The sequence below is a fragment of the Zingiber officinale genome, chromosome 1A (genome assembly GCF_018446385.1).
Source record: "Zingiber officinale cultivar Zhangliang chromosome 1A, Zo_v1.1, whole genome shotgun sequence".
Taxonomy (NCBI): domain Eukaryota; kingdom Viridiplantae; phylum Streptophyta; class Magnoliopsida; order Zingiberales; family Zingiberaceae; genus Zingiber; species Zingiber officinale.
In genome coordinates, this window is record NC_055987.1 from 139988644 (window position 1) to 140127718 (window position 139075).

General features: G+C 38.0%; 16 protein-coding genes and 1 non-coding gene across 22 annotated transcripts in view; 5 read left to right on the forward strand and 12 right to left on the reverse strand.

Moving 5' to 3' along the window:
* The window catches only part of LOC122010383 (transcription factor BHLH094-like), a 2141-nt gene extending 1133 nt beyond the window's left edge, over positions 1 to 1008 (reverse strand). Inside the window, exons 1-2 of the mRNA XM_042566899.1 lie at positions 321 to 1008; positions 18 to 245 (exon numbers count right to left, since the gene is read on the reverse strand). Coding sequence (XP_042422833.1) covers positions 18 to 245; positions 321 to 623 — 531 coding nt within the window. The 5' untranslated portion in view covers positions 624 to 1008. The remainder of the gene's footprint in view (positions 1 to 17; positions 246 to 320) is intronic.
* A 5850-nt stretch (positions 1009 to 6858) lies between these two features.
* Positions 6859 to 10388, forward strand: LOC122035805 (growth-regulating factor 6-like). Of its 2 annotated transcripts, none has more exons than XM_042594920.1 (4): positions 6859 to 7657; positions 8236 to 8445; positions 8630 to 8936; positions 9320 to 10388. In XM_042594920.1, the coding sequence occupies exons 1-4, from the start codon at positions 7294 to 7296 to the stop codon at positions 10077 to 10079; spliced, it is 1641 nt and encodes a 546-aa protein (XP_042450854.1). In that variant the 5' UTR covers positions 6859 to 7293; the 3' UTR covers positions 10080 to 10388. The 2 variants fall into 2 exon arrangements, with proteins under 2 accessions (XP_042450854.1, XP_042450861.1); XM_042594927.1 differs by lacking the exon at positions 6859 to 7657 and adding an exon at positions 7677 to 8113.
* Positions 10389 to 11637: 1249 nt separating this feature from the next.
* Positions 11638 to 15122, reverse strand: LOC122035816 (heptahelical transmembrane protein ADIPOR3-like). Its single transcript, XM_042594941.1, has 3 exons — positions 14690 to 15122; positions 12884 to 13208; positions 11638 to 12561 (listed from the first exon to the last, which is right to left on the reverse strand). The coding sequence occupies exons 1-3, from the start codon at positions 14914 to 14916 to the stop codon at positions 11908 to 11910; spliced, it is 1206 nt and encodes a 401-aa protein (XP_042450875.1). The 5' UTR covers positions 14917 to 15122; the 3' UTR covers positions 11638 to 11907.
* A 966-nt stretch (positions 15123 to 16088) lies between these two features.
* LOC122035821 (kinesin-like protein KIN-12G) lies at positions 16089 to 24042 on the reverse strand. Its single transcript, XM_042594952.1, has 21 exons — positions 23773 to 24042; positions 23366 to 23521; positions 23192 to 23275; positions 22807 to 22926; positions 22602 to 22715; positions 22284 to 22376; positions 21977 to 22066; positions 21807 to 21877; positions 21632 to 21706; positions 21416 to 21503; positions 20711 to 20769; positions 20556 to 20619; positions 20409 to 20474; positions 19970 to 20119; positions 19670 to 19774; positions 19212 to 19447; positions 18962 to 19031; positions 18827 to 18883; positions 18522 to 18584; positions 18360 to 18439; positions 16089 to 18132 (listed from the first exon to the last, which is right to left on the reverse strand). Exons 1-21 carry the CDS (start codon positions 23953 to 23955, stop codon positions 16317 to 16319), a joined length of 3840 nt encoding a protein of 1279 aa, XP_042450886.1. The 5' UTR covers positions 23956 to 24042; the 3' UTR covers positions 16089 to 16316.
* Positions 24043 to 25276: 1234 nt separating this feature from the next.
* On the reverse strand, positions 25277 to 25349 carry TRNAR-CCU. The gene has a single exon. It is a non-coding gene; the product is annotated as a tRNA-Arg (tRNA).
* A 2365-nt stretch (positions 25350 to 27714) lies between these two features.
* Positions 27715 to 36555, forward strand: LOC122035831 (soluble starch synthase 2-2, chloroplastic/amyloplastic-like). The gene is made up of 10 exons (XM_042594963.1): positions 27715 to 27952; positions 28909 to 29172; positions 29789 to 29972; positions 30047 to 30514; positions 30731 to 30795; positions 31040 to 31117; positions 31204 to 31314; positions 31424 to 31468; positions 33938 to 34111; positions 35182 to 36555. The coding sequence occupies exons 1-10, from the start codon at positions 27842 to 27844 to the stop codon at positions 36136 to 36138; spliced, it is 2457 nt and encodes an 818-aa protein (XP_042450897.1). The 5' UTR covers positions 27715 to 27841; the 3' UTR covers positions 36139 to 36555.
* A 1433-nt stretch (positions 36556 to 37988) lies between these two features.
* On the reverse strand, positions 37989 to 41028 carry LOC122035838. The gene is made up of 4 exons (XM_042594975.1): positions 40868 to 41028; positions 40286 to 40511; positions 40134 to 40189; positions 37989 to 38365 (listed from the first exon to the last, which is right to left on the reverse strand). Exons 1-4 carry the CDS (start codon positions 40976 to 40978, stop codon positions 38180 to 38182), a joined length of 579 nt encoding a protein of 192 aa, XP_042450909.1. The 5' UTR covers positions 40979 to 41028; the 3' UTR covers positions 37989 to 38179.
* A 507-nt stretch (positions 41029 to 41535) lies between these two features.
* Positions 41536 to 49852, reverse strand: LOC122035845 (T-complex protein 1 subunit theta-like). The gene is made up of 13 exons (XM_042594984.1): positions 49552 to 49852; positions 48876 to 49138; positions 48643 to 48789; positions 48407 to 48568; positions 46829 to 46906; positions 45478 to 45611; positions 44974 to 45046; positions 44828 to 44905; positions 44625 to 44747; positions 44428 to 44522; positions 43071 to 43280; positions 41973 to 42030; positions 41536 to 41870 (listed from the first exon to the last, which is right to left on the reverse strand). Exons 1-13 carry the CDS (start codon positions 49697 to 49699, stop codon positions 41805 to 41807), a joined length of 1635 nt encoding a protein of 544 aa, XP_042450918.1. The 5' UTR covers positions 49700 to 49852; the 3' UTR covers positions 41536 to 41804.
* A 166-nt stretch (positions 49853 to 50018) lies between these two features.
* LOC122035850 (TATA-box-binding protein-like) lies at positions 50019 to 56182 on the forward strand. Of its 3 annotated transcripts, none has more exons than XM_042594993.1 (9): positions 50019 to 50521; positions 51718 to 51805; positions 52981 to 53052; positions 54502 to 54552; positions 54701 to 54745; positions 54838 to 54930; positions 55331 to 55432; positions 55499 to 55572; positions 55672 to 56182. In XM_042594993.1, coding segments are annotated over exons 1-9 (603 nt in total). In that variant the 5' UTR covers positions 50019 to 50444; the 3' UTR covers positions 55673 to 56182. The 3 variants fall into 3 exon arrangements, with proteins under 3 accessions (XP_042450927.1, XP_042450935.1, XP_042450943.1); XM_042595001.1 differs by having other exon boundaries at positions 55677 to 56182; XM_042595009.1 differs by having other exon boundaries at positions 54847 to 54930.
* A 541-nt stretch (positions 56183 to 56723) lies between these two features.
* On the forward strand, positions 56724 to 65160 carry LOC122035867. Its single transcript, XM_042595021.1, has 3 exons — positions 56724 to 57791; positions 61631 to 61938; positions 64392 to 65160. The coding sequence occupies exons 1-3, from the start codon at positions 56824 to 56826 to the stop codon at positions 64742 to 64744; spliced, it is 1629 nt and encodes a 542-aa protein (XP_042450955.1). The 5' UTR covers positions 56724 to 56823; the 3' UTR covers positions 64745 to 65160.
* Positions 65161 to 66442: 1282 nt separating this feature from the next.
* Positions 66443 to 67357, reverse strand: LOC122035876. The gene has a single exon (XM_042595030.1). The coding sequence runs from the start codon at positions 67139 to 67141 to the stop codon at positions 66617 to 66619; it is 525 nt and encodes a 174-aa protein (XP_042450964.1). The 5' UTR covers positions 67142 to 67357; the 3' UTR covers positions 66443 to 66616.
* Positions 67358 to 70126: 2769 nt separating this feature from the next.
* On the reverse strand, positions 70127 to 74672 carry LOC122035896 (F-box/kelch-repeat protein SKIP30-like). Of its 2 annotated transcripts, none has more exons than XM_042595053.1 (2): positions 74519 to 74672; positions 70127 to 71582 (listed from the first exon to the last, which is right to left on the reverse strand). In XM_042595053.1, the coding sequence occupies exon 2, from the start codon at positions 71518 to 71520 to the stop codon at positions 70477 to 70479; it is 1044 nt and encodes a 347-aa protein (XP_042450987.1). In that variant the 5' UTR covers positions 71521 to 71582; positions 74519 to 74672; the 3' UTR covers positions 70127 to 70476. The 2 variants fall into 2 exon arrangements, with proteins under 2 accessions (XP_042450987.1, XP_042450994.1); XM_042595060.1 differs by lacking the exon at positions 74519 to 74672 and adding an exon at positions 74135 to 74468.
* Positions 74673 to 75338: 666 nt separating this feature from the next.
* On the reverse strand, positions 75339 to 79015 carry LOC122035887 (sulfate transporter 3.1-like). Its single transcript, XM_042595041.1, has 12 exons — positions 78589 to 79015; positions 78292 to 78499; positions 78055 to 78226; positions 77897 to 77962; positions 77100 to 77213; positions 76899 to 77015; positions 76686 to 76812; positions 76314 to 76600; positions 76039 to 76229; positions 75886 to 75965; positions 75731 to 75807; positions 75339 to 75643 (listed from the first exon to the last, which is right to left on the reverse strand). Exons 1-12 carry the CDS (start codon positions 78920 to 78922, stop codon positions 75482 to 75484), a joined length of 1935 nt encoding a protein of 644 aa, XP_042450975.1. The 5' UTR covers positions 78923 to 79015; the 3' UTR covers positions 75339 to 75481.
* A 682-nt stretch (positions 79016 to 79697) lies between these two features.
* LOC122035909 (heat stress transcription factor A-2c-like) lies at positions 79698 to 81548 on the forward strand. Of its 2 annotated transcripts, none has more exons than XM_042595078.1 (3): positions 79698 to 79890; positions 80025 to 80341; positions 80689 to 81548. In XM_042595078.1, exons 2-3 carry the CDS (start codon positions 80039 to 80041, stop codon positions 81373 to 81375), a joined length of 990 nt encoding a protein of 329 aa, XP_042451012.1. In that variant the 5' UTR covers positions 79698 to 79890; positions 80025 to 80038; the 3' UTR covers positions 81376 to 81548. The 2 variants fall into 2 exon arrangements, with proteins under 2 accessions (XP_042451012.1, XP_042451005.1); XM_042595071.1 differs by having other exon boundaries at positions 80037 to 80341.
* Positions 81549 to 82452: 904 nt separating this feature from the next.
* Positions 82453 to 85655, reverse strand: LOC122035925. The gene is made up of 3 exons (XM_042595089.1): positions 85402 to 85655; positions 84042 to 85307; positions 82453 to 83945 (listed from the first exon to the last, which is right to left on the reverse strand). The coding sequence occupies exons 1-3, from the start codon at positions 85534 to 85536 to the stop codon at positions 83067 to 83069; spliced, it is 2280 nt and encodes a 759-aa protein (XP_042451023.1). The 5' UTR covers positions 85537 to 85655; the 3' UTR covers positions 82453 to 83066.
* A 1536-nt stretch (positions 85656 to 87191) lies between these two features.
* Positions 87192 to 93847, reverse strand: LOC122035935 (T-complex protein 1 subunit gamma-like). The gene is made up of 14 exons (XM_042595097.1): positions 93689 to 93847; positions 93264 to 93325; positions 92787 to 92859; positions 91848 to 91915; positions 91645 to 91714; positions 91338 to 91406; positions 91183 to 91254; positions 90408 to 90481; positions 89844 to 90121; positions 88290 to 88674; positions 88098 to 88223; positions 87877 to 87981; positions 87615 to 87689; positions 87192 to 87537 (listed from the first exon to the last, which is right to left on the reverse strand). Exons 1-14 carry the CDS (start codon positions 93711 to 93713, stop codon positions 87346 to 87348), a joined length of 1674 nt encoding a protein of 557 aa, XP_042451031.1. The 5' UTR covers positions 93714 to 93847; the 3' UTR covers positions 87192 to 87345.
* Positions 93848 to 94431: 584 nt separating this feature from the next.
* Positions 94432 to 103497, reverse strand: LOC122035944 (glutamine--tRNA ligase-like). The gene is made up of 23 exons (XM_042595107.1): positions 103250 to 103497; positions 103064 to 103111; positions 102901 to 102972; positions 102611 to 102710; positions 101091 to 101186; positions 100261 to 100322; positions 100061 to 100162; positions 99889 to 99981; positions 99233 to 99385; positions 99100 to 99155; positions 98679 to 98769; positions 98532 to 98618; positions 98146 to 98343; positions 97972 to 98070; positions 97281 to 97412; positions 97053 to 97189; positions 96091 to 96190; positions 95913 to 96008; positions 95644 to 95744; positions 95467 to 95569; positions 95278 to 95367; positions 95058 to 95187; positions 94432 to 94772 (listed from the first exon to the last, which is right to left on the reverse strand). Exons 1-23 carry the CDS (start codon positions 103376 to 103378, stop codon positions 94675 to 94677), a joined length of 2373 nt encoding a protein of 790 aa, XP_042451041.1. The 5' UTR covers positions 103379 to 103497; the 3' UTR covers positions 94432 to 94674.
* Positions 103498 to 139075: the final 35578 nt, after the last annotated feature.

The window sequence follows — 139075 nt, forward strand, 5'->3', positions numbered from 1 at the left end:
CACAATAAGGCACCTACTCTTTCAGCAAGGCTGTGACTGTTGGTGGCCTGGCCTCTCTTGGCCCTAACATGGATATAATCATCCTTCCAAACGTCAACATTCTCAGAAACTTCATTATTTTTACTGCTTGACTTATGGTTGCTTCTTCCAGGGTTCAATTCATTCTTCTGCTTCTTCTCATCTTTCGCTGGAGGATCTTTGAAACGCTCAACTGAAACATCTTGTTGCTCTTCAGACTTTGCATACTGATAAAGAAATTGGTTAGCTTCAGTACACGAAATGAGTTTAGTGCATATAATGAAAGATTTATCTTATCTTACTTGAAAACTAGTATTTCCTGGAGAATGGCAAGGTAAATTCCCACCTCCAGCTGCAATTTCCGTCTTGTTCCCCTTGATGCAACTCATGCCTTCACGAGATCTTCCATTGCGACAGGGTGAGAGCATAGCAGCACCAGCAACCAAACCACTGAGATCTTGATCTTGTGTTAACCTGCTGTTGCTGTCGGAGATTCTATTAGCCTCAGTAAAGTTCATCCTTTGGACCACAGTGAGGGTATCCCAATTGTTTCCCGAATACTCTTCGGAAGCTATCGCAATCGAAGATGTACCAATGGAATACATCTGTGAGCACTGGCAACTTGCAACAATATGTATGCTCAAGCTTAATAAGAAGGAAGGAATTCAAGGTTCAAACAGATGCTGTGGGAACACAGGTAACTTTTTCTTCAGGTAAAGAATTGAGACTGATAATTACTTGCAGGACTCAACAAGGAACAACTGCCCTTGGCAGCTTTAGATCAAGAGATTAAAAAGCAAAAGAAGTCACTTAGAATCTTATGCACAGCAAGCAAGATAGAGGAACAAATGTGAAGCCATCAAATCTACCATGCACCAGCAATGTTACTCTCTGAGCCCACAAGGATCACATATGACAAATCTTCTACTTCATTTCTTTCCCAAAAGACAGAAAAAGCTAACCTTTTAATCCAAGTATAAAGGAATTAAGTTTTTTCTTTTCCAATAGGGGCATAGAGGGTTTGTTTAGACATGAATATAATACTATAAGGAATTCACAAGTAATGGCTCCAAGCAAGGTTTTTGCAGAATATTTCTCTTTTGGAACAATTGAACAAACACTGAAAGTGGAACATCAGCAATGGCAGAAATATCATCACATTTGACTATATTTTGAGGGGGAAGAAGTGACAGCAGATCTGAATAAGTAAACTGGTAGGGAGAAAGGGACATGAATAAATAACTTTAAGAGGTCAAGAAGGGAAAGCCCTTTTGTCTGTGACTACTCTTCCAGCAAAGGAATCTGTGTGCAAACAGCCATCAAATACAGTAAATATTACACTCTGCTTTTTCAAAATTACCTGTTCAAGTAGCAAAGATGAACTCTTCCAAACAGCAGCTCCTCCCTTTACTTGTATGAAAAAGGTTAAATAAAACCCCAACCCTTAAACCCTATCAAGAACGAACACCTCCAGTAGAAGTGTCACCTTATACCAAGCAAAATGCTCATGAAGAAGACAATGATAAATCATCAAGAAACATAAAACAAGGGCCTGAGAAGGTAATACAAGGTACGAATAGCCCCATGAGGTGAAAAAGATAGAAACGAGGGAGGTGGTTAACCTCCATCAACTGCTCTCAGTAATTTATGCTTTGCTCAAAAGAGAGGGTTTTAGCTAAGCAAAGCATTTGGTGATTCAAAAAGCTTGACAAAGAAAGAGAGGGATTGCTGATCCCACTGTTATCTTAATGCTTTTTTAGGGGACAAAAAGACAAGGTGCGTATCTTCCACACCAAGCTTGGAGGTGCAATCTTCTACTGACACAGTGCCAGCCATTTCTACACTCATGTTTCCAACTGCCAACTCTCCTCGGAGGAGGCACATAACCCTTCTTTTTCCTCTCCTCTTTCATCTGAAACATGTTGAATCTTGGGATCCTTTTACCTTCTCCTTTACGCTTCAAAAGCCTGAGTAAGCTAGCTTGGAATTGGATGCCGGAACAAACAGTCCACAGGATCTACAGGGCGGCTCAAGCCTGAGGCTCTAGGAAACAAATTTTAAACTTTTCACATTGTTTAAAAAAAAATTCACTAGTCCTTTTTCATTTATGGAGAATAGCAAATTAGAGTTGGGATCCACAATCGGCTTAACCAAAAACTAATGTATTAAGTGTTATTTAAAAATAAAGAAAAATGAAAGAAACATGAAGAGAATAATTTAAGAAAATAATAACATTTAAATAGGGCAACAATAAAAAGAATCATCTTCTTCTCCTCAACTCATCACCATCCACAAAGCACAAAAAGCAAATAAATAAAAAACAATGTAAAAAAAATAAAAAAACTCAATATAATTCCTAAAAAATAAAGATCGCAACGAGACCAAACAAATTATTATTATTTATCAAGAATTAAATGAGCATTTTTAGGCATAAAATAAAAGAAAAAATAAATTATATTTTTTATCATCTAAACCAGAACAATTATAAATGATAGAATAGAGATAAAAAAATTATTATGGTAAATACATCTAAATAAAAACTAAACTTAATGTTTATCAAGGAAATAAAATGATAGAGATATCTAACTTGATCCCATTCGGAATCTGAGTCAGATGGAGGCCGGCTGCGCTGTCGCTGGCGTTAACGGAGGGTGATGGTGACTTCCTTTGAGTACCGTACTTCACGAGTGGGTTCCCCAGGCTGCTGACAAGGGACGGTGACTAGGATGATGAAGCGTGAGTTTCCTGCGCACACTCAGACGAACACCCCCCACGTTAGGGACCAAGAACCAGGGAAAAAGTCCCCGGAGCAGGTCCTCCGACGCTTAAGTTAGGTACTTTTTCCCTAGAAAAACAGTAAAAATGCATAAAGTAGAAGACAGATGCGAAAAGGTGAGTGAGCATACCTGCGCTAGGGAGTGGACGTCCCTTTTTATATGACGATGTGTACTCAGAGCTTCTAGCAAGTGTTAGGGAATGTCGGGTGTCAGACTTTATCTGGCGATGGGTGACACTTGGCATCCTCCTATAGGTCGGAGGAAGGTTATGCTATCAGCTGGTCACAGACCGTTAGAATATACCCTGGCACAGCAAATATTCTCTGACAGGTGGTTACGATTCTCTAACTCTGTTGTTGTTTTCGTTGATCGAGCGTGAACAAGAGAACTTCTGACAACCAGTGATTGCCAAGCCTGACCGGGGAACCAGAGAACTCCTGACAACCACCGATTGCCTAGCCTGACCGGGGTGCATCTGAGTAGTCCTTCATGTCCCGACTAGGCGCATCAAGTTAGTGTATATGAGTTTGCTGTGAGAAAGCCCAGCCGGTGGAGATGGTTCCTTCTCCTTCTTCCTTATTCCTGATGTTACTAATCTGACTTCTTGACCTGGGCATCCCGACTGGTTCACCTGTCTGAATTCCCGACCTGGACCTCTCACCCGAGTAACCTGTCTGCATTCCTAACCTGATCATCTTGATCGAGCATCAGTTCTGAACTCCTGACCTGGGCCCCTCGCCCGAGTAACCCATCAGAATTCCTAACCTGGGCATCTTGACCAAGCATCCGTTCTGAACTCCTGACCTGGACCCCTCGCCCGAGTAACCCATCAGAATTCCCGACCTGAGTATCTTGACCGAGCATCCGTTCTGAACTCCTGACCTGGGCCCCTCATCCAAGTAACCCATCAAAATTCCCGACCTGGACATCATGACCGAGCGTTAGCTGGGTAACGACCTTGACCTGGGCATCCCGACCGGTTCACCTGTCTGAATTCCCGACCTAGACATCTCACCCAAGTAACCTGTCTGCATTCCTGACCTAATCATCTTAACTAAGCATCCGTTCTGAACTCCTAACCTGGGCCCCTCACCCAAGCAACCCATCAGAATTCCCGACCTGAACATCCTGATCGAGCGTCCCTTATGAATTCCTTACCTGTGCCCCTCGCCCGAGTAATCCATCAGAATTCCCAACCTGGACATCCTGACCGAACGTTAGCTGGGTAACGGCCTTTAACATTACATCCCCTTTGTGGGGTGATACGTCTTCTCAACCTTTGACTGTCACATCCCTTTGACTTCTGACTGCCACGTTCCCTTGACTTACGACTGTCACGTCCCCTCGACTTATGCCTGTCACACTCCCTTGACTTTTGACTACCACATCCCGTTGACCAGACCCTACCATTATGCACCGTATCATAACTCACTGTTGCTCAAAATTAATAAAATCCTCCATTTTTATGGAACACAATATGCACGAATGCATCATCATTTGAACTTAATCAAGAGAGCATAATAGCACTAACTGAATCAGCATGATAATATTAGGTACAATTTTTCTTCCGTAATCTCAACAAGCGAGAGAAGCATAGAGGAGGAGTTGGAAAAGGGGAAGAGGAAGAAACTAAAAAAAAATTAGCATTTTTTGAATAAAAAATTTCAATTCATATTCATTCTTATTATAAAGCATCAAATGCAACCAAACCAGAGAAGGTCAGATTAAGAGATATTGAAGAGGAATATAGATTATATTTTATAAAATAATATATATAATTAAAAATAAATTTTAAATTTTAAAAATAAAAATAAAAATTTTAAAAATATATATATAAATATATTTAATATAGATGACCCAAAGGATCTACTTGATTCTCATCTGAGGGGCACGTTAACACAATATATAAGTGGGGGAAAAAAATCAAAGTTTCTAAAGTGACATTATGAGTAAAGAAGCGTATCCACGCACACTGATAAAGCATGGATCATGTTATAAAGAACCACATTTTGCACTATAACAAACAAGTTGTCAGAAGTTTTGTTTGATCAAGTAGAATTTTTGGCACACGAGATCATTGCATGACTTCGGATATCATCTCTGGGGGAAAAATCATTACAAATTAGCAGAAAAATTATCAGGAAAACGATCTAGAAATCAATTCAATAATGCATTTTTCATTTGGGTTTACCAAAGTTATGGGCCCTTCTTCCCATGGACAGTTCGAGCTATGGCATCATTCTTGAAGCCATCCCTCGGCCTACAAAAAGTCAAAAACCACTCCAATCCATCAGTTGAATCCCAAACGAATACTTATAAAAATTGGAAATTTGTTTTATTATTGTAGAAAATATATTATTCTGTTAATATACTATAATATTATAATAATTTAGAAGAAAATTATTTAGGAAAATGATGTATGATGCATACTCCTAGTAGACGCATGCTGGATGGATTGGATTTTCAGTAAATATATAAAATAAAATAAAATTCTCAAATGATGAGAATACTTTTTTTTTAAAATTATTATTAAAAAGGATAGAAAGGACAAGATTGCGCTGGGCCCACTCCTCATGATTTATTTCGTGGATTTGTAGTTGCATAATTCCTCATCCGTCCACGTCAACTCCACCTGTCATGCACAATAATGGTACGTGGACCCTCCCCTGTGTCGGCATGGAGGAAGCAATTATTTATTTATTTGCATTTTTTTTCCCTAAATAAACATCGCTTATTTCGAACATATTTTATTTTATTTTTAAAAAGAAAAATCATGAACCTAACTATTTAGTTTGAAAAATAGTAAGACTATTTAGCCTAAAATCCTAAAGTAAGTTTCTATTAAAAATACCTACTTAGAATACCTAAAAAGCCAAAATAATCTAGAAAATTATTAATATTTATATTATAGAAACATTATTCTAATATATATATTTTTTAAAGAAATCATATTCTGAGCTGATTGGACAGGGATCCTCTAGCCCAAGATCTCTGGATGATCCTTTGTTCATTTATTAATTGGATGAACTGAATCTTACTTACTGGACTTCACCTGTTAAACTGGTGTGATCTAGTTATTTAACCAATGAATGAAAAGAATCTTTTTTTTATTAGAATTTGTTGGACCAAAAAATCTGAACTCAGCTGACTGAGGGAGGTTTCATATAAAATTGAGACATCAAACTGAATTTATTTTATTTTATTTTATTTTAAGTTAAAAGACTGGAGCTAGTATAGTTGTTTGTTGGTACAATTAATAAGTGTGTAGAGGTCCCCCGTCGACTTGTCGACAAGTCGTTATCACGCCCCCTAATGTTGGATTCTGTGAAAGCAAGATATCATCATCATCTCCACCACACACACACACACACAAACTCTCTTTCTCTATTGTATTTATTTCCATACCTTTGTGGTGTCGTACTGTGGTTCATCCACACCGGACATGAACTAGGATGGCCTCATCATTTGATGGAACACTGAGTTCTTGATATACTTGAAGGGCAGTTTTTCTTCTTCTTAGACTTCTTTCTACCCTACACACAAAGTGAAACGCATAAAAGAAGCAATGCCCACACAGGGGAGAACCAGCTAGTGAAGAAGAAAGATGAATAGAGTCAGCCATTAGTTTGGTCTATTTAGTTAAATTTAGTCTGCAATATCTTTTAGTCGAGACAAATTTGTGAAGAAAAAAATTGTCTGTGAGAGAGAGAGAGACAAAAGCTGGAATGTTGGACTGTTTATTAATTGTGATGGACTGTGAAGTGTACAGCAACAGTGGCTGCCATTGCACATGACAACTAACCAATTCATTATGAACGTTGGGACCAGTGCCTGAGTTTTGTATATCGTTTCTAAATCCTATCTTCCAATCTTCTATCAGCAGTGAGAGACACTTGCATTACTTGTTTTTTTTGGAGAATAGAACACGCAGTGAATTCCCGAGTATTCGAAGATAAAAGTAAAAAATTAATTGGACCAAAGAAAGAGAGTCTGAGTTTATTAGGTCCCATGGTTTGTCATGTGATATCACATGGCAATGCATCCTTCTCTTCTCTGTCGCTCCTTCAATTAATAGAACAAAAAACCAAACAAAATAGTAGTCTTGGAAGAGGGAGAGGAAGATCTTGAAGTAAACCTCACTTAACTAAACAAAATAGCTAAAAATGAGGAGCAACTCAATCAGAGTTGTTCTTCGACCTGAATTTGAAGTTGCCAGCTAAATATGTCTTCATCAAAATAATGAAAAAAAGGCATTATTTCTGAACTTTATACTGTCTCTTGTCCTCTCAGTCATTCCTTCTGTAGAAAAGGAAACCAGCGTCGCCTCTTGTGTAGAACCTTCAAGCCAAAAAAAGGTTACTGTCCACCTTAAAATGCTTCCTTGGCCTCTGCCATTTCCCTCCTTCGGTTCCGTCTCAGTTCCTGTTCATGTTCGTCTGCGCTTGCTGGGTCTGTAGCCTTATAGTGAAGTGCTAGCTACTACTCCAGCGGTTGAGGGATGGAGTTTGGCGGAAAGGTGGGTTTGTTGGCCGGTGCGTCCTCGGAATCTGGCGCTGTCTTCTCGTCTTCCATGGAGTCCTCCGACGCTGAGCTCAGCAGCCAGAGGGCGACTGAAGCTGAGGAGCATGGCATGCGATGTCTCAAGCTGGCTAGAACTGAGCTAAGGATGGCAGCGCCTGTAAAAATGTCGCCTTTCTTTACTCCCAACTGTCTCTTCCCTGAAGGAGGAGGAGGAGAGCAAATGCTGAGTTTCTCTTCACCGTCAAAGCAGGGAGCATTGATGCTCACCCTGGATGGGACATTGCCATGCTACCATCACCTATCAGCATCTACACCAGCTCCCTCTCATATGAGGAATGCAGGTGACTAGCATTAACTATGTGGCTGGCTATAGATAGATTGTTTCAGGCTTGTGTAAGGGAGCTACGGTTTTTGGTTGTCTGATAGAGTCCGGCGTAGGTTTCCTTCCAAGCACAAGACAACAGTTGTCTTGTAGGTTGGCTCTTTAATCCCAATGCTGAATCTACGAGTAGTCTTTTCATCGCCCTTTGGTTCTTTTACCGTGATTTCTGTCTCGCAAGGGGGAAAAAAAAGAGTTTTTGTCCTCTCCTTTTGCCGTTCTGGTTGAGTCTGCTATTCAAAGTTCTGGATTTTGGCAGGTAGATTCTCTGTTTCTTATAGTGAAATAAAGAGCAAGAAAGGGGGGAACAAATTTATACTAGCGCCCCTGCTGGTTTCTTTAGTGTATCTCTCGCTGTTTATCTGAGGAAGAATGGTCGAGGAGAGGGTAAGGTGTAAAAAGGGATCCATTTTGATGGGTAAGCTTCAAGCAATCCACGTCGCGCGTTTTGTCCGTCAAGAAGGATGTTCTGGTTCCTGTTTGTTTTGTGATTCTTGTTTCCTCAACTTATCTTTCTTCTTCTTTCCTCTCCTCTCTCAGGCATGCACACAGGGGGATCTGGTGAACACAAGCATGGAGTCTTGGCCAGGGTGAATGGACTTTTCACTCCTCCTCAGTGGCTGGAGTTTGAACGCCAGGCCTTGATCTACAAACACATCGTTGCAAATATTTCCATTCCACCAAATCTGCTGGTGTCCGTTAGGAGCGGTTTTGGGTTCCCTCCCTTCTCAGCTGGATATTTTGGTTCGAGTACGTGTAGACTTCTTTCTTTACCTCGTTGCTTGAAAGAAGCTGCTTTTGCTTTTGTAATCTGCTACTTAATTAGCAACAAGCGCAGTCATATCTGGTTTCTGAAAGCTCTCCTTCCACAGTATGATCAGCTCCCATGGTGAATTTGGCTATTTTGTTTAGCATAGTTTCATGATGTCTGCAGTGGGATGGCGGCAAGTAGGAAAGGAGGATCCGGAGCCGGGTAGATGTCGCCGAACTGACGGGAAAAAATGGCGATGCGCAAGGGACGTCGTCGCCGACCAGAAGTACTGTGAGAGGCACATGAATCGGGGCCGCCATCGTTCAAGAAAGCATGTGGAAGGCCACATCGACCATGCCGCGAATGTGATACCTACAAAGTCTGCCTCTGCTGCGCCTAGAGAAGGTGGAACTTCTGGCTGCCTCACCAATTCACTGCATCAGACTGAATGTTTGCAGACAAATGGTTGTTACCCTTCACAATTGGACAGGTAACTAATATTTTTGTTCTAATTTTCATGGTTTTGCTCCACTATGATCAAGCTGGAAGATGCCATCTAAATTGCTTAGTTAAAGGAAATTAATATCCTTAGATCGTTTCCTGTCAACTCAGTTATCAACTGTGTATTGTTCATGGTCCAATGCAACGAACTTCTTGGCCCTCCTCTAGTTCTGAAGATCGGAATTAACCAATTAGTTCAACTGCTCAAGTAGGAAACAACTTGATTCAAGCACAACATCAGATCTCAAATTGTTCTCTGTTTTTTCTTCTTCCCAAATTTCTAGTTTTTGCTTATGCATCCTAGATTTCTAACTACAATTTTGAGATCTTTCATGTCCTTTTCCTCGTTTGTCCTTGTTGATTATTCTGTAGGATGGAGATGAGCACTGAGAAAGTTAATGAATGCACACAAGATTTTGGATCTCTCTCCTCGCCTTATTCTTTGAACTCAAGGAATAGCAGCAAATTATTTCCATTATCACAAGAACAGAATCCCTTTGAAGAGGAGTCATGTGGATTCCAACATAGGTTCATTTTGATGGATTCTCCTTTCAAACCTCCCAGCAGTTCCTCAGATAGCATTCAATGCTCCGACGACGAATTGTCCAGAAACCAGTTTGTATCCTGGTCGGCAGAAGAAATGCAATATGATAGAACCCAACTCTCTATTTCAATGCCCAAGTCTTCTTCGAATTTGGTACCAGCCTCTCCAATCAGCAAGGAGCAAATGAGTCTTTCCTCACAGGAAAGTAATGCTATCAATGTGGTTCGAGAAGGTGTGCCAAAGGAAGCCAGCCAATATCAGAAAGGTCAGGTACTGATTTCGTCGTGGGAGTGTTCCATGGCCGGTCCACTTGGAGAGGTTCTAAACAATTCTAGGCACACCACCGACGAACAATGCAAAAACCTTTTCTCCTCATCTATAAACTTCTTGGCTGATGGATGTGATTTGAACAATTGGCTGGAGTCATCCCCAACTCATGTCCTGCAGAAGACTAACTTCCGGTCGGTGTCTAGCAGCGCTTGGAGCAGTCCAAGGGAAGATAACCGCAATTCACCTGAAAATAAAGGCAGCTTGTGTGATGATATTCTCGGTTCAGCTCTATTGCGTGTCCCAACAATTCCCTCATAGTGTGCCTTCTTCCGCAAACTGCAACGGCAAACATCAGCATAGAGAAACAAAATGAGTGAAAATGAACAACTGAATTGTTTCAAAGGAATGCAGAAAGGCTCGATGTGCTTACTTTTCTACCAGCATGTTTTTGTTTTCCTTCAGTGCTTGTGTACTTGGTATTCACTCTATCCAAAACCATGTTTATTCAAAACCATTTCGCTAAGTATTGTATGGTATGAATGGTAAGAACTGAAGCCACACAACAAATTATACTCTGTTCAACAAACTCTTCAGAATCATTTGGCCTCTGATTTGATATTCCACAAAGCAAACTTGTTTCAGAATTCACAATCAATTGAAATGCATGCTTTTATCATTTGATAGAATAATATCTCATGTAGTCAATGCTGCACATGGTTTTGAAGGACAAATAGTATAAATCTACACTGAAGAAAAATTAGCCAACCATTAGGGAAAAAAAACTGATGTATTTATTTACAGCTGCCTTTTCTGATTTCTGAAGTCAATTCTGTGAGAAGTGCCATGTTCAACAGCAGCATCCTCTTCTGCTCCAAAATGCTCAACAGCAGCCAATCATAGGAAAAACAAACAAACTGATATATTTACTGCTGTTTTCTGTGATTTCTGAATTCTAAAAGGTCAAAGCAAATGCAGCATCGACAATTCTGCAAAAGTGCCATGCTCATAGCAGCCTCTTCTACTCCCAAATTCTAGAGCAATAATTAGTGTATCCATGATGACTCTGTCACAACTCAATGAGGGAGAGTATGAAAAGATTAAGTGCAGTCATTGATCTTTAATCACAAGTTACTTTATTTGCTCATCAACATAATCTGGCTGTTAACAGGAGATGAGACATGATCTAATACTATAGGATCCAATTAACTTTAAAATGGCATTGTGCAATTTGACATAGATTAAATCAATTATAAAAATATATGGTAATGTTTTATATTATCTTATTAATTGAATGGTAGAATTCATTTATGATACAATCACAAGCTTTCTACAAAGCTACTCCAAAAAGTCTAGCATCTCTAGGATTACATCTTCTCTGATATCTTGGAAAATGACTTCTGTAAATAGACTCCAATCTCTCACACGAGGTTGGAGCTCATACCATTCCCTCCTGGTGTTGGATATCTCTGAAGAGGTCAAGTGGAGAGTCTCATTAGCTAGCTCATGGGCTAAACTTCCATGACAAACTGTGATGCTTTTGTGATCCTTCTCAACGGCCAAGACAGGTTTGTCTGCCTCATCGAATTGTTTCCCTGAACTAGCAAACTGGTTGGCGAAGGCTGGAGGGCAAACAAGCTTAGGCAAATGAACATGTTAACATCGCAACTCATCCCTAAGCTACAAAAATAGCTTAACGGGCAAGCAAAACCCAATCGCATTCTAATGACTGAGTGATGCATTAATCCCACAACTTTTGTCTCCATGCTCATCATCACATGAGAGAGGTCTCAATCGATGCGGGAACTAATGGAGGTCTCAGAATGTGTTGATGTGCATGAAGTGCGCAAAATTCTATAACTGCAAGAAACGATTTTGATGATCTTGTGTAAAACGGACTAGAAACAAATCAGGACAGATCAAACACATTTGTATAAATTACAGTTATGAAGGTTCACAGGAGAAACCAGCTAGATTTGAGAAGCAACTGTTCGTAACAAATTGTTTTTCCTGCATCGACCATACAACTGCTAGTATTATAGACTTCTCTATTTAGTTGACAACATAAAATCTGGTCCAACAGTTTAGAAGGTAAAACTTGTTGGTGGTTGCCGACGCCACCGTACCATTGAAAATTTTCATGGAAACTCTAGCACCCTGCTAAATCTCTCCACTTCAAGTAAATTAATCCTGCCCGGTAATGAGTATAAGCTCCAGCAACGACCAACACATGGAAAAGCTGGTGACTATGCCCTGCGATATCAAATTTTCCAGGCATCCAACGTTCAGGAACTCGTGTAGCATATACCAATGCACCGAGGCCGTAAAGAAGCCCCATCAATAGCTCGTAGCCTGTTGTCTGTAGTGCCTCTGGCCGATGGCTGAAAATAACCAGCTTGTGCAACACTGGAACCACTCCAGATACTCCCATCCCAAAGAAAAGACCTGCCCTCATGGCTCGATATTCAGGGTTTTGAAAAACTGGTAAAAGTGAGACAGTGATTGTGGCGATTCCGATAATAGTGATGCACCCGAGGTAGAGATTGCAGAAGAATGGATTGCACATGAATGAGTAATATACTGGGGGGTAGAATGATGTTGCAATGAGGGCAGCGATACCAGCATAGTCCAGGCGAAGCATAATGTATGCAAGACGTCGAGAGTGGCATGCTAGAAGATGGCAAGTGCTGCTAGCAAGGAGGCAGAACATTGCCCCGCCTAAGAAGGCAAAAAATGGCCACCGTGGAATCGTAGGTGCTAGTAATGGAGCTATCATATTAACCACATCGCCCTTCATAGCTGACTGCATATTCATCATATCATTGCATTTAGTATTTAAATATATATATAAACGTCTACATAAACATGAACTTCCACATCTAAACATATACATGGAAAAGCCAATGATATCCTCCAAGAGAACGTTTCATTCATTTAGTGTATATAGTGCCTTTGTAGTATTTTGCAAAACAAAGCTAATGCTTCTATGAGTAGAAGATAGTATATAGGGTTGTGGTACGAGGAGTAAAGCTAGAACATGTTGTACCCTTAGGCTTGTAAGGGTAATCAAGATAGGTCTAGTATAAAATTGAGGCAGAATTCGAGTTAATAAATAGAGAATTTACCAGAAGAGATAAATTAGTAGCATTAGCATGTGCAAATCTGTGGGGTAGGCAATATGAAAGAAGCTGCAAGAGGTGCTTGTGAGATAGAGATGTAAACATGTCCAGAGAAGCCAAGGACGTCTTCAATTCGTCCTTTATTCTCTGCAGATCAGATAGGTGAGGCATTGAAGGTAGGCAGGCCACGAGTTCTGAGTGAATCTTATGCAGATCAGCCTTCTTCAGAACATCTGGTAAATGTTGAAGTGAGTGGAGATCTACAACTGATGGAACCTTCGTTGCGGTGTATATAGTCAGAGTGAGAAAAAGAAAGAAGCCAATCAAGTGCCTGGAACACAAATACACCTCGTGTCAAAAATTGGAAGAAAGCATACATTATGGAATGCACTAGATTGAGAATATAATGTAGAGAAACTCACCAATTGGGTAAATAACTGACTAATCGGGTAATTGACACAACTAAGATCCAAACTAATTAAGAATGATATCGGTGACATGCTCAACAATATGATGATACTTAACAAAGTACACAATGAGGCTATGTTGTAGGTAGGAATTTTAGCCAAATCAAAATATCTTTTCCTAGGAGAACAAATTCAAGAAAAAGTGATCCAGACAAAAAATATGTTTGAAATACCTTTCCGAAAGATAATGGCATCTTGACCAAATACTATAGCACATGGGTAAAATTATGTTAATAAAATTGACAAATTTAATGTAGCCATATGAATATGAAAAATTGTTGCCTGCATGTGCATTATGCTTCTGAAAATAAACACTCAAATAACTAGTGCCTATGTTCAAATACAAGATTCACCTATACACAAAGGGTTGGAATTCTGAATCTAAAAAATTTCAACTAGTTGAGGAAACCTTCCTTCTAAAATCAATATGCTACAACAACACAAAAAAAAAATTGAAAAGAGAAAAAAATTTCTACTGCTGCAAGGAAAAACTAGGCAAACGCTGTATAATGTCATTTAGCAAGAAAGTGACAATATTCACCAATGAGAGCTGTTGGAATTTCTGATTGTAGATATTTTAGACAGGATGGTCTGTAAGGAGGTAAAAATTCGAAAAGTAAGACACTAAGACAAGGCCACAGATCATAGATGCAGAAGACTACAGCACAAAGAACAAAAGAGAAATAACAATAGGAAACTGAAAATAAAGAATCATAGCTGAAGAATTAAGAAAGAGAGAAAGAAGGTGTCCAAAACATTTCAGCCAACACAAAAATGAAACCAAAAGGCAAATCATTTCGTTGGCACACCATATTCTCTTTATGGGCTCATCTTTTATAAGCTTATCTCTTAATTCATATATTATGAAAAAAAATTCAGTGGATAGTTATCAAACTGTAACCCTTCCTTTAAGATAATTGCAGATTTCTCACTGCGTTTAATGAATGAATGTGTCAGGTTGCTTTACATTCTTAAGGAACTGTTGCATCAAACAAGCACTTCCAAGCAAAACCATGGTTCTTCTAGGACCATATCATGGAGATGTTGTTCGGGAAGATCTTATCATAGTGGGTAGTTATCGATCAAACCTAGATGATTTGGCTAAAACGAACCACAATATTAGCATAAACATACACATAAATTTTACAATATGTCTTATCTCAAATCAACGGCATCACATAGATATCATCAATGAAAAGAAAACTTTACCAGCCAGAAAGAGCAAAACAGATAGGGCTAATAGAAGTAAAGAACAGAGAGACGACGATTTTCCTTTTCGGTGACCAAACTTATGCCAAGACCAAATCTTTATTGAAATTCGAAAATAAAACAGCAGGATTCTTACGTCCAAACATTGAGGGTCTCGTTGTGAATGGTAAAAATGCTGAAGAGGATCTGCTTGAGCGGCCATTCGGAGCGATAATAGCCCAAGATGTACTCGTTGTCCTTGAGATAGCTAGGGAGGGAATGATACTCCACCAACTGGTACTTCACCTTCTTCCACAGCCGCCGGCGCGTCCCCTGCTTCCCGGCCCCGATCGGGGGTGACTCGAAGCCCTCCGTCGCCGCCATTGCGGAAGCCCAGGCACAGAGGGGGAAAACCGAAGGCCCTCGCTTTTGAAGCCCCGCCACCGAGACGAAGACGGAGATGCTCCAAAAGCGGAGCCTTGAGGCCCGTGATCGATCTAATTATAGGAACAAGGGATTCCCCTAGGTTTGATCGAGCGGATTGGTTTGGAAGAAATAGGGAGAGAAAAATTTGAGATTGAATTGGAAAGCGTCTATTTCTTTTATTTATTCGATCGCGATCGACGGGACAGCATCGGATTCACGTGCAATTTTAAAAATACAGGTTTGGTACTTTTTCTTCGCTCATTATTAATTTAGCGATATTAACCTGAATTTTTCTGATTTATCAATCGAAGACTCTGTGAGATATCAAGTTGGGCAAGACACGCAAAATTGGATTGCCCTTAGTTGACAAAGTATATCGTCACCCACACGTTTATCCACTCACATGGAGGTGATAAAGTTTACTGGCACACGTTAAAATGAAAGTTTTTTATTATTAAATAAAAGCGTTCTTTTACATAATTATAAAAAAAAAAATCTATTAGAATAAATCGAATCCACTGATTTTTTTTTTAAAAAAAAATCAGTTAAAAAATTCGGGTTGTACTGGCACACGTTAAAATGAAAGTTTGTTTTATTAAATAAAGGTGTTCTTTTACGTACTTATAAAAAATATATATATTAAACCCAATAAATCGAGCAAATCCACTGAAGTTAAGATTCAATTTTAAATTTTCTTATTTGATTAAATTAATAAATCAAATAAATTAATTTTTTAAGCTAAATTAAATTTTAGATATTATTATGTACAGAAGTACAAATATGTGACTATTTTACTTAGTATATATATTATAAATCTCTCAACATAAACCCCTCCTCCACTACATAGATGGAGTTTATAGTTTTTTTTATAAATCTGTATCAAAATTTTGAGACCAGATTTACAAAAAAAGATAGTAGAGAGAAGATAGAAAAAGAATTTTAAAAGAAGTGAAATTTTTAAAAGAGAAAGATTTTATGATAATAGAAAGTGGTTTTTAAAAGAAGGTTTTTAATTTTTAATGTGATAATGATGTGATTTACGACTACAGATGCCCTTAGATACTTAAGTACGTGGCTATTTCACTTATTTGGTAATTCTAGACAGAATTTGCAACCACATTAACTGAAAGGTGGCAAAGTTGAACATCTTTATGCAGGTATCAATGATAGTGCGATAACTGATAAAGAGATCTGAGCAATCCTGACTACACATACCCAAGAACAATTAAAACTAAAATTATGTACAGAAGAACAAATAAAGCACAGAAAAAGGAAAGACATGATGATTCCATGTGAACAGATCAAATTACAAATGCTAGTTTAGTTAATCAAAATGCTAGTGAATTCAGGCAGTTGAATTAACTGTCCCGTGGCTGCTGGCAGATGATTTCATCAAGATAGATCTGGACATCTCTTAGCTTCTGTTCCATCTCTGAAACATTTAATGAGTGGACATCTCTTATGTCAGAGAGTGTTGTTACATGTCGATCGGCATTCAACAACTGATTCAACCTCGCTGTGGCCAATTCTTGCTTAACCCTTATCTGCTCTAAATTTCTCAAATCATGTTCCATCGTTTCCTTGTGTAAAATGATCTCACCTTCTTTCAAATCCAAATTAAAGATGCAATTCTGGAACTCAAGTAAAAGATTGTCAATCTCAGATCTCCCATCCTCTTGCATATCATCGAGCATTTTCTTATCTTCCATCATTTGCTGTAATGTAGCTTCTGCTTGTTGCAAGGATAGCAGCCCATTTTTCACCGATGTTTCAGCATTCTTGATGTCAGCATCAGTTGATTCAGTTTTCTTCACCAAGCTTCCAATTTCCTTCTTTAGAATAACTAGTTGTTCCTGTTGCTTTTTCAGCTCAGCAGATAGCTTGCTTTTCTCCTCTTCAGACTTCAAGAGTTCGAATGCTTTCCCAAAATTCATAGGCTTTGGCACTGGCATGTCAGCATTTTCCACATTATCAATTGCAAAGAGCACTCTTTCAGTCTTCTGTCTTTGAGTTTCTATTTCATGGAGCTTAGACTTGAGATTATCGATGTTGCATCTCAACAGAGATTCAGACTGCTGGGCTTTCGCCAAAGCAGCGTTGATTTCACCCTTGCCAGCTAGAAGACATGCTAGTTCTTCTTTCTTTTGTTGTACATGTTCAGAACACACATTAAACCTGGTTCTTGTCCGACCTTCTCTTTGTTCCCAGTAGTTAGCTTTGGATGAAAAACTCTGAAGTGCTAATTTCAGAGCCACAAACTTATTCTCCAATACTGTCTTTCTTTCCTGCAGCTGGGACAGACCAACCTCGAGTTCCATTTGCTCCTGTTGCTTAAACTTAATGGCATGGTCCAATTGTATAGCGTTTTCAGATAGTTCATTGACCTCAGTAATATTTTGCTCAAGTACCCCAAAGTATTTAACAACATTATTTCCTACTGCAGCAAACTTATCTCTTACCGACTCCAAGTTTTCTCTAACCAGCTGTGGCATTTTCTCTGGCATTTGTGCTAGATCTTCCTTTGGATTTGCTGGTTCCTGCTTCTGAAGACCCATTTCTTCATCCATTTCGACAAGCTTTTCTGGACAAGAAATCTCTTCTTTGGTTGACAATACTTTTGTTTCCATAGAAGCAAGAATTCTTTTGAACTCATCCCTCTCCTTCATGGCTTCCTCATATAAGCCCATCAGTTTCTCATTTTCTTCATGCAAATCGTGAAGCTGGTGATGAAGATTTTCAATATCCTTAATCTCTGAGTCATGGAATTCATAGTTGGACTCTTCAAGCCTATTGTCATTGTGTTCAGAAGAAATTTCATCTTGTCCTTCTGTTTGCACGAATTTACAACTGCAGACAGCAACATTGTTAGCTCCTTCTGCAATTGCACTCTCATAGAGTTCAATCAACTTGTTGTTGTCATCGATAAGGACGTTAAGCTTCAACCTTAACTCTTCATTCTCCCTGGCTAATGCAATAGCTGATTCATGAGCTTTGACTTCTCTCTGACTAGCAACTGCAATTGCATCAACCATTGTTTTAAGTTCTATCTGTTCATCAGAAGACTTCTCCGTTTCCGGAATAATGCATTCAGATTGGGGAAGTTGGGATCCTTCAGAAAGAGCTAGAGTTGACTTTCTCTGTTCTTCTAGTTGGAAAACTAACTCATCAACACGCCTGCAGATTTAAAATGTTAGCAATGGTCATTTGATTGATGTTATCCATAGAAGGTGTGTCCTCTCCTACATGTCACCAGTGTACAATCGATAATAACAATTTTAGGACTCACTGAAATGTCCAATTAGAACATCAGCTTAAACGATCATTCATATATAATCATCCAGACTCCAAATAAATGACAGGACACTACCTACATGTTTTGGGTTGACAAATTGAAATAGTACCTTTCAAGTTTTTCTTTGGTTTCAAGGGAAATTGAAAGATTTCTTCGGAGTGCTTCTGTCTCTCTCTGATTTTGAATAGCCTGCAATATGAAGATATATTTATAGTAAAAAGTACCAATCTAAAACTCAAAAAAAAAAGTTGAAAAGAAACTGATAGCACACCTGCAGATGGAGAAACTCGTTTTCTTCACTTCCAAAAGCATCCCAAGATGATGAGAGGTTCCGCTGTGCTCAAAGAATTTAAAGAATTAATCAGAAGCGTGTTTTCAAATTGCACCAAAGTGAAAAGTAGTATTAACTAGCAGCCAACTTAAGTATTGCTATGAGGTTGCTAACAATTAATTAGATGAGAAATATGAAGTTAGAAAGTAGAACTTGAGACCAAGTTGTTCGACACTAAATCATGACTCATTTTACAATAGAAGTCACATTTGATAATTATTTTTTTTTAAAAGTAATTTTTGTACCTGAAAAACACCAGAATCTTTTTCATGCATAAGTCTCCAATCCAGGGCCTCCAGTAACTAAGAAGAACCCACGTTTAATAGGCATCAAGAAAGGAATAATGTGACTTCATATTTTCTTAAGAAAAACGCCTGTACCTTATCCTGTAAAACTGTTAGCTGTTCATTCATCATTTCTCTTTCACCTTCTTCAACAAATGACTGCAATCTGGTTGTCATAGATAAAAAAGAAAAAAGAAAGGAAGAAAAAAAATGGTTAACTAACGGATTTGGTAATACATTAAAAGAGTTGAGGAAAGTAACAACAAAGGTGAATATGGTTAAGCTAGGAATGTGCAATTTCATGACAGGGACAAGTTGTGGTGACAAGGAAGAAAACAAGGAAAACCTTCTTAGTTCTTCTTTCAGTTGCAGGTTTTCCATCGCAAATCTGGTAACTTCTGGATTACGGTCGACTTGGTTTCGAAGAACATCTATTTCTTTCAGAAGTTCTCCCTTCTCCTGCAACAGATGTGTTTCTGCTGATAGCTTTCCACCAGCAGTTGCTTCTAACCGCTTTATTTGCTCCTCGCGAAAACGAAGTCTCATCTTTAAACCTCTTACTTCCTCCGTTCGTTGAGTGATCTAGTGTTTTATAGAAAAAGATAGATGCCTTTAAATAGACTAGTTTCTTAACCTTGGAAATATCAAAGCACATAAGGTAAAGTTATTGCCACATATATATAGAATGTTCATGTTAATAAAATCAATCAAAATCATTGTGCTTATCCTTTTAAAACAAATTTCGTGGGCATTTCAATAAATCATACAGATCTAGCAAGCAGATTTACACTGACAATCACTTACCAGCTGTTCTGCAGCCTGCTTTTCAGCAGTCATTGCTTTTAATTCTGTTTCCTTGTCCTTCTCTCTTCTAAAAGCTGCAACTAGAGCAGCTTCACTATCCTTCCTCTAGAGATTAAACATATAGAGATATCAATTCAAGATTACACAAGGAAGAAAATAAATATCTGTTATCATTTGTTTATCAACGAGTGTGTAGCGAGTACTCGACAAACTGTAATGGTTTATTGTTGCCAAGTACCCAGCAAGTACAGAAAAAATATTGACTAGATACAATGTTCAAATTAGGACTATGACACAAACCTGAGATAACCGTTTATCAAATGTCAGTGGACTGAATGATCCCTGCTCTCCATCCCACTTGAAAGAACATGGAGATCCATTAAGAGAAGAACTCAAAGTATCATTTCCAGCTCCAATGTTAACTAATCCTCTTAAGTGATTTACTTCTTTCTGCATGGGTTTAAGCAATCTCAATGAAGAGTAGGGAAAACTAAAAAGGCCATAAACATAATAAGAAATTCTTCTTAAATGTACTATTGGTGTATTAGAAGCCACATCAAAAAAAGATAAAAATAGGTGTCAATAAAAGCCAGCATCAATATATTCAGCACAGATGGAAGTGCGTAAAAGAAAAAAATATGAATAATTTCAGGAAAATCTATAGGGAAATTCATATGGAAAAAATGTAGATAGGTCAAATGATTTCCATTAGTGACAATGTAAACAATATCACATGAACCTTCAATTGTTGAATTTGTAGACGCATGCTGATGACATCGCCAGAAGCATCCTCATTTACAATTGCCTGGAGAAGAAATAACAATGTGCATATTATGCCTTTGCAAACTAATGAAGCATAATGAGAAAAGTATAGTGCAATACTTACATTGTTCCTTATGAACTTGGCACGTTGTGCAAACTTAAGTGTACTTAATGTCTCTAAAGCACAGCTAGAAACAACCAAAAATACCAAGGATAAATGCTAAATATGTCAAAGGAAGAGATACAGAGCAAGAACATAAATCAAAGAAAATAACGCACCAATTGGATGGGCTTATGTTTGCAATTATGATTGTCTTAGAGTTACCTCCAAGTGAATCCTGAAAGAAACAAAGAAATAAGAATCTAACCATAGAGGCTTACACAAAGACAAACATATAGTAATCTAAATACTAGATACCAAGATTTTATATGGTAAAATCGAAAAAAAATGACACTTTCCTTGCACTAGAATACCAATAGTCAAGTCATAATAAGGATTTTGAAGTTAGATGGCAAACACATTCATGCTCAATTTTATGGGTATAGTTAATGTTACAGTCAGTCAAAAGAATATGATCCTTTGCAGAACAACCTCCTTCCATCATGCAGACAATTTTGCATCAAAGAAACTTATACAAGTTATTTACTGAAATAATCTGATGCCTATACAAAGCTATTCTGGTTTTGTTTGATATTTTAATAATAAGCTGCACTGAACCCATTTTCCAGGAAAGATGTAATAGGGAAGATCAGGACAAAGTTGTGAAACAACTTAAGAGATATTGGTGTTTTAGATACGACAACACAAATAATTGTTTTTAGATTTAGAATGAACTTTCATTGATTAAATAAAACTTTCATACTGTTGTACTCCAAGGAAAGAAAATTATATTTAATAAATATTTACTCCATCAAACTTCCTTAAATTTTCTACATGCATAGTTGCATGCCACAACCTTCGATTAGACAACCAACACAATTTACCTGAAGAAGGAAAGTCAACTTTGAATCTCTATAGGGTACATGCAGTGATTTCTTGTTTGACATACTGACAAGGTTCATGATAACAAGTCTGCATGACACAAAGCACCACCTTAGGTAAACAAACATATGCACGGTGATTACATTTGACAAATAATTAAATAATCTAGAAACCAAAGTATCTTATAAAACTGGATTAGATTAAGTAAGTTTACATACCCTAAAGTTGAAAGTGATTTATTTATGTTGGTTGCTTCTTTCAGTCTATCACCTTCAGCACCTGAGCTCTTCTGTCTGCATTAATATGTTTGTTCAGAAGTGTCCAAGTACAGATCAGGAGAAATAACATGTAACTTGTGCTTAAGAAATTCACAAACTAATTGAAAAAATTTACCTCTCAGACCCTGCTAAATCTACAAGATTAAGCCGAGCGAACCTATGATGAGTAACACCCTGGGATTCCCACTGCAAAATTGAGAAAACTCTCTTAAATTGACATAAATCCAAGATTACACTTCATACTATTCAATGAAGACTGCTACAGATTCTATAAGTCTTACCCACCTTACTTTCTATGACACAAGTAAAAACACTATGAGAACGGCTGCTAGCTCTGTTCATGTTTGTAGCAGCCACCTTTCTGTTTGATGACCCCTACAAGGAAATTGAAGCAAATTATTATGCATTGAAAATCAAAGAAATCAATAGAGTATAAGTTTCAAAGAAGTTGTACATAGCCAACATTTCTACATATTTAATTTGTCTACCAAGCTATAAAAAGCTTCTAATGGAAAGTAACAAGATATCAATTTCAGTTAAAATTCTAAACAAGTAGCAAGCATGATAGGATGATCATTTTTTTTCGACAGACCTGAATAAGTTGTTGCATAACATCGCGAGCACATGAAACCTCAAATTCTGAAAGATTCTCTACATAAACACCTTTCTTTGAATCTTCTCTTATCTGTCATAAGCAACAAGGCCCTAACTCCTTTCAGATGCCAACAGACAAATATTGGCATTTTATGCATGTAAGTGAGAAAATTAGAGATAGTTTAACATAATCAAGAAAAAAAATTCCCCACGATATAAATCCTTTTAAAACAAAAACAATTTATATGGATAGTGAAGATCATTAGTGAAATGCAATACAAAATAATTCAAAAACAATAGTTGTGTCCTCTCTTACCTGCAAATTTACACAAGATGGATTCAAAAGATCAAGTATATGCTCATTATAGATTTCTAGAAATGAGCATCTACATGTAAATTGCAGCTTTTCATCTCGTCGATCTTCTTTTTCCTATCACAGAACAATTGGCATGTCAAACTCTAGCCAGAAAATTATTCATTTGAATAAGGAATTTTAACCAGTGGGCAGAGACAAAGAATACCTTTTGTATCCTTGAGAAGAGATGCTCAAAAACTCTAGGTGTCATCCCACAGTTAACGCTATGTCTACGTGTTCCACCTTCAATGTCTCCTATCATTGTGTGTGTTTTTCCACTGCCAGTCTAAAATAAAATCATATGTCACAGGCGTTTTAGGTCCAGGCACAATCAAATATTGAACACATTTCCCGATCTTCACTAATGTTACTCTCATAATCTAAATGATAAGACATTGAAACATAGCTCAGACATTTCATAAGAATCACTTTTATTAGTTTGATGTATTTTAATATAGGTAACTTATGACAAAGAAAGATATATAATATTGCATTGGATAACTATCATAGGCAATTAAAGTGTTTTGAAAAAGAGTACTAGTAGAACTCACTTGGCCATAGGCAAACATACAGCTGTTATAGCCAGCCACACAATTCTCAACCATCGGAACTCCAGAAACTTTGAATAGTTTCTCCTGTTAAGCACAATAATCCAGATTCATCAATTGCAAAAGGAAAATTTTCACAAATTTAAGGAAGATCTGAAACATGACAAGTACTATTACCTGACTAACATGCTCATCAGCAATGAGATCAAAGGTGAAACGAGATTCAGGGTGTCCAGTCCATGCAATGGTTTGACAATTGTCCTGTCGGACACATCGACTGTGTCCTTGCAGGGATATCTCTGAACTGCTGAGAGGTCGGATTCGGATCGCAACCTACTTAAACCAAGGAAACAAGTAAGCCCCTTGGAAATTCGAAGGTTGCACAGCATACAACAGGAGGTTAAGCACAATCTCAAAGAAAAGCTAGACAAAACTATAATAAAGTTCGCATATTGTAAATCAGCTAAAAATCCTGAAAAAAAAAGTAAGAGAGATGAAAAAACATGAAATTTGCTAAGAACTTTCCCCCAAATCACCTTGGTCAATCAGGCACTCAGCTTTCAACTCAAAAAACCTTCATGTACCTGAACGTTATGGTCCTTCCAGAAGGAAGGATCCTCTTGCAGCTCGAATCCCTGAGCCGGCAGGCCGCAAGGGACGGCCTCCAGATCGATTTCCCCACCCACATCGGCTGCCTCTACATTCGTCACGGCCTCGTGAAACCTAACCCTCCCGGCAGCGCTCCCTGGTTCGACGACGGCAGGCATTTCCGACTACCGGAATCGAAAAGGGGGGACACTCGAGAAGAAGCGGGATTCGCGATCGATTAGGGTTCGGATCTGGAGACAGAGAGCGTCAACGGAAATTCAGAGAAAATTTGAACAGCATTGAGGAATCCTCGATTTTGTACCTAATTGACGATCGAGATGAGGTGAAATGGACGGTGGATACAACACGCATTCAAATTTCGCGACCGTTTGGGCTCGAAAGGTATCCGTAGCTGTTCTTTTCGCGTAACTCAAAGGAGCAGGGATCCTCTACGGGAACCAGTGATCGTCTTAATTTACAATTCCTATCCAAAGAGGCGATGTTAGTGTGTACCATACAGTTTGCTTCCAAGTCTCCATCTCTTACATCCGATTAATCTTAGACGTGCACTCACCAGTCAAATCCGGCTCATATTTTTCATCTCACTATAAAAAAAAAAAATTACAGTGCACCTTAACAGAAATTTAAACGGTAAATTAATTCGCAATTACAAAAATAGATCCGTTGAGGAGCAGTACAAATTTGATGAATCCAATCTGATCTAAGCCGTGGCCGGAGGGGCGTCAAGGCTAACACGGGCCGTGTAAATGGACCTCGCTTCTCCATATGTCAGGGTTAAGAGTATAAACGAATTGAATTGAATTGAATATATAAGAAGAAGAATGATATGTTCAAGTGAAGAATCTTAATGAAATGTTTAATGATAAACATATAAAATGTTGGGATTTACAAAAAGTGAAATGATGGACCATAAATTTATGTGTCTATCCTTAAGTATTTCATTGAGATTTTTCCTTGAACATATCATAACTCTATATAAAATGTTTAAGGTTCGAATTCGGTTCGAAATAGATATATTTAAGTTTGAACTCGATTTGAAATTCAAAAACTTTAAAAAAATTTTGTTCGAATTCAATTCGAATTAAGGTTCAGGTTTAAATTTGGCTCAAAAGATTCAAATATATTCATAAACTATTTGAATTATTATTAAAAATAAGTATTATAAAAATTTTAAATTTATTAACGACACATGAACATATTCAAATTTGATTCGAATTTTAAATATTTTTTAAATAAAAATATATGAGCTGACTCGATTCGTTTGCACTCACTCCCATAGTATGGCACGTCACAAGTCGTAAATGCTTTTTAATCCTCAAATGGGATTTTAATTAAGTATTTTGAACAGAAGCGGCCTGTGGCAATGGCATTTCTGTTGAACTCCACGCAGTCGGTGGATTTAGCCGAGTATACGTAGAGTGAGGTTCTCTCCTAACGCTTCCAGTGATGAAAGGTTGATAAATTTTAATTAAAAAAGTCCGCGCCAGGTAGGGGTCGAACCTACGACTTTCTGCTTAGGAAACAGACGCTCTATCCACTGAGCTACAGGCGCTTTGTGTAATCAAGTGACGATACGTTAATAATATTTTAAAACTAAGATAGAGTTTTTACGATAAATTATATTTATGTGCTAACAAATTTAAAAGAAGAAACAGATCTCTTTATTAAAAATACACAATTCATTGACACCTATTGTTAAAATCATTCAGTGCCTGGCATTCTTAGTAGAGCAACATTTTGGCGGTTTTTTATCCAAATTGATCATCTTGGGAATTGATTAAACAAGTTATACCTGGAAATAGTAGAGTAACTTCTTAATTTTTCAAATATATAAAGATTGAGTTTCAAGTTCGATGAATTAACGGATGAATTTTTTTAATGGACGATTGACCTAAAAATGTTAAACTGATGACCTCCCACTACGAGTGATTTCTAATTTATTCTACTGATCAGTGAAAATTTTTAAAAAATAAGTTGTACTGCATCTAAGATTTGAATCTCAACTATGACGCATTTCATAGATTTCTCTCAAGTGGAACGACAAAACTAACAACGCTGGACGATTTCATGGACACTTACCAATTTACCTTTATGGTCAAAATTTTCATTAGACTAAGTTAGTATGACAAACTTTAGAACGCTGAGGGTTTCGATGGACCTCCACGAATATTTTTTCAATTGATTTATCTAGTGTCTAATGAAAATTTATATAATGTCCGATGGGAAATATTTTGGGATGGACTAATCTTCGAAAAAGTTGTACAAAAAATTATTAGATTTTACATTTCCACTCCATTTCAAATGTTATAATCATCTGATCCCGTCCAGAATATGAGTCAGATGGAGATCGGCTGTGCTGTCGCTAGCGTTGACGAAAAGGCGATGGAGGCTTTCCACGAGTACAATGTTGCACAGGCAAGTGCCACAGGCTGTTGACGGGGGGTAATGACGAGGATGACGAAACGGGAGTTCCCTGCGCACACTCAGACAAGCACCTTCCACGTTAGGGACCAAGAACCAAGAAAAAAGTCCCCGGAGCATGTCCTCCGACGTTTAAGTCAGGTACTTTTCCCCCAGAAGAACAATAAAAATTACAGAAAGTAGAAGACAGATGCGAAAAGGCGAGTGAGCATACCTGCGTAAGGGAAAGGGTACCCCTTTTTATATGACAATGTGTACTTCTGGTCTCCGGCAAATGTCAGGAAATATCGGGTGTCAAACCTTGTATGGGGATAAGTTACACGTGACATCCTATCATAGGTTATAGGAAGATTTTTTAGCAGCGAGTCACAAACCATTGGAATATACCCTGACACACAACAGTTATTCTCTGACAGACAGTTACGATTTTCTGGATTAATTGTCGTGTAGTGTCCTACCGACCTGAAGGGAGGAATTCTTGATGACTAGCCGTCTGAGGGCTCAGCTTGGGTATAACTGAGTAACATGCGAGGAGATCTGTCCAGGAAATCTCGACCGATTTATCCGGACCAGCATATCCCGACCTGTAAGTCCTGGTCTGTAAATCCTCTGAGGGCTCAGCTTGGGTATAATTGAGTAACATGCGAGGAGATCTGTCCAGGAAATCCCGGCCGATCTATCCGGACCAGCATATCCTGACCTGTAAGTCCTGATCTGTAAATCCAGACCGACATATCCTGACCTGTAAGTCCTGGTCTGTAAATCCTGACCTGCATAGCCTGACCGGTAAGTCCTGATCTGTAAATCCTGACTTGCATAGCCTGACCGTAGGTCCTAATATGTAAATCCTTACCTGCATAGTCTAACCGGTAAGTCCTGATATGTAAATCCTGACACGACTAATCAAGTTCTCATATATATACGTCTACTATGCGAAAACTCGCCCGATAGAGATGGTCCCTTCTCCTCCTTCCCTGTTCCTTGTGTTACCAGTCCGATTTCCCGACCTGGATATATCGACCTAGCAATCATTTTGCATTTCCTACTTGGGTAGCTTGTCCTAGCATCGATGTTGAACTCTCGACCTGGGTATCCCGATCGTTCATCTTGTCTGAATTTCCAACCTTACTTTCTGACTGCCATGTCCCCTTGATTTTTGATTGTCACGTCCCCTTGACTTCTGACTGCCACGTGCCACATCCCCTTGACCGGACCCTACCCTTATGCGTTGTATCATCATCTATATTTCATTAATCGACTACTAATCGGCATGCTTAACAACTACTAAACTAAAGCATATTGTTCTAAATCTCTAATGCCATTTAGCAATTTTTTTTTCTGTTGAAATTGATTGAGCTGGGACACACATCTCGTCGATCAGCTGAATCACGCGTAAGAACAAAATTGGGTTAGCAACTGAATGATTCTTCCTTCTTTTTTTTCGTATATTTATTTTGTTAAAAAAAAAAGAAATGAAATATGTTAGTAAAAGACACCAATAAATCAGTAAAAACCGTTCCCTTCGATCCATCGTATGTGGCTCGTATAGTCTGACACAAATCTCCTCCGATTACACCGCCAGCGCCACCACCGCGGCCAACTCGCTCGGCGGCGTGACTCGGAATGTTCTCCCTCCTCTTCTCTCCTCCGAGGCCGCTGCCGTCGCCCGGCGCGGTCACGTGCTGCCTCCGGCCCGGCGGAGCTCGCTTTCTCGGTCACTCTCCGCTCGGCACGGTGAATCCCCCTCTCTACGAGTTGATTTAGGGCGGGTCTTTCTGGAGTCAAGGAATGGGTACCCCGCTCGTAGAAACGGAGTAAACTAGATTTTATTTTTATTTTTATTTGGTCAAAGAGTAAACTAGAACATTTTGATTTCTACAGAATTTTGTTTTTCGAGGTTTGTTTCTAAAAAGGGGTGTTCAATTATAGGAGTTTCCCCTCAGCAAATGTAAAGTTCGCAATTATTAATTCTTTCCTTTGTTGGATTCTCGTGGTCTTAGTTCTTAATCGTCATCACCAAAGTTTGTTTTGGTTTCATAAAAAAGGTCGGTTACTTTTTCCTTTTTCTTTGTTTTTCACCCGTGCACCTTTACTGTGACTTGTTCACCATGTCTCTGATTTTACAGTCTTTTATCCATCGAATATCGATCTGTGTAATTTCACGAAATTATATGAGATTTTGCTAGATGCTTTAATCTTTTTCACTCAACCTGTATGTCCATCTAGCTAGGTAGCCAAGTTTCTCCTTCATGAACAAACAACTCTTATTGTTTATACAAAACAATCTAGTTTAAGTAACTACAGACGCTCTTTGTTTCTTTGGGTCGCCCATGCAGGTCCAATGCGGTCCTTGAGGCTGTTTGAATTAGGAACAATTTTTGCATTTTTAATTTAATTTTGATCTTTCTTGATGAGACATCAAAATTCCAGACTTCGTGCAGTTTAAGTAAACTTTTTCTTCAAAATGGAAATGGAAAAGAGTTTATGGATTGCCCCAATATATTCTGTATTGTAGCCTGGGTTAATTTCTTCGTCGTGGAAAAATGGCACCTTGATTTCAGACTGGTAATGGAAGAAGATTGAGTCTTGCTTGCTAAGAATTTCATTTAAATGGGCTTAAGGATTATGAGTCTTTCTGTTTTTTTTTTGTTCTCTATGCCCTTAATTAAAATGACCCTTTCCTCCTTTAGAGCAAAATCACACTCAAGCATAGTGATTGCAATGGAAGTGCTTGCACAATGAGGTTTCTTAATGCTGTCTACTATGGACAATCGTTGGATCTAGTTCTAATCAACCATAGGGGGAAGCCTTCAGTAGCAGTTGGGAGAAGCAGTAGTAATGATAGACAAGAGGATAACGATGAAGATGTTGAGGGCATTTCTGATGATTCCCTTCGTGCTACAATAAGACAAAGCAAGAAGGTCTTGGAAATGCAGAGGAACCTGCTACAACAGGTTTTATTTTGCTCCATATCTTGAAGAATTAGAGAAATTTGATATGGTTTTGCTTCGAAAAATATTATCTCATTGCATGTACTCTTGACCTCATACTACGGATTTATCCCCTAAGTTAGATAATGTGTGATTCAAAATGAAACATACACAGTAGTTTTTTTCTTTATCCACCATGATGATGATATTGAACCTATAAACTAATCTTTATTGAGGTAACACAGTCAAAATAACAGTACCAATATCATCTAATATACAAATAATTGTGGTCACATTATTCTATTTAGAAAAATGTTCTAGATGAAGAAAATGTTAACAGAATTTATTAAGTTCTGAAGGCAAACATTAAATTCTGCTTGTGCACCATGGACTTTGTACCTTCTCGCATGCCAGTCAGCAGGTGGATTGAAAGATCTTGCCTATGCCAACCAACTGCTCGAGATTTTAATCATTGGGTGTAATCCTCTGATGAAACAATTCAGGGAGTTGGGAATATTGTCAATACTCAATTGCAGCAGTTTTAGGAGTATTATCAATGCTCAATCACACCAATTTTGGGTGGTTGACTCCATAATTTTTTCTATTTATTTTGTGATAGATCTTTCGGGATTTGATGCAGATTGTTAAAAGGAGAAAACTAGTATCATCAATTAAAGATAGTGTTGTCACAAAAGAAGAGCGACCTGATTCTTACAATCAGGCTAGTAGTTCTTTCTCAGACCCAGATATGGGTGAAAATGAAGAGATTGATGAACCAAATGACTCTGGGACTTCATCTGAGACTCATGTCCAACCGCGTCAAGGTAGTATTGCACCAACTTAAGAGGAGTTGGTTTCTTACAATAAGAATAAAGTTCTTTCTGAAACCTGAATATAGGTAAAGGTGAAGAGCTTGGCAGAACAGACAACTCTTGGACTTCGTATGGGAGTTACAGTAAGCTGTCGGAAGCTGGTGTTGTTGGTGATACGGAGGCAACCATTAGTAGCAATGATGGTGAACAGTCAGTGGCAGATGCCCTTGGACTATTAAGGGAAGCTAATTTGTTGCAGTCTCAGCGTCCTGCAGTTTTTGGACAATCTCAGCCTTCCTCACCTATCTCCAAATCTCAGCCTCTCACAATTCTCCCCCACTCTCAGTCTGGCCCAGCATTCTCTGAAGAGACAGAATCTTACTTCAACAAATATGAGAACCTTGGAGTCTCTGCAGAAACATATGCACAAATATCAAACAATCAACAAGAAGTTCCACCAAAACAAGAAAGCGTCGACTCTCCTCCTTTGGCTGGTCCAAATGTCATGAATGTCATAGTGGTAGCTGTAGAATGTGCGCCATGGTCTAAAACAGGCACGACTTGATTCACATTAACTGAATGAAATCATCTTTATTCGAAATTTATATCTTAAAGGATAATTCTTTAGTTTCACATCATTCTCATTAGTTCTTCTGTCCTTTCATTTTGAAGAAACTTGCATGCTAGTACTAACTATAACCATTACATGAGTTGTTTGAAATTTGAGCTTGTTATTCGTTGTGCTTAAATTGGTTGATGTTTTCATTTAGGTGGACTTGGAGATGTTGCTGGAGCTTTACCCAAAGCATTGGCTAAGAGAGGACATCGTGTAATGGTACTTGTCATAACTCTATCTCTTCATGTAACTGATGGCAAAAAAATCTGAAAAAGTATTCTGTGTACTTATTAATATAAATTAAGAAGTTTAATTTGACGGATACCATTTTAACCCCTGAACGACCTTTTGTGTAGACAGAACAAGTTGGGGTGTGGATGATTATATGTCAGATAGAAAATGGATAGTTTAATTCATTTAGGTTTTTAATTAATATTCACTGTCATAAAATTTGTTTCTTTAGGTAATTGCTCCAAGATATGGAAACTATTCCGAAGCTAAGGTAATAGGGGATCTGAAAAGGTACAAGGTTGACGGACAGGTATTTATTCTTTTCATGTTCTTGTTGATGGCACACATGTGATGTACTATCTTTCCTTGAACTATGCCATAAATCTTATTTTACAGGACATGGAGGTTACATATTATCACGCTTACATTGATTCTGTTGATTTTGTCTTCATTGACAGTCCTATTTTCCGCCATATTGAAAATGATATCTATGGTGGAAAGCGAGAGGTAATTCTTGTTCTTTTTTACCTTTTTTACAATGCATTACCAGGACATTTACCTTCCATTTGTTTCTAAAAGATATCATTGAAGTTTTTCCTTTGATATTTGAATACAGGACATTTTGAAGAGAATGATTCTGTTCTGCAAGGCTGCAGTTGAGGTATTCCTACTGTATTTAAAGTAATCTTTGGTCAGCTTTTGTTCTGCTTAACTTTGAAATTTTAGTTACTAACTTTTTTCTCTACAATTCAAATTCCAATTTTGTTCTATTTACACTTGTTGGTGCAGCGGGGCCAGCAAGAGGGGGGTGAATTGCCTGCAAATGAAAGTATACCCTCCTCAAGACTTTCAACTCAAAAATGCAACACTAATCAAAATGAAAGAATAGAAATAAAGAGACAGAATTTTAACTTGGTTACAACCCAGGGGGTTGTTAATCCAAGGCGGTTGAACAGCTCTACTAGAATATCTCCTTCACTGTAGGCGGAGAAGCCTTTTTTACACACTTAGAATGCTCAGAGGTTGCTAGGAACTTAATACAGAGTTGATTGAATATTTCCTAGCTCCAGAGGCCTTTATATAACTCCTGAAAACTCTATCTCGAGTGTTGAAGGCGCCTCCAAGAGGGTTGAAGGCGCCTCCAAGGAGTTTGATCGGATAAAACTTTATCCGATTGCAAACGTTCATTTTTATTGCATCTGAGGCGCCTCCATTACCCTTGAAGGCGCCTCGGACTGGGTCTGAGGCGCCTTCAAGGTTATGGAGGCGCCTCAGACAGTGCAGGCAGCGGAGGCGCCTTCAACACTTCGTTGAAGGTGCCTCCAGCTAACTTTCCAGCTCCTTTTGACTTAATTTTAGCTTCCGATGCTCCAATAGCTTGGGTGATTGCGGCCAACCGGAATAGGGCTCATCCGAATCCAACTCTCTCGTCGTTCGGACGCACCGAGTCTGTCGGCTCCCTTCCCGTGTCGTCCTTCTCGCTAGCTGCGTCTTTTGCTCGACTTCCTGCGCTCCTAAGTTCCTGCACACTTAGACACAGGGATGAGATAACTAGCAGGACCTAACCTAACTTGGTTGATCACATCAAAATACCCACGGGTCCAACAACTCTTTCATCAGTTAGCACAATATTGTCATCAAGTAACATACACCAAACACTTATCTTAAACATTATTGATAAGTTCATTTGTTGCTTGTGTAAAAAGATATGAATCAGATATCGTCCTTATGTAATTCTACAGTCGTAAAAAATCATTTTTTGAAATTGGTAATTGGATTACCATACATTTTCCTTTGTGAAATTGAAATACTTACTAAATGTTTTTTTTTTCAACTATGGGAGACTTAATCATGCGTTTTATCAACCAAAATTATATCTTAATCCTTCTTATTTTTCTATATTTTTCATAACTCATTCTTATTAAATAGGTAATGTTTATAAGTTGATCTTCTGGCTATAAATCCATTTTGTTTTTCAGAAATATTTATTTCATATCTTATTCTTCTCTTAATCTACCTTTCCTAAAGCTCCATGAAATGTCACAACAACCTAATCCCTTTATAATTAACACAATGGCCGAGGATGTAGCATAGATGGTGGGCGCATGACATCTCTAGCGTAATGATCAGGGTTGATTCCTGAGAACTGACGACCTGTGCTTATTTCACCATGCACCTAACACCTGTATACTTCCTTCCATATCCGTGGGGTCAAAACTAGGGGGCTGCTAAGGTAGCGGGTCTACCTTTTTTTTATAATTAACACAATATTATATACCACTTTTATTTCTGTGTATTTAGTACTTGAAATTATTTTCTACACTCGTAAGGCATTTTCTTAATTCTTAAAATTTTGTTAACTTAGTCAACCAATTATACCTTGATCTTCAAAACTCTTTGAATATTCAACAAGAATACCAGACCTATGATTTTTTAGATTGGTCAATAGGATATGCTATAGGCTGACCACACTCTAGACTTAACACAAGCCCAGGCCCAATTTTTTTGATGTTGAACTGAGCATGGCTCATGCCCGAGGCAACTTATGGGCCAGGAATTTATTAAAAAACAATAATAACAAATTTAAAAAACAAAAAATTGAAATCTCATAATAATGTATATTAATACATAAAAATTAAGAGTAACTTAGTAAAATTTCAAATTTGTTAGAATTATTTTAGGGGCAACAAGATAACACATCAAGATTATATATGGAAAATTTATTAAGAAACAAAATAGTTTTAACAAATAATATAAAAATTTGATATGTTAGATAAAAATAATTTAGTAAGATTTTATTTTATTTTTGATCATATATATTTAAATGGTTTTTGAAATGTTAAAGACATATCACTAATAATATTAAATCTTATTACTACAATTATTTTTACTACTTTGTTCACCTGTACATGTGGATAACCTTATTTTAGCATCACTCTTCCAGTTTTGTTTTCTCAACCACAGAAATTAGGCAACATATCTTTTTCAGGATTGACAATCAGTGATTTAATAAAGATTGTCACGAGTTCCTTACATGATTTGATTCCTGTTAGAGATCTCAAAATTGTTTCTATTAATGGATCCTGCTCATTGGTGAGAGCAAGTCAATATTCTTATATATTTTTTTCAGGTTCCTGGGCGTGTCCCATGTGGTGGATTTTGCTACGGAGATGGGAATTTGGTTTTCATTGCTAATGATTGGCACACCTCATTGCTTCCAGTTTATTTGAAGGCATATTACCGTGATAATGGATTTATGATATACGCCCGATGTGTCTTGGTAATACACAACATTGCACATCAGGTATATGCTTATTCATGTGTGCTTTCTAGTGTCAAATGAGTTGTTCCTATTTCATTTTTCTTGTGTTCTTCGGTGCTGCTTGGCATTGACTATTATAAAAACAACTCATCCATTAAAAATACGTCAACTAGTACATGAATATGAGTTGATGTAAATAATTCAAGTTGGAGTTTGTTGCTTATAGTTATCTATGCAAGAGAAGTAAACAAACAAATGATTATCATTTTGGAGAATTTATGCAATATTAAAGACCTCCAAGAGCAGGTTTGTCTCACTATCTAGGATTAGATAATCCATCAGAAATTTCAGTTAACCATCCTTTCTGTCACTTGTGTTATTAGCATTCTAAGAAATAGCAACTCCATATAGTAAAGCCGACGACAACATCGATATTTGGATCATTTTGGTTGGGCACCCTTTGCATTATAGTTTCTCCTTTATGTGGGAAGATTTATTAATGGCCATCTATATTAAGTTATAGCCACACCTGATTGTAAAATTTAGTTCTTTTCGTTGATAGTTAAATTTATAGTTTTTACAAGCATGACCCTTGTAGATGTATACTAGTTTACTATAATTTACTGGTCATGTTTGTTAATTCTTCAAACTTTGAATTAACTAGTTTAATCTAGGTAAGTGTTATCCAATCTTATGTGAGTGTAACTTGCTGCAAAGCATATTATAATTCTTGAGAGTTAAAAGAATTTGAACTGGCTACTTTTATCCAAATTCCCACAAATATTTAAAAGTGATATACAAATAAAATATATATTTTATTTTTATTCATTGTACTTGTAAAAGAACACATTGACACCCTTGGAAAATCTAGCAGAAGGGCATCCAAAGTTAAACTATGTAACTACTCTTACAACATTCACCATTCGCTGTTGTTCATTTGTAGTATTATTTCCTACATGATCTATCCATATTTGTCAATAGGAGCTGTTTTTTTTTTAAATTATAAAAGGATGCAATTCTATGGTTAACATTTTTTTTGGCGCAAGCATTTTCTCCGTAGAGATATCATCTTTTTCCATTGGTATATATTAAATCAAGACTTACTCATCCAGGGTCGTGGTCCACTAGATGACTTCTCTTTTGTGGACTTGCCGCATCACTACCTAGACCTTTTTAGACTGTATGATCCTGTGGGAGGTGAGCATTTTAACATTTTTGCAGCTGGGTTAAAAACTGCAGACCGTGTAGTTACAGTTAGCCACGGTTATGCTCGGGAGTTAAAGACACCTGAAGGTGGTTGGGGATTGCATGGGATCATCAACAAGAGCGATTGGAAGTTCCAGGGTATTATAAATGGAATTGATACCCATAGTTGGAATCCAAAGTTTGATGTCCACCTAAATTTTGATGGTTACACCAACTACTCCCTGGAAACTCTTCAAACAGGAAAGGCCCAATGCAAAGTTGCTCTGCAACAAGAGCTTGGTCTGCCAGTATGCAGTGACATTCCTATTATTGCCTTCATTGGGAGATTAGACCATCAAAAAGGTGTAGATCTCATAGCTGAGGCCATGCACTGGCTTGTTGGTCAAAACCTGCAGTTAATCATGCTGGGCACTGGGAGGTCAGACCTTGAGGATATGCTTCGAAGATTTGAAAGTGAGCATCAAGATAAGGTTAGGGGATGGGTTGGGTTTTCAGTGAAGATGGCTCATCGAATCACTGCAGGTGCTGATATCCTATTGATGCCCTCAAGATTTGAACCTTGTGGATTGAACCAGCTTTATGCAATGATGTATGGAACCATTCCCGTTGTGCATGCGGTTGGCGGGCTTCGAGATACTGTACAACAGTTTGACCCATTCAACGAGACAGGGTTGGGATGGACCTTCGACAGAGCAGAGGCAAATAGGATGATAGAGGCACTTGGTCATTGTCTAAACACATATTGGAACTACAAGGAGAGTTGGGTGGGATTACAGAAGCGAGGGATGATGCAGGACCTTAGTTGGGACAGTGCCGCTGAGCGCTACGAAGAAGTCCTTGTTGCTGCGAAGTATCAATGGTGATTCTATCATTCTCAGAGCTTCTGATGCATATATTTTTTTCCCTTCGTCTTCTCAACTTTCAGCTATCCTGCTTATTTGACGATAAGAGGTCACAAAAGCAATGAAGCTAATGCACTTGGCTCTGCAGTTTCTTCATTCTACAAAAGCAATGAAGTTAAATTCACCCGCCTCTCCAATTCGATCATTCGTATCTTTATGATTTTCCCCCGCCCCTAGTCATCTTGATATAATGCAAAAAGAAGATAGATGAGTCTTGTTCCTTGGGAAAGTGCCAGAGGAAGACATCCTTTGGATATCTGTTTGAATTTTCAATTCCCCTGCAATGGAAATTGATGATAAATTTGAAGAGAAAAAAAATGTATCGTATCTAGTTAAATGCTATACTTGCTCCCAAGCAATGAATTTTTTGCTTCCCAATTCAAAGGAATTTTATAGGAGGAAAAAGCTAGCCGATATGATGAGGGATTTCAAGATTTGCAAGGCTTATAGATTTAGATAATTAACTCGGTTTTTGTAACATAGATTATGGCGACATAAGATTATATTTTACTATTTCCAATATTGTCACAAATTGGGCCAATAAGGGATGCAAATAAATCAAGTTGCTTGTGAGCCTTCATGAATAGTTCAGTCAAAACTCAATTTGAGTTCAAAGTTGATGGAGTTCGAATTGACTTAATTAGAAATCGAACTTGAGTTTGAATCTAATTATTATTGATTCGGTAGCTTATCGAGCCAAAAGAGATAGTAATAATATATATTTTTATAATATATAATATATTAATTTATTTATTAAAATAGTAATAAATAAATAAAAATATTCAAACTCGAGTTCATAATTAAATATCGAACTCAACTCTACAAGCTCGAATGAGCTCGAGTTCAAACTCAAAGTTGAGCCGAGCCTAAGCTAGCTCAAGCTAAGCTCGGCGCTCGAATGAGCTCGAGTAGGGATGTAAATGAACCAAACGATTCGCGAGCTATTCGGAGCTCAATTCGGTAAAAAGCTCATTCGAGTTCGTTCGTTTATCTTATCGAGCCGAGCTCGATTTCGAGTTTGACAGTTTTATCGAGCCGAGCTCGAGTTTAAGGATATTCGGCTCGTGAGCTCATGAACATGTTCGTTTATAGGCTCGCGAGCCAAAAAAACGAACCTTAAAACGAGTCTTAAAACGAACCTTAAACCGAGCCAAAAAACGAACTTTAAAACGAGCCAATAAAAAAAAACGAACTCTAAAACGAGTCTTAAAATGAGCTTTAAAATGAGCCAAAAACGAGCTCTAAATGTGCCCGAAAACAAGCTCAATCTCGCTTAACGAGTTAGGCTCGTTAATTTTGATAATCGAGCTAATAACGAGCCGAGCTCGAACTGTTCGCGAGTTTGATAATTTTAAAACGAGCCGAGCTTGAGCCTTGTGATAAAAGCTCGATTTGAGCTCGAGCTCGAGCCCGAGCCCGAATATAACTTAAATGAGTCGAGCTCGAGCCTAATACTGTTCGACTCGGTTCGACTCGTTTACATCCCTAAGCTCGAATTCAAACTCAAAGTTGAGCCAAACCTAAGCTAGCTCAAGCTAAGCTCGGCTCGTTTACCGCCTTAAACCACAATTGTGGTTAACTTTATTTTTGGCCCTCGAAAGTTCATGAATTCACTTCTTAAAATTAATGCAAGTCAATTTTGATCAATAAGCTTAAATAAAATGCTCAATAAGCTTTCTTATTGACATAATTTTCACACGAAATTTTTTTTGGCATGTAAGTTCATTTGCTTACTTATTATGAGATGATAACTTCCATCCAACAACTCTCGAACAAGTCAACTCAATAAGCTAATTTAAAATCAATTACTGTTAAAAAAAAAGTCAATTCAGCTCAACAAGCAATTTTATAATCAACAAGTACACCTTCTACATGTTCTACACAACAACTTAAAACCTGGGTAATGCCACAAACTTTCAAATGGATGTTAAGCAAGCAGGTTTTATTTAAAACTCCTATCAAATTACATTTCACAATAAGCACCTTTGCGCAGAGATATAATTCATAAAGTATATAAGGATGAGAGTTTAGCAGCGGGTAGATTTTCTAGTAAGAAGGTGAGTGCTCCTCCGAACATGAACATGAGGGCAAAGACTAATAATATTTTGCTGATGTACAAGAGATTGAATGTTGAACTTTGCTGACCCATTGTTTCAGGCTTCTCTAAGGATTTGGAGTTGGGTGATTGCTGAAAATTTCCACGAAACAAAAAATTGATTACTTACGAAACCAAAAGATGACCATGAAATAAATTTCATTTTACATGCGTTTGAAGTTTTAGCAGCAGCATTTGTTTTCCCCTTTCATGTATGATGCCAATTGGTCAATATAGTATGATTGCAAATATTCGAAAAGAACTTGGTGCTCAAACTTTAGAAGAAATAATTTGAATGAAGAGCCCTCTTACAAAAATTCAATACCCAAACAAAAGTCATAGCATGCTTATAAAAATTCAAAAAATAACTTGTATTTAAAGCAAATTCAATACCCAAACAAAAGTTTTAACAATTTTCTTAAATCTCTTAAAACTGTAAAAAAAAAAGGTAGCTATAAGAGCCCTCTCAAGCACTCGTATTTGAATGAAGACGGGTTTGTAACTCAAAACCTTGGCAAAAAGGTCCAAGGCCCTTACCAACTGAACTAATTGGCAACTTGAAAAAAAAAAATAATACATATGCCGCATGGAATCCTAGAAAACAAAACTGTCAATTTCCTGGTCACGAAATGCAGAAATGCCCATTTAGAGTTCATAATTGAAATATAATATAGAATCCTATTTTTTTCTCCACTTTGAAAAAGGAGGTGAACCTTGATCAAATAAACTGACTGCCTGAGTTGGGTGAGGCATGAAACCATCTGCCCTGTTTCGGGCTCAGTCCCCACAGACATAATTAACTCCATGTCTTCTCATAAAACCTTAATTCATTTTCTATCCTAAAAGGACACGTATGCTATCATTGTGGTGGTGCTCAGGAAGGATGCAGGGAGGAGAAAAGTTGTGCTGGTAGGAAATTGTCTCCGTTTTCATGGCTATGGTGGAAGGGTGAGGTACAGTGTCATCATCTTCTTATATTCGAAGGGAGAAAAAATTAGTATAATAAGGCATGTATAACATATCTATTTGAAAGCCCCAGCACACTTTTTTTTTTTCTAATATGAGGGCTGTGATTAAAAATGCCACCTAGTGCCAACCTGGTGGCATTTTCTATCACTCTATGATGGGAAGATTCACTAAGTATGACTTTGTTAGTTTCATGTGAAGTATGAATACTGAAAACAATTTCTACCCCTAAAAAGTATTGATTATTTGCATAATAGGCCATGAGAGTACATTCTTAACTAAAATGAAGCACTACATATACCAGAAACCCTACATGTGCCAATGTTTGGTTGGGCACCGCTCAGTGAAGCATCCAATTTTTCCAAAGGTTACTTGTATTATATAAGTTACATATATGCTATTAGATACTTCCGTCTACTTCTACCTCAATGATACCATATCTAAAATGTTATAACTGTTAACCTCAACTTGTTTGGAACTTAGGCATCCAAAACAACTTTTTTATGATCATGCAACAAATATCTTCAGACCCAAGGATATGTAACTTTTCTTCCAATGGTGCACTAAAACTATTATAGACTCTACTTCCACAAGTTCCAAAATGACATCAGCTGAGAATGATTACTCTAATAAACGCCCAAGAGAAATAATCTAGTGAAACTAAGAGGATGATTTGTCATGTAGTTTTGAGTGATTCAAGTACTCATCTTGAGAGTCCTCAATAAAAATTATATTTGTAATTATTTCGTGAAAGCAATGCTCCAGAAACAAGGAAGCTGAAATGACATCATTTACCCATTTTACTAAAGCAAAGTTCAAGAGACAAGGAAATTGAAATGCTATCATTCATACATTTTACTAAAGCAGAGTTCTAGAGACAAGGAAACTGAATTACCATGATATCCGGAGAAATTTTTGATCTCTGATGCTCTCCAATTGCCTCCTTGTATCCTATGAAAAGATATTTACTATGAGGAACACAAGTAAGAAAATCAGAGAAACAAGAGAATGTAGAGTTACTATTTTAAACTTTAATTACAGCTATACCTTCAGCAGTAACAGTCTGCAACTTCCAGCCTTTGCCATAGTTAATAAGAACAGCATTAGGGCCAAAGACCACAGGTTCTTCCCCTTCTTTAGCAGCCTCAATGAGCAAGGCTTGGCAATCACCAGCATCCAACTTCTTATTGATTACAAGCAAAGCATAACCAGCTGCAGTTCCAGCAGCAAACCGCCGTACTTTACCAGAGCTCCAGCAATAGACCTCGAGGAACTAACCCCAAATGGACGTTAATCGATCAAATAAATACATGGAAATAGATAAAGACAAACGCTTGTAGACATACGCAAAGACAATGATACCATGATCGCACTCCATATCTTAGAAAAATTGTAGATTTCAAAGTATACGAAGATTGAAGCATTGAATCTACATAGCTCTCACTGACTTCAGACCCAAAATCAAAATTTTCCGTTCTAATTCAAAAAAAATTACGTAATCGTGTCGCTCCAGTATCTAACGATACCGACGAAAACAAGCCAAAAAAAATGCCGGATAAGATCGGATGTCACGATGCCCTAATAGATGAAAGGCTGAGCTTCTTTAGGATAGGGCATAGATCAACTAACCGGAAGCGGCTGAGTAGAATCGGAGAGGTTGCTTCTCTCGTCTGCCTCTGTCAGGTCTTCTGCCATGGACTCGACGGCTCTCTGCGCTGCCATCTTCTTTGATGTCGCCATTGACTAAGCTACGCATATCGCTAATGGGAAGGCACGGTCCAAACGGGTTATCTGGACCAGACCGGTTCATAGTGCCGCTGCCATGCAGGTCCAGAATTTTTTTTTTAAAATAATTTTTATTTAAATATTTTATATTTTTTATATAACAGAATCACACGGAATATTGGGAGAAAAATCAAAATAGAAAAATAGAGGGCGTTTATGCAAATCAAATAGATGGGAACGAACTCTTCAAATTAACGACGAATCAGAATCGCCCCCAAATCGCTTCGTTGCCTTCCCTTCGCCGGCTTGGTTCGCTCGCTATAAACTAATAAAAATTGGGTTTTTTTTTTTCGTTCGGATTTAAAGAAAAGTGGTACTACGGAACCTACAGGAATCAACAATGAGTCTAATCTCCTTTTATCACATTTCGATAGAATTTTGGGTATTCAGTCAAACTATTTCAATTATCCTAATCCTGCTGGTGCAATACTTTATGCAATACTAAACTAAATTTGAGAAAGATTACCTTTTCCCCACATTTGCACAAAGGCTCGTCCAACACATCGAAGATATTTGGTCAGTGCAACAAGCAAAACCAGTATTTTGGTGGTTACATTTCAAAAAAGTAACCACAATATGAAAGTCAACCAAGAAACATAATGGAAGTTTTTGGTCACTAAAACATCACCCTCGTAAAAAAAATATATTAAGAAATTTGCAAGGCATTCCCTTCCAAAGCTGATCTTCCTCATAACTCAATTATATCAAAATTCAAAAATACATAAACTATTAAGAGACAGTAAAACTTAGTTTTTTAGCAGTAGAATCTGAATAGTAGAGGTTAATCTTCATCCATGCCTGGTTGTTGATCTCTCCTCGGCCCACCTGCTGGTTTCGCCATTATTATCTGCCAAAATAGTTGAGAATTCAATGTCAAGAAAATGGAAAGATAAACAGAGGTTTAACAAGAGCCAGAAAGAACATAAAGAATTGAAATGTGATCGCTCACTTGATCAACACGGAGAACAGTGCAGGCAGCATCAGCAGCATATTTAAGTGCAAAAAATCTGCAAATGTGTTCCAGAAGATGCATGAAATCAGTCTCTTAATTAAGATGCAAGAAAGTGGTTCTTGGTTGGGTGATAATGAAAGCAATAGACGGAATGCCCAAAGGAAAGTTACAGCTCCAATTGTTTTCAATTGAATATACCTTTCAAACAAAAGTTGTAGCGGATGGTTTGTGTAGGAACTATTTATTGTATGCACTGCATTTGGTATAATTATCTAATCTGTTTATATGATGGGACTTCAGTGGAATTATCACTTTAATTTGTCGAAGCTCTCAATTTTTTTGTTCTTCATTCAGTCCACCACTGTTTGATATTGTAACTCAAGAAAATTTGCCACCCCAAGGCAATGTGGCCTACATTAATCTCTCCTTCCCTACCCCCTCCCCCACAACGGCAAATGCCCTATGTTTACACACATCACGGCTATGAAATGGACAAGAACAAAAGAGAAAATGAAACATACATTTACATGCACCTGAAAATAATGAAACAATATGTTTTATTTGCACACCCCCATGATGAAATGGACAAGAATAAGAGAGTTTATGTTTCTTAATCATAAACTTGAATTTCAATTCACAAAATGTTCTTAATTTGTTTTATAAGCATTTATGCTTCTGAATGTCATTTCACACAACTTATAAACTTCCAAAACAATATGTACTTAACCCTGTGTATGTGTCTCCAAATCTCGACAGAAATAAACAGTTAAACCAATTCTAGTTCTGGGCAAAGCATGGCCAGCTGGAACAACTAGAAAATGCATGAATGACAAAACTAATATTTTTGGTAACGTAACGAGGCTTAGAAAGTAATAGCAAAACTGATGGGCACTACCATTATATTAATTTTCCTACCATTTCTTAACAAGAAAGAAAATACTGAATTGAGAATATACATTAGAAAGAAAGAAAAGTCAGGATCAATAAGATACTTAATAAGAGGATTAAACAACTGAATTAGCAAATGCAAAAAAAGAAATGCTGGGAAAATACTGAAATTGTTATGAAGGAAAGATATTAAAAGATGGGACTGACTTAGTCATGTATAGGTCCCAGATATTCAAGGTTGAGATATCTTTGCAGACCCCTTCTTCTAGATCAATTCCAACAGTTGAGTTTCCAGCAGCATGCTCAGCATACAAGGAAGAAATTATCTCAATTGCATTAAGTCCAGCATTTTCAGCAAGGGTTTTAGGTACCATCTCAAAACTTTCAGCAAATTTTGCAATTGCATATTGATCCAAGCTGCAAAATGTTTAAAAAATGTAATTTTTTATCAAGTTGAATGCTTGGGTTAGATAGTCTACAAAATTTATCTGCCTAGTCAATTAACAGCAAGTATGGTTAATGATAGTGGAAAAGAAATTCAATCACATATAACTTGATAAAATGTATTTTAAAATACAAGACTTATGCAGAAGCAGATAAACAAGAGTCTAACAATGGTGACCGACAACCATGCAACATCGACTCTAATAATAAAATGACATAGCAAAGGTGATGAATCATTCATAAGAAATTACAATTAATCGAGCTGAAAACCTGAGCACTTGATTATTCGACATGGAAAATTCATAAATTATCACATCTATTGTGAGTTAGTAGATATATATCTGATTGATTCTTACAAGCCACTACATATTGACACATCCTTATTTGTTAAGTTAAATCGTATTCTCAAGCCTAAGCTTCAAAATGTTTTTGTTTTGATGCAAACTTCTGCATAGTATGTTACCCAATATCAAGATTGTCAGACTACACATACAATTAAACTATTTTACACAAAATTGTGGGATGTTTGTTGGATCCAGATCTTTTTCTCCTAGTGACAGTGATAGGTTCATAAACTAGTGGTGGTTCGGTAAGGTATACCAAAATTTAAATCGTATATGCATACCAACACCTTTGGTATACAAATTCCATACTGTATATAGTTAAATTTCGTTATTGGTACTGTATACCGAAAATTTCAATATAAATCTTATACCTAAAATTTTAGTAAGTATGTACGGTATACCGAAATTTTGATATTTTTCCCCACCCCTACATAGAACCAGATTGTGCTAGGACCTTAAGATCCTACAAACTAGTAAAACAATTATTCCAAGAAAAAAAACATGTAAAATTTGTCAGGTACATAAATTTTCAATACTTAATGTTACTATGAACATGGTATATGCTGAATCACCATAATATCATGAAGCATAAGAATTATCTTTGATTAAACATCTGATTTTTCATAGATAATTATCCATAAGTATCAAAAAAATTACTATTAAGTAGCAAACCCCAGAAACAGACTGCAAAATAATGTCTGAGTTGGCATCACTTGCAAGAGTTTACAGATCTGTAACTTCATGAATTCATGATTAAACCAGGAAGAAAATATTACTCAGTTTCCTTCAATGCAAAATCCTTCAGCCTTCTTGACAACTCTATTTCAGTTGCAGCAGCACCAGGAAGTGTACGACTATCTCTACACATTGCCTGATCATATGATGAAAAGAAAAAAATATAATTCATTTTCCAGTAATCAGAGAATCAACTATTAGACAGCACATAGATAAGGAGCATTTGATTGTGGTTCACCTTATAGGTATTAACACCATCATCAACAGCCCTCTCAAGATCATCTAGTATACTGTCTGTACTGCCTCGTAGGACTACTGTAGCAATTGAGTTTCCACCTTGTTCATTCTTCACAACGGTTACCTATCAAACAAAGGTGCAAATGAAGCAAGACAATTATCACATAAATCACTGGAGAGAGAGAGAGAGAGAGGGAGTAATACTCGGGTGCCACCAATTTCCTCTACATAAATGGAATCAGCATAACCCAGTTCATCAGGATTCGGTTGGCTGAGTTTGAGCTGTAAACACATTAAAATTTGTCAAAAACTAAGCAGCTTGTCAGAAAAGAGACATAATATTAACTCACAAGAGCCACAGCACCAGTTGTCCGGCAAAATCTCCGCAGTTCAAACTTTGAGCTAATCTTTAGAACCACAAGTCTGCAAAAAAAGGAAATAGTTAGAAAACTAGATCATTGATTTAACATTATGAATTACCTATTTCATAAACCTGTGTTTCATTTGTATTTTCACATGCTTGTGTGAATATACTCATGGTCATCTATGTCCAAGTTATTTTATGCTTATCCAAGTTGCAGGGATCTTCTACCTACAAGTCTTGGCAAATGCTTAAAAAACACCAAAGACATCTATGTCCTAGTGGTAAGAGTAGGACACCATAGGAATATATGACCGAATGTAAAGCTCTGTCCATGGCAGCATAACCTAATAGGATATATGCAAAATTTACAAGTACAAAAGAAACTATATTTAACATCTACATGGTAAGAATTTATCAAAGATGACTAGGAAACTGAACAAATTATAAAAAAGATAGTAGCACAGCTAAAGGAAACAAATTAATTAATTACTTGTAACGTTCACAAAAGTGCAATGCCATATCTCCGACAGCTGCTCCACTAACAACAACATTTGCACCAGAATCAGCAACGGCTTTGATAAGTTCCTCAACTTTGGCCTCTTCAGTTTTTGCATAATTCTCAAGCTGCAAATGTAAGATTCTTCATCACTAAGAATATAAGCATCATCTACGAGCCTACACATACTACCACTAAAGCAATTTTTTGCAGAAATCTGACACAAGCCTCTCTACTAATGCCATCGTTTGTTGAGAGATAATAGAGCCGTATAATTATTACAATCAAACATCAGCCAAAGATGATCCAATAAACACACTTAATCCTAGTTGAAGAAAATTCATAATGCCCTGAATACAGATATGTGTTGAATATCCTTTTTGACTAAGGGGCACAAGGAGTCACACATGAAACCAAAAGTTTCTCTCCATTTCACCCAACCAATTTGTTTCCTATCAATGATATCTTCATCACTATCTACTTGTTTAATAACAGTCCAAGATATCTAAAGCCCTTATAAGACTTTCATATTGATGTATCTTACTATGCCCTTGTCTTTTTTACTTATTACCAACTACATATAGTATATTCAATTTAATTCCACTGGGAAATAGAAATTTCAATTTGAGAGTGTCTTAAAGTTGTTCATTCAGAGAAGGATAAAAATAAAATCATTGTCAATGTTTTGTTACACAATAGCAGAAAACAAACTAAGAAATCAAGTTACCAAGTTATCGCTAAGAAACCTTGCATAGATCTTAAAGGCGAGATAAGATTCACGTGGGTGATTCATCGAAACAGTCAGGATGTTAGTGGAAGCACAAACAATATCAATTTGTTTGTGGAATATGGTAGAAATGACAAAATTAGCTTTGAGATAAAGTTTCCTTTCCCTCGTGGTATTATAATGAGGAAGCCTGTATCTAAAGGAATAACTTATCTCTAATAAGGATAGAAGGAAGATCGAGTTGCATATTACATGCATGATAAATGTTTTCAAGTTTGGTTTGGCACAGACATCCAACCAGCTATCATATGATTCAACCATTCAACCTGTCAAAATGGTTACTAAATGAATCAAGAAGAACAAAAACTGCAAAACTTGGTCAATTGAATAAGGTTGGCAAAGATCCACTTAACATCCCTATTATTCTATTTCCCATATAAAAACTTGAACAATTTGAACACATTTAGTTAATCTACATCAGCTATTGTCAGCAAAGCAATTTAACATGAGAACTTTGCTTTAAGCATACATAGAAGACATATTCATGTACTGCAAACCATAAAACAGAAAGAATGCAAACGAAGATGTGATTTCTTCCATTAGATTCAGTAATTGCACCTGTTCAGCACTGTGAATAAGAACAGTTCCCTTTGTCTCAGTTGCAGATGTATCAACACCACCAGAAAATACAGCAATCTACAAGAAAGCAAGTTGATTTGATTGAAATGGTTGCATGGGCAATGAAGCGAGGATGGTGATTCATTGATATTTCCCACAGATATAAATCCTTCATATTCCGACATGTATTGCATAACAGTACTAACATGAATCAGATATAGGCAACATATGCACTACAAGTTATGATCTAAGGTAACATTTTCCATTGAAATCTGTTGAACACTAAAAAGTATCTGTGGGTTATATTTTCCATTAAGTATAGGAGCAAACGTGTTTTTTTGACAAATTCAAAATTCGGATTGGTTGAGATCGGTTTGCCTACATGCCATGAAGTTCAGTTCTAACTAAATTGTTAAACATTCTAAACTGATTCAGTTGCCTTTTACAGACTTGATTAACTATGTTACAATTTTCCCTATCTCAGAAAGTGGTGAATCCATCTCTTTTGCACCATGGCTCTGCTGCAGGCCTTTCTTCTACTGTGCAAAATAACAGATATAACCATGCTCAGAATATTCTATCCTTGCCTTCTTGACTGTTCACTGTAGTATAGCATCTATTCCACAGCCTGAACTGAGATTCTCTATTTCAAAAGTTGACTTGTGAAGGGAAGGATACTTGAGATCGAGATTATCAATAACACTGTCCTGTGAGAACATCAAAGGGTTTGCTCTATAGAAACATCTTTAGCATTTAGAATTGATTAGACTTGAAAATGTGAGGGATAGGGAGCGAACAAAAAGGTCTTATTTAATGTAATTGACAATGATTAAGAAGATCCACATATTACTAGTGATATAATCTTGCATAAGCATAATAAGAAATTTGACCATTTTTAAGAATGGATATTAGTTTTTGCAAATTATAGTAACCATGAAAAAAAGTCAGAGATGCAGTCATCTAAAGAGGAACAGAAAAAATGCACAATTAAAATGTCAGCCGGCAAGGGAAAAACAAATTGTTCCATAGGCTACCCAATGCGAGGATGGAGTGAGACTCAGAGTTATAAGCTCTGATGATTGCAGAATGGCAAGGCAAGCTTCCTCCATGAGGCAAGGTGCAGGCAAGGGTTCCATGAGAATATGCAAGGTTGCCACAACACCACAAGACTTCCTCCTGCTTTGTCTTCTTTTGTATCTATTGAGATGGTATGAAATTAGACAAATCTTGTCCAAGTCGTCCAAGTCATTGTCACCACTTCTCCCATCTTAAGTCCTATCTTCTTGATCCCTCCCTCCTAATTGGTGTCACCAACACAATGTGCCTGCAAACCACAACTTGGCACCAGCATAGTATCATTCCGGCCATGTGCTAGGAAGGATACTTTGAACTTTTGAGAATGTATGTCATCTAGTGGGGCTAAGATCATAACATAAGAGAAAATTCACTATAGCTTCCAAAGTATACAATTCACACTAGGGTTTTTTGTTGCTTGGATTTGGATCCGTATAGCCAAATGAAAAGAACAGATTCAAAACCAACAAGAAAACCAATCTAGAGGGAAGTATGTGGTGGTACCTTTGCTTTTTCAATCCTCTTAATACTGCCAACAGTGTCACCCTTCAAGACCATACCACGTACAACTAAAGAGTTGTGCAAACCACCTCCAAGTAGTTTGGCAACTCGAACATTATCAACATTAAAATTTGCTGGGTTCTTGGGGCATACTTGGATGCATGCCTGCAAGTGATACACGACAAACCAACTTAAGAATAAAACCCTTAATTGAACTGATGAACCAATAAAATACTCACATCGGCAATAAGAGGACATAAGATATCTTCTTGTCCAAACTGCTTGCTTGCAACAGCAGCTCTCATTCTAATAATGACCTCTTCTTTACTCCTGGCATCCATGGTTTCTGATCCTTTCACTATTAGCTCATCTAAAACCATGACTGTCTGCTCATTGAGAGAAGCATAAACTCAGGTGCTATTAAATTTTTACATGGATATAGCATACTACTGCAGGGTATAAAAGAAATTACCTTATTGATAGCTTTTGTGTAACCACTTATTATATCACTAGGGTGCAAACCCATCCTAATCAGCTCCTCAGCATTCTGAAGAAGCTCCCCTGCAAATGATATTGTTAGATTTGCCCCATCGCCAATCTCCTCCTGTTGCGCCTTCCCTGCTAGAACCAAAATCTTCGCAGCAGGATGCTGCACCTCAAGCTCGTCCACTATAGTGGCAGCATCATTTGTTATAAAAAGTTTATCCAGATGGTTAATAACCATTTTGTTCATACCTAACAAGTGTCAGAATTAAATAATCAGAAGATCACATAAACCAAAAGATGCAGATTTCCATTAGAGTAAGACATTGATGAAATAAGACCCACAACACATATATACCAAATGGAAAACAATTGAAGAAGTCATGGTAAACAATAACAAAAACGAAAACTACAAACAGAAGTGAATGGTCAACATAGCGACTCCTAGTCCTTAATCAACAATAAAACCAATATATCAAATCACTTGCAGAATGAAGTCTTCAGATACAATTTCAAGAATAAAACACTGTAACTGCCTGACATTCTTAGAGATTACTGAATCTCATAAATGCAACAACTATTTCGCTCATATTCATGATGATCAGTCAGTCTATCATGATAACTGCGACAAATCGATCAGATCCAATGAATTTCCAGAGACACACCATTGGGACCGAGGGAAGTGCGGGTTATATCAGAGAGCTGTTTGCAGGCGTCGATGTTCTTAAGTACGGCCTCATCGAGACCTGAGAGGTGCTTGTGCCCTTCCTTGAGCATCGCTTGGATGCCATACGCCGGCAACCCGAACGGCATCTTGTCCCTTCGCAAGAGGAAGCGAGAACACAACGAAGAAGAAGGATCAACCTGAGATCTCGAAAAAGAATGCGATATGGATTCGAAACCCTAAAACAAAACCTCTCAGTGCGCAGTGCACCTCACGTGACAACGATCGAGACCGACTTGTACTCTCTTGTTTAAAATCTGACGTGGTCACGAGAATTTACGTCAACGGTTAGTGCGTAAATATTTGAATTTGTGAGGATTACATTTCTAAAACTCAACTTCCGAGGGGCCATGTGCAAATATGCGCCCTAGATATAATCCCCTGGGGGCGATGACCTTTCTCCCTCTCGCTTCGTCGCGTCCTGTCCCCCCTATTTCCTCTTCTTTTACATCACACGGATCTGTTTCCCTCTCATATAAAAGCGCCATTTCGTTTGGATTTTCCGCATATATATTCCACTTTCCGCTCGAATCCATCGGTCTCTGATCTTCCGTCACCGGACAATCCTGGATTTTGCTTCTGCGCCGGCATTTTTGGATGTTGATTTGGGTGATATCCAGAAATTATTTTCGATCCCTTTCCTGTCCCTGTACATCTTTTGCTTTACTTTCTCTCTCTGAGTAATCGAAAAATCGATAGATCGTGTTGATTTCACGTCTACGGGCTAGAGCGAATTAGGTCACTTTGTTCGAGTTGAGGAGAAGCGAGAATATACATAATTGGAGTGAAGGGAAGCTTTATTGATTCTCGACAGGGCGAATTTGACATTGCCTCATGGCTGAACAGATCCTAGAGGGAAGCCAACCTGTTGATCTCTCGAAACACCCATCTGGCATTGTTCCCACGCTTCAGTAAGTTCCTCGTATGTCATATTGGTGCTATTACCTGATAAAATATTTCAGACGCCTCTTTGAGCATTGTCAGATGGGATATCATGAGAATATTTTCCTTTTGCATTAACTATATAAATATGCATAATTTTTTTTTTTTTTTTTGATGTAGCAGATATGCCAGGAGCCACTATAGAGGATGAAATAAAATTTTATTAATATTCGAGAACAGTTAAATGTGGGTTCGATAGGTGATAAAATGAGGAAAAGATAGTTTGACATATATGAACATGTTCAAATATACCAATAAACAACTTTAAAATGTTAACTGCATTACAAAAGATCCTTTCTTAGCCAAGAGCTACTATATATAGTTAGTAATTGACTACAATGGGACATTTGCTCTTTTGGCCACCTCGAACATGATGGACAGAAATGTTCCCATTGCCCTAAAATTTGAGAATTTCAAGGATGAACAGACAGTAGCAAGATGTTAAAGCAACATCCCACGAACATCCTTAAATTATGTTTATTGGACTACTAGAAGACTCTGAAGCTAACTTTGATAATCTTTTGATTTACGGAACTACCATATAGACTCGAACAGTCTCAAGGAAACTGTTAATGTGTAACAGTTGGCTATTTGAACAACTGCCTTTGCAACAGGTTTAAGTGAAACTGAATTTATGCATCAAAATCCTTCATTTTGATAGTCTGATTGTTCCATTTTTAACAAAACCTTTCTTTTCTGTTTTCACCTTTGATATGTGATTACAGTAAAATGGATTCTGATTGTCAGCTCTACTGGAAAATTATCTATTAGTTTTTGTAAGTTTCTTAAATGTGTTTTGGCTCCTTTTTGTGTCAACTTCTATATTTTTTCTTTTGCTGTTAGTAAACTTTCTCGTCTTTAAGTAACCAGAGAACTTGAAAGATTGTGTCGGTACTCATTCATGCTTAGAGCTGGAAACATGTTCCTCGATAAGGCTCAGTATGCATATCCCAAACACTGCATGAGATTTAGTGTGTTTCTTTGGGAAAAAAATCTCCAATTTTGTAGGATCTCTTTTTAGTTTGTATCTCTTTGGTGTTTCAGTTAGTTGTGAATTACTAACCTTTTATATTGAAAGTAACTTTGCGGTGGTTATCTTGCTTATCTTCATTATCATCTTTTCATACCCATTCTGAATCTCAAATCTGTGCTCTGACTTCTCCAGGAATATTGTTTCAACAGTTAATTTGGACTGTAAATTGGATCTTAAAGCTATTGCGCTACAAGCTCGTAATGCAGAGTATAACCCTAAGGTATGAGTTAATGTTAGAAGTTTTTATCTTGTGATGCAGGGTTTTTATTGATCCTTGTGGAATTTTGTACTCACACAGGCATGGCTAATCATTTCTCTTTTATTCTCATGGCAGATGAGTAAAAGTTATTATTAACCATCTCTTTCTTTTATTCTCATGACACATGAGTAAAATTATCATTATTAGTTAGCACAAGAAACATCTGGAATCTGCATTTCATTCTATAGGAACTTAATTAGGCTTAATTGAGAAATCTAGGAGTGTGTACTGATTTGAAGACTGAAGGTTATAGAGAAAAGCTAATCTGTATTTCACTGTGAAGATTATTTAAGTTTTAGTGACAAGTTGAACATAACTTTACCAAAAGTGTGTCAAATATTGAGAACCAGGATATTCTTATAAATTTCCTATTAAATTCTTGGTATGGCAATGGGATGGGGCAAGGCTTGAACTTCACGTCACATGAAATATGACATATAGGGTAATATTTAAATATAGTGTTTCCAATTCAATTCATGCATGGCAAAACAAGACACATGTTTATCCAATCTTCAACTTATTCAAGTTGTGGGAGAACGGCCAGTTTGGGATGGATTTGTGTGCAAATTCCATATGACAGTTCAAATTACCAACCTAAATGTTTCACATATATACTGAAATGTGTACCTTGTTAAAGGAATCCTATCTCATTCTCATTTTGTTAACTTTTGTGTCTTCTCTTGTATGAGTTTAAACTGCAGAATGTAGGAAATATTCTAAGCCCTTATTGCGAAGTAAATTAGTACTCTATAAGATGCGACTAAATACAATCAGTAAATTAGTTTAGTTGTAGAAGTATTATGGTCCACTAAGGCAATGTTGCGTTATTCTCATTCTTTATAGTTTCATATCTAAATTTATATTTTGTCTAGCCTTCTCTTGCATGAGAGGCAACTGCAGATATTGGTAACTTCTTAGCCCTAATTAGGGGATTAGGTTTTTTAAGACAAGAACTTTCTTTATTAAAGTAGATACCTATCACCATGATGAGGTCAAATCCTATTAGTAAGCTAATATAATAATGAAAGTATTATGATCGATTGATTATATAATAGTAAGCTAAGATAATGTGCTTTGCAACAAATATGTCTCGAGTAAGTTATGTAGCTTGATTGATTTTATGTTCCATCATGCAGCGTTTTGCGGCAGTTATTATGCGAATAAGAGAGCCAAAAACTACTGCACTGATATTTGCATCAGGAAAGATGGTAATTAATTATCCTCTTCTGTGTACTTAGGAAGTTCTAAATTCTGCTTTCTTTTCTGACTTGAAATTTTATGGTTTGTTTTGGATAAAAGACCTGATAGTGTTCCTTGAATTACTTTCTGCTGATTTGCATTACTGTATGCTTCAGTTCGGCAACATCTTGTATGTTCACATTGATATCCTCTATAGAGTGTGAAATCTCTTAAATTAACACATTTCCATGGATACCCTTCTTACCTTCTAGATACTGAGAAACTTCAATTTCGATTTTCCTAGGTATATAGAGTTTTCAGATGAAGTTTTATTCTGCCATTTTTTTTTTTGCATATTCCAAATTTTATTGTGCTATCTTCCATAGGTGTACACTTGTGTGACCCTTGTAGACTGGTTATGCAATAAGTTGGTTTTTTGGTTAGGCAATATGTTGTTCACTAAATACAACAAAAACAATTATAAATTACTTGGAAAGGAGTTCACAGATTCCTTTATTACAAACTGCTGTGTATTAGATGTCTGTACTTTGTGCTGTTGATTCTCTGACAAGTATTTATTGAGGACGTTTTAGTGAAAAATTTATTGCACTAGGGTTCTTGTAACTTCAACTAAATCCATAAGGCCACTGTCAGAGAGAACTAGTCCATTTTCACTGCAACTGGAACTGAGTAAGAATGAAATTATTTTGCTTTTAATTATCCTTGCACTGTTGCACATGTTGGTGTTGTTGGCTGAAAATTAGACCTTAATTGTACTATATGAAATAGACGTATCTGGAATCACATTCCAATTTTTCCCTCCAAATTAGGGATTGTTTGTAATAACTAATAATTTAACTTGCCATTGGAGTGGTTTGCTTTATTTTAGTACTTGTTGCATGATTTAGATATCAGACAGTAACCTGAATATTTACTGGTTACAAAGCTATAGGATTGATATTTACTGATCCTATCATTACCAATGTTTATATCTACAATAATGAAAAAGTTGCTTGTCTTTACGTATTTGCATGTTGCGACTAGTACATTTATTATACTATGACAATTGATGCAACACCTTTTTACTCAACTGGATAGCATACATAGAATCCTTGTGAGTCATGGACTAAATTATTACTTAATTTATGTCTTAAACATCATTTCCCCCATATCCTATGTAGCACTTACTACATTTTTACATTGATCTTATCCTTCTTGACGTATCAATTTCTCAATGGAGACTAGAGATGATTGCATTAAACATGGAAAATAAATTAATACTAGTTTAGCATTGGTCTTTACTGCTTCTGAACCCTGTTGCAAGCTATGAATATCTATAATAGCCTTTTCTTGGCATGGTATGATTTAGCAGCCATTATCTTATACATCATTTAAATTAGCATATTCATTGTTCTAGCTTTGCTCTGTTGAAATATTTGTACACAGGTGGTTTTTGATCTTCTGCTGACTTTCAATAGGTATGCACAGGAGCAAAAAGTGAGCATCAGTCGAAACTTGCAGCAAGGAAGGTCTGATGAATTGGGTCTCATCACTTCAATAAATTTAAAATGATATATGGTTTAGTTTCTACTTCCCTGCAAAATTTTATGTTTGCTCATATGAGTTTGTGTCTTCAATTCTAACTTATCACTAACTAATTTATTATTTACTTTTCAGTTTGCACGAATTATTCAGAAGCTTGGTTTTCCAGCTAAGTTTAAGGTAATCACCTTCATGTTGGTGCTTTCTTCTATGCTACCTCCTTTGTGGTTATTTTGTTTTCATATTCAATCTGATATTCTAATGCATACTAGGATTTCAAGGTCCAAAATATTGTGGGCTCATGCGATGTCAAATTCCCTATCAGGCTAGAAGGCCTTTCATATTCTCATGGTGCCTTTTGCAGCGTAAGCAAATTGTCTAACCTTAGTGTTTTTTTTTTGTGGGGTTTTAGTATGCTTTTTATCATCTGTGGTGTCGGTTACAAACTTATGCTTTCTTGATACCTTGACGAAGACCATGCAAGTTATCAATCATCCATGAAAATACACTACAGCAGTCATTCTTTTGCAGCTTACTTCTCTGTTTGTATTCCATTTTTAATCTGTGTTTGTCTGTCCTTTTTATTAAGCTGATATATTTTGCTCATGTAACCTTATATACCCCTAAGTGGGGCTGGGGTTGGTTATGGCTCCCATCATCTCTGAATCTTTGCCCGTCATTGTAGAACCCAGTTTCTCCTCTTGCATGTGTAACCTTGATCCTTTCCATTGTTGTCGACTGTTTTTGGTTGACTGCTTTCAACAGTATGAACCAGAGCTGTTCCCTGGTCTGATCTACCGAATGAAGCAACCAAAGATTGTGCTTCTGATATTTGTGTCCGGGAAAATTGTTATCACTGGGGCTAAGGTTAGTTTTGGCATGTCATTGAGTAAAAACTTAGCTAATCCCATCGCTGACTGGGTGCTACGACAGGTGAGAGATGAGACATACACAGCATTTGAAAACATATATCCAGTTCTATCAGAGTTTCGGAAAAACCAGCAATGGTAAAACAAAGAATTTCCAAGTTGTTTCTCTAGCCATTGTCCCACCAAACCACCATATTATTGTCGTAAAATGTGTATTTTGTTGTTGTTATTGAACAGAGTAGATCCGCGCATATTGGAGCTGGCGTTATGGACCATGATTACGCAGTACGACACGACGAAGAAAAGCCTTTGGAACTTGGCTTCTTTAAGCGTCGCTGAGATTTTGGCTTGCATGTTTCACTCCCTTTACTCGTGTTGTGAGAATAAGCAGTTGTATGTCTTCTCTCTTAACAGGGACTCTGTTTCAGTTAATAAAACGCATCAATGGTAACTGGAGGTGCCAATGACTCGATGCTGCTCATGGACTGGTTGGTGTCCATGCTGTGCATGGACCAAGCGCACTGCACAGGCCATTTCTTTTCCATCTCATATTCAGTCTTGTAGTCTGGCTCAATGTTCAAAAGTTAAACAAAAGTCACATGTAATTTACCTTTCTACCATGTGATCGGTTGTAGTGGGGGCGTCCGGAGACACGTTTGTAAAATCGTTATTCAGATCCTATGATCCGGAGGTAAGAAATCGATCTGGGTCGGTTGAGAATCGGTTTTATAGTGGAGTCGGAATAAAATCGATGGAATAGTAATTTTAGCGTTGCAAACGATTCTTCTTCCGACGGACTAACTTTCTTGTCGGCGGAACCATGCACAGCTGTCCTTGTCAGTGGGTTTGTGGGCAACGGCAGTGGCGGCACTGGCGGTGGCTTGCCAAAGAGACGCACGAACTTGGATTAGTTTCTTGCGCCAGGAACTGTCTCCGACGGCAACCGATCAGCAGCTGGTGAGGGATGGGGATAAAAAGATCGGCACGGTCAAAAAAAAATTTGAAAAATGTTAGGTTCAATTAAAAATTTTCAAATAATTCTTAACCTAAATAGATAATTTAAATGGACTATTCAGAAACATCTTATTTTGATTTAAAATGATGGTGAGTTCCTTAAATTCATAAATGAGTTTTGATATTCTAAAATAATTTTTTTTTTTAAAAAAAAAGATATTTTCAAAATACGCTAAGCGATTCGAGTATTTTGAAACTTGAGCAGGGGTAATTAATGCAACTTGCTCGCGGTTGAGTAAATTGCCGTTTCGATAATCCTTTCACTGCCATCGTGTATTTATAAGGCCCTATTGTCCGCCCATGGAACGTTGAAGCTTGTCGTCTTGTCTGAAACCCTAGTGCTCAATCTTCGACGACCTCAATCCCACCAAATCCATGAAGAGCTCCAAGGGATCGGGAGGCAAAGGGCCTGCTTCCTCCTCCGGTCTCGGCGCCGCCGGCACCAAGAAGTCACGATGGGAGGCCGACGATAAGTCTGCCGACAATCGCCCAGCCTCGTCCTCGGATCCCAAGCCTTCCAAGACAATGGCGCCACCCTCCGCATCCCCAGTCGCTCCCAATGAAAAACCGACCTCGCTGCTCGCCCAGGTTCCCACTCCCTCAGCTGGTCCTCGCTCCTTTCCTCTCCCCGACCGATCTGGGACCCCTCCTCCATCCTACGGATTCCACAACCTCGAGCGGCGTACCATAACCCTCGCCGATGGTAGCGCGCGGTCCTATTTTTCCCTGCCTCTCGATACGCCATTTGACCCTGCCGCTGATAAGTTCCCATTTGGTCGCCCTGGCTTTGGTCCCGGCCTGGAGCCTGTTCCTGGGCTGGGTTTCGACAGGCGCTTCCCTCCACCTTCTGGAGGAAGGTTCAGCCCAGAGGACTTCCGCCAGTTTCCTCCCTTTGTTCGTGGTCCTGTTCCCCATCGCGACTATCCTGATCCTATCGGACCAGATGGCCCTCGGAATCTTTCAGATATCGGGGCCGGATCCTCCTCTCTGAAGAGGAAGTATGGCCAAGAAGATGAGTTCCTGTGGCACAGGCAACAAGTCATGCAACATGGGAATCTTAATGGAATTCCTCTTGGTCCTTCTGTATCTGATGTGGACCGGAGTTACTTCTTAAGAGCAAGTACATTTCGTCGGGACCAGAACGATGAACTAAGGTTTTCGAAGCAAGTGAAGTTGGGTGGAGAAAGTCATGAAGTGCCTTCTGAAGTTCTAGATGTTGATCCTCGTGCGCTTAAGAGAGCTTTTCTTTGGTTCTCAAAAATGATAAATGAAAACTTTGCACAGAGAAAGAAGTATTTGGCGGACAGGAAAGATGGACCTTTGTTGTGTGTTGCCTGTGGCAGGTCTGATTACATTTTGAAGTTTTTTCTTTACAAAGTTCCTTATGTTTTCTATAGTGTCTTAGCCTGTCAAGTATTTATGGATGCTGCTTTATTCGTGAGAATTTTACTATGCTTAGTTTTGCTTCTTATATTATAGTTATGCATGCTGCATTTTTTTTAAAATTTCTACTCAAGTTTACCATGAACATGCCGCTTACCAATTCATTGTGAATCATGGTTTTAGCTTCAGGGATTGCTCGACACTATTTGATCATTGATATTTTTCTTCTATTTTTTAGTTTTTCAGGAAATATCTTCTTGTTACTTTTGACTTTGTTGGATGATTTTATTATCTCATGACACATATCTAATAATGATATTAGAATAAAAAAATATTTGTTTTTGATAATTCATTATATGAGTACAAATTCATATATTTAATTACTACACGTAGACAACTAATTGAAAATTAGAAAGAAAGGAATGATTTTAAGAACTTTATTAGAGTCCCTGGACAATTTTTTGGGTGGAATCTAGAAAGAAACATCTATCATTATATAGTATTGCAAATAATTCAATGGCTCTATAATAGTAGACTTGCAAATATATAGTATTTGGTCCCATGTATAGTTGGGATTCGGAACTTTATTTACAATCATTTGGTGTCATGTTTGACTTTACTTCTAGGTGAATTCTTCTTATGTTCAGTCTGTGGCTCTTTTACGTATATAATATCAAACATCATATTTACAAGAATTTATTTGTATTTTAGGAAACTATTCAAGCAATTACATGAGTTCCATGGTGTAAAACCATTGAGTTTTGTTCTCTGGTTCTATCATGATCTCGATTCCCGTATGTGCTACTGCTCTGATTCACCATGATGAGTTGCATGCAATTTCATGAGTTCCATACTTGGCATAAAATCATTAAGAGTTTTTTCTCCTTTCTATCCCGATCTTGATTCCCATATGTGTTATTGCTTTTATTCATCATAAGGAACTTTTAAGGCGTACTGAATATTAAAAACTTTTTGGTCTGGTCATAAGCCTCAGATGATTTTACCCACTGCTTTATTTAATAATCTAGTTATGGTCTCACATAACTGATCATTCACTGAAATCAATTTTTTGCTTTGTTTGGCCTGAAGCTTAGTTGGGTTATAGCTAGATAAATGGCTACCAGTTATGTGTGTGTGCGCCAAAAATTTGACAGTAGTAATATAACTGAAGATTTAAAATCCTGCAAAATTTTGATGGCTACCAAATAACTCTATTATTTTTTATGATGGTGCCACTTATGGCAGCATTTAGTGATACAGTCTGTCTATTAGAGGATTGGTTGCTTAAGCAACTGCTATGGTGGCTTTAGTTATGAGAACTGTTAGTTAATCTGTTGAAGTATGGTGTTTGATGAGTTCTTTGTCTTGCTTTGGTTGTTTTTAGTTGCTATCTAATAGTATGCTTTAATTTGCTAGAATTTGTTCCATTTGTTGCCTTCGGTTGCATATAACTTCTTATATATTCTCTTATTGTACTTCAGCAGACCACAAATTAATCATTTGTGACTCTTTCTCGTAGTAGGAACTCAATTTGCAAATTCCTTGTGGATTAGCCTGGAATGTTGATGTCATGGTTTGACAATTCAGACAATACCCTCATAGTGGTCATACATGTCTATGCCATTAGTTACATGTGGTAGTTGGATCACTTAATCACTCAATTCAGTGATTTGGCTTCAGATTAATATTCCAGGCAGCCTCCTCCTTCAGACTTGTGTAGGATGTTGAAATTGCTGGTAGTTGCGCAGTCAAAAAGGAAATAAAAGCAATTTTTATGTTGAAATTACAATTCATTATTGAAAATCATACGACATGTTAGGGTAGTTTCTGTGGAAATGGGATGTTGAAGTTACAAGTTTGATTGTTCAGCGGTCCATGCAATCTAATGGATCAATGAAAAAAATGGCTATTAAATCATGTATTTCATTTTTCATTCAATTTAGATTTATAATTTATCATTCATTGTTTTTGAAGCTAAAATGTGCAACTTGTGAGTTGTGATACCTTATCATCCTGGCAATTGTATACTTAATCCATACCATGCTTTGACACAGTAACTTATACAGAGTATGTACTGTTTCAAGCACATACTACCATGGGTTCCCAAGATCTTATTCCATGGTTGGAGTACATATTTGTTGTTCCCAAGCTTGATGCACTATTACTTGTTTGTGTCCCTATGAATTGGAGAACTAGTTTTATTTTTCTCAATGTGTATGATTATATGTTTGATTAGTTTTTCTGCCATTGATGTACCTTTTTTTGGGCGTCTTAATTGGGCCAATTCAGGTAGTTTGGCCATTCAACTGTCTGTTGTAGATGGCTCTATTAAGTAGTTGTTTTAGTTTTTCTGCATAAATTATCAGTACTCAGGTTCTTGGTTTTGTGATATTTAATCTTAGAATTGGTGGCAAATCAATTTTTATGGCACCTTATCTTCTGACAATAGATCTTAAAAGCTATTGTTTGTTTTCTGCATGTTAAAGCCATATTCACAAGGAAGTCCAATGTAGTCAATACCTATGTTATAGAACTATGCTAGTATTGATGATTTTAAATTGCTGATAGTTCCTAAGGTCATGTTTGATTCATGAAATATTTCAGTGCCTTGCCTCCTTTTCTCTTGTAAGAATCTGATTAATTGAATTTTTTTTGGGTACCTCAAAGAGAAGCAATATTATAGCATAAAAAAATTTGAGAGCATTTTGAATTGATCACAAATATGTCTAATTTTTCTAATCAATTTGCATTCAACTTCTCATCCCTATGAACGTGGACAAGCTAGCTTAGCAGATTAGGAAGATGGCTTATCATCAAGACCTCTCAGTGCAGTGAGTATTCATATTAGGAGATAGAGTTAGGAAAAAGCATTTTGTTAAAGTCTTCTCTTTTCATTATTGTGGTTAGGATCATGCAAAAGATGAGAAGGAGGTTGGAGTCGAACTAGTATTTCTAGGAGCTGATACTTCGCTGGCAAACTGCTTACCTATAGGAATGACTGAACTCTTTCCTATAAAAAAAAAGGACAGTCTGGTGCAAGAAACTTCCACCATGCGGGGTCCGAGGAAGGATCCACTGTATGCAACTTATCCTGCTTTTTTGTAAGAGGTTGTTTCCAAGATTCGAATCCGTGACCTTTTGGTCACAAAACAACAATTTTACCATTGCGCGGCTCCCCTTCGCCAAGACTCCCCTATACGAAAAATAAATAAATAAATATTCTATAGTAATATATTTGTTATATTGTTAGATATGACATAGTACTAATATTATATGATATTTCATGTAATGTATTATATTATTTAATTATATAAGAATATAACTGAACCATAGAATATTTTTTTTGTATATTATATTATTTTTATAGTATAAGAAAATAAACCCTAGGCATCAATTCTATTAGTTGTACAATAGTTGAAGATTTTTTTTAATATAGGAAATAAAGGTTCATAAAATCACTTTTTGGTTCACTAATTTTAATGTTTTATTCACATTTTATTCTAGTTCAGGATCTCAGTTAGGATAGCGCTCCTTTTCAGTAGTGTTTGAGTTAGTTTTTGGCTTCTAATTTTATTGCTTTAGTTAACTAGATTTTTTTTCTGTTCATTTTGGTATTCAATGTCTTTGGTTTCCACACTCACAGGGCCTCTAAAGACTTTGCTGATGTGCATGAGCTAATCATGCACTATCTCAGTTAGGATAGTGCTCCTTTTCAGTAGTGTTTGAGTTAGTTTTTGGCCTCTAATTTTATTGCTTTAGTTATTTTGGTATTCAATGTCTTTGGTTTCCACACTCACAGGGCCTCTAAAGACTTTGCTGATGTGCATGAGTTAATCATGCACACATACACCTTGCAAAATGCAGATTTGCATGTTGATCATCTTGGATTACACAAGGCCTTGTGTGTTCTCATGGGATGGAATTACTCAAAGGCCCCTGATAACTCGAAAGCATATCAGTTACTATCTGCTGACAATGCTCAAGCAAACAGGGACGACCTTATTGTATGGCCCCCAACAGTCATACTTCATAACATAATTTCTGGAAGGAGAAAGGATGGCTGCGTGGAATATTTGCGAAATATAGAGATTGATAGTAGACTTAAAGGTATATATGATTACTTCATTTTTCCTTAATAACTTAGTAATAATCCTACAAAGAGTCATGGTCTATAAGCCATATTACAGTCTTTTTTACTATCTCATATCCTTAAATTATTTTTATTGGACTATTAGTAGACTCTGAAGCTAACTTTGATAATCATATGATTTACGGCAGCACCATATAGACACAGTCTGAAGAAGACTATTAATGTAACAGCTGGCTATTTGAACAACTGCCTTTCCAACAAGTTTAAGTTTAAGGGGTGATAATGCTGGCCCCCTTCCTTGTGATGATCTAATGGTTCTCCCTGATCATGATGCTAAGGCAGTTCATTTTTAATGTTTGGGTTTATGATGTCCATTTCCGTTTGCGAACTGGTCATCAGATATTGTGATTGATTCAAACATTTAGCAGTTTTCAATTGTAGTCAAACTGTTTGGCATATTCTAGTTACTCTGTTGTTTCTGGGATTGATTCCATCGTCTCTTACCATTTTTGCACCCCTTAGAGGATGGTATGATTATTTCAGTGAATCTCTGTTGGTCCACTGCCAATGGTGATTTTGGTCTATTTAACACTTGCTTCATAATAATGATGGTTCAGTGAACCTGCTCAATCTGGATAGTACTTGTTGATTCTAATTCATCAGTGCAATTTGAATAATTCTAGCTAGTCTGATTCGTGATGGATTCATTTTAGCGATTTGATCAATATCATTATGAATTGTTAGGAACAAAAAATGAGCTGAGCCATTGATCGATACCTTAGTCAGGCTTAGCTCATGAAGCTATTGTTTGTCTGAAGGTCAAAGTTTAACTTATTAAGCTAATTGAGCTGTCTGCTTCACATAGTTAATTGATCTCGAGCATTAAAACTTTTACTAACTTGAACTCGATTCAAATTGGAATTAGATTCAAGAGGGAGTTTCAACACATCACCTCGTTCATCATAATTGAAACCAGAAAACAATTGAAGCTAAATGAAGGACATTTTTTGGATGCTTGGAAGTTTGTTTCAATGTTTAGGCATATGTTGCATGAAAAATAGTAAAGTTAGGAATTGGATATACAATCATCAACAGTAGCAATAAATAACTTCGACCTAATTCTTTGGTTTATCACCAATGTTTGAAACAACTTAGGATTGACTCAATTTCTTGTTATTATATAGTCATGCTTCTCAAAGTTGCTGGAAAGACATGGCTTTATGATGATAACGATATACTAATACCTAATTTTGCTCTTCCAATTTATGTTCTTTTCACATGATCCATTCTTTTCATTCTTGTATTTTTCAACTTTACCTACACTATAAGTTAAGGCAATCTTTTTGGTATCTTTGACTTCCAGATGATGGCAAGAAACAAGAAATTCTGTTTATGTGAAGTTGTGAACCCTAGTTGAGGCCCTTTTATTGTAATGTTTCTTAAAGGAGCCTTATTTGGCTAAGTTAAGATATTTTGTCTAGAATTTCCTGGATAAAAGTATGATCTTCATGCCAGCCAATTGTTTTTTTATCCTTTTGACTGGCAGGGAGACTTGAGATGTTACAGGCCTGTTAATACCTTAAGACTTTTGCTTGTGTATAGTACAGTATAATGGTAATGCTCAATAGGTGCCAGAATGGCATTGATAACTTTCTTTACTGGGGTTTTTCCCAGCAGTATATATGGTGTCCAATTGTCGGATACAAATTTCTCTCTAATTTTTCAGGATCAACCTATGTGTATTATCTTTAATTTCACTCGAGAATAATTAATGAAAATTTATTAAATTACCTTCAGATGGACTCCTTGCACTACCCTTTACACTTTTTGTTGGTCTTTCTATTCATATAGCAATATCGAAAGTGTAGCAGAGGAGAAAGTTTTTTTGCTCTTGTTTTCTTATCATGGGCATGGCAATCAAATTTGATTCTGTCACTTCAGTACAGTGTGCTTGAATGTTCCAGTCTTGTTGATCATTATACTGTTTTTCTAGGTTAATTTCTGTTTTTATTTCAGCTGTTATGTGTTATTGTTTAGCTTATCCTTCATAAATCTATGATTGGATATTTGATATAATTTCCGTAGCATGTGCTTTACTCGATACTTGGGCAAGTTGGTTTGGAAAGTATTCTGGCATCTAGGATAAAACTAGTTAGTATTTGTTCTTTATTGGAGAGTGCCATGGTGATATTTGTTATATCTTCACCCCTTATTGTGTATCAAAAGCAAACTTAAAGTAATTACGAATGATATGGTATTTAATAATTCAATTAAGGCACTACATGAGCATTTCCACTTTTTCTAAGTGTTTGATTTTAACTCACCACTCTTGTCTCGGCGCTTTTCTGCTTAACCTTGCTATTAGTCAATCGGACAAGGAATGCCTGTTATTTATATGAAATGTGATTGAGAGTACTTTCTTTCATGTTAACCTACTATGTTTCCCTTCATGTTCTTGGATTTCTTCCAGACATGGGGTTCTCTAACTGCAAGGCCAGGGCAGTTAACGGGATGCAGGGCCACACAGATATTGCAGTGGTGAGATTTTCGGACACTCAACGTGGATTGGAGGAGGCTGAGCGACTAGTAGAACACTTGGAGAAGGAAAAGCATGGACGTAAAGGATGGGCGTGCCTACAGGCTTCTCTCTCCGGTAATGATGATAATAATCCTGCTCTAGTCAAAGTTGACAGGAAGACTGGAAAGAAGAAGTGGATCCTTTATGGGTATCTCGCAACAGCATCGGACTTTGAGAAAATTGATTACGATGCAGTGAGAAAATCTGTCATCAAGAGCAGGAAGGACTTTAGTCTATTTGACTAATGCATCAAATGATCTGCAAATGGTCAGGATTACGATGCAGTGAAAAAAATCTGTCATCAAGAGCAGGAAGGAGTTTAATCTAGCCTGTTAGTGCCTCTAATGATCTTTCAAATGGTTATTTATAATGTTAATGCCACGCTTGTTTTCTGTTTAGTTCTCGTGTAGATTGCAGTGTAATTCTGGAAAGACAATTGCCATTTGAAGTAACATCCAACGGCCTCTGGATATAACTTATATCCCTTGGTTAACCTGATCGGTGTGATCGTCTGTCAAAGGTGGGTTTGCAGGTTTTTCCCTACAATCGTTCTTTTGTAACTAACAACGTAACTTGTTTGTATTTGTTAGTATTATTTTGATCCAGACACTGTATCATGAGTTTACTCATAACTCTAGTAGAATGAGAAATTAATATCCAATCAAATGTGTTATATGCTGGGAGCATTTGTTATATATGCCATGCTTGGAGGTGAGAGGCAGGTAATGTCGCATTTGATCTTTTTAGACATTATTTGGATTTAAACTCGATACGTGAATGTTTATTGTTTACTGACCATACTTGACAATGCAGGTGACGCGTATCAAACTTTTGGATTTTATGCACCAAAAGATCATCAAAGTATTCTGATTGAATCATTTTAATGGATTTAAACATATTAGAATACAAAATATTTAAAACCCAACATCATCTCAAGAATGTATCTATGCTCTAACAATATATCTATGTTCTTAGGAACACTAGCTGATCCGAACTTTTTTTCCTAAAAGTAGTTCTCACTCGTTTTTCAACGTTATTGAAGGAAGCTTATTAATCTGTAGTTAATTGTACCAGTTAACAAACAAATGCATCAAAACTTGTTTAATCATGCCGTAATTCAACTCCAGTTGGGCATCTACCAAAGAAATCAGAGGAAGATTCAGCCAACAAATGATCACACGCGACAGAAACAGTAATGCCTACTTGATTTTATCATCTTCCCTTAACCAAGCTTAATGGTTGCTGACCAGGCTGAAAATGACACAAGTAATTTAATTTCAGCACCAACTTTACTGGTTGCGATTTGTTAAACTTATCAGCAGCCTCCCGATGAATAAGATTAGTCAATCAAACTTAAACAAAATGTGTAAAAATTAAATACAAACATGAAACTTGCAGAAACTGTATAAAAATTCCGTGGATCGATTTTGATTTATCCATACTTGGGCTATAAACATTTGATACTATAAACTACTAAGAAAACAAAAACAATAAAACAAAAGGGTGAGGAATAGCAGGAATGGAAGAAGGATACATGTTTGACCTTTCTTCAAAAACAAAGGATGAACTAAACAGATGAAGATCCTTCAGAAATTGATTACGTGATCGTAAATTAGAAGAGTAAGAGTTGTTTGTAAAGCTGGTATAGTTATCCTATGAGTGAAAAATATTAAATCACAGGAAGGAACTATCACATAATCCCAGCTAGAAACATGATGTCAATTAAAGAATTCTCTCATTACAAACAAAACTGGTATCGAATACTCAAGAAATCAGTAAAAAAACAATATCACTTCTGAAAGAAATCAGCATAATTGGTTCTCATCAAGATGCAATGTATAATAAGAAACTCAACGAAGCCGGAAACAAACAGGTATAACTTGAACACAGATCGAAACTACAATATGGTCAAGGCATCTTACTGGAACAAGATTTAAGCTTCATTTTTCCAATCAGAAGAAGAGAGCAATTGGTTCACCAAATCCAACTGCTATGTTTATTTATGCAATTGCAACTCGGCAGAAGCATCTCTTATATGTATGTACATAAAAGATACTTAAATGTCCAGCAAGGAGTTTTTTTTAATCAAAGACGATTTTTAGAGAAAGAAAGTAGAATTACAGTACGAGCAGAAGCAGTCCGACGCCGTCGCAGCCGCGAGCCTCCTCCTTTTCTGCATCTCCGCCAGTTTCATCACTGGAATCCTCAGAGTCGGCACCTTTGGGGACAGTCACCACGAGCTCCCCGTTGTTGCATTCTGCAGTAGCCAAAGCCGGGTTAGTCGAAGGCGGAAGGCGGAAGCGCCATCTGTCCAGCTCGAGATCGTCCCACGCAGCGGCCCCATTGCGTACCACCACCTTCGTGACGCCCGGGTGGATCCGCACCGCATGCACTCGCACGCCGCGGCCGTCGAGGCCGTCGGCGGCCGCGACGAACCGGAACCCACGGGGGCCCTCGTAGACCGAGACGTCGGCGTCGGTGGAGAAGGGGAGCTCCAGGACCTTGCTGAAGACGTGGGGGAGGCGCCGGAGCTTCCCCTTCCGCAGCGCCGCGGCCGCCACCGCCTCAACCGGAGAGAGGGCGGCGCTGACGTCGTAGCGAAGGGAGATGGCCTGCCTCGGGGGGATCGAGTGGATCCGCATGGCGCTTCCTCCTCCTGAGACGAATTCCAACTCCTCGACAACGAAAGGCGAGTACTTTTACGCTTTCTCGACACCAAATTCGAGGGGTAAACCTCCAAGAGATCGAAACAAAGAACTCTAGCTCGAATCGGAAGCGGGCGTAGGAGATTCCTCTACAAACCCTAATGTTTGATCTCGAAAGAGCAACGAGAGGAAAAGAGCACTTTTGTTGTAGGTCAAAGAGAAGGGCAGCTATTCTTGATTATGTCAAAGTTCGAGGGCATTTTGGTGAAGCTATCAGACCAGGTCCATCATGTTAATTATGTCAAAGAACGAGGGTATTAGTATAAAATTGTCAGAGCCTTGTATTTTAGATTATGTAAGAGCGAGGATATTTATGTAAAACGGCCAGACATTGATCGATGGAATTCTAAGGATACTGCTAAGAGCATCCTATCTCCCACGTGGCATAAATGAGAAACCTCTCTTCCATCCCTAATGAGAGGAGGTTTTTCACTCATACAAACAAACGATTTTGTTGTTATAGAGCCGTTTCTTCATAGTTTTTAATTTTTTTATATATTTTAATTTTTTTAATAATTAAAAAAAGATAAGAGAGCAACGATTAATTTATAGATTGTATGTCATTGAACAACGGTTAATTTTTAATTAGTGTTCAATGTTTTAATTTTATTATTTAATATATATATAAAAATATATAAATATGGGATCAATTTCATTCATTCCATTGCAATCTTTGCTCTCAACTCATTTCTTCCTTTCATTCCCTATTTGTATTCGAGATGGATGAAAATCTCAATACTTCCTTTACGAATCTTTTGAATTCTTCAAATACGGAAGGAAATACATCTTCTCAAAATACTCGCACTCCTCCAAATATCTAATATCCTCATATTTTCTCTCACCCACAATATCCTCCAAATGTTCAAAATATTTTATATGTTCCACAATATTCTTCAAAATTTTCAAATTCCCAAAGTTCTCAAAAATTTTTGCAGATGTGGAATCCAAGTAACACCGCCCCAACTCCATTTGGTATGTATCCATCCCAAGATTGGTCAGCAATGGGTAGCCAACTTGGGATGCCTTATCCTTACGTATTTTCTCCTAGTCAACCACCTGTCATACATTCGAATGAATCAAGAAGGGCAACTATTGATCCATCTATCAGCGACAAAGAATCTCTAACACCATCATCTGTTCCTGCAACTCAGTTGTCACCACACTCATCACAAGAGGAGAGTGAAGTTGAGCTGGAGGAAAATAAATCAAAATGAAGATTTTGGTCTCTCGATGAAGATGTGGTCCTTGCAAAGTCATGGGCAACTATAAGCACTGATGCAATCATTGGTAATGACCAGAATGATCAAGCTTTTTGGAAACATATAACTGATTACTACAACAAACATCGCCCCACTGGATCTATGACGAGAAGTTATCAGCGGCTGAAATCACATTATTATATGTTTGCACCGATGATAAATGAATTTTCTGCAACTTATAATAATTTTTATACTCATCGACAAAACGGTTGGAGTGACGAGAATGTGTTAAAGAATGCATTGAATATGTGGATAGCCAACAACAAATGCAAGGATTTTAAGTATATGCATATGTGGAGGGTTCTCAAATAATATGAGAAATATACTCCACAATCAGTTGCTCATTACTCTAACAAGAAGACAAGAACATCTGAATCAGGGGGAAACACTTCAACATTAAATCCAGATACAAGTGTTGATTTAGATGACTCTGAAGTCCGCATTCGTCCTATAGGGCAAAAGGCAGCGAAGAGAAAGGGCAAATCTAAAGCCAGAGATGGTAACACAATGGAACATAGCATCGACAAAGAATGACAAGATATTAAAAAATATCAAATCCAAAACATAGCTCTTGTGCACAGTCGGCGGTTAAATCTTTTGGCAGTCCAGACTCTGATACCAATTGTATGATATTGTCCACTTTGGGCCTAAGCCCTCATGGTTTTACTCTTGGGTTCTACCCAAAAAACATCATGTCAATAAAGATATCTTTCTCTTATAAACTCGTGATCTTTTCCATGTGTTTTCAATATGGAACTATGTTTGCAATCTTGCAACCCCAACATTTATGTTTTTTTATTTGATGCACTGTAATATTTATGTATTTTTTAAAATTATTAATGTTGTTTCATGTTAGCAATTTATAAATTTTAATTTTATAAAAAAAATTAATGGTGTATAATGTAAAATATGAAAGAGAAATGAGAATTATATATAATGAAAAGTGTGAGAACCATGAAGGAATTGTTGAGAGATTTTTTGATAGTGAAAGGAGATATGAGATTTTTTACTTTTGATATGACACAGACATGACAACGAAGGAGCTCTCAACGGGGACTATCCACTGTAGATGCTCTAAATTACTTTTAGGATTCTTCTTCATGAATTGTCCTTATAATTTGAATTGGTTACTGAAAAAACATATGATAATTATAAAAATACCAAATTCGAACAAAAACTGAAATTATCATACATAATCTTAATTATATAATTATCAACTCATATAGTCAAGATTACTAGAAATAAAATATAAATATTGTTTCATTAAATCTTTGGAATGCACTGATTTCATCATAATAGTCTCTAACAAAAACCCTTCCACCGTCGTCGTAACCAGCTGCAAGGCGTCCAAGTCTCCTCCAGGAAGGACAAGGCTTGGCCTAAACTGAAAGGATCCGACTAAATTGTTCCTTCACAGTCCACAATCAAATCTAAGTAGCCGCGGACGACAAATCCAAATTAAGAATCGACATTTGGGTGTGAGACTCTCTGTGTCTATGGTGATGACATCCAAGATGACGCCGAAGTGATTGAAGGATTTCCGAAGCTTCCTTCCATCAAGAATGGAGGGTTGTACAATGGGAAGAAGAGGGAGAAGCTTGCAATTGTGACAGAAGAACCAAGAGAACGCACATAAGGTACTCGCCCATTTGGGAGCAAGAAAGATCCTCGACGACCTTCACCGCTGAGGCGGGCAGACGATTTCTTACTTGATCAACCGAATAAGTTTCGTCCTGACAAGTGAATACTAATCAACACCATCTCACTTCCAACCCTTCCAGCCACTCTTGACCTACATATTCTGACCCACAATGAAACATCAAGAAGAGATGGTTTCAGTGGGCAATGACAACAACCCAAAACATATAGTTACAGCATTTGCTAGGAATAGGGCAACACAAAAACGGAGAAGCCCGGTGATCACATATTAAGAGCAAGAAAGAGACCAGGTGATTCTAGTCATGGACCTTTTGCTATTCGAGAAGTAACCAACATGCATCAGATAATTGATAACTAGATCCTGAGCACCGCACACCCGAGAATGCTGCCGCAGCAATGTGTCATCGCAGATACTCTGCGCCATGCTGGCCTCTCGGCTCTCACATTCAATGCATCGGCATCAGATAGCTGTTTAATGCATTGGTTCCTAGGGCCAGGACCGATTACTCCTCCGATGATATAGATCTCATCACCCACTCCAATCATCCCAAAACCAATGCGGCAGTGAAAATCGGATACATACGATACCACCCTATCAGGTAAATTCTTCGCGCACTGTTTGGAGATGCAGCCATTGCTTAGAACATATAGCTCCCCTCGAACCACAGCCATTGGGCCCTGTAGCCAACCATAGTCTGCGACATCCCACTCTTTTCTCCCAAAATCCAATATCTGAACCGTCGACAATCCCTTGTGCAAGACATGCATCTTCCCCCTGAGGACCACCCCAGAGCATGCAGAGCTATGTGAGTGACAGAGATCAGGAAGGGGTTCCCATTTGTCTAATTGAGGATCATAAATCTCTGCATTTGTTATGGTTTCTCGGCAATTTGTGAATCCGCCAGCTACCACAATCTTTCCATCCAATGCACAGCAGGCAAACATTGCACGGTGTACAAGCATAGGGGACCGCCGTGTCCACTCAAAACGGAGTGGATCATACGACCAAACCTCATTGCTAGCAAAGATACGATCATGATCTCCTGTCAATGGGTCAACTCTATCACTACCTCCTCCAATAACAAAGAGTTTACCGCCGACAGATACCGCACCAAAACGAGCTAGGTGTCTGATTTCCGAAGGCATAAGTGGCAGGGTTATCCAACGGTCGTGTAGAGGGTCATAGAGCTGCCAAACATTCTCAGGCTCAAATGCTAAGGCACAAAGTAACTCTTCTGAAGCCCCAACTTCCTCACGGGTCTTGAATATATCAAGGCCTCGAAGTGCAGTCCTCCAAGAGCGACAAACAAGCTGCAATTGAGGATGGAAGTAGGAGGGTACTCGTGCCAAGCATTGGATAGCAACTTCATCAGGGAGACCATCAAACAGCGGTGACATATTGTCTAGTTGCTCAGGTTTTTTGACATAGCAAACTGAAGTATTTGGTGAAATTCCACAGCCTGAAAAATGTGTTATTAATATTCAAATATCAATCAAAACAGCAGATGCTATGAGATCTTTTAATTAAATTATCAAACTCTTTGAATGAAAAAGGAATGCCATCATGAAAACATCATAAAATCACTATCAAAGCATAGAAAATCAGTTGCCTCCGAAGTTGCATCTTAAGTAGCAGGTATAACTCATCAGCTATTCTCCCAAATAAGGAATGCCCTACCGAGTTTATACTTTGAAAGAAATTCATGGTGTTTATATCAGACCATTATGCTTATACTTGAACTCCAATTAGATAAAAGAATCTCCTCATGAACCTATAACTATAAAAAATCCTTCATCACACTCCAAGTAGTTCCAACACTAATAAAACATTATTATTGCATATCTTTCAATCACATTAATGTAACAACTAGATATCCCTTTTATCTAAAAAGCATCATATTAAGTTGTTTAGGGACTACCATAAATTTTTTCCTAGGTTGATAAAAATCATATATAGATTCTTCTTATCATATTGATATATCAAAAATTTTCATTGATTGTCTAATTAAAAAAATGTCATCTTTTGTTCTTCTAAGCAAATTGTCTCTCTAGATATGAGTGAACAACTTTTTTTTAGATCATCATACAAACAATTTGTATATGTTATTTTCCAACTCTCAGGTCATCTTCTTATGAGTTTTTATATAAATGAAGAAGGGTGAACTTAATAACTTGCTTTTTCCTATCCCATTGGCTGATTCAATGAGACATCCTAAAGCATTCCAGTACATAGAAGTTATTCATTCGTCTTATAGTAAATAATTTTATTTTGATAATTATCTCAGTACAAGCATAAAACTTAAGAGAATAAAACAAAAAGTTCTAGGTTTAATAGGACCCTTATCTTGTGTCTCCTACATTTATCAACGAGTTTGACATCAGGAATGACCAACTTGAAGTGGTAAAAAAACACCTGCATATTATGTCTTGTTCCTAGTGAGAAATATTAAATTGCATCTAAACCACAAATAACAAAAGGCAAAAACAAAAAATAAGCAGTATTCAGGTTTCAGCAAAAAAGCCTTGAGGAGGAATGGGAAACTTGTCATAGCACATGGTATACATGAAACAAGTGTTGACGAAAATAGTTGAATAAGCTTGCTGCCTATTGCATCATTCCATTTTTTAGTGGATGTACTCATGTAGACAGTAATTTCAGAACAATACAAGAGAAGAAGCACACAGCCACACATTACCTTCTTAAAATTCAATGCTACAGCATAAGGCATGAGAACAAATATTTGATATACATGACAAGATCGTCTCAAAATAAAATTAAGTCAACAAGTTTCATATAGTTGAGGAATGATAGAACAACAGAATAAACTTTGAGAAAGAATAAGGACATAGAACAACAGAATACACTTTGAGAAAGCATAAGGACATCACAAATCTAGTACTCAATGTTCTAGAGTTCAGAATCAAGCAATAAAATTGGACAACAGTTAGCAGTAGCACTATCAAGTAGCAAAAAAATGCATATATGAATAACTTTCTTGAATCAATCAATGGAATCAAAAGTAGATAACAGGCACAAATTCAAAGGAAAAACAGTATTTTAGAAGACAATAGGACACCAAGGAGAAGATATGATACTAAACAAGCTGTTAGTCCATGAAATTGGCATCTTCAACCAACAAAATTCGGAGCTGTGAACAATAAAGGTGAAAAAGAATAAGAAAAAACCATCTTCTTTACAATTGCAAGCTGTAGTTGAAATTGAAAATGGTGATTCCCTTATTCTTGTTGAAATGGATTATGAATAATGTATTCTGTATTTTGATGGAAAGCATTTTCAGGGATTGAACTCATTGGTGAGCTCATTAGATTTAACAAGGACGGTGTACTGGTGTACCCTTGTAGTGTTATGGGGGAAATCCCACAGATGGAGTTGTAGGGCAATGCACATAATCACACACAAACACATGTCCTAGACTCCTTATATCATAAAAGGAGACAAGCCATCTCGTGTATTATTTAAATAAAATCTCTTTTATGACTATGGGCATAGGTAGGTAACCTTGTCAAATCACACAATGCCCATATCTCTTAATGAACCTGGTGTTCTTGGCTTTGTGTTTTTGTATTTTTCTTCTTGTAGCTCCTAGGAGGGTATTTGAGATTAACAGTTCTTTGCATAGGTTAGCTTGACGTGTATTAACTTGCACCCTGAATTTTTTTTTTTTTAAATGAAAAGAAGTATCATAATTATGTTCAACAATACCAATACAGTAGAACCACATAGCATACACCGTTTATGAGATTTCAAGAGGAAAAAACAAGTACAGGTCACTATCACAAGAGATGATAACTTAGCAAATCAGGAAACCGAAATGAGAAACTTCAGTTACTCCTAGTGGTGTAATAGATTCCAAGGCATAAAAATCAAAGATTTTTAGCGAATACTAATGATGAAAGATAAAGATAAGAAAGGCATATGTTTGTTTACAATCTCCCGTCGACCATAAGCAACATTTTGTGAATATACAAATTTTAAGTGAAGAAACCTAACCAGACGGAAGAAGATAACCAATCCAACAAGAACCCCTCCGCGACGCACCAAGAAGCGGAGATAAGATATCAAATCCAACAATTAGATAATCGAACCTACCCACAGGGGCCAGAGTCACAACTGCAACACGGTAAATCAAACCCTCGTTCCTAAATAAACAGAGACCTCCAAAGCAAGCGCAACCAGACCAATTCGCCACAACAGGCAAGCCTCCCCCACAAAATGACAAGCACAACGACAAGCGCTCGCTAATGCTCAAATCTCAAAATGAGGCAGCCAAAATCGCACGGGAAAGAGGTGAAACGAACGAAAAACTCCCGACTTTACCTTCAACTCGCTCCGCAGGGCTAAAGAAAAACTAGCCGCGAAGGAAAAAGATCGTACCTTGGATGGATCGAGCACCGGATTCGTCCCAATTGCGTCCGCCTTGCGACCGGTTGATTGATCGAGGGACCGGAGGAAGCGCCGGTGAGACGAGGAGCGGCGTGTAAAATGTAAATAGCGACCCGAGCGCAGATAAAAACTAATGTGCGGGCGGCCGCACTCTCCATCGCGCAAAGGCCCCGAATCAGAGCACGAATCTTGGCGCTTTTCTATTTATTTATTCTTAACCGTATGCCTTCAGCCTTCCTCTTCCTCTATTGTAATTTGGATTATCACAACCAAGTAAATCCCCTTTTCGAAAAAAAAAAATCAAAACATTAATGGAAAATTACAGTTTTTAATTATAAAGTAAATAATATATATGTATGAAGAGGTTAAGATAATGAAGATGAAGAGGATGTACGTTGATGTTGAGAGAATAAAAACTTAAGCATAAGTGAAAAATGTGTCATTCCTTTTCAAATTGTATGTCTCACTTTAATTTTTATTTTTAATGAAAGGACATCTTATCAGCTGTACAATTATCTAACTACCTTTTGCTTTCAACTAAAGATACTAAACTTCTAGATCCATCGCGAACACTTATCAATTTATCCTAAAGTGAAATTTTTCATCCCAATTCAACATTACCTCATCTAATTAATCATTTTTATTTTCTATATTATTTCTATTATTATCCTGTCTTAATCTTAAATCAGAAGTTTATTATAACAACTATGAAATTATAACTGTTATAATATAAATTTTTATCATTTATAGTGTAGTAGTCAATAATGTGAATTAATATGCTCACCTTAACAAAAACTTAAGACAAGAACAATGCACGACGAAGGTGACTTTATTTACCATGATAATCTCCTCTAAAGCATAGCGTAGGCCTAAACAGAATCGGATACATCTCTAGCCATGGAATTATATAGCACAAAAATCTATCATCATCAACCACAATCTAGATACGCCATTCTAGCATGAAGCGCCATTAAGCTTGCATGCGTTCAGCATGCAGTCGCAGGACGCGACGGCATCGGCGACGGTGAGGAAGATCCATTCTTCCCCAATAGCTTCAAGGACCTTTGAGGAGTCCATCTTCTTCATCACCTCACTCCCTGGATTTGCTAGCACAAACTGAAAGAAAAACAAAAAATAAAAATACAGACAAAGTAGAGCAGTCTACGAGCTAGTGTATATGCGCAGACTCGAGATTTGCAGTACCTTAATGCCTGTTCTATCAGTCATCTTCTTGACCTCTTCCAGCATGCTGATTCCACTAGTGTCGATGCTGCCGACGGCTGCAATAGTTGAAAAAGAAACGCTCAGTTTTGATCTATCTGTACTGTAAGCAAGAACAAGTTCAGCTAGTTAATTACCACCCAAGTCCAGGATCAAGTACTGTAAACTAGTCTCCCCCTTGCTGCTCTCTGTCTCCTCATCGACCCACCTCGATATCCTATCGATCAAACATATATAGATTAATTACCAGTGTAGTTTGTTGATGACGATATGTGGATCTGCCAACCAACCTTTCTCTCAAGTAGCTAGCATTGGAAAAGTACACTGGAGAGTCGATGCGAAGGATGAGCACTCCGGGAACATTTTGTGCCTCCGGATACTGATCGACTCTCCGGTACGCCGTCGAGTCAGGGATGTTGCCGAGCACGGTGGTCCTCGGCCTTGCGACGAAGAGCAAGACCCTCAACAGGGAGATTGAAACCTGGAGCAGAGCAGAGCAGAGCAAATGGATGAATCAAGAACTGAATTCACACGTTTGAGTGCTCTGTTTTGGTCACGGACATACCGCGATGGCTAATCCTGTTTCAACACTGCCGAGGACGACTCCCAAGTAAGCACCCAAGCAAATGCAGAAGTCAATCTTGTCGACGCGCCACAGTCGGACGGCGGCCCCGTAGTCGATTAGCCCCACTATGGCGGCGACGATGATGGCGGAGAGGACCACCAGGGGGGTGTAGTGAAACAGCGGCGTCAAGAACAACAGAGTGATCAGCACGGCGACGGACATCACCACATTAGACATGGCCGTCTTGCACCCAGCGTTGTAGTTGACCGCCGACCGTGAGAATGGCCCTGAACGACAGCAGTTCACATCAGCGTCTTCAAGGTCAAAGTAAATCATGAGTTCGTTAGTCACTTCAGTTAGTGATGGAATCACCGGTCGTTAGGTAACATGAAGTCAACGATCCGACCATGTTCATCGTCCCAAAAGCCACCATCTCTTTGTTACCGTCAATGTGGTAATTCTTGAACATGGCAAAACTCCTTCCTACTGCGATACCTTCCTGTATATGTATATATATATCAGTATAAACAGTTTGAACTAGGAGCTTCGTTCAAGGATAGTGTTGAGTTCGAGTTTTGATGTTACAGCGAGGGCGATGATGCCGGTGATAATGCCGGTCTTGAGTGCGACCATGATGTAGGGCTGCGCAAAGGTCAAGCTGGTTGCTGATGGAGGGTTTAGACCCTTCTTTAGGTGCCCAATCTGCAAATGCACAGGGACAAGAGAGAAATATATGACTAAATGGAAATTAATTCAATCCTGAATGAAATGGCAGGGATTACTCACCACTTGGACTCCATGGTTCTCTGCATCAGTGAGGTACACCAGAAGGCTTCCAAGTGTTACAGAAGTCAAGGGTGCAGCAGCTGAGACCCAGAAGAACCTTGGCCATCTTTTGCTCTGTTTATTCAGACAAATTCATATTAGTTAAACTTCTATATCACCCGGGCCTGTTGACCAAGCTACAGGCCCGGGCCGGATCCGGTTAGGCCTGTGGGCAGGTCAAATCGTAGCTTGTCTTATGCCTTTGTATTTTAGTGCAGTAGTACAGTAAGGAAACAGTGAGATTCTTATCATTGATGTGTTCTTATCTTTGAATTCTGGTCCTAGAAGTTTGAAGGCAAGTTAATTTCTTTTTAAATTTGCTAAGAACCCTAATCTGAAACCACACCAAACTTACTATAAGAAAATCAGAATAATCCCAGCCATAAGAAAAAAAGAAGCTTTTGAACCCAAAAAGTACATTAAATTTCCAACTGTAAAATTATGGAACAGTAGTTCACTGATGGCATATATCAGAGCGAGTCAATAAACAAGAAGAAGAAGACAACATCCTCTGGATTGAACGATGGCGAGTCTCTTCCCGTGTCTCAACAATGCAGGCATGCTGTCACGGGCTTGTGTCCTCTTTAGTTTATATATATATATATATATATATATATATATATATATATATATATATGCAAGAGGGATTAGGGAAGTCCTTAAACTTCTACGTACTGTTTTGTTTGATATATAAATAATCATAATGATGTCTAATTAAGTTAAAAACCTGTGATTGTTTTGGTTTGATGGATACTTACAAAGAAACGAGTGACGAGAAGAAAGAAGAGGAAGCAGCAGCCCAGCACTGCACTTTCCCACCTCCACTGCAACAGCAATAAAAAAGCTTTAGTTAGTGAATTCAATCAAGATCGAAAAGAGTAAACAATTGAAAGGAAAGAAGAATTAATGAATTAACCTGATGGACTTGAGAGAAGACTGAGTTCATAACAGAGACGAGGTCAGTAGCGGTGGTGAAGTGCTGGAGACCGAGCATCCCCTTCAGCTGTTGAAGGCACACTACCGTAGCAGCTCCTGCCATGAACCCCACTATAGTCGCATGGGACAAGAAGTCCACTAGGAAACCAAGTCTGCAGATGCTAATTAAGAACTAGTTTCAGGTCGAAATAGGGAAATTAAGTATCACATATGTCACCGGAGCAAGCCGACGGTAGCTTGGAAGAGACCGGCGAAGAAGGTGGCGGTGAAGGCTACGTGCAAGTACAGTGCAGGTTCCTCCGCCGGCGAGATCTCCTTCCCCAGCATGGATGCGATCAAGAGCGAGGGCACGGCCACCGTGCCCACGGCCAGGTCGCGGGAGCTCCCCATCATAGCGTACACCAGAGGCGGTACGAAGCTCGAATCTTTGGCATGTTCACGGGTGCCAAATCTAATAATTAATAGATCGATCGACTAAAAACGGAGTTTGATGGATGGACGATGAGTGGATTACATAGACCGAGGATGGGAGGCAGGTTGGCGAGCTTGGCGTAGCTGATGCCCTGGGGGATGGCGAGGCTGGCAATGGTGATCCCGGCGATGAGGTCGGACTTGAAGATGGAGGCGGAGTAGGTGGGGGCCCAGTCGATGATGGGGAGGAAGTACTTCAGACCCAGAAGGAGCTTGCGGGGCCCCGTCTGGTGGCGGAACTGGCGGAGCGGGTCGTCCGGAAAGAAGGTCTCTTTCAGGTTGGCCTTGAAGGTGTCGAGGAAAGGCCGCGCCGGAGGCACCGGCACCCGTATCGTGAACTCCGTCTCCGCCGGCACCGCCGCGTCCACATTCCCCATGCGATTGAACTATCAGGGAATGGGAGTGAGTGATCGAGTGGAGGAGGAGGAAGAGCAGAGTCTGGCACTGGCAGAGACAGAGGCTGGAGGTTTGTTAAGTAGAGAGATGAGCTCTCAGGCTCGCCATTGGAGGCCTTGAATGGGTCCTCAGAGATTACGTGGCAAGATATGGTTGGATCAGGAAGGCGAGCGTGTTGCAGTAACGCGCTACGGAGAACACGCAGGATGAGATCGGTCTATTTGGTAGGTTCGGCCGGGTCCGGTCTAAATTAAATCTTTTGTTTTTGAGATTTAATATATTGTCTTATGATTAATTAATCTCCTTTTCAAGTTTGGTCTCGTCGTATCTACCGTTCCAAGTCCATCAATATTTCCAAAGGGCTTAATTAGTCGAGACCAAGGTCGTCATAATTGACCCTTGTTTTCTTTCACTTTATCGCGCCTTGTCTTATCCATCGGACTCATCTCTTCATCATAACTAAAAGCGAGTCCATCATGCACGAACCTAAATAAAGTAAATCATCCTATCGATCGGTCTAATCGGCTTAGACCGAACCGGACCCGACTTATAAAATTGAAATCGCCGGAACCAACTCGATCTCCCCCCCTCCCGCTGCAGAGAAAACGTATCGTAGCGGGACCCACCCTCCAGCTGATCTTCTTCTCGAGGCTGCGTGTCTCCAGAAGCTTCCGCCACGGGGGTCCACGCCGCCACTCTAGAAACTTCTGCGCTTCTCCTATTTAATCGACCTTTCTGTTCGACTCTCCCACGAGAAGATTCCGCGCGCTCTCGATTTCTGCTTGCTCCCAATTCCCAAACCCACCACTGAAATTGATCGAGCTCGGCACGCTCTTCCGACGCCGATCGCATCGTCGACGCTTCCTCATCGGATTCGTCTCGCTTCCGCATTGTCGTCTTGTTTTCCAACCTCCAAAGGGCAGCGTACTTGAAGAACTTCAATCTCCGAGTGAGTCCGCTACTAATCTTAGATCTGATTGTTTGGGGTTACTTTTTTTTATTTAGTTAATTGATTCGTTTTGTTTCTCGCATCCGATCATGCTCTGTTTTCACTCTGACATTCTTGGTTCTCACTTTCTCAAGTTTTCGATGCAGCCATGGATTCGATTCCGGTTGCAGTGAAAGAGGAGTATCCAGAATCGGTTTCGATTTGTGGAGAAGAAGACCCTTGCGCTGAGGTTCCTCGTCCAATGAACGGACTGCACGAAATTGGACCGCCCCCTTTCCTCACCAAGACCTTCGACATTGTTGAAGACCCGGCGACGGATCATGTGATCTCTTGGAGCTCCTCCAATAATAGCTTCGTGGTTCGGGATCCCGACGAATTTGCTATGACTTTGCTGCCGAGGCACTTCAAGCACAGCAATTTCTCTAGCTTCGTGAGGCAGCTCAACACATACGTAAGTGTTTCGTTAGAACTCTGCAATTCGATTCTTTTTTTGACGCTTCCGAAAACAGAACGAAGTTGTTTGTTCACTTTTCTCTAAGCTAAATAGGCGCCGTTAGATCTCTGGGTTCGAATCTCGAAGATAGAGATGGAAAGTTTTCAATAATTTTATAATCAGTTTCCGGAAAGTAAAGAAAGTTCTAGAAACTTCAACTTGCTTTGATGACGACGACTATAGTTAAGTAAAGGGAGATCTTTGTGAATTGGATATCTGTAGTAATTTAATTCTTGTTATGTGAAGTACGTGAGTAATTTAATTCTTTCTTAAGCTAATATTCTTTTTCTTTCTTTCTTTTTCAGGGATTTAGGAAGGTGGATCCAGATAGATGGGAATTTGCAAATGAAGGATTTCTAAGAAGGCAGAGGCATCTCCTCAAGACCATCAAAAGAAGAAAACCAGCTAGTAATCCTCCTCCAATACAGCAATTCGCAGAATCAGTCCTCGAGGTTGGGCAGTTCGGGCTAGATGGAGAGATTGACAGGCTAAAACGCGACAAGAACAATCTGATAGCACAAGTGTTAAAGCTACGGCAGCAACAGCAGAGCACAAGAGCTCAGCTTCAAGAGATGGAAAAACGACTGCAAATCACAGAACAAAAGCAACAACATATGATGGCCTTCTTAGCGCGCGCTTTGCAAAACCCTGAATTCTTTCAGCAACTGGTCGAGCAGCAAGCGAAAAGGAAAGAGCTTGAGGAAGACATTTCCAAAAAGAGGAGACGATCCATCGAAGCCAGCCACAGCCATGCGTTTGAGCCATCATTCCAAATCGAGACAGAAAAACTTTTAGTGGATTTCGACCCTCAACTCTGGGACTTGGAAAATTTGGAGCTCGAGTTACAGGGGATTGGAAACGATGAGAATGACGAGGAGGAGCAAGGTGGAGACCTGGGCCTGAACGTCGAGTTATGGGAGGAGCTTTTGAAAGAACAGAGCGAAGGTAATGAAACATCAGAAGGGGTATTGGAGTTCTTGCCGAGAAACTAGGTTATCTGAGTTCCAGTAGTCCTAAATAGATCGGCCATCTATGCATCGCGCACTTTACTATCTCATTTCTATTGCATCGAGTTTGCATTCAGAATCTTTATTTGGTTTTGATGCTCTCGCGGCTGAAGGTTCTTTCTTTTCTAATAAACTGTTTTACTTGCTGATTTAGCTCATTTCAAGTAGCTAAGTAGCTTGATCTGGAGTTCCAAGTACGAGAAATTGGAGCCATAGTCGCAGTAAAACAGTTACAATAGTTTTTTTTTATCTTTCTATTTTTTAAATGTATAGTATTTTTTTTTTCCTTTTGTTTAGAGTTGACAATGATTTATTCATTTTTGGTCTACTGGTGAAATTAGAACAAAATTCAACTACGGTTGCATGGAACCTAGCGTCGACTGTAAATTTGTTTGTTTGTAGAATTTTACAGTAAAAAAGATGGCAATTCAATGAATATAGGGCCTCCGAAAAGATTTTGTATGAGAATCTTTCTGCCCATAAAATTTAGTGGGGAGTTTGATGGTGCCTGTTTATTGTTGTTAATTATTTATTAATTAACAAGCCTGACGGGAGCAAATCCGGATCCGACTGACAGCTCCAGAAGATATCAGAATTTTCAGATAATAAGTAGCAGTCGCATCATAATTCATTAATTCCTTTTCATTTCTGTAATTGTTATCCTTTAAAAAGGTTATTGATTCAAAACTAATTAGAGAAAATAGTTAGGGCAGTAAATGAATAATTAAGTTTTATTTTAAATTTGGTAAGATTTCATTTATATTTATTTAACACTTGTAAAGTTAATCAAATGAAACAACTTTAAATAACACAAAAAAAAACAGAGGCCTTTCTATTGTCTGGCCCACGCATAATTATTTCCCCTCTGATATTTCTTTGACTACTAACTTTTATAAATCACATGGCAAACAATATGTTAATGACAAACAAAGATGTTAGATCAGCTTTAAACAATTAGTCATCTATAATCATTGCTCGAAACATTTAAATCGCAATCATAAGTAAATGCAATTAGCATGAACTATTTATTATTAAAACACTCCAAGTGGTCCACCCCACGGCTAAATAAAAATAGATAAATTATAATGAAAAAAATGAACATTTTATCCCAATACAATAACCTTCTCATATGTATTTAAACCATCGTTTAAAAATATTCTTTTTAAAAAAACAAATTTGACCTCAATCAAACGCCAGTCTGAAATTGGAGCAACAACAACCTTTACACTTGCAACTATCAACACTTTTGCAAAACTACTACACTCACCGAGTCGGAAATAGCTGAACGGTCGCTGTCTTCTTCCTAAGTGAGAACAAAAAGAGATAATTTATTAGAAAACCTGCAATTTCCACTTGGTGGAACCAGTGGGTTAACCTCTTCGAGTCATGGATTTTCAGATTGGATTGGATTGGATTGAATCGATCTAAAATCTGATTCAACCGAATCAGATTTACCTCCAATTCTCATGCGACCGTTCGGATAAGATGATCTTCTAGTAGGTATTTGATCATCACTGCCCACACCCCAACCCAAGCCTCCTCTCCTGCTATCTGCCAAAGCCTCACTACTCTCCATGTGCTTTGTCCCCCCGTCCTTATCATTCAGATGACACTCCGCTGGCTTTTGACTTCCACAGGCTCTAATTGGGCTTAGACTGGCCCAACTACCAGACCCATCACTGCCGTTTATTGATCGGGATTGGACCACGTCGACCGTTGGATTTGCTGGGTTTGGCATCGTGCGGCGGACACGTATCGGTGAAGTGGAGTATGGCACCGTCGAGGAGGTCCTTGAATATCAGCCGCTCGATTTGTATGGCGGCCTCGGCCACCTCGGCGGCCGGCCGGGCCCAGGTGTCGCGGTCGTCCTGCTCGAGGTCCCTGCGGGCAGCTAAGCACGTGACGACGTTGACGTCATCCGCGGAGACTGGCTCACGCGCCCGCCGCAGCTCCGACCACACCTCCGGAAGCATCGGGCCGGCCGCATTCCGGCTGGCGGCGGAGAGGGAGCCTGGGCGCACGAAGGACTCCCAGGGCGGATGCGACGAGCAGCTTTTCTTGTCTAAGATCTCGGCCACGGCGTCAAAGAGGAGGCGGCGGTGGAAGGGTACAGACTCGACGGCGCTGCGACGCTTCTCCAATAGAGCATACACGTCGGTGCCGCCGTCGCCGTGGTTGTCCGAGGCGCGCAGGACCTGCGCAACGTACACGTAGTCGTCGTCGTCGTCGTCTTCATCCCCCTGTCCTCCCTCTTCCTGCTCCTCTTGCTTCGCCGGGCGGTCGTCTCCGTCGTTCGACGCGACCACTTCCTCTTCGCGATCAGGTAATTGCTCCCCTTCGAAATCGATGGACCGCTTCGTTAACGGAGAGCGCGGTGGCGAGGTTACCTCGAGGACCGAGACGGGACTTGGTTGGAGCTCCGTTGCTGCATTGGCAACCGGATCCACCGCGACGGCGACCTGCTCCGCCGCAGTGAACGCCGCGATGCTGTTAAGCAATTGGTCGCACCGCTCCAACAGTTGCCTCCCGGCCCGGTAATCCTCCGCCCAAGACTTCTGCATCATCGCCCATCGCCAATTCACGTAAGAATCATAAAGATTGATAGCCAAGAAAGGTCGGTGAGGAAAGCCAAGTTCCTAACTAAGTTTTACCTCGACGTCCAGTGTTGTAGTGGCTGCGGTGGCGTTCGCATTTTCCTCCGGCGAATTTATTCTCGGCTTTGATGTAGCTTCTTGCTTTTGCCGGCGATTCGAGTGGGGTCGACCAGAAGTTGGAATAGTTCCAACTCGGTGAGGAGGTTTTTTAGGTGGAATCGAAGTGGAGGTTCGCGGCCGCGGTGGCAGACTCTTCGCAGAATCAACCACATTTGAGACCCTCCGCTTGGCAGAAGAGCTCGGCGCGCGGTCCTTCGTCCCGTTGCAGGACGAAGGATTCTGATTCACTCTTCGATTTTGCCGGAGTGAAGGAATGACTGCTTCTTCTACGTGGTTCCTCCGACCAGGGATGGATTTGAAAGTTACCTGCTGCCGGGGTTCGGTTGATGGTGGCATGTGCGGTGAAGGAACAGGTTCAATGACGACGATCGGTGAGTAATCGGAGAATCTAGCGTAGCGATCGCGGCGGCCATTGATTTGGTGACCGGATGGCTTCGAGTGGAGGAGTCCCTTGAGCTGAAGTGCCTCCAGTATTTGCTTCAGCTTCTCCAAATTCGATGCCTCATCCATTCCACGAATCAAATGTTGTTTCTCGAGTTGAATTGGGAGATATCCGCGCTTCTTCGGCTCGGGGAAGAATTCGTCCGCGTCAAAGAAACTCTTCGTCTGTAGAGGTGGAAGGCGAGATGTCTTGGCCTGAAATTTAGGTTTCCTAGCCTCAGGAAATCTAATGTCACCGAGATTTGCCATTCTGATCCACTCATCGACGGAGACACGGTCCGTCTCCAACGGCGAGCGTTTAGGGAACATTTCTCCGTCGAGGAACCGGTAGGATGATGCTTCTCTGGAAACGCGACACTCTGAGCCGGATCGACGGAGCTCCGTCCAGCCCGACTCACCGCCACCCTCTTCGACCGGAGAGACAGGTAGTGCGTCCAGCCCCATTAACCGCGCCACGACACTAGGAGAACGGCGTTTCCGATCGATCTCCTCCGCCGTCTCAGAGGCTTCATATTGTTCACCGACACTAGCTGCCGACAAGGCCTCGCGCCCGCGGATCTTGCTTTCGCCGTCGCGTGAGAGGTGCCGAGCATCGCGGGGCTTCAGAGGAGCCCTCGAACTATCATCCTTGACCTCGTGGTGCGGGAGATGGTGCGACCACGGCGGAGAGTGAAAATCCGGCGACGCGGATCGAAGGCTGTCCTTCATCGAGGCCGAGGAAGCATCCGATCTCTCCGACGGAGAGGCGAACGAACCCATGACCTGAGATCAAAATCCACCATCACGAAAAGGCAGAGACTGGAGACAAAAAAAATGGCAGCCAAAATTTGCATCTTAAGGGCAGCAGCATACTCACCATTGGAGGTGGAGGGAGGCGCTTCCGGGCAAGGATCTGGTGCCGGTCGAAGAGGTTGAGGAAACCGCCCGTGCAACCCATCTGCCTCTCGAAGTGCTTGTGCTCGAGGAGGCCTCGGCCAGCGGTCGGCGCCATCCACCGCCGTCCTCTTCCTCTCGCCCTCTGCAACTACGGCGCCCTAAGGTGTGTGTGACCCGGTGACGTATCTCGAATCCCTCTCCCACCGCGTCTACGCACAGGACCTCGCTATTCGTCGACTCCATTTGAAGCTTTGTTGGTCGTCAAATGACGATATTGCCCTCAACCGATCTTGCGATATCCCTGCACATCACTCGAGACAGGGACCACAAATGGTTATCCAATCAATCCTACGCCACTATCATTTTCCATTCTCTTACAGAATCGTGTTTCCTGTACCGTAAACTATACGGGAAAACTACGGCCTCCACTCGTCGGTGGCTTCGGGTCTTCGTCCGTTGGAAAGCCGCGTGCATTAATGGGTTCACTTGTGGGCCCCGTGTTATTCTAACCAAATTACAAGGCCCTTTTTAACTTCTTTTGTCAAATAAAAAGTAATGAGCAAATAAAAACATCCTTTATTTATATATAGCGAATAAAATGCTCTTTTAATATTTTTAAAAGATATATACTGTTTGATTCACAAGATAGCCAAGGTGATACGGCACAGGCTTTGGAGCTGGTTTGTTGGTGCAGAGCGGGTGGAGAACATCATGTGACTCTGTTGTTGACTGAGTAAGCAAGCTGCAAAGCAAGCCAACGTTTCCCTTCCCTTTCCTTCCCTTGTTGTACCAAGATTCTCCATACATTGCTAGCTCATAATTCCACATCAACAAAATCTTCACGCTCAAAATGCCCCTAATTAATTGCTTAACTTCATAGCAATCCTAAAAAACTAAGAAAAATCCTTTACTTTTCTCCTCTTCTCTCCTCATATTACTTGTCGTTTGAACTCTTGCTTCCTACTGTGCTGTTCCTCTCTGCCATCTCTGTCGTTAGGTTGGTGCCAAACAATCAGAAAACGGAGGTCGCAGCTACAGTTGCTCAGTGTTCATGTCCATCAAAAAAATAGATAAATTAGGGGTTAAAATAATGTGAATTATATATCATGTGTTTGCTCATAACATTAATTATATCGTGTGTTTGACTAGTCGTTGCTGGAGTGGAGTCCTTAAACCCAGGCTTTTGTCTCGTATCTACTAGTTTAGTCTGCTAATTGGGTTGATTAGTTATGGACACTAAAATTGCTCATCTCATTGTCAAACCTGGTGCCCGAGAGTGAGATGGTGTCGCACCATGTGAGTTGAGGCCGACTTCAGTCATGATTTTCAATCAAGCTTCACCGCCATGTGATTGATCTATCTTATTCTCTTGATTCAACTGAGCTTACCAACTAGTTGATTCACTTTTACAAACAAAGTAGATCATCAGGCTCAAGATATGAGAAACGAGTTGATTCAACCCATCTAAGTTGCCCAGATCTTGATTTCATTCATACAGTTTCATCTCAGTGGTTTTGAATTTCAGACATGAAGCAAACTAAATCTATGAGACCCCAAATTTGTCCGTGTTTAAAAACACTGCAAATTCTAATCAAATCTTATTTAAGGATAGGTACTATTCGATTAGAAAAAACAAAATCAGATTATATTTGCCCAGATCTGATGAAGAGCAGATGAGACATTTCAACTCAGCTCATAACCTTTTCTTTCATTCAGTGAATGAAGAAAAAGTTCACAATCAATGAAAACATGAAACATCAAGCAAGAGCATGAAAGGAGAATTACCAAGTACCTATTTTTCTCTAGCAAAATAATATTTAGCAAAAGAATTCAGATAGCACTGTTAAATCCCAGGAACCCACAATGCACGTTAGTTTAAAATCTATCAAGTCGACAAAAGACCAAACACCTTGCAAAATTCTTTCTATTCTGGAATTAGCTGATCGTTGTCTGCATCTCCTTCCTCATCTATCTTAGGTTTTGATGGGGTTGGACCGGACCCAGGAGCCTGCTTCTTCTTTATTCCACTCACAATGTCGTCAATCCTCAGAAGCATGCAAGCTGCCTCAATTGCTGTCTTAAAGGTTTGGGCCTTGACGTTGTATGAGTCCCAAATCTGAAGGACAAGGACATCAAAAACAATTAAATGAGAAAAACAAAAGTGTGGATGGAAAGAGAAGGCATAAACGAGACCTTCCGTTCCTTCATATCAACAATTTCACCAGTGTTTCCATCAATGCCAACCCATTCATTTCCAACATTAGCATGCTGCGGCAAGAAAGGTAAATGAGTGAAACTTCCTGGTTCAGTTAAGGATCATGGTGGGCGATCTATGTATCTATAGGTATATCCATTAAACCCTACTAAGAGAAAGTTGTACATGAAATGTCTTCAATGTTCATTGGAGATTCAAATGTCAAAAATAACCAACATGATCACAGTAGACTCATTTTACCTTTCCTTGGAGCGCAGTCATTGTCCTAATGACATTTACCCCACAATTCTGAGCTAAAGTTCGTGGAATTGCTTCAAAAGCTATGGCAGCAGCTTCATAGGGCCACTAATGAAAATCAAATAGAAATCAATTAGCTGTTATGAGGCACAAAATAAACTGGACCTTGGCATCAAATGCCAATACTGGTACACTTAAGAACAATGCTGAATAATGGTCACCACCTTTTCTATTCCTTCAATTGAAGAACTCTTCTGTTTTAGAGCAGAAGATACCGTTAACTCGGTCGCACCACCACCAGGAAGAAGTTTGGGATTTTTCAAGATGTTTCGGGCTACTGACATTGCATCCTGTTTACAAATACAATTGTTAATGGAAGCATAAATGAGTTAGGATTACATGAATGTCAATCATACCTGCAAATTCCTCTCAACTTCATTCAAAAGATCCTTACTAGCGCCTCTCAGAAGCACAGTGCAAGCTTTAGGATCTTTGCAATCGACAATAAATGCAAAAAACTCATCGCCAATTTTTTTTACTTCAAACAGCCCTGCTCCAGTTCCAACATCAGACTCTTGCAACTCCTCTGGTCTATTGACAACAACCGCCCCACAAGCCTTTGCAATTCTGTTGTTGTCTGTCTTCCTCAATCTCCGGATAGCACTGACTCCAGCCTTGCTTAGGTAATGACATGCGAGATCACTGAGCCCCTTTTCAGTAATCACCAAATCAGGTTTGAACGTCAGCAAGTGCATGCACATATTTTGTATATATTCCTCTTCCATTTTCAGTAGTACTTCCCTGACAAATGAAGACATACATATTGGCTCATCTTTAATAAGCATATATTAAAAAAGAAGGGTACAATGTTCACAAAAACTGGATTTCTGAAGGACTGCTCGCTTTCAACAATAAACAGTCTAATTTCTAGATTGCAGTCAGAACACGGCAAGTTAAGACAATTCGAAAGGTGCTGTCTGTTTATCAACAAATTAACTCCATTATCAGGCTCAAAGTAAAACCAAACTAGCTTTAGGCAAGTTGAATGAGGACACAGCCTTTTCCTATTGACTAGCTACTTGCATTTTATGTACAATGAGAAAGAAAATCTTCATGTTAGAGCCATCTCACCTCAATAGGAATTGTTGGTTATCCACATAATAGTCATCTTGACAAATTGAAAAAAAAAAAAAAAAGGCCACTTATGATGGCTAATCATGTGGCCAAAGGTTGCTTGCTCACCCCAAGAGCCCCTCACTACCAGCCCCATAGCAAGATGGAGTAAATCATGGTGACCAAGGGATTATTCCCCTCGGAGATTCAAATCTCTGCTCTTATGTAGCAATCTACCACCCAAGTACCAACTCATCTATGCCCGTGCGGACCTTATGATGGCTAATCATGTATTAATAATAGGTGTGCACTTAAGGCTACAGAAGATTAAAGAAAAACCAACTGTGTGAACCCTTTTAAGGCAAAAAGAGAGAAAAGAACAGAGAAAAAAAGCTACAGAGATTGAGTACACTGCAAGTCCAGTACCAGTGAAAAAAAAGCTACCTGCAGGAGGTACAGATACAGTGACGTTGTGGAGCAATACAGCTTGCACTTGCAGTTGCAAAAGGTAACATATATTCTCCCTTAATTTAGTATATCTTATACTATTGTATATATGGTCGATTCTTTTTCTTGGATTCATATCTAACTCCTTCTACAAGTTTAACCATTATTATTATATCAATAATTTATTTACTTTAAATCAGTTATACTTGATCCCATACGGTAAGCCTTACTTTTCCTCGCCTAGCCCTATGACCTGCTAGCGCTGGTGCTTTTAAAACACTCAGCTAGAGTTGAACTGACAAAATGAGATATTATCTTACCCTCTCTCTTTCCCACAGATGGACATTTCTAAGTAGCTAAAATCATACATTTAGTTCATCAAAACATGCAAGGTAAAAGTAATTTCCTACCAGTCCTCTTCCTTTAGTAATTCAGCATTAGTTTGATTTTCTCCTTTTTTATACTCGAGGGGGCAGTCAAGGAGGATAATGCGAGGGTTCAATATCTTTCTCCTCATTTTCCCAGGAGCAACTACATCTTTATTGATCATAACTCCCTTGAGAACCTTTGAATCCTCCAGCTGACCACCAGGAACTTTCTCAACTTTTATATACTTCTTAATATCAACTTCACGTACACCTTGGCCAAGGTCCACGCCAGCAGTTGTTGTAGCATCAATGGCAAGATCCTACAAACAAAAGCATAGAAGGTTAGAATTCTTATGAGGTGTAGAATAAAGCGCACAAAGAATTCTGATTTACAATCTCATGCTACAGTTAACAGACTGAGTTTGAAGTGAACTGGTACTAACTAATAGTTGATCACAGACATCATCAACATAAGTTTTTTTGTTCATCTGGCATGAGCAAACTTCTTTACCAGATAGTCCGAGTGAGGTTTGAATCCATCACAAGCATCTTAGTCAACTTACAAAGTTAAAACAAGAGACTGTGACCCCTTTAAAAAGTACTTACAGCAATTAAGTCCCCAAACTGTCCAGTAAATTTTGTTCCAATACAACTCTTGACGAGGCCCAGCATCGCAGCACCTGTGAAAAGCATCGAAAGAAAAAAACTCCATTCAGATTTAATGCCAGCAAATATATTACACAAAGAAAATGTTAACCAATTGTCATCTAAGAGATTTAGATAGCTTGGATCTTCAATGAAGAGGCGATGAAGATATTAACAAATAGATAAAAAATGAGTGGTTAAAATGAAGAGAACCTAAAGTCTTGTGTGATTGTTGTGTGTTATTTAAGCTACAAGGATATTCTATAAGATGGTGCTTTACAGACTTGAGTATGAGTAGTTAGAAAATAATATGCACAAAAAATAGTGCAGTAAAACTGAGTATGCTACCATGGATTTGTGTAACTACTAGAATAGATTAAATAAAAGAATGCTACTATTCAAGAGCAATTCGTGTAGCTCTGATAATTGATGAAATAAGATGAAGTTAATATAGTGTGAAGTGGAAACCAATAGATTCTATAGTTGCACGAGTTGAATCAATTAGATTTAAAAGTATAAGGTAAGTAAACTCTTTGCTAACATAATTAAAAGTGATTTAAAAGATATAAATAGTATAATGAATATCACAAAATTGCCTCCCATACAATTCAACAAAAAAATAAGACATAATCAACCTGATCAAGACCCTAAATAGTTGGGAGTAACATACAACCAATTGTCACGAACATCAATTTCTTATGCATCACAAAGATATCAGATGCAGTGTAGTACTTACGATCAGTCACATCAATAGGCATTGCAATCTTGTCAAGCACAGCAATAGAATCTTCTAGAGCTTTATTATATGCTGAATAGAGAGACAAGACACTATTAGAGAGAACTAGATAATCAAAAATCTTTTTTATTGCTGTAAATTTTATCAAAAATTACCTCGACATATAACAGTGGGATGATAGTTTTTGTCAATGAAAGCTGCAGCAACATGGAGCATCTCCCCAGCTTAAAGAAATTGATGTGAAAAGTTAGTATTACACTCAAAGATGTCTATATTTCATCTCATAAGGGAAACACAGCATGCAAAGTTCTGTTGACAAAAAAATGCATGAAATGCAGATGTATGCTTAGAAGGAAGAATCCAAATTATACATTCTCAGAATAATTTTGACTACCCATAGCAAGCTATATATTGACAATTAACACGAATTCTTACAAAGATAAGAAAGATCACAGGACATACCTAGTACAATTACAGAGGTTGTTCCATCTCCAACTTCTTCATCCTGTGTGCGGCTCAGTTCAATCATAGACTGTCAATTGTTGAAAACCATCGTTAATAGAATTCTGCTGGTCTCAAAGATCTAACAGAAGTTTTACTGTGATACTAGAGGTCATAACATTGGAGATGTAAAACAAAATGTCAGTGACAACTACAACAAATACCTTAGCAGCTGGGTGAGCAAGATCAAGTTCTCGTAGAATAGCATTTCCATCATTGGTGACTACAATACCTGGAAAAACCATTTCAACAGGTAAAAATTGAGAGCCAAATAGCTGAGTGAGCCAATGACATTATATTGTTTCCAACCGTGTTTTTCAAGATAAAACATATTAAGATTGAATTTTGCTTTGTCTAACAAAAGGTATAGTTCAAGGAGATCCTCTTCCCTTTCATTAGTTCAAAGGATTATTTAAACCTAATATCTATCAACCTAATATGCATTAACAAATTAAACTTAACAGTTCTGCAACCAGATATATATCAAAAAATGTGAATTGAGTTTGTCTAAATAATTAAACAATCAAGTAGAAGAAAATTTCTAAAGCATTGTAAATTGAGTTCCATTGATCTGATAAGAGAAGCACAGTTAACAGTAAAGCATGATTATGCACTATATCTTGCATTAGAATCATGTATCTAGTTTATCTAGAATTTTAATATGTAAAACGCCAAAACAATGTCATGTTACTTTTAGCATTTCAAAGTATACTGCAAATAGAGTCAAATAAGTTGTTTTAACCTTCAGCATCTGGGGTTCTCCTTAACTGTATTAACACTAATTATAGGACATCTAAACTAATCTATTACGTAATCTCTTAACATTTGCATGGATAGTGACAGGGTGTATCTCACTGGCAATTTTTAGATCCTTACAATTCAATTTATTCTTAAACAGTGTATAATATATGAAGTGGCTCCAAATTGTCCTCCTTATCTAGTTGACTTATGCAAACAAAATGTCACTTTGGAGCTAAATGCATACAGCCAAACACAAGGGAGAAATGATGTCAGTAATTCATAGGTGAGAACAAAATATAACTTCCATAGATTAGAACAAGGTTTTTATTCCATGATGTCAGTAATCATGTCTTAAAACAGACCTCCTGCAGCATCAAGAAGCATCTTAAGCATAGATCGAGGACCCAAAGTAGTTCGGATTATGTCAGCCACAGCCTGTGCATAAAATGTAAATTATAATGATTAACGGCTAACATCCAGTATGAACAATGATGAGATAAAAAAACTTAATCCAACTATTCAAAAACTACTGAACTACACATGAAATTTCAATGCAAGAAACAATTCGACTGATCAACAATGGGCGAACACAACAGAGCCTCCATCTATCTTTAGTTTATTATGTTAACTGAACAACTACAGATATCACTTTACAGGCACAAATATGCAGTCCACCTAAGCTAACAAAAAAACTCCAAGGAAATTTACTTATTTCAGAACAGAAAGAAACATTGGAGAGACTTTTAAACTCAGCATTAGCAAAGCAAGTTTCAGTCTCCAAATAACTTATCATAACAGATTGTCATGTGAAATCACTTAAAGACTATACATATCTTTACCTTGGATGCTTGGATATTGGCATGACGAACCTTACTGCCAGATTCCCGTTTTAAGGAATCCTCTGCTCACAACGAAGGAAAAAATGTCAGATGAAATGAATAGAAAATGCGCAGAAAGTACTCAATCTAGCATCATTAAAATAAAAAGAAAAGTTTCACTATTACAAATGAATAGCGAAATGGATTCAAGCTTTTTACTAATCAGGTGAAATTCCTACATTCAACAAGCGCAAACAGAACATAACAAAGGGAACAATGTCTGCCGACCAATCGAATATCGATTCGCAAACATTCTTGTCCCACAGAAAATAACGAAATCACATCCAAAAAAAATCGCTACGAAAGCAGGCATAGGTCTAAAAAGAAATGGTCGTCCTTCTGCCGTTGAGATCAATAGGTTTCAAAAAGGAAGGAGAGAGACTTACTGAGGACAAGGACAGGGGCGTGCATGGCTTCGAAATGCACCGAGATGTAAACGAGCCTTCCTCTTGTCTGAACGTAGTACGAACAGCGGCGACGGCTAGTGGAGGCTCGTGCGATGAACGAGTTCTATAGAGTGGCTTTAAAACCCTCGTCTCCTTGTAAATAACAACCCCACGTCTTCTTTTGATCTTTTATTCATTTCGATTCAGACAACATCTTTATTTACATATCAACCCTCCCTCTAGCCACCACAAAAGTTTTTGTTTTTCATCGTCTAAATCCGAAAAGCAGCCAACGGAATAAATCGGGACGAACATCACGAGTATCGGTACAAATCAGGCGAATTTCAAAGCACAGCTAAATCTGACAGTGACAGACAAACACCATGACTATCTCTTAGCATCGCTAAAGGTGCCCCGGCATCATGTAGCATTTTTAACCAAGGTTCAACTTGTGTTTGGTGCAGGAATATAATTAGGATAAAATTAAAAACGGAATGAAACGAAAAGGTGAACGATCAATTTCGTTGCCTATATCACTTTTATTTGTCTGATTTTTCTAACCAAAATGACTTTAGTGATTTATTTGACTTATTAACAGATGTCGAATCCTGTTCACCCTTTTGACCTATGCAATTTGGTCATCGATACACAAAACATGCTCGCGGAACACAATTTTACTCCTCCCAAAACATGAAATAGATTGAGATGAAAAACTAACAGAATTACCGGTGTGCAACCAGATCTGTTGTAATGGGCCATCATTGGCCTGATAAATCTTTGTGAATGGCAATAAACAGTATAAATAAGTTGAGTATTATGTTTGTATTCCCTTACAAGTACATTTACACGACGAAATGAAAATAACTAAATACAGATCTTGCAACTGATTTATGTCTTTTTTTTCCCTCCAAAAGAACTAACACTAAATCAATCGATTCTTGTGCGGCTTTCAGGTCAATATGCTTTAATTTAGGTCAAAGCGAGATTTACTTGCTTCCAGACTTGGAATATGAATCCCTGAGGGTGATGGTTCTGTTGAACACCAGCTTATCTGGTGAAGAGTCCGTATCAACAGCAAAGTAGCCTGAGAAAGAAAAAAAAGGATATAATTCCAAACAAAACTAAAATGAGATGGCGATTGTTTGTATCTGACTACTAGTTAAAGCATCTGTTTTTGCCAGGGACATCAAGCCTTTTTTTCATTCAAATCCATGAAAACTTGTAAAATGCAAAGATGAAAGAAATGAAAAGAATAAGATGCAACCTATAGGCAGCAGAGCAGTGGGGGTTTCATATGTGGCTATCATGTCGAATGGTATGTGGAATGCAAACATAAGATGAGTAGAGTAGCATATGGAGATGATCATACCAAGTCTCTCAAACTGGAACTTGTCGCCCAACACAGCACTGGCAAGAGAGGGGACGGCATATGCTTCAGGAATTAACTCCTTGGAACATGGATTGAGATCTGCTAACCAATCCTCCAACTCAGCAGGATTCTAAAAGTTCACGAGTAATAGAGAGATGAGCTAATCTATTGCAAAAAAAAAAGTCAAGAAAGCAAGCTCAATTAAATAAGAAAGACTAACCTCGGATAGGAATAATTTCTCAAACAACCTGACCTCCACCTTGATGGGTTCAACGCCAGGGGAAGGTTGAGCAACCCAATGAAGAACACCCTACATTCAGTGTAAAGAAACTCAGTCAATTTAAACATCATAATTCAAGTTAAAGATCTCATAAGCTAGTTTAACAACAGTCAGAGAACGTTAGTAAACCTTTGGCTTTGTTTTTTTTGAAGGATCATACTCAGCGTGAATCTCAAGGATAGTGTCGTTATCCCCATATATTACTTCTGTGCACTTTATAGGGAATGCATATCTGCAATTTAAAATTCATATACATTTAGCAAGAGTGCACAGTTTAAAATTTTATTTTCCTACAATATAACTTGCCTGAGGAGGACAGATTTGCCAGGTGCAAGCCCATAGTAATCTTTCGAATCCTTGAGACGAAAATCTGATTGCTCTATATAAATGATGTTTGTAAAGGGAACCTGTTATGAGAGCATCCACTTTAAATGGGTTCTTGAAGAATGACAAATATGAAGGGGAAGCATAATAATGCAACGTCAAACTGGAACAAATATGAATTTCAAAGTAAATTAATTAATGTGTGATGCTGACTGTCTTCAGAAACACACCCAAGATAAATAATGATATACCTTGTAGTATGAAGAAGAATCGTCTGATGGAGCTTCAGGCCACATCTTTGCATCAAGATCTATAACTGAACCAGCATCAAGATTTGTGATAACCACCTGCAGTAAAGATTCCAACCTAAGAACTAACAATATAGCATACAAAAAAAAAAAAAAAAATCTGGTGATAGAACTGACATACCTTTAGAGGATGTAGAATCACCATGGTCCTTGGTGCAGTTTTGTTGAGTTCTTCTCTAATGTCGTGTTCAAGGCGATCAACACGTATCATACTATTATCACTGTATAGTAAGGTTTAAAGAGTAACTACATGTCAGAAAACAAATAGTTTGTGAACCACAATTTTCCTAGAATTTGCTAGGCCATCAAAAACTTTAACTTTTAGTTGATTATCATGGAAATATAGGCTAAATTTGCAACATTATTAGTAAAAAATTGCATCTGACAACTGTCTCAGCAGACATCCACTTATGGTTGCTTTGTTAGAAGGTCAGATACCAGTTGGCACATTTGTTAGAAGGTCAGATGCAAAAATACAAGAGCAACAACATAAAGCTTCAAATAATGGAATGGTCAGTTGATGAAACTTGAAATGCAGTTTAACACCCATCAAAGGGAATCAGTAAGTTTTCAATCTGACAACCTATGCTCAAAGGGAAAAAAAAAACTATCGCAAAAGGTAGAATAGCAACGCATAAATAACTATGAATGGAATTTAATTTGTCTCAAATGAATCAGAATAGACAAGTAAATGGATAGACTTAACAGGATAAACTACTTATTAGTATGTACTATCAGCTATACAGATGCATAGTGCATGATAACATGCAAACATTAAAATGCAAAATGCAGGGGGGATTTCAGGATCAGTCCAACCTAAGAAATGATTCCAACAACTGTGCATCAAGTTTGAAGTTAGAAATCACTATAATATACAAAGATTAAAGAAATTACAGGACAGTTGCATCCTTTTATAACATACCAAATTCATATATACTTCGCTATACATTATCTAACATGTAGAAAAAACAAAACAAAAATCAAGGAAAAGATTTGTCTATTTAAAAGTTGTCTCAGATTTAAAAATGGAGACAAACAGCAAAAACAGCCAAACTAGTATAGTAAAGAATCAAATATTCAAACCTTCTAGTAATTCCAATTCCTCTGATAAAAGAATTAATTGCTGTTGAAGAGACTCCTCGACGTCGCAACCCAGCTAATGTCATTAGACGAGGATCATCCCATCCATCCACCCACTTTTCTGTTACCAGTCGGTTTAACTGCAATAGGATGATCCATAGATGGGGAAATTAAAATCGATCATAAAATAGATCACATGTGCAAATCATCAAGAACAGTAAAACAACATACCTTCCGTTTGGACATGACAGTATTTGAAATATTTAAACGTGAGTACTCCCATACGTATGGTTGGTAAAGGTCTAAAGCAAGCAGTAACCAGTAGTATGAAGGTCGGCGGATCTCAAACTCAAGTGTACAAAGCTACATAAGAAGAGGAAAATTTCAACATCAAAAGTTGTAAGATATCAAAGGATTTACGACTGTAGGACATAAAATAAAGCTAGCCTAAAGAATACAACTTCACTACTTAGACCAGATGTCAATGGTTACTCTTTTAATTTTTTTTACATAATTTAATAATATTCCCAACCTAGTGAGAGATTTGGAAAACAATAATAGAAAGAAACAGTGAAAAATCCACACGGAATAAACTGGCACAATGGAGTACAAATTCCATAGACAAATGAATTTACCAGAAATAGAGCCAATGAGGAAGGCTACTTACTTTGAACTTAAAATGTAATTTAACAGAAAAATGTTTAATACAAACACATAAGCTACGACAAGTTGAATATCCAGTATTTTAGATTAAAAAAGTATTTTAGATTAAAAAGGACCTCTGTACATATTTATTCACATAATCTGTAAAAACAGGAAAGAACTGGAAAAACCAATGAATGGCAATGCATTTATGATCTACTAATTACAGATACAGTAAACCTTGTTGCAGTAAGTCTGAACAGATTGTAGGAGCACTTACTGAATGTGTAACATTTTCCAGTGAATCCACTATGCAATGAGAATAATCGTAACTAGGATATATACACCACTTGTCACCTGCTTGAGGATGGTGAGCAAACTGTACAGAATTTGCAGAATACAAATCAGGTATTAAAAGTCTCAATATATCAGTGTTTAAGAGAAAATATCCTACCTTAATGCGGTATGCTATCAAATCATACATATTCTTGTTATCACTCTGCATATCTTGCTTCAGTCTGAGTGTAGCCTTGCCCTCTTCAATCAAACCTCTTCTCATGTCTTCAAACAACTTCAATGATTCTGCAATAGGTCTATCCCTCCATGGGCTGTTCATTTTTTTCTCTCTATACTCCTTTACTTCTTCAGGGGTCTGGAGAGAAAAAGAGAGCAAAATTAGCAATCTTTTGTACATATTTATCTACTCCCTCCATGACCGATTTAACAAGAAATATTACACACCTTCAGTAACAATATTATACTTCTTCACTAACAAAATTAGCAATCTGCAGACATATTGATGACTCCTAAAAACAGAATTGCGACAAATATACAAGATACCTGATGATCAACATATGCTAGGCCTCTGCGTATCAATTCCACTGCTAGATCATACAACTCTTGAAAGTAATCACTGGTGTGGGTAACCTAAAACAAATACTATTAAGTTGATATTGAGAAGCATAAGAACAGAAACTAAATACCAACCTTGAAAGGCTGCCAACCCATCCATTGTACTATTTCTTGGATATGATCTATGTATTCTTTCTTTTCAGCTTCAGGATTTGTATCATCAAACCTGGAAGGCACAGCCGCAAGCAAAACTACCATGGTGAGTTAAGGATCCATGCACATAAGATCTACATTTAATAGTAGAATAAACAATTCTGGATACTATTCCAGTGCAGACCTCAATTTGTTAAATTACCACATACAAATAATTAGTGTTTTAGTTACAAACTGATCAAATTTTAACCTGCAGAGAAAATAAACAACCCCCATACAAAATTGACACAATTTATACCTAGAAATTGATCAGAACAATAATCGTTACTTTAACTGCAGAAGCAGCAAAGCAAGGTCATATTTAACACTAAGTAAAAATGGAGAATAGAAATACTCTTCTCACCTCAAGTAACATGATCCTCCTCTTTCTTTTGCTAAACCAAAATCAATAAACATTGCCTGAAGATGTAATACATAGATGAAAAGTTAACTACAAAAGGACACCAAAAATACCCTAGTAAGCAAAATTGTTCTACCTTAGCATGACCGATATGTAGGTAACCATTAGGCTCAGGAGGGAAGCGGGTGAAAACTTTCCCACCAGTAAACTTAAGATGTTTTTCCAGGATCTCCTTCGTATTATGAGCTCTCCAGATATCTCCATTACTGAAAAATATCTCTGTGTGAACCTGAGATATTCCAAAACAAAATTAGTCATAGAGACCTTATCATGCTTCCAAAGCAAAATGTAAAATAAAGAAGTTAAGCTTTTGGGCAGCTCTTTCAACTTCCACCTAAACTACTGTTGATTCTTGAGCTTGTTTACTATGATAAAATAGGATGATCTGAAAGAAGCATAGACCATAAATTCTAGCCAAAATGCTCAAGTCATAATGCAAAACTTGAAAAGGGGCATAGTCATTTCAAATCAGGTCCACTTCTAACTAGTACTATTCAAATCAGGTAAAAAAGGGACATAGTCATCGCCTTTCAAGTAGGAATAAATTAAAAGAAAAAATATATATTAATGCAGTGTGTGATAAAGCAAAACCTAAACAATCATGTGTAGATAACAAATTGATCCAGATAAACAGCTAAGCTGAGAAAATAGAACTAGATATTGATTCAAGATATTTGATCAGAAGTAATAGATACAATGCTGACAGGTAATCAAATAAATTAAGGAAATTACCTTAAAGTTTTCTGCAGGTTCTGGAAATATCGAGTATGGATTCACTTCTTCCTCCACACTTGGAACACATGCAATTGCATCATTTGCTTTTTCCTAAAAATGCATGCACATAGCTATGAAAATCCATGAGGGACCACAAATGCAGTTTTTAAGAAGCTATTAACCTTCTTACCACAACTTTAACAGGCTTTTCCTTCTTCTTTTTCAGAGGTTTTTTATCATCATCGGCTGTCCTCTCACCAAGAATCACACAAAGCTTCGCATCAATCAACTCCTATTAATTTATCAAGTTGGAAGTAAGAAAAGTTACAATGGTAAATGGTAAAAAAAAAAAATGTTTGCTAGTTACTTGTGCACTATTGATTACAATACCTTCACGATTTTGGCATCAGCCCATGGGTGACATTTTCTGACTTGCCCACACAGATTGCCAACTGGTTTAAAACAAGAAGCAAACAAACATGAAAAATTATAATGAACACAGGAACAATTTGAGAAGATAACTTTCAAAATGAAACTGCATGAAATGGTAGTGCAAAAAAGTATATATGAACAATGGTTTATTTGAAGTGTTAAAATCTAATTGTGCTTCATGCTTAAAGTAGCCTAGTACCACGACCAGACAAATGAAATAAGCATATATTGCCACAGACTGTTTGCATTTCAAATTTATAATGCGCCTAAATCCTTCTGCAGCAAATGCCACAAATTATCCATCTCTCTCAAGACCCTTTGTACACCTAAAAAGGCTATAATCCCATGATTCCATATGCCTATACTTCAACTGCAGAGGGTGTTCAATGATCCCAAACCTTCCACCTTTTAACTAGGTTTAAATGTCTTACCCAGAAATTTTGACTAATTATAAAGCTGAAACAATTCAAGTTGACGGTGGAAGGTTAAAGGAAGATCAAAACTACAAATCCAATTCAAGGGATTAAAATAATGGGTATTACAAAAATTATACCCTTCCATATAGATTAATGGTGATAAAAATATAGGTTTAGCTAATCCAATGGAAATCAAAATAACATTGCGAGAGATGCATAAAGTAAAAATCAGCACTTCATAACAAAGGATTTTTGACAATCATGCATTGATCTGATTTGATCGGTTTGTATACCTTTCTAAATCATTAAAAAAACAATTGTAGGAGGTTACCACTAGAAGGAAAAAAGGGCTAAGATGGAAAAAGAACAAACCATTAAAACGGTAACGCTGTTCTAATATGGCATTCATATTTTCTTCAAGAACAGTATTAACAGATGACTCAATCTCTTCAATTGAAACATCTACTCCTGCAATAATCATACAGCAATTTTAGAAACTGAATTTTTTACTCCCACCAGAAGTTATAACACGGACTAAACCAAGCTAGATATTCATAAAGAAACAGTAGCAAAAACATACAGTATGAGAAAAGATATTCTTAAAGTTTTAAGTAATGGAAATACTGATTAAAAAAATAAAGACAACCAAAAAAAATATATCGAATGCGTGGAATTATGGATATGTTGTTTGTGGCATTGTGCCAACGGGAACTATCAAAGATGAAAGAACTACTTTATCAACTTTTTAACCTGTCAGTTGGTATGCATATTTTGATAGTTTTGAAAAGAACTAAAGCATCTTAAAATTACCTATGTTTCTAACCCTAGATTTTCAGTTAGTATAAGAATGCTTATTTGGCAAAAAAAGAACAAATATATCTTAAAAGAATAACTACTCTTTCAACACTTTAAGTCAAACAAACTACTGAATATCAGTTTAACTCAATCCAAGTGTTTACTTAATAAACTTATCCATAAGAAAGAGAGTTATCAAGCATGTAAAATTGTAAATCGTGATAAGAAAAATATACAGTGATTTCATCTCTCATATCATAATTTGCATCATAACAAAATAATTTCAAGAATGTAAGAACTGAGACTACCATTATTAGTCAGGTCGCAATGCGATATCATTTCAGTAGAGAAATTAGGAGGAAATGGGGTCAAGAAATCTGGAGAGTGAGGCATTTAAACCTTCGAAAAAAAGCTAGGAGGCAACGACAGTTAAAATTAAGTTTGTAGGCATAGAATACTAGGAACGGCCAAGTGGAAATAAGCACCGGAAAGGAATGTTTACAACACTAACCAACAGAACCTCATTGATCCATATTATATTTAGCAAAACAGCACATCATTGATGGCCATCTGAGCAAGATATTAGGAATCTCTTTCTAGAAATATATTAGTAAGACATCGCTAACAAAAATGTTCATTTTATAATATTAAGGTTGACATAGATTTCAGTTTACTATACCTTCTAGAAATTTGATAGTAGGAATCCCTTTCTAAACCAATAAAAAGAAAAATAAGAAATAAGAAAAATATGTGATAAAGATGTGGAAACTATTAGTTAGATATTCACATTTAGTAGGCGAGATTAGTTTTTGTATAATGCTAAATTCAAAGTGGAGAGGGGTTGAAACATAAAACCATTCGATTAGATGACCTGAGTTAGGTATTGAAACAGAAAGAGGATGAAGCATACAACAAAAATAACTTTTTCCATTTTCAGTTGCAGATAGCCAGATATTATCAAACAAGGCAGCTTTATGTTGAACTCTTTTAAGATTGTCTAAATGTAGAATAACAACCTACCTTTGGCGGCTTCTCAAGCCTTTAGACACCACCACAATAGACATCATTAGAGGTAATAGCAATAATAACAATCTTACCTACACCACAAACTTCTTCAAATTCATTCAAATTGAAGGGTTCAGGTCCGACAGTACTTAAAAATGCTAAAGCTGCATCTAGCTGAGCTTGGTTCTTAATCTGGGAAAAAAAGAGTAGAAATGATCTCTCTCATATGAGTGAGATGTTTGCTCAAATAATTACAATGAATCAAGTCATCAACTAAAGTTATCAAAATTTGCCTTCCAAGATCATCGATATATCAAATACTTTCAATCCATAATTCACACTAGAGAATGAACTGCCAAGCGATAAAGCTAAAGAGCATTACCTTTGACGAAACTATATACTGGATAAGGCTGGGCCGATGAATTAGTGCGTTAGCTGGGTACTTCGTCGCAACCTATCTCGTGCACCAACACAGTCCAAAATTCAGTCAACAGATGCTCTACATCTGCAGAATCACTCCCCAGAATTAACAAGAGAAGAAATACCATGTAAAGAAGATTTCCGATTGTCTTGCTGCATCCATCAACACCAGCCTGCAATGAAGGGCACAAAATTAGTAACTTACTCGATTACAAATTTCTGAACAAACAAAATACGGAATAAATCCGGACAATCATGATTAAACAACTGCATGCAGCAGAACGCGAGTGTGTAAATCGAGAATAAATTACCTCCTTGATCACGGCGGTAAGATTCGCGGTGACCTTTTGGTTGACGAGAACATTCTCCGCCGTCCGTTTATCCAATCCGATAGATAGGAACAGGTTGAGGGTATTTGCCTCACCGTCCGCTGTACCCATCTTTGCGGCGAGTGAAAGAGAGAGGGGAGACGACGACGGTCGACGGCGAAGAGGACTGCGAGTGCGGCGGCGGCGACGAGAGGAAGATTCAGATGGAGATTGAAAGGTTAGGGGCTTAGGGCAACTATTAATACTTTTAACCGAAAATTTCATTCTGTCAAAAGACTCGCCAAAGATTCCAAATTTAGTAAATGACCCATTTGAAAATAGTCAATTTAGTTCTTCCCACATTGAGTTGACCAGTCCGGAGCAAAACTTTTATTATAAAATAAGAGTTCGAATTTCGATAAAATTTAAAAAAAAATTCTTTTTGCATTGATCAATTATAATTTTTCGATTTATCTCCTCATAAATAGTCATGGGATCAACCGTGTAGGTTCATTGGGATGATGAATTTCACCTTTTGCTACCATATTTTGTATTAAAGTTGAACTAAATTTTTTTAGACTGAAGATGTCCTTCAAAATGTTGAGACTCGTACATTGGGTCGCTTGCGATTCAAAGCACATATGTGGGCATTAGTCAGGTCAGTGAGATCTCCCGACGTATGAAAATAAGAGTGTCAAAAATGAATCTCACCTGACAATTCAATCAGAGTCAATCTAAAAAGAATTGGATTTGGATTGGAAAATTTTATATTTAGATCTGATTCGGGTTGAAGGGTTTCAAGTTAAAAAATTTCAGATCGAGTTCGGGTTGGATTTAGGTCAGGTTCAGATTGATCTGAATTTAGGATTTAGTAGGTTTTTTTAGAATTAAATCAAAAATTATTTTAAAAATTAAGATATTTTTATTTATATTAATATGAATATTAGTATGATAATGATATAATATTAAGATAAAAATAAAGAATGGTAGAAAAATAGTAAAAAGAAAGTCATTTTGAATCAGAATTTTTAGGTTATTCGGGGCAGGTTGGGGTTGATCTTATTTGGGTTCAGGTTTAGAGTTTTCAAATTGAATTCAAGTTTGGGACAAATTCGGATTTAAATTAAAACAAAAATCGATCTGATCCATCCAAATTGACACCCTTATATAGCCACATGAGACGAAAAAACAACATCACTGGTTGCGACATTGCCCCACCCGTTGGCCTAGGGACGGGTTAGCGGGTACTGGGGGTGAGCGAATCACCTTTTGCTACATGAGACGAAAAAAACAAAAAATAAAAAAATCTGTCACAAGGGTAATTTCTGTCTTAGAAATTTTTTATGCAATGACCAAGCACTACACTTGATTCAACTTACAAATGCACCACTGAAGTATAAGAAAATGCACAAGACAAAGGCACATGACCAACACCAACAAGAACACGCCCAACGTATAGGAAAAAGCTCACAACCTTTTGTATTAATACTATAGGATTACAAGTAGACTCTCTTGACATATTGCTTATATATTCCTCTCTATTACTTATATATTCTTCTCTGCTTAGCCATGGCCTTTAGAACATCCATATCAGATATCTTATTCCAAGATTTTACCCTAAATTTTGGATTGAGTAGCTAAAAACTCTTTACATCAACTACCTTATTCATTCCCTAAATTACACATTTATAAGCAACACTTATCTAAATTTAGGAAATGGATTACATTCACTAAATATTATAAAAGAGAGAGAAGAAATAGGAAAGTTATTATATAGTATATTGAAAAGTGGATATCTAAATTTAATAAAATAAATTTTTAACCCTAAATTATGCATTTTGGATAGGGAAGTTGGTGTGGATGCTCTAATATTATCTATTTATAATTCATAGGTAGAAATTGGCTTGGCGGTTATAAGCAATTGCATGGTAGTTTCATCAACTATCATACTACATGTCCTAAACTATCATCCACATCACTTGCTCTTTTGGCATCATGCTAAAGGTCAGCTTGTACCCTTGTGCTTGACCCATGGTTCTATTTCATAGGCTTAGGCCCAAACAACCCCTTGTTGCACCATTCTTCATGTTGCATCATATGCACTCACTGCATGCCATGGCTCACCTTCCCTGCAAGTTGTGCTTAGCCAAATGCTCAGATTTTGCATGTCCAACCTTTGCATCTGTTAGCCATAGTCAAGTAGACCTCTCGTTCAACTTGTGCTTGGACACCCCCCGTGCGCTGCCACAAATCCACCCGCTGCTTGGCATGCCTTGAGCACATGCCCAATATATTGGATCCAAGGAACAACGAGTCAATCCTTGTGCCTAGCCTTGTCGTTAAGTTAAGGGGTTAACAATCCACCCCCATCAGAAGAACTTGATGTCCTAGTCGAATGCTTCTGTAAGTATGTCTGAATTTGCTTTTTCAAATTGTCAGAGTGTAACATCTCTTTCCCATGTAACCTCTTATTTGGGTCTTCCCTTCCAAAGAACCAAGAATTTTGTCCATCTATTTTTCTTGCTCATTCCGAATGTTCTATGGTCCAGGATTTCCTCAACATCATCGTTGAATTGCTTCCTTACAATTGGTAGAGCTCTCTTGGCACTGCTTCTTGATGAATCTATTTCATCAGCATGAAACTTCTTCAAGAAACTTACATGAAATGTAGGATGTACCTTTAGCCTTTTAGGTAAATTCAACCTATAAGCCACATTACCAGCTTTCTTCATAATTTTAAAGGGTTCGCTATACTTGGCAATTAGCCCTTGATGAGCATTCTTGCTACTAATTCTCTTCCAGATTTGAGAAATGAGTTTCAGCAACACTTTATCCCCAACAGAGAATTCTAAAGGTCTTCACTTTTTATCAGCATACTTTTTCATTCTTTTGGACACTTTCCTCAAACTCTCTTGGGCTTTCTCGAGCCATTCATATTTTTCCCTTGCATATCTATAGGCTAAAAGCATTTCCCTCCAGATTTTTGCTTAGTTATCCCCGCTGGAGTTGTTGGCTGCTCACCCAACACTATTTCAAAGGGGCTCCTTTTCGTGGCTGAGGATTCTACAAATTGTAACAAAATTATGTATTGTCTAGCAACCTCAACCAATTCTTCTGACTTGCTGTAGCATAATGCTGCAAGTATTCTTCAAGTACATGGTTGATCCTTTCGGTATGTCCATTGGTTTGAGGATGATTAGCAATAGAGAATTTGAGATCAATCTCCATCATATTGAACAAGGGAGTCCAAAATCTCCTCGCAAACCAAGTATCTTCGTCACTCATTAAGCAAACCAAAAAGCTTTACCACGTTGCGATAAAATAATTCCACAACAACATCAGAAGGGCAAGCTGAAAGGAGTCACAATAAATAGTACATATTTTGAGAATCTGTTTACCACTACCATAATGAAAGACATGCCATCAACCTTTGGGAAGCTACTAATTGTTGGTGCAACGGGGTTGGCAAGAGGGGAGGGGTGAATTGCTTGCAAAATAAGAACTACCCTCCTCGTATTTTCAACTCTAAAATAGCAACAATTAAATAAAAGCAAATAACTGAAAATAAAGAAAAGAGACTCAGCAAGTTGGCTCGGTTACAACCTAGATGGTTGTTAATCTAAGGCGGTTGAACAGCGCATTAAGAAACTCCTTCTCTGAAGGCGGAGATTCCTTTTACACACTTAGAGAGCTCAAGAGTTGCTAAGAATTGATTACAGAGTTGAATGAATAATTTCCTAGTTCCAGGGGCCTTTATATAGCTCCTAGAAATCCTATCTCGAGTCTTGAGGGCGCCTCCAAAGGGGTCGAGGGTGCCTCCAAGTGGATAAGGGGATAAAATTTTATCCGTGCTCAAACGGTCAGATTGACCCAGTTGAAGGCGCCCTTAATGCAGTTGAGGCACCCTCACTCTGGTGAGGGCAGAGGTGCCTCAATAATTGTTGAGGGTGCCTCAACAATTGTTGAGGCTTCTCTAGTTGCTTTTCCAGCACTTCTTTGTCTTCACTTTAGCTTCCGAAATCCCGATAACTTGGGTGATTATGGTCAATCGAAATAAGGCTCACCCGAACTCAATTTTCGACCTTCTTCTTAAGCAGGCTTCCATCCCGGCTTTTCGTCCCTCGAACGTCTCGTACGTTTTTCTCATCCACCGGAGTACTCTTCCGCAGCTCTTTCATCTTTCGGACGCACCGAGCCCGTCAACTCCCTTACCGTGTCGTCCTTCTCGCTAGCTATGTCTTCCGCTCGACTTCCTGTGCTCCTAAGCTCCTGCACACTTAAACACAGAGATCAAAATCAAACAAGACCTAACCTAACTTGGTTGATCATATTAAAACAACCACAGGGTCCAACACTAATGAAGTCCAAAACACTAAAACCCAAGATTTTTCTGGAATAGGTAGCGGCTAAAGTAATCTCGCTTCCTTTTTTCGTTCTATCTTGTTTTATTGGCACACAAGACAAGTTTTAACATAAGCTTCCACATCGTTTTCCATCTTCGACCAAATGTAAGAACGAGCTAAAAGAAAAAGCATCCGTTCAACTCCCGGATGTCCAGCCCATTGTAGGTCATAAGTTTCCTTCAACAACTCTCTTTTTGATGTTATTCAACATGGTTAATCATTCAAAGCCCCAACGGGCTTAGTTGAGTTGGTAAGTGGTTGTTGATTTGCCACATGAGGTCCAGGGGTCGAATCTCAGGGTTGGTAGGGTGTAAATCCCTGCAACCCATATTTCACCCCTTTCACTTGCTGCTCAGTTATTGTGATTTACCTTCTTTATGTTGGTCCTAGGACTGACTGGTGGGGGCGCTGGGCCGGGGTGAGCGTAGTTACTTTTTTGCCACATGACACAAAGAAGAGAGAAGAAGCCGCTGGTAAAGAAGGGTAGTTCTCGTGCGCATAAAGAAAAATTATACTTTATTTATCTTTCACCTAGTTTTATAGCCAATGTGAGGAAATATCCATGTAAACGGTCATGTGAGCCCTAAGTGACCATGAGCGACACATTTGATCGATTGGTTGCATGCACTAAGGGTGATTGTTGTTGAGTTATAGCTCTGGCACTATTAGGTATAGTTTTCAGCATCGACTGTATCATTAGGATTGGTACCGCGTAAAAAAATGTCGGAGATTAAGGTCAGTCCATTCGAAAATAGATCCATCATTCTCTAGAGATAGCTATAGTCGTTAATTGTGGGAGAGTGGTAACGAGGGGGACATCAGATAAGATATACCCGGGTAGCATTATAGATAATAATACTACATGAGAATAAATTATTGAAAATATTTTTAAAACTCCACAATGTTACTATTATTGTTTAGTCCTAAGTATCACAATCTTATCGACACATTAAAACTTGGATGAAAGGTTTTTAAGGGGATTCAAAGTAGATGAGTGCGGTATGATTAATTTTTAAGTACTTTATTGATTTTTTTTATATATAAAAAAATAGAAGATAAAAAACTATGTTTTTGTTGGTTTGTTTATGTGTTTGTTGTAGGGCCCTATTTTGTTTACTTTGACGTGTTCGGAGAAAAAACGATTAAATATTTGAATTGATATTTTTAGTTCTAATTGGTGATGGAAGCCTTGAGAAGTGATGTGAGCAACTTGGCCCCCACGCCAAGGATGGGAAAGTTGACTATTTCATGGGTTGCCGTGCACGAGTGTTGGACACCAAGCAAGCTTGGGATTTGCGAGCAAGTCCAGGGGGACGTCGGAATTTTCAAAATAAAATACACTTTTTATTAAGTTATAGAGGGAAGATAAATCCATAGTTTATTAAATAGTGTATCTAAAATTTTAAATTGATCAAACGACATATACTCTTTTAATATCAAAAATAAAGTATAAAGTATTTGCTATTTATCTTCCTAATAATTTTAACTTTTTCTATCTTTTATTTTTCTCGATCATTTTTGTCACTTTTTCCTATTTCATCTCTTATGCCTACAACTTTCCATATATTTTTTCCCCCTCTTCTCCTTCCTTTTTTGCATGCATAGATAACATATAAATAATATTTTTATAAAATTTAATTATTTTTAATAATATTTTAATATATTTAGAGAAGTCAAAATAAATAATGGATAATATATTTAAACTACTTGTCATCCTAGAAATTCACATAAATTGAAATGGATATAATCAGATATCTTTAGGTCCATCAGTGGATTTTGACCGAAATTTACTGATGGATCTAGAGAGTTCCGATTGTACCCATTTCAATTTCGATGGATTTCTAAAGTTGCAAGGAGTTCAAATATATTATCTTTATTTCGACTTCTCGGAGGTGTTAAAATGTAATAAAAAAAATCATAAAAAATTTCTACGTTGAACCTGATATATATTGATCCGGTGGTCAAGGCAGGGGATCCCATTACAAGAGGTCAACGCCATGTGGAGATCAAAGGGCCGGGGGGGGGGGGGGTCCACCGGAGGAGGATGAGCCGACCGAATTCGGAAGAAAAGGACAGACCGATCGGCTAAACCGAGGAGCATCCAACAGTAAAAGGTGCCCTGACAGGGGTCGGGGTTCCGACGCTCAGTTGAAACAATGTCTAAGAGCCGAGCAGAAGGCACTCGCCCGGAAGTCTCCCCAGCATATCAATGCAAGCGACAGGCGAGACGTGAGGGGCGTGCCGCCCGGCCGGCGCAGGGGATGAAGGCCGTCCGGACGGCGGTCTCCGTCCAGCCGGCCGGACGTACGTCCCGGCCGGCGGTGGGTAAAGGAGGACAGGAACATCTTCTGACAGCCGTCAAGTCCTATGGCTAGGCCATACTCTAAGTCTGACAACGAGGTGTTCTGTTGTCCCATCGAAGACGTGATTAGACTGTAGCAGTATGACGTCAGGTAAGCGTTCTGACAGACACATACCGAAGTATGGGGCTGCGGACATGTATGTGCCTCGGTGGACGCACAGGAACCCTTTCACCATCCTATATAACGAGCCTCATACTTCGTCGGAGGTACGTGTGAAATACCTTTGGAGCTACTTCTTCCACCACTTGCTTACCTGACTTGAGCGTCGGAGGGTCGCCGCCGGGAACCCCTTCCCGGCCCGACTTCTGTGCAGGTTCGCCGGAGCTTCGTGCCACCAGCCGAAGATCCACGTCAGCAGTCGGAAAGCGCCCCGTGCCCAGCATCCGTTGATTCAGCATTCGGACAGGATCATATATCATGGAGGCTCAATGTGGAGAATTTTTACGATTCTTCCTTATTACATTTTTAACATATTCAAGAAGCCGAAATAAACAATGGATAGCAAACTCCTTGCAACCTCAGAAATTCATATGAATTGAAATATGTGCAATCAGAGAGCAGTCCATCAGTAGATTTCGATCAAAATCCACTGATGGATCTAGAGATCTTAGATTACATCCATTTCAATTCCTGTGAATTTCTGGAGTTGCAAGGAGTTCAAATATACTATCCATTATTTATTTAACTTCTCAGGAGTGTTAAAACATAATAAGAAAGAATTGTCTAAAAATCTTCACATTGAACCTGATATGTATCATATCAAGTTCAACATGCGTCTGATATTATTTTATATTAGATTCATATTGGATCTGATATAATTCCATATTAGACCTATGTTAAATTTAATATCATTCTATATCAGATGCAACATAAAAAATTTTAACTGACTACGAAAACTGTGCTCAAAAACTAAACGTGAATTGGTCGCTCTATGCCTACTGCACTCTATTCCTAATAGCAGGGATGTTTATCACTATGTGGCATGTGACCTTTGCTAACTGCTGACCTGGGGAAACAAATACTTGCTATAAACTCTGCATGTTGGTAAGCTTAGCCACGTAACATGTGCTCTGTTGTAAACTATTCCATCAAAGGGAATGCAATCTTTTGATCCTTCAGCTGCATTGACAATGTGGTAAAATTAGCTTCATCTATGCACTAATTTTATGTAATCTGGTCATTCAGACAATTGATGATCAATGCAAAACTGGAACTTTATTGAATTCATCAATGTGTATAATCAAATTATCTAGTTACCTTTGTAAGAGACGGTTTTGCTGAATTGATCTTCCTCTCCTTTCATCTAAAACATGAGAGAAATATTCAAGGTCAGTGTATACATGCAGCCCATTGCAAATTGATTAAGCCATAATTCATATACCATGAAACCTAAATCTAATGATCTACTGTTTCTCTATTCTTTATTTTGGGAAACGAAACTAGCTATCAAAATGCACACCAAAATATTTTTATTAACATGGGTATGATATGATTCCATATTATGTCTGTATTGGGTCTGATATGATATACATGTCTATCGTGAAAATTTTTAGTGATTCTTACTTATTAAATTTTAACACCTCCGAGAAATCAAAATAAACAATGGATAATATATTTAAACTTTTTGCAACTTCATAAATCCAAAATTTCTAGGTCCATTTGCGGGTTTTGATCGAAATCCACTAATGGACCTAGAGAGATATGATTATATCCATTTCAGTTCTAGTGTATTTTTGAGTTACAAGGAGTTTAAATATGCTATCTATTGTTTATTTTGACTTGTTAAAGGTGTTAAAATGTAATAAAAAAAGAATCATCAAAATTTCTCCACGTTAAGCCTGATATGATTCCATATCATGCCCACATTAGACCTAATATGATTTCATATCATGCTCATATTGGATTTGATATGATACATATTAGGCCCAACGTGGTCCAGGGATGGCAATGGGGCGGGGCGGGGGCGGGTTTGTCATTCCCATCCCCGCACCGTTCTCATTTTTTCGGGTTCGGGGATTCCCCGAACCCGAACCCACGGGGATCAAATCCCCATCCCTGCCTCATTCCCAAATTTAATTTATATTATTATTATTTAATAATTATTATTAATGATAATATTAATATTATTATCAATATTGATATCAATATTAATAATATTATTATTAGTAATATTTTCAAAAATTTTAATATTAATATTAACACTATTATTAATACTTTTTTAAAAAATCATATTATTATTTATTGTTCCTGTCTGGAAGCTGAGAAAACGAACCTGCCGGTGTGACGTGTCTGGAAGGTTGACCGCATCCCCATGACCTGGTTGATGATCTGTCCTCTACGTTGACCAGCTCGTCGGAAGTCCTCCTCCGGTCAACTGTACCTGCATCCAGCGACCGGGTCGCCCCGGCCTCTGGTACCTCGATGCTCGAGGCAAATCCCACAGATATATGAGTATCCAGATAATAATAGAAGAGTGCAATAAATGCAAGGAGAACGAGCACGATGACGTACCCTGGCCCGGGGGGGCGCCCTAGGATGGATGGATGGATGAGCTAGCTGGTCTTGTTGCTAATCAAGTCGCAGCGGCCCGGAACAATACAGCGGCTCACAGGCCGGCACACGGCACGCAGGCCGGATAATACAAATGACTAACAAGCATAATAGTGGTACGAAGAATGAAATACACCGGCACGATGGCCGGATCCACATCGGCGGGCTGCCAAAGGCGACTATGGCGGTGGTATTCGCCGTGATCGCCGGCACCCACCACGGGAAGTGCAGGCGGCAGTGGCGGAGGTGTCGGCGGTTTCTGGAGACGCCGGCGACGACTGTGGCAGTCGCCGGAGGCGGCCGTGGCGGCTGGAGACGCCAGCTGCTGCTGGAGGAGGCGACACCGGAGGGGGAGGCGGCGCTGGACGCCATACGCGACGGCGGTGCTCGGTTTTCCCCCTGGCAGCGGTGCAAACGCCCTCTCCTAGGCGGCGTTGATGGCGTGAGACCTGAGGAAAGGGGTGGAGGAGAGGAGGAGGAGAGCTGTCGGCACCCTTTGGCTGGCGGCGGGCTCCCACGAAAACCCCCTCTCCTGGCGGCGGAAGCCCCCAAAACACGAGCCCCCCTCCTCTTTCTTCCTCCTCTTTTCGTGCTTACCTTAATCCCCAAACAAAAAACCTAAACGTCCTATCACAAAAAAGCCCTCCTCCTTCTCCTTAATTACTCCCCTGCCATTCCCTATATCCGGATCATTTATTAATATTAATAACAAAAATATTCGGGGCGGGTTCGGGGATGGGGATGGGGATAGTATTCCTATACCCGCCCCATCCCCGAAAAATCGGGGATCCCCATCCCCATTTCGGGTTTTCCCCGCGGGGCCCCAAATCCGCGGGGAAAATTACCATCCCTAAACGTGGATAATTTTGGTAATTCTTCTTTATTGCATTTTAACACTTTCAAGAAATCAAAATAAACAATAAATAGCATATTTAAACTTCTTACAACCTCAAAAATCTACAGAAGCTAAAATGAGTGCAATTGGAGTTCTCTAAGTCAATAAGTAGGTTTTGGTCAAAATCTACCAAAAAACCTAGAGATTTTAGATTACATCTATTTCAGTTCCTATGATTTTTTTGGATTGCAAGGAGTTCAAATATGTTATCCGTTGTTTATTTTGACTTCATCAAATATATTAAAATGTTATTAAAAAATTAATTAAATCCTATAAAATGTTATTCATGCGTTATGCATGCATATAATATAACGAAGGAAGAAATAGAAGAGAGTAGAAGAAAAATAAATAAGAAATTACATCATAGAAGAGAGGAAAGAGAAGAGAGAGAACAAAGCAAAAAAAACAAAAAATGTTAAATTTATCAGGAGGATAGAACAAAATATCAAAGTAATATGCGTCGATGGGTCAATTCAGATTACAAAAACCATTTGGTAAATTACAAAAAAAAAAAAGATAATACTAAGGGTACCCATATTGGGATGTTAAATGAGCATTATAATGTCCACTCATAATAGAGAGGGGGAGACATTCAAAGGTATTAATGCTTTTGAATGCCCCTCTCACATTTTTTTTTTTAATTGTTTTAAACGGTATTTGCTTATATTATTTTTTAAAAATAATATTTTTTTAAAAGTACTATTATTATTAAAAAATTAATAATAATTTAAATTTTTTAAAATATATTTATTTAATATGATATAATTTTAAAATAATTAAGTGCATGATGAGACAAGTGTTAATGTTAAAAAAAATATAAGTAAAAAAGATATATTATTATAATAAATATATAATAATAAATTTTATATTTTTAATAAAATGATTGGTATTATAATGATGATATATTATGGATGCTCTAATGATTTTCGTGGAAAAGTTTACTTCCGTTTTCAAAATCCTGGTATTTTCGAAATACCCATCATTTTATAAATAAAGGTTTGACGTTTGAATTTTTAGAGATAATTAAAATGCTAAACTGCATTTGAAAATTGTTTATTTAGTTCTATTTCCGTCCAAAAACAAGTTGCTCAAAATAGAAGCTTTCCTGTTTAAGGTGTGAATGAGTTGAACTCGAGTTGAGGGTCGAGTCTTTTATTGGAGATGAGATTCTTTGTCCTGAAAATATTATGTCCTCGTATTTCAGTATCGATCGGACGAACTAAATCATATCTCAAGAATACTGTGTACATCATGAAAATATCACAACCGTCTGATCGACGCTGGGACACAGGGACATAACATTTTCGGGACAGAAAATCTCATCTCCTTTTATTGGGGCCAAAGACGTCCATCCCACTATTTAGTTGTATATAATTAGTCAATTACCTCTGAATATTGTACCATTTATCTCCTGTATAAATCTCTTATTAATTTATAAACTCATCAGGCGTATTATAGTAATTATAATTTTATAATGATTACAATATAAATATTAAGTAATGTAAATCCATGTTATAACTACTAATATTATATAATCAAGTTAAATCCACTTTATAACAGTTACGTTTTCCTATTTACTAGCATGTGAATTCTTACCGATATTAAATAGATTAAATATATATTATAATACTTATAAAATCATAATTATTATAAATGTTATAATAGCTATCAAAATGTACTAGCTTAAGATAGGGGTGTAATCTAGTCAAACTCTCGAATACTTGAGTTTGACTCGTTAATAATGAAGTCGAGCTCGAGTTTTATTTAATGAATATATTCATAGCTCACGAAGTTATTCAAACTTTTATCGAGTCTAAATGAGCATAATAAATATAAATTATAAATTTAAATATTCATTAAAAACTAAATTATATATTTAAAGAAAAATTATAATAATCTTATTAAAATGTATAGTTTTATTCTAATAAATAAATTTTATATATTTATCTATATTCATAATTAAATAGTGTAAAATCTATAAATTCAATATTAAAATTATTCTTTTTTCATTTAAAAATTGATTCACGAGCTTACTAATGAATATGTTCACGAGCTGTGAAACTTGAGTTTGATTTATTTATTTTAACGAGTCTCATTAAACGAATCGAGATTCGAATAACTCATGAGCGAGTTGACTTATTTATACCCCTAGCTTAAGATTTAGATGAGAGATAATATTGTTAGATTATTCTTGATTGAGCCCACATTATTTGTGAGCATTTTCTAAACACGGGTTGGACCTAAGTCTGGATGAGACAAACATGGTAAGCCCAATAAGGTTGTGATCTGTTACACATGGGCTAGTGTGCACCTATTAACAATGTGAGTTGACGGTAATTAGTGTGGGCCTAATTAGCCAATTGAGCCTTTTATGGAAGGGCCCAATGTGGCTAGGGTTTTCCTATATATATAAAGGCTAGGTCCCCTCTCTTCCCACAATCATCAGATATTTTTCCATAAAAAAAAAAATCGTCATAAAGTAGTGGGTGCAGAGAGGAAGATCAACCTTCAAGAAATCTTGTTTGAAATCAATCGCCGCCCCAAAGAGAGATTCATGAAACCATGGAACAAACAGGTAAGTTTTTACATTTAGTTTTGTTTCATGTTAAGTTCCTATTTTCACATATAATCTAGGTCAATATTATGATCTGTTTTATTTTTGGAAAATTACATTTGGTATCAGAGCCTAATATATGTGGATTAGGACCTTATTGTGTGATATGAACTTGTTAAACTCGATTATGCGTTGTTAAAGCCGAATCTTAATCCGAACAAGAGATGACTTCTTTCCAGAAAATTAATAAAGGGCTTTTGTTCCTCTCTTAACAATGAACGTTTTGATATAAAGATTGTCACATCACTCTATTTGTAGATAAAGTTATGTTTTTTTTTTTGAAATTTCTTGTAAATTCTTGAATATGATGTTTTTCATGCATATCCTTGTGATATATTACATATTCTTGTTACTGTATGGCATACGAATCTATTGGTAGTGTGTACTCTTCATAGTTAGGTCCTTATTAATTTTACTCTTTACCATAAGTCCTTTTAGGAGCCTAAAATTGTCATTTATATTGAAAATTGCAAAAATGATTTTATTACATGGCTTCGACAATACATATATGCTTGGACGTTATATATATATATAAATATAACAAACAATATTGTCATGACAAGACCTTTAGATTGAATTGGGTGCTACTGCCCAAAGGGGTACACTCATTAAATCTAATTTTCTTGCATATGGTATATGATTGTGTCCATTGTGTTAATGCATACAATCGCCTACTCAAAGGGGGTTATTGTGTGCTTAATGATAGGGATGTGATTCAATAGTTGATCCGAGAGTGCCTAACTTTTGAAATACATGTCTGCCCAAAAGGGGACTATTTTCAAGTGCTTGGGCAATCTCATATGGTGGCTGGTTGGGAGGGACCTCATAGCATGTTGCACTCTCTGCCCAAAGGGGAGACAGCAATGATGCACTGAGGCATCCCTATTATTTGTACTTGATATAATTCTTGCCCTTATTCTATTGATATGTTGCCTCTTTTGTTGCCATAACATTTTCCTTTGCAATTAACAACAATAACACTACCGTTGTGTTGTTGAATGGTTCAAACTTTAAGAAGTGGAAGCAGGATATAGAGTTTGCCTTGGGTATTGTTGATTTGGATTTGGCCTTGAGGGAACCTGAACCTACTGCAATCACTGATACTAGTTCTGTTTTCGAGAAGGAGTTACATGTAAAATGGGATAGATCAAATCGACTCAGTCTCATAGCAATTAAGAGATCCATTCCTGAGCATCTATTGACTGGTCTGCCTGAGACCAACAATGCCAAAGTACTATTTGAGGCTATAGGACAGAGATATCAAGTATCCAATAAGGCTGAGACTGGAGCCTTGATGAATGAACTCACGAGTTTAAGGTATGACAGCCAGAGTGGGGTAAGGGAATATGTCTTGAAACTTATTTTTCTCCAATCCAAGCTTAGAGGTCTGAATGTTACTCTCCCTGCTGATTTTATTGTCCATCATGCTCTTAATAGCCTTCCACCAGAATTTAGCCAGATAAAGACCGCCTATAACACCCAGAGTGAGTCTTGGACAGTGAATGACCTCATTGCCAAATGTGTCTTAGAGGAGGATAAGCTTAAGAGAGAGAAAATTGAGTCTGCCTTGCTTGTTTCTCATTCCAAAGTCACTCCTGGGCAGGGTCATGGGAGCCGAAAAAACTATAAGAAACATAGTGCCAATACTCCTCATAAAGGTCACGGTCAGACCTCCAATCCTTTAGGTCCTAATGCCATAGTCAAGAAGGTCATCAAGTGTTTTTTCTGTAGAAAAGAAGGCCACATAAAGAAAGATTGTCATAGGTACAAGTCCTGGTTAGAAAAGAAGAAGAAACATGAAGGAGGTAACTCACTTGCCTTAACTTGCTTTGAATCTAATTTCGTTACTGTCCCATCAAATTCTTGGTGGTTTGACAGTGGAGCAACTGTTCATGTTGCTATGTCTTTGCAGGGATTCAGAAGCAAGCGGAGGCCAAGTGAGAGTGATGCCAAGCTTAGAGTTGGAGATGATAGCATAGTTAGGGTCGAGTTCATAGGAGATGTCATTTTAAATTTAGAAACTGGTTTTCAACTGATTTAGGAAAACATTGCTTATGTACCGTCTTTTAGACGGAATTTAATTTCTATTTCTTCTTTGGACAAACTTGGATATGGTTTTCAATTTCGAAATGGTTTGGTTGATTTATTTTACAACTCTAAAATTGTTGGCTATGGTTTGTTATCTGATGGATTATACAAGGTGAAATTAAGACAGGATAATGAGTATGCCTCCTTCCATGTTGAACATAGTGTATCCAAGAGACCTAGAATTAAAGACCAATCTTCCATGTTATGGCATAAGCGTTTAGGTCACATTTTTAAAGAAAGAATTCAAAGGCTAATTAAAGATAACATCCTTATATGTCTTGATTTTGGAGACCTAGACAATTGTGTTGACTGTATTCGGGGAAAATTGACCAAGACTAGGAAGAAAAGTACAACATGCAGTGGTGGCCTTTTAGAAGTCATACACACTGATATTAGTGGACCTTATTCCTCTACTTTTTGTGGAAATAAATATTTTTTAATCTTTATTGATGATTTCTCTGGTTATGGCTATATTTACCTAATTAAAGAGAAATCTGATGCATTTGAAAAGTTTAAAATCTTTAAAACAGAAGTGGAAAATCAATTGAGTAAAAGGATTAAGGTTGTTAGGTCTGACCGTGGGGGTGAGTATTATGGTAGATATGATGTCACTAGACAACATATGGGACCGTTTGCCAAATACTTGCAAGAATGTGGGATTGTTGCCCAATATACCATGTCTGGTAGTCCTGAACAAAATGGTGTGGCCGAAAGGCGTAATCACACCCTTAAAGACATGATGAGGAGTATGATGAGTAGGAGTAATTTGCCTGCATATCTTTGGGGTGATGTCATTAAGTCTGCCTTGTACATTCTCAATAGGGTTCCCAGCAAGTCTGTTCCTAAAACACCTTTTGAATTGTGGACGGGTAGAAAGCCTAGCCTTAACCATTTTCGTGTCTGGGGTTGTCCGGCAGAGGTTAGGATATATAACCCTTTTGAAAAAAAACCGATCCTAGAACCACTCGTTGTTTTTTCATTGGGTATCCAGATCATTCTAAGGGATACAGGTTCTACTGTCCTACGCCTGGTGCTAGGATTGTTGAGTCTCAAACAGCTAAGTTCTTAGAGCATGATACAACTGATTTGAAGACCCCACAACTACTTGATATTGATAAACAAAGCGAGGTGGTGCCTATCCCCTTGCCTAATATTCAGACTTTTGTTTTGCCTACACCTGTGAATGGAATTGATCAGGAGCAGTTGGGGAATAATGCACCCATTGTTGCTAATGCTCCTGATCATGTTGATCCTATTCCAGAGGTACCTGTGAGGAGATCAGTGAGACAACGAAGACCTGCCATATCTGATGAGTTTATTGTTTATCTTGGTGAGAGTGACTATAATGTAGGTCCTGTGGTTGATCCAGTGACTTATGCTGGTGCAATTTCGAGTCCTTAGTCTGACATGTGGATGGATGCTATGACGGATGAGATGCGTTCCATGACGCATAATGGAGTTTGGGAGCTCGTTGATCTTCCAGTTGGACGTAAGGCTATTGGTTGCAAGCGGGTGTTTAAGACAAAGAAAGACTCTAAAGGGCAAGTTGAGCGTTTTAAAGCTAGACTGGTTGCAAAGGGGTTTACTCAGAGAGAAGGGGTTGATTATAATGATACATTTTCTCTAGTTTCATCTAAGGATTCATTCAGAATTGTCATGGTTTTGGTGGCTCATTATGATTTAGAGCTTTATCATATGAATGTCAAGACTGTTTTTCTGAATGGTAGCCTAAGTGAGGAGATTTATATGATGCAACCTGAAGGTTTCAAGGAAGAAGGCAGGGAGCACATGGTATGTAAGTTGAAGAAATCTATTTATAGTTTGAAGCAAGCCTCGCGTCAATGATATTTGAAGATTACAAATAGTATTAGAGGGTATTTAGATAATTATACACCATTAAACAGAGGAAGAGTAGCCGTGTTTTAGGAGAAAAAGCAGAACATCAGTGGGCTTGCATTTGCTATATGCGGTCGTCAATCTGGACCGTGCAGCCCAGCTGACTCCCCTGTGGCCCTATCTCCTCTTCAACGGGCAGTGACGAGGCCAACTTCGCCGCGACCCGGCGTTCGACGTCTTGTGGCGGCTATTGCGTTGGGATTCGCCGGCTGGGATGCTACATCTCTGCGCCAAGTGATTCTGCCATCGTACACTCTCCAGAACTGTGTGTGACGGCGTCGATCACCTGAGATTCATTGGCCGAGGTCGTGGGTCTCTACGGTCGGCGTTGATCCATCCGATCCCGTTCCACGTGGGAGTGTGATCATAATCGCACGGATAGATCGCCTTCAACGCCGATTCGATTCCTCTCTTGGGTACCAACTAACCCTAGCTTTGATCAATGCGCTGCCGGCGGCTTCCTTCTTCAATGTGCTCCCTCATTGCCTTCAGCTGCTTGCAAGTCCTTGATGTAAGATTGCCCAAATAATCCTTCTAGGCCTTCCATGACTTAGTTGGTCCCAAATGACTTGTCGTTTAAGTTTCAGAACTAGCAGTTGACGACCTTTGCTAATACAACTCCCCTCTTAGCTAAGAGCCAATATAAGATGAAAACGAGTTCTGTAAGTTGATCCTCAAACCTTAAATCTGAGGCCCTAGCTTTTAAAAATGGATAGTATCATCAGCTTAAATAGTTTTTTTACTTATTATGGTTGAGATGATGATAAAAACTTTGGAAACTTTTCAATGGGTTCTAAATTGAGTGTTGGTGTGAGTATTATCTTTGAATCTTGTGTGACATCTTTTTTAGGCCTTCTAAAATCATGGAAAGCTTGATCGCCTCTTGATCAACATATGTTCCATTACATTGTTGACCAGAAGCACTTAATGAGTTTGTAATCAATATTTAAATAATATGAAAAAAATTTAGGGTGCGTTTTGGTTTTGGTTTGTATGTTTTTTATTTTCATTTTTTGAAAAATATGTATTTTCTAAAAAATAGAAAATGATTTTAGACATTTTCTATTTTTTTAGAAAATACTATCTATTTTTTTAAAAAAAATAGACATGAAAAATGTAAAAAAAAATACTATTTTTTTAGATATGTGTTTTTCAAAAAATGAAAATGACTTTTTGACGTTTTTTATTTTTCCAGAAAATACTATCTATTTTTTTTAGAAAATAAATATGAAAAATACAAACCAAACATCATTTTTCAGAAACACACATTTTTCAGAAAATAAAAATAGAAAACGTACCAACTAAATACACCCTTAGTATTCCTACAAGAATTAAATGAGAATAATAATCTAGTATTCTAACTAATTAAACTAAAATATTTGAAATTTCAATGGCCCCTAGCTAATACCTTATGGATTAGCTAGCTAATGGATGTTCTATTATTTTGAGAGAATTTCGTAAATCCAAAAACTTTTTTTTTTCATCCTCATCCTTTTTTTTTCCATTGGATTTTTTTTTGTCTACCAAAATCTATAGAAAAATTATTTTCCAAGAAATAGAAGCGCAATTCCATATTAGCAAGAACAAAAAAAAGATACATTCATAAATAGTTGAGGTGGGCTCAACTCAAATCTCATATTAAGAATCATGGTGGATAATGTATTTGCTCACCTATATGGCTTCTATTGTCCATTAGTTTGGACGCTAGCAATTCTTCTGCTCTTACAATCATATGAGATATATCTCTCAAGAGGCCACTACCCTGTAAGTACATACATCTCGAATTTAGACAACTAATGCCTCATCATTTGAGAATCTAATGCAACAACCCACCCAACAAATGAAGATTGTTATGCCTATTAGTCTCTTAGTTAGGAAGAAAGAAACATTCCACGGCATTTACTCCTTCCATGTTCATCTTTTACCAGAAGAAGAAACACACTAACCATTCTTGTTGATTGAAGTTGTTTGTACGAAAAGCATCCGACGATCGAACCTGTATTTTGATTATGTCAAAGGATTCAAAATTAAGTTATCTTATTATCTAACAAGATTTATTGAGCTCGCAGGAAAGTCCTAAGTTGTCTTCGACAAAAGTCCTATGGATTCTAGGTAGGTGGAAAATCCTAGAGGGTGGTAACCCTAGGTCATAGGGGGCAGTAACTGTAGGTTGTAAGAAGTCCTATCTGAGGTTAGGTAGATGGAAAACCCTAGGGGGTGGTAACCCTAGATCTTAGGGGGTGGTAATCCTAGGTCTTAGGGGGTGATAACCCTACGTCGAGGAAAACTCTAGGGGTGGTAATCCTAAGTCCTAGGAGGTGGTAACCCTAGGTCATAGGAGGTGGTAACCCTAGGCAGAAAGTCTAATCGTTCTGGAGGACCGAGCTGACAACAAGTAAACTCTCTTGAGAGGAGTAGGTGAGGACACGCTCCTCAGTGTGGGAACAGTAGGCGTCGATTCGACCTAGGGTTTCAGGGAAATCCAAAGTCAGAATCAGACAGTCCGATGACTGTCGAGTACTTATATTATTGTGCTAATTTGGTTTTGCAGGGTATACTTTGTTTGTAGATTAATATGTTTTACAGGAATGAAGTTACACAAGAAAACTCTTGGATGAATAGTGTCTGAGGCGCCTCGGGCGCCTTGGTTGTAGCTGCGCAGGAAGCAAGGCTGAAGGCACCTTCAAAGCGGCTTGAAGGCGCCTTGGACGCTGGATGGAAGACGCCTTCCATGGAGCTTGAAGGCGCCTTCCATGGAGCTTGAAGGCGCCTTCGGGCGGATAAGCAACGAAGATGCAGGAGCTTATCGACGTTGCGAATTCGACGGGCTGGAGGCACCTTCAACAACCTATATAAGGCTGGTCTGAGCAGATGCCAAGACACAACACAAACTTGCAATCCTTCTTCTGTGTGCTTCTCCAAGGATGATCCGACAAAATCGTAACTCGACTCTGACAACTGAAAGCCTTCATTTATTCTTCCTTATTTGTCTGTATAATTTAATTAGTGCATTAATATTGTAATTAAAAGTTGTAATTTTTCGGAGCTTATAGTGATTGCCCACCGAAAGTGATTAACGATCGTGGGCCTTGGAGTAGGAGTCGACACAGGCTCCGAACCATGTAACCAAACGTGTAAGCATTGTTGGATCGAAAGCGCTAGAGGGGGATGAATAGCTCTCATGGCTATTTCGTTCGATTTAAAACTAATCGAGATAACGCAGCAGAATAATAAAGAGAAAACACAAAAAGACACAAGGTGGTTACTTAGTTCGGAGCCTGTGGCGACTCCTACTCCAAGGCCCGCGATCGTTGATCGCTTCCGGTGGGCAACAACTATAAGTTCGGAAAAAGTTATTACAAACTAAGTACAATATAAAAGTAATAAAGAAACTTTATACTGACAACATAATACTGAAAACTAAAGCTCTGGGTTGTCGGGATGTTGTTGTAGCACTTCAGGATCGTCTCGTTAGTAGCTTGTAGCAGAGGAATAGCTTAGAATCTCATATCTCTAGCTGCTGGTCGAGACCCTCTTATATAGGGTGTTCAAGGCGCCTCCATTAAGCTCCAAGGCGCCTCCAACACGCCGAGTCAGCCGCGTGGATCAGCGCTGAAGAATTCGTCGCTTATCCACTTGAAGGCGCCTCCAAGCACTGGTCCAAGGCGCCTCCAGCTCCGTCCGAGGCGCCTCCAACACCTCTTCGCAGTCAGCTCACAGTATGCACCCGAGGCGCCTCCAAGCTCCATGGAGGCGTCTCAGACACTGTTCATCTGAGGTGTGATTTGCTCATTTATTCCTGCAAAATGCGTTAGTCCCAAACACATACCCTGCAAAACAAAGTTAGCACATAATAGTTATGAATAAGATATTAACAATTTCTGAACTGTCCGGGTCTGACTTCGGATTTCCAGCCAGAAACCCTAGGTCGACCCAACGTCTACTGTTCCCTCTGCGGGGAACGCGTCCTCACCTACTCCACTCAGGAGATTTACCTGATGCCAGCACGATCCTCCAGATCGACTGGACTTTTGCTTAGCGCTCGATACTTCCGGACTTTCTGCTGGACGCCCGCTCCCCGACCCGTCCAGTCTTCCATCTGGTTCGCGACACCAGGACTTTCCACCTAGGGTTACCACCCTCTAAGACTTTTGCCTGAAGCCCTCGACCCGCAAAGACTTTCTGCATAGGGTTACCACCCCCTATGATCTAGGGTTACCACCCCCTAGGGTTTTCCACCTACCTAACTGCAGTTAGGACTTTTGCCTAAGTACACTTAGGACTTTCTGAAACATTCATTCAAGTACGTTAGACAACAAATAATCTTAACTTTGAACCCTTTGCCATTATCAAAACTTGGGTTCGATCGTCGGATGTTTCCTGCACCAATAATCTCCCCCTTTTTGATTATGGCAACTGAAATTCAAAGTTAAGTAAAAAAATGTAATTAAGATCAGCATAAATAAGCACAAGCATAAATAAAACATAAGCACATACAAAGCTCTCCCTTAATAGAAGCTCCCCAAAAAAAATTTCAAAAGATTTTTCTTTGAATTTTCTGTAATTTTTCTTTGAATTTTCGACTCTCCCCCTTTGCCATATATCAAAATAAAAAGGAGAGTAAGAAAGAATGATAAACGATCTTAGCTAGTTTTGAAAAACCAAAGTACTTAGGAAATTTGAAAAGCTTTTGAAAAGTACTTAGGTAAATTTGAAAAGATTTTTGAAAGTACTTAGGTAAATTTGAAAAGGCTTTTGAAAAAATATTTAGTTTGAAGCACTAAGTTTAATAAAATATTTAGTTTGAAACACTAAGTTTTAGAAAAAATATTTAGTTTGAAAAGAAACTTAGCTATAGTGAAAAGCTTTATAAAAATACTTAGCCAAATTTGAAAAACTTTAGACAATAATTGTTGTTTTGAAAAACAAAGTTTTTGATAAAACACTTAGCTTTTGGGTAAAACACTTAGCAAATACTTAGTTTTTTAACTTTTGCTTAAATCAAGAAAAAAAACTTAGCTTGACTCCACTCACTCCCCCTTAAGTAATGGCAACATAAAGTCCTAGGGTCCTAGAGTCCAAGCAAGTAAATAAAAAACATAAGTTTAAAACTAAGAAGTAATTTACCTAATTTTCCATCTCACCCATTCTAGGTTAACACACACGTTCAACTTATGAGTGAACGTGAGATGGAGTTGTCTTTGCATTTGATATTTAAAATAATTTAAAATAATTTTTCAAATGATTTTTAAAATGATTTTTAAATAATTTTTCAAATGATTTTTAAATAATTTTTCAAATAATTTTTAAAATTATTTTTAAATAATTTTTCAAATAATTTTAAAATGATTTTAAATAATTTTAAAATGATTTTTATATAATTTTTAAAATGATTTTTAAATAATTTTTAAATAATTTTTCAAATAATTTTTTAAAATGATTTTTAAATAAATTTTCAAATAATTTTTTTAAATGATTTTTAAATAAATTTTCAAAAAAAATTTAAAATAATTTTTAAATTATTTTTTAAATAATTTTTAAAATGATTTTTAAATAAATTTTCAAATAATTTTTAAAAAATGATTTCTAAATAATTTTTCAAATAATTTTTAAAAGAGTTTTAAAAATGATTTCTAAAAGATTTTAAAAAGATTTAAAATGATTTTTAAAAGAGTTTTGAAAAGATTTTAAAAAGATTTAAAATGATTTTTCAAATTATTTTTTAAAAGAGTTTTTAAAATGATTTCTAAAAGATTTTTAAAAGATTTTTTAAAAGATTTAAAATGATTTTTAAAAGAGTTTTTAAAAGATTTTAAAAAGATTTAAAATGATTTTTCAAATAATTTTTAAAAGAGTTTTTAAAAGATTTTTAAATAATTTTCAAATCATTTTTTAAATAATTTTTATTAATACTATTGATTCAATCTAGATTCATCTCACCCAATTCTAAGTTATCAACCAGGTAATTTTAAGTAATTTTGTGAGATGGTTATTTTGAATTTAGATTATTTATAAGGATTAATTTACATTTGAGTTAAACTTAGATTTTTCAACTAGTCAATTAAATACACATTTCTAAGATTGGTTCCCAGGTCGTGACGAGGTACTCGACCTTCTTGGGTATGAGATCATCCACCACTTCCTAGACAGAGCCGCTCAAAGAAATTATATATTTAATTTTCTTTTTGAAACCCATAGGTTTAACTGGACAAGTGTAAATTACACCTACGTCCTTAAACTATCCCGAATCTAAACATGTATAATAAAAAATTAAGCATCAAACAATTCTATCTATTGGTAAAGATGGTCTTTCTATTAAATCCCCTTGAATCATAGCATCGATATGGTCTATCAAGATAGTAGATCTGATCTTTGGGGACTCAATATAGTCCAAGTCCAACTTAATTAACCAAGTTCGACTTGGGGACCCATGCTTGGACTATGTTTCTATTTTTTCTATTAACTAAGGATAGATATGGTTTGTATTTTCTTTTGGTTTTAAATCCAAGTCCGGATTTGTTGAAAACAGCTCGCTGTTTTTCAAGAATCAGATCAAGATTCTTGGAATCCGGAGTGAATCGTTCCAACATGTCCTTGAGTTCTTTAACTTGAGTTTTCAAATTAGAATTTTCTTCCTCAAGTTGTTGGACTTGAGTTGAACTTCTAATTTGAACTGGCTCAGTTAAAGAACTCGAGTCAGTCGCTTCCATAAGGGCTGTTACCTCCTTTTAGAGTGACTTGACCCGAACGTTGGATTTAGCCAACTTTTTTTTAACAAGTAAGGAACTAAATTCTTTAAATCATCTAATTGAGTTTCGACGAGTAGAGAACTTACAGTGGGGTTCGGTCCTTCGGAAACGGATGCGGATCCGTGGCTTCACTGAGACTTGGTTTCTGACTCGCTCTCGCTTTCAGACTCAAACTCGGACTCGGTTTCTGCCACAGTTGCTAGTACTGGTAGAGCGAGAAAGCTCTTCGGTTCTTCTTTGTCGGACTCGGACTCATTTGATGACTCAGACCATGTTGCCTTTAGTGCTTTTTTCGTCTTGCTTATTCCTGCAAATAACATAACACCTTCCTCGATCGAAGTAGTATCAGTCTGCTCATTTAATTTTAATGAATCGTCTATTAAATTGTACTTACTTACGTTCGTATAGGAAATACCTTCGTGTAGCTTGATCAATTTTTGCCACAATTCTTTTGCACTTGAGAAGGGGCCGACGCGGTTCTGCTCCTCATTGGTTAGGCCGCATTGTAGCATGCAACTTGCTTTGGCATCGGCTTCAACTTGTTTCATTATACTAGCGTCCCAGTTGATGCAAGAGACGAGTTCTCCAGTGCTATCACGTGGAAGCTCGAGTCCAGTCTGGATAATGATCCACATCTCGACTTGCGTCTTGAGGTGGTATTCCATCCGGTTCTTCCAATAGCCAAAGTCCTTGCCGGAAAAGAGTGGCGGGCAAACTATGCTAAAACCTTCTTGGAAAGCCATTGAAAATCTTGCAAACAAATAAAACAAAAAATCTGTTCCAAGACTAGGTCTTGGATTAGTAGTGTGGGAGAAAAATAAAAATAGTAATTCATGAATTTTGAGAAAAAAATAATAAAATAATAAAAAAATATTATTAAAATAATATAAAAAATATTACCATAAATTTTTGAAAATGCGATATTTCGCTAATACGGACCAGTGGTGAAAAGATGACATTGAATTTTTTGAAATTAATTTTGGAGGGAAAAAACGAAAGGCGTAAGGTTTTATTTTTACCCTAAACGAATGAAAAAGCAACGAAAAAAAAATGCTCGAACGATAGTTGTACCAATTCAGAGCAATCCCGCTCTGATACCAATTGTTGGATCGAAAGCGCTAGGGGGGGTGAATAACGCTCGTGGCTATTTCGTTCGATTTAAAACTAATCGAGATAACGCAGTGGAAATAATAAAGAGAAAACACAGAAAAACACAGGGTGGTTACTTGGTTTGGAGCTTGTGGCGACTCCTACTCCAAGGCCCGCGATCGTTGATCGCTTCCGGTGGGCAACAACTATAAGGTCGGAAAAAGTTATTATAAACTAAGTACAATGTAAAAGTAATAAAGAAACTTTATACCGACAACAAAATACTGAAAACTAAAGCTCCGGATTGTCGGGATGTTGTTGTAGCACTTCAGGATCGTCTCGTTAGCAGCTTGTGGCAGAGGAATAGCTTAGAATCTCATATCTCTAGCTGCTGGTCGAGACCCTCTTATATAGGGTGTTCAAGGCGCCTCCATTAAGCTCCAAGGCGCCTCTAACACGCCGAGTCAACCGCGTGGATCAGCGCTGAAGAATTCGCCGCTTATCCACTTGAAGGCGCCTCCAAGCACTGGTCCAAGGCGCATCCAGCTCCGTCCGAGGCGCCTCCAACACCTCTTCGCAGTCAGCTCACAGTCTGCACCCGAGGCGCCTCCAAGCTCCATGGAGGCGCCTCAGACACTGTTCATCCGAGGTGTGATTTGCTCCTTTGTTCCTGCAAAATGTGTTAGTCTCAAACACATACCCTGCAAAATAAAGTTAGCACATAATAGCTATGAATAAGATATTGACAGTTTCTGAACTGTCCGGGTCTGACTTCGGATTTCCAGCCGGAAACCCTAGCTCGACCTGACGCCTATTGTTCCCTTTGCGGGGAACGCGTCCTCACCTACTCCACTCAGGAGATTTACCTGATGTCAGCACGATCCTCCAGATCGGCTAGACTTTTGCTTGGCGCTCGATGCTTCCGGACTTTCTGCTGGACGCCCGCTCCCCGACCCATCCAGTCTTCCATTTGGTTCGCGACACCAGGACTTTCCACCTAGGGTTACCACCCCTTAGGACTTTTGCCTGATGCCCTCAACCCCCCAAGACTTTCCGCACAGGGTTACCACCCCCTATGACCTAGGGTTACCACCCCCTATGACCTAGGGTTACCACCCCCTAGGATTTTCCACCTGCCTAACCGCAGTTAGGACTTTTGCCTAAGTACACTTAGGACTTTCTGAAACACTCATTCAATTACGTTAGATAGAGCCGTCAATTTGGGTTGGACTCGTCGGGTTGGCCCACCCCGCCAAACAATTTAAGCGAGTTGGGTTGGAATTTTATCAACCCAAGTCCGCCGTGGGCCGACCCGCCGTGGGCCGACCCGCCTAGGCCCGCGACCTGCGCGGGTCGGCCCGCTCGGGCTTGGGTTGGCCCGCGGATTGAAAAACATATGTAAGTTAAGTTTTAGGTCAATTTATTATCTTTCTTTGTTATAATTTTGAAATAAAAATAGTACTTTTCATCCAACCTAAGTACTCGTTTGTGTTAATTTATATTTAAAATACATGTTTATGTATACATTTAATTGTAGAAAACTTTTTCGAAGTAAAATGTTGAAGATATGAAATATTTTTTAATTTTTTTAAAAATTTTTGATGGGCCCGTGGGTTGGCCCGCCAAACCCGCAACCTGCCTTAGAATGGGTTGGGTTGGAAATTTCCCAACCTGCCCCGCCTCGCCAAATGGTTAGCCCGTCACGGGCCGATCCGCCCCGCCACGGATTGGCCCGTCTAACAACTCTAACGTTAGACAACAAATAATCTTAACTTTGAACCCTTTGTCATTATCAAAACTCGGGTTCGATCGTCGGATGCTTCCTGCACCGACAAATATTGCTTCTATATCTTTATTTTTCCGCTGCATACTTACTTAAAATTTTATGAAATGAACGAAGTAACCATGAAAGTTATTCAATCTCCTCTAATGTTTTTCCATCATACGTAAATCTACTTAATAACTACCAATAATTCACTAAGAATCCATATCTCCACGTCTGCACAGTTTGGACTAGTTGGAGTTAGGCATTTTTCGCTATCATGCAAGAATCACGTCCGTATTGTTTATCAAAATCGGTTAACAAAAGAAGTCATCAAGTACAACTCCATAAAAGTCATTCATAGAAGTCATCAAGTACAACTCATTCATAGAAGTAATATTTTCACGTGTTCATTTGTAAACATAACTTGTTGGCTGACTCTTAATATGTTAGTTATGGTCTAAAATCTTTTGAAAAGTAAAAGCTTGTAGATGCACCAAACAAATGTCAATCATGGACTTCTATCTTGATTAATCTTGCCATGGTTTACTTCTTTACTGTTAGATATTATCGGAGAGCTTTCAGTTGATTAATGTCAAATGTACGAGAAGTAGGAGTGAGCGGTTAAAATATAATTGAATTGAACTGTTTTTTTTTTTTTTGAATAAATTGAATTGACTGATTTAAAAAAAATCGAATAAATCTAACCAATAAAACATCGATTAATTTGGTTAAAAATCAAATTAATCAATTTTTTTTTAAATTTGATTTTTAAAATAAAATTTGATTTTGATTTTAAAAATAGGATATATAATTTCAATTTAATTTAAAAATTTAGTTAATTCGGTCTATTCGATTTAATCGAATAAAAAATTTTAAAATTGAAATTGAACTGAATTAACTAAATTAATTGATTTTTATTGAAAAAAAACTAAATTTCTGAATATATTGAATCAAAATTTTAAATTAAGTCGGTTTGTTAGATTTAATCGAATTTTTCCTAATGAAAAGAGATCAATATATCTAATGTTGTCACGTTTGTTTTTTTTTTGACTGCTAGATATTATCGGAGAGCTTTCAGTCAATTAATGTCATATGTATGAAAAGAGATCAATATATAAAGTTGCGCTCTGAGTTAGGTTTTGGACTTACAAGTGGGTTTTCTGTTTTTTCTTTAATTGTTAAAGTTGTCATAAGGGTTGTTTGATCCAATGAAGTTGTCATTCCATACCAGGAAAATCTTGAAAGAGTGATATAACTCACTAATTTAGAAAAGATAAGGACTTCTCACAACTAATCTTTTTGAATAAGATCCACTTCCCACACTCATTTTCATGTCATCTAGAAGATGCTATTCTTGTGAGAACTCGACACATTTTTAAGTTATATACATAAATTAATTTGAGAACTCCACATATTCAAAAATTTTCCTACTAATATATGTTATGCGGGGAATTTTATCTGTGTAGCTGAATTGTAGTGTAAGCTCCAAATACATATTTAGTCGATAGACAGTTAAATTCCTCCATCATATATTTAGTTGATAGATAGAGTGTTGGTGTAATATTTTTTGGGTTAAGGTTAAAGTTGATTATGTTTGAGTTAGTTCAAGTTTGAGTCTCGATATTTGAATTTTGATGTTTATAATATATAGAGATTGTAGGAGTAATCGCCTGATTGGGGAGATTGTTGATACAATTCCCCTCTAGTCTAGGATTGACCAGTTAGATGTGAAGAAGAGTCAAGTAGGTCAAACGTTTAACCGAATACTTGACTGGGAAAGTCCAAACAAGAGGTTAGACAGGTGAAATACCTAGTGAGTGAGACTATGCAGTTGAGAAATCCTGGTGAGTGAAGCCAGGTGAAAGACCTAGTGAGTGAAACTAGGTAGGTGAAATTTCCGGTGAGTGAAGTCGAGCAGTGGAAAAATCCTAGTGAGTGAAGTTAGGTGTAATGCCCGAAAATTCTCAAAATTAATTTTATAAATATTCTATTATTTTTCTGGAATTTTAGGATATTTTTATAGAATTTTTAGAGTATCGGAAGTAGCAAAAATAAATAGAAACGTAAAATAACCTAAGCGGGAATTGAACCTGAGACCTATGAGACCCTATGTCTTATAGAGAACTCTAGTAACTAGGAGGCCCCAGCAGGAGTGTGCTGAAAGAAGAAAGAAGCAATTATATTTAAGTTTAAGTTGACCGAATAAACCACTTAATATAAATAGGGAAATAATTAAGTGAGGGTTTAGTGTGGATCGGGATTTCTTCCTCTCCTCAAACCCTTACACGCCGCCCCCTCTTCCTTCTCTTCTTCTCTCGGCGCACCAAGCCAGGGAACCTAGGGTTTCATCCCAAGGACTATAGGAGCACCTTCCGGCGACGACTCCGGCACGAGAACGCTCCTCTCCGAGGGAAGAGCACGTAGATGCGAGGAGACCGACGAAGGGATCTTCTCCATCAGAAAATTAGCGATCAGATCGTAAGGAAGTCTAGCGCAGGATGTAAGAAACCTCTCACCTGCAGTATAATGGCTATCCATACGTTTTTATGCATTAGTTTAGTCGTATGCAGATTTTCAGTACGTAGGGTGTGTTCTAGTGCATCCCAAGTGTTTGATAAAATGTTTAGCTCAGTAAAATGCTACAGTAGACATTTTAATAGCTCAGTAAATGCAGTAGAAGCAGTTAAAATAGCATATTTAGTCTTGCTTCAGCTTATATGGGACTACGGTCCAATGAGTGGGCTCCCATAGTCGCCTCTGGGTTCAGATAACCTAGCTCTAGGTTCAGATAACCTAGTAAAAGCAAGATAAATTAATTAGCTTATGATTTAGTATTTTACTTTTATCAGTGGCACTGTACTGGACTAGATGTCCTTGGGTTGGGCTCCCATTGCCGTCCCTAGGTTTAGATAACCTAGTAAACCCTACTAAATTCGGGATTTGCTACCTCGGGTCTAGTTAGGGATGCGCGCATAGCAAATACAGTTGTCGGGCCCCATCAGCAGCATGATTATTTTCATCTATTTATGATAAATAGTTTTTCAAAGCTTCACAGTTTAGTTATGTGATTACAGTTCAGAATTTGTATCAGCTTAGTATTAGTTTAGTCAGCTATTGTATCAGTTTAGTTCTATCTTGTTGATACTAAGAGATATTGCCATGATCAACTTTTGATTTCTATGTTTTGTATGATAGTATGCCATGCCATGCTCTAACATGTTCAGTATATATTTCAAATAGCATGTTTTAAAAGCATAAATTGCATCGTGTGCATGTTTTTATGAGGTAGATGGTTTCTTATTAAGCTCCCAAGCTTACAGATACTTCTTTTCCTTATACTGTAGATAAAGGTAAAGGAAAGATGGATTAGCGGAGGCTGGAGGACAATGCAATGAAAATGTGTGTGGATAGGAACTTGGAATAAAGATCTTTGGAGAAACTAGCAACTTAAGAACTTAGTATTTCTTGTAGTGTTACTTTTCTGCACTTTTAGTTAGTTAAGTGTCTTGAATTGCGTTAGTTATGCTTAGATTACTAATTGTCATGATCTTAGTTAGCTAGCCATGAGTAATGATAGGTCTAGTACCTTTGTTTTGCTTATAGAGTTGATATATGTGAATTGAGCACGAAACAGTGCTGAAATCAGACTTCTGATACGAAATCAGAAACCCCAATCGATCAGTCGATCGATTGGAGGCTCCTCAATCGACCAGATGATCGATTGGGCAGCTTGTTCTACGAACAGTAAGCTTCTGGATTGATCAGCCGATCGATCCGGTAGCGTTCTGTCGCGAACAGAGAGCTCTGGAATTGATCACTGGATCGATTGGCCAGACTGGATCGATCAGCTGATCGATCCAGACGGGACCTCCATGCACAGTAGCACGCTCAATCGATCCCTGGATCGATTAGTCAGGCCGGATCGATCAGCTAATCGATCCAGAATTTTGTCCGTGCACAGTAGCACGCTGAATCGATCAGTGGAATGATCAGATGACTTCAATCGATCAGCCGATCGATTGGAGTGTCAGATTCCAGCTGGAAGGTTCTCATTTCAGTTTTTATCAAGTAGAAAGTTTGGGTTCTTTCCCTAGTGTATGTCTGTTAATAGAAAGGTCTTTGAACCTAATCTTACAGACTGTAATGGTCATTAGCAGAGTAAGAATTTAATTAGTACAGCTTTCCGCACATTAAGAATAGTTAGCAACAGTATAATGTAACCCCCGGCCTTACAGATTAGTTAGTAGGAGGCGGGACGTTACATTAGGTGAAAGTCCTGGTGAGTGAAGCCAGGCAGTAGGAAAGTCCTAGTGAGTAAAATCAGGTAGATGGAAAGTCCTGGCGAGTGAAGCCAGACAGATGGAAAGTCTTAGTGAGTAAAACTAGGCAGATGCAAAGACCTAGTGAGTGAAGCCAGACACATGGAAATCCAGGTGGGTTAAGGTTGACTGGACACCTGGTGTTGGGAAGTCTAAGTAGGTCAAAGGTCAAGGGTGACTGGACATCTGGTAGAAAGAAGTCAAGTGGGTCATGGAGGACCAGACACTTGGCACGAGACAGTAAGTCCAAGTGGGTCAAGGTTGACCGAACACTTGGCATGAGGAGAAAAGTACAAGTGAGTCAAAGGATTGACTGGACACTTGACATGAGGAGAAAAGTCCAAGTGAGTCAAAGGATTGACTGGACACTTGGCACGAGACAGTAAGTCCAAGTGGGTCAAGGTTAACCGGACACTTAGCACGAGGAGAAAAGTCCAAGTGGGTCAAAGGATTGACCGAACACTTGGCACGAGATAGTAAGTCCAAGTAGATCAAGGTTGACCAGACACTTGGCACGAGGAGAAAAGTCCAAGTGGGTCAAAGGATTGACCGGACACTTGATAAAGAAATCCCAACAAGTCAAGGTTGACCAGATGTTAGGCACGAGGAGTCGCAACAGGTCACGGTTGATCGAATGTTGGGTTTGAGAGCTCTAGACTTGACTCGGGCAAGCTAGGGTTGTTCAATTTGATCAAGTGATCAAATTGTACCAATCCCAATCGATCAGCTGATCGATTGGGCACAGTGTTACGATAAACAACAACCCAATCGATCAGTCAATCAATTGGAAGCTTAAATCGTGAGCACAAAATGCAGCTCAATTGATCGATTGGGGGTTGGTTTTCTCACGTGATCGCGAGAAAGCCTGAATCGATCGGTCAATCGATTCAGGCAGTTTTCAGCAGAGCACAGAGGCGCTCCAAATTGATCAGCCGATCAATTCAAGTCTCCCCAATCGATTGGTCAATCGATTGGGATGTGACCGTTGCGAAGGAAGTGTCGAGTTTAAAGTCGTCTTCCTCGCAGCGACTCGGTATCTCTCCACGCTCTCATCTCTCACGATTCTCATAGGTTCTCATCAGTTCTTAAAGCTTTTTGGAGCAAAGTGTTGTTGCACTTCCAAGGTCAAGAGGCGTTCCACATAAGAAGAAGAAGCTAGCTAGGGTTTCATTTGTGTAAAATCTTGTAAGATTTTCTTTGTGCTTACTTCTTCTTTTCTTATTGTTGTATTGAGAGATTGTACAAGGCTTCTCCGCCTTCGGTAGTTACCGAGAAGGAGTTTTTTCTTAGTGGAGAGTACGTCGTGTGTGGATCCTTGGATTAGTCACCTCTTCTTGAGGTGGATACTAAGTAAATCTATGTGTTAGTGTTGTGAGTCTTGTTTCGAGTTCTTTTCGCTGTACATCAACAACACCGAAGCAAGCAAATGAAGCGCGATGAGCTATTCACCCCCCTCTAGCTATAAATCGACCCTAACAATTTAAACAAATAAAAATTATGAACAGAATAGTATTTCATTAAAAAAAATAGGTGTATGATATAATACATGATATTATTGATATTGCTATAGTACATTTTTGTCACATTCCAAAATCGGGGACTGATATAGATGTTGCTTTCAAACTCAAAATTTGAAAATAATCAGCCTCAGTAGTATAGTAATTATCAAAGCAAATCAGTCTTTTCATTTTAAAAATAAATGATATACTATTTTCACCATTCGAACGAATTAAATTACATTCACGTAAATTAAGAGTTCATTATTACAATATAATTATAATATTCCTATCAGTAATTGGAGCAGATTCACCATCCCCAGACTCGACTTGCTCTTGATCCTCAATCTCATTCTCGGTTCCAATTTTGTCTCTAACTGAAATGGATTGTAAGAGTTGAGTGACTTGGAGTCACCTAGTAAGTGGGGGATAAAACATAAATACAACAATTCTTGAGAAGCAGTAGTTTTCTAGTAGTAAAAATAATAGATAACTCAAAACGAAAATATACATAAACACTGAAATTAAATCATGTTTCTCATGGCTTAAGTTGATATTAGTCCTCTAGAATTATCCCTCTTAGAGGAGATGTCAGAAATCGGAAGTAGTTCAAAAATCAGAAGTGTTTAGAATACATATCTCTACTATTTAGTTCATAATTAATTTAATGCCCCAAAATATAGTAATAACAATAATTCAATAATCTTCTAGTAAAATAAAATATTTTTAGAAAATAAAACTATCATTTTCGGAATTCATAATTTGCAAAATAAGCTCACTTACCAAAATCCTTAGAAGTTGATACGGTGGTGGGAAAGGTGGGATTCTTGAAGTACACTTCTCCTTCCTTGCCAAAATGATTCTATTGGGGATATGTCTTATCTTCCAATTAAGCTTTTTTGTAACTTTTCCATAGTTATTTATAGGATCAAGTTTTGATCTCCACCAACCCTACTATCTCCACTAACACCATGATCTCCACTACGCCACTATCTCCACTATCCTATTTGAATCATGCTCTTTACATTCCTCTCTCCTTATAGAACGAAACTTGAGTCACCGTAGACCTCAAAGAGATGAGGTAGTGTATACACATTTCCTCTTCTTGTTCCCAAGTAGCCTCCCTGTTGGTATGGTTGGACCACTAGACTTTGAATCATGAATCCATAGTTCGAATTGGGACCTCTTCATACTTCAGATTTTCCCTTAAGTTGTCTTGAGTTACCAATGGTTATGCCCTCAGGATATAACTTGGGTTCGCCATATATCTTCTAATTGAGAGACATAGAAGACATTGTGGATCCTCAATAAAGCTAGAGGTAAGGCTAGTTTATATGTTAAAGTGCTACCCCTTTCTAAGATTTCAAATGGTCCTCATATCTACGACTCAACTTTTTAGACTTGTCAAATCTCACCACACCTTTCATTGGTGAAGCTTTTATATATACTTTCTCACCAATATCGAATTCTAAGGGCCTTCATTTTATATCAGCACAACTTTCTTGACGGACTTGGGATATCTTTAGTCGCTCTCGAATAATTGTCACTTTGCCTATGGTGTGTTGGATGAGCTTGGGCCCAGTAAGAGTCTTCTCCCTTACTTCATCTTAGTATAAGGGCGATCGACATTTTCACCATACAAGGCCTCATACGGGGCCATCCTGATACTGCTATGGTAGCCATTATTATAAGAAAACTCAATCAAAGACAGATGAATATCCCAATTTGAACTAAAGTCTAGTGTGCATGCTCGTAACATATCTTTGAGCGTTTAGATGGTTCTTTCCATTTGGCCGTCCGTTTATGGATGGTAAGCTATGCTAAGAGTAACTTTGAGCCCCTTCCCTGTTGAAAGCTTTTCCAAAATATGGACACGAATCTTAGATCTCAGTTGGACAACATACTCACTGGCACTCCATACAGTCACACTATATTTTCCATATAAAGATTTGCTAGCTTGTCGAGATTATAATTCATGCGGACTAGTATGAACAATTACCCATATAGCGTCATGACTCTGGCATAATCTCGGCAATCCTACCATGAAGTCCATGAAAATATGTTCTCATTTCCATTTTGGAATTTCTAATGGTTATAAGAGTCCTCCATGTCGTTGGTGTTCAACCTTCAAACACTTAGCTACAAAGTCTGCTACGTCTTGCTTCATTCCACTCCACCATAATTTTTTTTTCAAGTTTCTATACATTTTTGTGCTTCCGGGGTGAATTGAGAATTTAGATTTATGCACCTTGGACAATACTTTCTTTCAGAGATTGTCAACATCTAGCACACATAGTCGTTCCCTCATCCAAAGTATGCCTTTACCATCTACTTGAAATTATGAGGTTTTCCATCCTGAGCTTGAGCTTTAAGTTTTAGCAAATTAGGGTCTTGGTTTTGGCTTATTTTGATTCTTTCATGTATACATGGTTCGATCAACACTGAGGCAAGAATCATCTTTCCCTATTTTTTTTGGCTCAAAATGTCTGCTATTTTGTAGGCTTTTCCTGGATGGTAACTAATAGTGAGATCATAATCCTTGAGAAACTCAATTCACTGTCTCTATCTCATGTTTAATTCTTTTTGAGTAAATAAGTATTTGAGGCTCCTGGTTTGCAAATATCTCATATTTGACCCTGTATAAGTAGTATCACCAAATTTTTAAAGTGAAAACTACTGTTGTACCTCGAGGTTGTGCGTAGGGTAATTTTTCTTGTATATTTTTAATTATCTTGATGCATATGCAATCACTTGTCATCTTACATAAGCACGCACCCCAGGTCTTCTTTCGAAGCATCACTATATATAGTAAAACTTTTGCCTTCTGTGGGTAGAGTATTGACATACCAATTTCTTTTTTAAGATCTCAAAGCTTCTCTCGCATTTATCATTCCAATTGAACTTAAAATTTTTCTGTGTGAGTTTGGTCAGATGTATGACTATTGAGAAAAATCCTTCGATGAATTTCCTATAGTAGTTAGCTAATCCTATGAAGCTTCGAACTTCGGTAACAGTTGTCGGTTGTGGCTATTCTAGTATCGCCTCCACCTTCTTTGGGTTCTCTAATACTCCCTCCGCCGATATGATATTATTGGTGCAGTTAGCATTAACGATTTAACCCAGGTTTTGATGAATGACAAATCAGGTTAAGTTAGTTTGTTGTTGTCTGACACTTTGATCGAGTGTGCAGGAGAAGTCCAGATAGGTCGACGGGCTGACCGGATGTGTGGCACGAAGCCCAGCAAGGTCGACGGGTTGACCGGATGTTTGGCACGAAGCCCAGTTAGGTCGACGGGCTGACCGGATAGCTGGCATGAAGTCCAAGCGGGTCGACAGGCTGACCGGACGGTTAGGCACGAAGTCCAGCTAGGTCGATGAGTTGACCGGATAGCTGGCACGAAGTCCAGACGGGTCAACGGGCTGACCGGACGTCTGGCAGGTAAGTGAGGTAAGTCACTGGAGGGGAGTGACTGCGAGGATGCGTTCCCGAGAAGGGAACATTAGGCGTCGATCCGGCTTAGATCCATTTCGGATATCTAAGTCGAGATCGTGACTAGATTCTGGTCTCGGAAAGACGGAATCTAAGTCATACTCTTTTTACT

Excerpts from the sequence above, each read along its gene's own strand:
- LOC122035944 (XM_042595107.1), bottom strand. The coding sequence starts at position 103,378 with ATGGGTACAGCGGACGGTGAGGCAAATACCCTCAACCTGTTCCTATCT. Across the intron at positions 100,323-101,090 it reads ACAGCGTTACCGTTTTAATG|TTGGCAATCTGTGTGGGCAA; the intron begins GTTTGTTCTTTT and ends GTTTTAAACCAG. Across the intron at positions 98,071-98,145 it reads TGATAGCATACCGCATTAAG|TTTGCTCACCATCCTCAAGC; the intron begins GTAGGATATTTT and ends AATTCTGTACAG.
- LOC122035850 (XM_042594993.1), top strand. The coding sequence starts at position 50,445 with ATGGCTGAACAGATCCTAGAGGGAAGCCAACCTGTTGATCTCTCGAAA. Across the intron at positions 51,806-52,980 it reads ATGCAGAGTATAACCCTAAG|CGTTTTGCGGCAGTTATTAT; the intron begins GTATGAGTTAAT and ends TCCATCATGCAG. Across the intron at positions 54,931-55,330 it reads CTCATGGTGCCTTTTGCAGC|TATGAACCAGAGCTGTTCCC; the intron begins GTAAGCAAATTG and ends TGCTTTCAACAG.
- LOC122035876 (XM_042595030.1), bottom strand. The coding sequence starts at position 67,141 with ATGCGGATCCACTCGATCCCCCCGAGGCAGGCCATCTCCCTTCGCTAC.
- LOC122035831 (XM_042594963.1), top strand. The coding sequence starts at position 27,842 with ATGTTCTCCCTCCTCTTCTCTCCTCCGAGGCCGCTGCCGTCGCCCGGC. Across the intron at positions 31,118-31,203 it reads GGTACAAGGTTGACGGACAG|GACATGGAGGTTACATATTA; the intron begins GTATTTATTCTT and ends CTTATTTTACAG. Across the intron at positions 31,315-31,423 it reads TCTATGGTGGAAAGCGAGAG|GACATTTTGAAGAGAATGAT; the intron begins GTAATTCTTGTT and ends ATTTGAATACAG.
- LOC122035935 (XM_042595097.1), bottom strand. The coding sequence starts at position 93,713 with ATGCACGCCCCTGTCCTTGTCCTCA. Across the intron at positions 91,255-91,337 it reads TCCCACTGTTATATGTCGAG|CATATAATAAAGCTCTAGAA; the intron begins GTAATTTTTGAT and ends CTCTCTATTCAG. Across the intron at positions 87,690-87,876 it reads TGACTGCGCTCCAAGGAAAG|CATGCTAATGTTGGAAATGA; the intron begins GTAAAATGAGTC and ends TTCTTGCCGCAG.
- LOC122035909 (XM_042595078.1), top strand. The coding sequence starts at position 80,039 with ATGGATTCGATTCCGGTTGCAGTGAAAGAGGAGTATCCAGAATCGGTT. Across the intron at positions 80,342-80,688 it reads TGAGGCAGCTCAACACATAC|GGATTTAGGAAGGTGGATCC; the intron begins GTAAGTGTTTCG and ends TTTCTTTTTCAG.
- LOC122035867 (XM_042595021.1), top strand. The coding sequence starts at position 56,824 with ATGAAGAGCTCCAAGGGATCGGGAGGCAAAGGGCCTGCTTCCTCCTCC. Across the intron at positions 57,792-61,630 it reads TTGTGTGTTGCCTGTGGCAG|GGCCTCTAAAGACTTTGCTG; the intron begins GTCTGATTACAT and ends CCACACTCACAG. Across the intron at positions 61,939-64,391 it reads GATTGATAGTAGACTTAAAG|ACATGGGGTTCTCTAACTGC; the intron begins GTATATATGATT and ends GATTTCTTCCAG.
- LOC122035821 (XM_042594952.1), bottom strand. The coding sequence starts at position 23,955 with ATGCCTGCCGTCGTCGAACCAGGGAGCGCTGCCGGGAGGGTTAGGTTT. Across the intron at positions 23,522-23,772 it reads GGAAGGACCATAACGTTCAG|GTTGCGATCCGAATCCGACC; the intron begins GTACATGAAGGT and ends TGGTTTAAGTAG. Across the intron at positions 19,032-19,211 it reads CTGAAAGAAGAACTAAGAAG|ATTGCAGTCATTTGTTGAAG; the intron begins GTTTTCCTTGTT and ends TATGACAACCAG.
- LOC122035896 (XM_042595053.1), bottom strand. The coding sequence starts at position 71,520 with ATGTCACCGCTGTTTGATGGTCTCCCTGATGAAGTTGCTATCCAATGC.
- LOC122035838 (XM_042594975.1), bottom strand. The coding sequence starts at position 40,978 with ATGGCGACATCAAAGAAGATGGCAGCGCAGAGAGCCGTCGAGTCCATG. Across the intron at positions 40,512-40,867 it reads ATTCTACTCAGCCGCTTCCG|TTCCTCGAGGTCTATTGCTG; the intron begins GTTAGTTGATCT and ends ATTTGGGGTTAG. Across the intron at positions 38,366-40,133 it reads AAATTTCTCCGGATATCATG|CAATCACCCAACTCCAAATC; the intron begins GTAATTCAGTTT and ends GGAAATTTTCAG.
- LOC122035887 (XM_042595041.1), bottom strand. The coding sequence starts at position 78,922 with ATGGGGAATGTGGACGCGGCGGTGCCGGCGGAGACGGAGTTCACGATA. Across the intron at positions 77,016-77,099 it reads AGAACCATGGAGTCCAAGTG|ATTGGGCACCTAAAGAAGGG; the intron begins GTGAGTAATCCC and ends GTGCATTTGCAG. Across the intron at positions 76,230-76,313 it reads AAACAGGATTAGCCATCGCG|GTTTCAATCTCCCTGTTGAG; the intron begins GTATGTCCGTGA and ends GCTCTGCTCCAG.
- LOC122035845 (XM_042594984.1), bottom strand. The coding sequence starts at position 49,699 with ATGCCGTTCGGGTTGCCGGCGTATGGCATCCAAGCGATGCTCAAGGAA. Across the intron at positions 49,139-49,551 it reads CACTTCCCTCGGTCCCAATG|GTATGAACAAAATGGTTATT; the intron begins GTGTGTCTCTGG and ends GACACTTGTTAG. Across the intron at positions 43,281-44,427 it reads TTTGCATTGAAGGAAACTGA|CTTGGATCAATATGCAATTG; the intron begins GTAATATTTTCT and ends AACATTTTGCAG.
- LOC122035925 (XM_042595089.1), bottom strand. The coding sequence starts at position 85,536 with ATGGCGCCGACCGCTGGCCGAGGCCTCCTCGAGCACAAGCACTTCGAG. Across the intron at positions 85,308-85,401 it reads GCCTCCCTCCACCTCCAATG|GTCATGGGTTCGTTCGCCTC; the intron begins GTGAGTATGCTG and ends TTTTGATCTCAG. Across the intron at positions 83,946-84,041 it reads CTACAACACTGGACGTCGAG|AAGTCTTGGGCGGAGGATTA; the intron begins GTAAAACTTAGT and ends GCGATGATGCAG.
- LOC122035805 (XM_042594920.1), top strand. The coding sequence starts at position 7,294 with ATGGAGTTTGGCGGAAAGGTGGGTTTGTTGGCCGGTGCGTCCTCGGAA. Across the intron at positions 8,446-8,629 it reads AGCTGGATATTTTGGTTCGA|TGGGATGGCGGCAAGTAGGA; the intron begins GTACGTGTAGAC and ends TGATGTCTGCAG. Across the intron at positions 8,937-9,319 it reads TACCCTTCACAATTGGACAG|GATGGAGATGAGCACTGAGA; the intron begins GTAACTAATATT and ends ATTATTCTGTAG.
- LOC122035816 (XM_042594941.1), bottom strand. The coding sequence starts at position 14,916 with ATGGCGGCGACGGAGGGCTTCGAGTCACCCCCGATCGGGGCCGGGAAG. Across the intron at positions 13,209-14,689 it reads GAGACCCTCAATGTTTGGAC|GCACTTGATTGGCTTCTTTC; the intron begins GTAAGAATCCTG and ends TTTGTGTTCCAG. Across the intron at positions 12,562-12,883 it reads CTACTAATTTATCTCTTCTG|TCAGCTATGAAGGGCGATGT; the intron begins GTAAATTCTCTA and ends ATGAATATGCAG.